The sequence below is a fragment of the Capricornis sumatraensis genome, chromosome 5 (genome assembly GCF_032405125.1).
Source record: "Capricornis sumatraensis isolate serow.1 chromosome 5, serow.2, whole genome shotgun sequence".
In the NCBI taxonomy this organism is placed as follows: domain Eukaryota; kingdom Metazoa; phylum Chordata; class Mammalia; order Artiodactyla; family Bovidae; genus Capricornis; species Capricornis sumatraensis.
The window spans coordinates 66821548-66952161 of record NC_091073.1 but is presented as its reverse complement, the minus strand read 5'-3'; the positions used below and the strand labels follow the sequence as shown (position 1 = coordinate 66952161).

Here is a 130614-nt window from a genome sequence, read left to right as displayed (position 1 = left end):
GACTCTGTGCGACCCCATTGACGGCAGCCTACCAGGCTCCCCCGTCCCTGGGATTCTCCAGGCAACAACACTGGAGTGGGTTGCCATTTCCTTCTCCATTGCATGAAAGTGAAAAGTGAAAGTGAAGTCGCTCAGTTGTGTCCGACTCTTCGCGACCCCATGGACTGCAGCCCACCAGGCTCCTCTGCCCATGGGATTTTCCAGGCAAGAGTACTGGAGTGGGGTGCCATTGCCTTCTCCATTAGAGTCCTAGGAACATCATTTAAAAATTACTGTTCCCATTCAATGTCCTCATTGTATAGATAAGGAAACTAAATTTCAGAGAAGTAATTTGCCCAGTAACATACAGAATGTTAGCGTCAAAGTCCATTGTTTTTTCCTCAACATTCAGCCAGAAAACTTGTCATTCTTGAAACCTTCTTAGGAACGTGCTATCTTGCTATAACTGAGCAGGAACCTATGGGGCCTTTCAGGGCCAGGCCCCTCTGCCCATATCCTCTGATTTAGTTCTCCTCTGAAGTACCCAGATAACAGTATCTGATGCACATTTTCTGAGTTATTTTACAGATGCTATAATCTCTACCAAATGGAGGAAGCTAATGATGATCAAGTACCCACTTGATGATCATGGAGTACCCAAACCCCAGACCTGCTGGTGCCTGAGGATGGATAATGTAACCCCCTGGGACACCACCCTCTTCCCTCACCATCAACCAATCAGACAACTGTGCATGAGCTGATCACATGCCCTGCAATTCCCGTCCCTCCCCTTGCCTTTAAAAATGCTTCCCTGAAACCCATCAAGGAGTTCAGGTTTTTTAAGCATTAGCTGTCCTGGACTCCTTGTCTGACACCTTTCAATAAATGCCACACTTTCCTTCACCACAACCTGATGTCAGTAGATTGGCCATACTGCAAGGGCAAGCAGACCCAGGTTTGGTTTGGTAACACTTCCAAAACCAATTTCACAGTCTATAACATTGCCTTTCACACTCAAGGTTTTCTTTCAGCACAAACTCTACAACTCTAAGAGTCAGTGAATGCCTGGGCATTTGGACGGGAATGAGACTAAACAACAGAAACAAAAATCTTCCGATCATAAGCCTCTGCAAGCTCACTGTGAACTGTCAGGTGAAAGACAGTGCTGTGTATTCTGAGGTGGCAGTTCTGCTTGGAATTGGCAGCCATTTTTCTGTCATCACTTAAGTCATTTTCCTGTTCAGCTCAGAAGGCAGCCCTGGCTCCGCTAGGAGTGACAGATGCTATGCTGAGCAGAGCGCCCAGCCCAGCCCATCTCAACAGCCAGGCCCACTTCAGCAACGGCTGAGTGAAAGGGGCAGATGTGGAGCCAGACTATTTTGACAGGAGATTGATTTTCTCCTCTCTGCCCTGCCCCCACCCCCAAGCTTTTTCTCTTTCTTTATGGATTATTCCTACTTTCAACGAAAAGCAAAGAGGAACAGCAAGAAAATTATTCTGGAAGGGTTGGGGAGACACCTGGGAGGAAAAGCACAGAAAGAAAACCTCAGAGATTTTCAGTATTAACAATGGTTAGGGATCGGTCCACCCTGATTTGCTTGTCTGTGCCTGGTGGTATGATTACGGGAAGAGAAAGGAAGGGAGACATTATTTTTTTTTTTTTTTTAAAAAGATATCTTGATACAGAATTCATTTCAAAGAGATTCCTGATCCTCTGGATGGGAAAAATAACAGAAATTTTGATTATGAATGTGAAGCCCCTTGGGAATAGATAACCTAGATAAGAAGGTTACAGAAAAGAACTGAAATCAGGTTTTTTTCAAAGAGATCCTAGCACTGCCGTGTTCACTGCATTCATAATAACCAACTTGGGAAAACAAACCAAATGTCTACCAACAAATGAGAGGTTTTAGGAAAGGTGGTATATACATACAATAGAAAATTATTTGCCTCTTTTTCAAAGAGGGAAATCCTGCTATATGTGACAAACGGATGAACCTTGAAGACATTACACTGAGTGAAACAAGCCAGTCATAGGCTGAGTATCGCAAGGCTTCACTTAACGTAAGGTATCCAAAATAGTTGAATTAAAAAAAAAAATAGTTGAATTAAAAAAAAAACAAATAGAATGGTGGTTGCCATGGGCTTGTGGAAGGGGGAGGTGGGGAATTACTAACCAAGAGGAACAAAGTTTCAGTTAAACAAGATGAAAATTTCTAGAGAACTGCTGTATAACATTGTGCTACAGCTAACAATATATTGATTGTTCTCTTAAAATCTGATAGGAAGGTAGATCACAGGTTCTTACCACAAGTTTTTTTTTATTTTAAAAAAAGGGGGGAGGTGGTAAGACAATGAGGAGATAAATTGTTCTGCATAATGAAAGGGAATTTAGGATTTGACCACAGGGTCAAATCTAGGGTCACTAGTGGTTGCGAGCTGGGGGCTGTTGACCGGAGGAGGAGGAGAGTGAGGGAGAGCAGGGCCGAGGCCTGGAGCGAGCAGGGCCAAGGGCACTGGAGGCTGAAAACCTTTACGTACAATACCTCATGTCATCTACATAAGAGCCCTGTGAGACTGGCACTGTCTTTTATCCCATTTTACCCAGGGGAAACTGGGCATTCCAGATGTAACTGGCTTGTGCTTGTAGGAGCTGGGTGTCCGAGTCTGGCTTCCAAACTGATTAACTGTTCCCGAGGCCGTGTTCTTTCCACCACAAAGAGAATGGGGTGGCTAGGGCTAGGACCTGGAGAGCAACTTTCTAATGTCAGCTTTACTACTGAGTACTGGGCTTCCTAGGTGGCACTAGTGATAAAGAACCTGCCTACCAATGCAGGAGACATCAGACACCGGACTTCAATCCTTGGGTCGGGAAGATTCCCTGGAAGAAGGCATGGCAACCCACTCCAGTATTCTCGCCTGAGACTCCCATGGACAGAGGAGCCTGGCAGGCTACAGTCCATAGGGTTACTAACAGTCGGACAGGACTGAAGCGACTTTGCATGCACACGCACACCTGGAGTACTAGCATGAACTTGGGCAAGTTACTTCCCCTTTCAAAGCCTGTTTCTCCATTTATATATATTAAAAAAAATGTTGATTTCAGCATTGTCAGCAAACCCTTTCTTCTAATAGCCTGTGGTTTTGGAACCCAGCAGAACCCTGTGCTCCAACCCTCTGCAAGTAAGTACAAAGACCCCTCTATGTTTCCTGCCTCTTGTTTGTAGAAAAGCTGCAATCTCCCAGGCCTCCTTGAGTCAAAATAGAACAGCCTTAAGCAGTTAAGGATTAGGACAATAGAGTCACAGACTCACTGTCTGATGCAGTTGTTTTACAGATACTATAACTGCCTTCAGCAGAACTCCTTTTGGCTTGTCACTTTAGCAAAGCTTTACTGTAACTAAACGTGGTTTCAGACACTCCCGTGCTCTGCTCATCTCTGCCCCAGCACACTTTCCAAATCTTTTGATCACACAATACTTTGCCTAACCTGTTGGTTCTTTCTGTAGATCAAAGAAACAGAAATGAAGACTAAGTAATTAACAGATGACCAGATCTCTTCCCTAGCTTTCCCTTCAGTAATCTTGTGAACAAACTGTGTGAACAACATAATGTCCAGAGGAAGATCACAAAAGCTGAGGACCGTGCATGCATTGGGTTGGTGGCGGGAATGATCCTAGCCACCTTTCTCCAAGACTAACTGAGATGACTTTCCTTTCCCCTTAAAAGGTTCATGACCAAGTACAGTCTTCAAAGTTGGTTTTAGGGGAACGTTAAATCCGCCTTCTCCCAAGATCACTGACTCTCTGATTAAAAGCAACTTTCCTTTCCTCCAACAACTGCCTCTGGGATATTGAGTTTTGAGTGGTGAGCATCTAGACCTGGGATCGGTAACAGATTTTATCAACCTAAGTGGCTGCTGCTACCTTGGAAATGAGACACCTGTCTCCCTACTCCCTCTGTTCCCTTCACACTGAACTGAGGGCCCATCATGTGCCAGGCACCAAGGGAAGTACCACTTACAAATCATGATAACTGGAGAAATTGAGGATTTTCTCTCAACCACCTGCCACATCTATGGTGGGTCTTTCTTTACATGTGTATTAGTATCTGAAAGTGTCTATTTGTTTTTTCAATATTGAATGGAGAATAATTATAATATATGCATAAAGTATAAATATAGTTAAGTCACACCTTTATACCCACTACCCAATTTGAAAGAACACATAACCTTCAACTGTGAAGACCCTTGTGTGTCTCCCATCCTCTGAAAGACAGTTACTAATTTTACTTAAAACTTATTTGTTTTTCTTCATATTTTACATTTTAGTCCCTTAAAAATGTGTTTAACTTTACATTTTATTGAACTTTTCTCTATATGAACTCATACCACATATATTCTTCTACAAATTAGATTTTTTTTTTTTTTTGGCTTAGCAATATTTCCCCAAGCGTCATGCATGTTATTGCCTACAACTGTTTACATGTTCAGTGGGACGCTGTAGGATGACTATACCTCAATGTTTTTATCCATTCTGTGGTTGACTGCAGACACAGGGGCAAGTGATCTTCTGGTTGTCTGCTGTTGAGAACATTTGGCAGTGAACTTCCTAGATATGGCTCCTGATGCTCGTGTTTGTTTTTTTCTGGGGTATAAACCTAAGGAGTGGAGAAACTAGGTCATAGTATGTATAATCTCAAATTCATCAGGTAGTGCCATATATTTCCAAAAGTTACCATCCACAGGGAGTGAAGACGACTGCCTGTTGTCCCACCCTTTTCCCAGTCAGACTTCCCTGGTGGCTCAGACGGTAAAGTGTCTACAATGCGGGAGACCTGGGTTCGATCCCTGGGTTGGGAAGATCCCTGGAGAAGGAAATGGCAACCCACTCCAGGGTCTTCCCTAGAAAATCTCATAGACAGAGAAGCCTGGCGGCCAAGGGGTCGCAAAGAGTCGGACACGACTGAGCGACTTCACTTTCACTTTTCCCAGTACTTTAAAAATCTAATCAATGTTGTGAATTATAAATGTTGTCACTATGGTTTCATTTTGCATTTCTCTGATTATGAACAGGTCGGATTTTTTTTTTTTAAAAAAAGATGAGCCATCTGCATTTCTTTTTCAGGAAATGTGATGTTTTGGGCCAATTTTTCTTCGTATTTTTTTCACTCATTGTTAGGATTTCTTTATTCTGGATACTGATATTTTTTGTCAGGTAGACAAATTGAAAATACCTTCTACACATCACGATTGCTTCACTGGTTTCATCGTCTTTTGATGAACAGAAGTTATTAACCACAACACAGTGACTCATTCACGCCTTTCCTTTTACAGGTAAGAGTTTTAGGAAGTCCTTCTTTGAGGAAATCCTACTTGAGGACAAAAAGACAGTACCCTATATTGTCGTCTAGACTTCATTCTCTTTAGGTTTTCTATCTGGGATATTTTTTATGTGTGGTGTGAGGTATGGAAATAATGTTTCTTCATATAGATGACCAATTGTCAGCTTCATTTATTAAATATATGCACATGCTTGTTTTGGGCTATTAGTCAATTTTGATATTCCTGTGCTAATACTTACATAGCTGTTGTGGTAAATCTTTCTAGATGGTAAGGAAAAATGCCCTTATTTCATGTCCTTCTTCAGATTTGTCTTGATTATTCACCCATGAAAATTTTACATTCAGCTTCTCAAGCTCTATAAAGAGCCCTACCGGTATATTAAAATATAGGTCAATTTAAGGTGAACTAGTGTTTTTATATCTTAAGTTCAGTTTATTGCTAGATTCTTGTTTGCATCTTTGTTCATGAATGTAATAGACCTGTGATTTTCCTATCCTGACTCCATCCTACCTACTCTTGTTATTTAATGTTCAGCTCAGTTCAGTTCAGTCGCTCAGTCATCTCCGACTCTTTGTGACCCCATGAATCACAACATGCCAGGCCTCCCTATCCATCACCAACTCCCAGAGTTCACTCAAACTCACGTCCATTGAGTCGGTGATGCCATCCAGCCACCTCATCCTGTGTCGTCCCCTTCTTCTCCTGCCCCCAATCCCTCCCAGCATCAGAGTCTTTTCCAATGAGTCATTTCTTCACATGAGGTGGCCAAAGTACAGGAGTTTCAGCTTCAGCATCATTCCTTCCAAAGAACACCCAGGGCTGATCTCCTTTAGAAAGGACTGGTTGGATCTCCTTGCAGTCCATTGGACTCTGAAGAGTCTTCTCCAACACCACAGTTCAAAAGCATCAATTCTTAGGTGCTCAGCTTTCTTCACAGTCCAACTCTCACATCCATACATGACTACTGGAAAATCCATAGTCTTACAGTTGCCCCAAAACTGGGGTTATTTCCTATTCTCTAGGTGTTTGTATGGGATTGATATTATCTATACCTTAAATGTTTGGCAGAAGAAGTCTGTAAAACTCTCTGGATTATTTTCTTTGAAGAGAGTTCTTTAAAAATTATTAATTTGATTTCTTTGCTGGGGTAAGACTCCTAATTTCTATTTTTTCTTGGATTAAATGCATTTCTGTAGAAATTTAACCATTTATCTAACTGTTCAAATTTATTGACAAAATTGTCATAACTTCTCCTCCACCTATTCTCTGCAGCTTCTGTAATTCACCATTCATAATTTTTATGTCTTGTTTTCCTTTCCATTAAGAATTTTTTTCAAATAGCCAACTTTGGCTTTTTTGATATCTTTATTTCATCAAGTTCTGCTTGTATTTCCTTCAGTTTGGGGATGCGGTAGTCTGCTGTTCTTTGTCTATATGCCTGACATTGATATTTGAATTCATTTTTAGTTTAATATATGCATTTTAGACTATATAGAGAAAAAACATATTTCTAGGTTTGCTTTAAATATACCCCACAAGCAGTTTGTAGTATATCATTGCTCTATTTTCTCAAATTTTCACCATAGATTCTTCATTGATTTATGGATTATTTAAAACTGTTTTTTAAATTTTATATTGATTTCTCACATTAAGGGGTTTTAATCATTACTTCTTTTGAGAATTGCCATGTGACCCCATTTGGGACCACTTCTTTCATTTAACCAATATTGAGCACCCACATATGCCAGGTATTGTTCTAGGTGCCTGGGTTACATCAGTGAAATACACAGACTGAAAATGTTTGCCTTCCTGGAGTTCATGCTTTGTCGGTTCTTGGAAATATCCCACATGCTGGAATAGAAGGTGTATTCTTCATTTGTTTAGTGTAGTTGTAGTATATAGGATCGTTACATCAAGGTTCCTTTATTGCTAAAACCATGTATATCCCTAGTGACTTTTTTGTCTGCTTATTACATCAATTTCTAAGTAACATTTGTTATAATTTCCTGCTGTGTTTGTGAATGTCTACTTTTCTTGTTTTTAAATATCACCCTAGGAGGCATATCCTTTTAAAAGGTAAGAAGAATGAGTCTCAAATAATACCATGTCTTATCTTACAAGTTTGCAAAGAATGGATCCAGGATTCTAATTTAGTTGTTTCAATTATGGTAATATGAATTGTATGGCTGCTGTCATGTTTTGTCTGATATCCTTATCTAGTGATAACATGATTCTCTCCCCATCCTATGTGAATCTCCTCCTCCCAGACTAATTGAACTCCTAATCAGAGTTCCCAGCTTCCTGGTCAGCAGTGAATGTACACAGCACTGGCCATCATAGTACCCTGGGCCACACAAACCAAACCAGGCCAAAGACAGTGCTTCCTTTGGAGACAAACATATCCATCTTTGCCATAGTGCTTCCTAATAGTTGTTGGGTTACCAGCCATTTCTGAATGTATCAAGGTAGCTAGTTAGGATATGGAGAAGGCAATGGCACCCCACTCCAGTATTCTTGCCTGGAAAATCCCATGGACAGAGGAGCCTGGTAGGCTGCAGTCCATGAAGTCGCTAAGAGTCGGACACGACTGAGCGACTTCACTTTCACTTTTCCCTTTCATGCATTGGAGAAAGAAATGGCAACCCACTCCAGTGTTCTTGCCTAGAGAATCCCAGGGACAGGGGAGCCTGGTGGGCTGCCATCTATGGGGTCACACAGAGTCAGACACAACTGAAGTGACTTAGCAGCAGCAGGTAGGATATGTTAATGATGTTAATTTTTATTTATCAAAGAAATTTTTCTTCTACATATGATATTAATCTAATCTGAAGAGATCCTGCATTTCCTTATTATTTCATCTCCACAGTTAGGATACACAATCTTCCATTTCTTTTAGTTTAAAAAATTACAGTGCCACCTACAATTTATTGCAATGTTGAATAAAGCATGTTTTATTTTAAAAGATGATTAAGCATTACCACTTCCTAGGCACTGTGTTAGGAGGAATTGTGGATTTGGAATGGACTAAGACACAGGTCCAGTCTGAAAGGACATAATGCAGTACAAGCCATATTAAATGTGTAGAATTTAGGAGTAATAGGAATGTGGACAGTGGGGACAGTTCACTCTGCCAAGGGGAAGGCAGTTAGGGAAGTCTTCACAGAGGAGCTGACATTTGAGTTTAACTGCATCTTGAAATAAATACCGATCAAGAAAGTATAATCCAGGAAAATGAAAAAAAAAAAAATCAGCAACGAGAAGAAACAAGATTCTCCACAACAAATATAAAGTGAATTTTAAATTAGTTTAATTCTTTTTTTGCTTTTGGTTGTTGAATTCCCATTTCTCACTGGCACTCACATCAGGGTTTATAAAGAAGCGGTACCTATGCTGTCACTACCCTGCCTCTCATACCCACCATAGCAACTGCCTCTAACTGAACACAATTCTTTCCTCAGAGAGTCTGCTCAACACTAAGTTCCATGACTAATAAAGTATCAATAGAAACAGTCCATCATTATTAATACAAGAGTGTATATGAAAGAAATTTGCTTACCATTTCTCATTCAATTGGGCAGAGACATGGAAGAGTGGACATCCAGACGTAAGGCAGGGAAGCCTGCATTTTTTAAACGTCCAAATCTTAGGACTCCTCCCAGATTGACTAAATCCTAATTTGTGGAGATGGGGGAAAGGCTTCAGTATTTTTCAAGCTTCACAAATAATTTCCAATGTATTGAAAAGCTTGAGGATGACTGCCATAAAGGGTCTGTTAGAAAAAGTCAAATTCATCACAGATTTAAAAGAGCTGGGAAGATTACTGAATTACAACTCCTAAGAAGAGAATGTTCTAGGGCAAGAGGGAGGTCTCTGAATCTGGACTCTGGTTAATAAGGAGATACCAAGAGTGAAGATCCAGGGGGACAGGGCCAGAGATGTGAGCTGTGTCTATAAAGTTGAGCTGAAGAGCTAGCCTTCAGGTATCTTTTTTAAAAATCGGTTTTCATGACCTGATGCAAAATCTTAGAAATGGTCATTTCTTATTTTCATTTCTATTTTTTTTTAGAAATGAGTAAGCACTAAAGCTTTAAGAGCAGTCAGCATCACAACTGAATGAGCTGAATTTTGCCACATTAAACTTTCTTTCAAGGTATTACATTTGCATATGGGGGAGCCCAGATACTTACAAAAATTCAAGGAAATTACATTATGCTGAATTTAAAAGAACATGCCTGTGTAAACAATACTCCATAGTGCTACTATTTATTTGCAAGTTATTTTGACAACTCATTGTTTATTTAAAGTAATTAGAATTTGGGGTTAGATAAAAAGAGTATAGAAAGCACTGCTTTGAAAGCAGAGCCATTATCAATACTATCTGAATCTCTTACCTTTAATTATACTACAATGACTCAAAATCTTAAGCGAGAAAGTCTTCAGCTCTCAAGTTCATTCAGAATTTTAAAATCGCTCTCATGGGAGGACAGGAAGGATGAAACAGTTTTCAAGACTTTCCTATACCTTAATGTCTTTTTTAACTTTGAATGTAAAAGCGTGTTTGTACTGACAGTACTGTGAAATAAAGATCAATTCAAGTCTGTAATGAAGTTCAAAAGCACCTCCTCTTTTTCTGCACAGGTAACACTTTTACTGATTTAAATTAGAAACTTCTAGTTGTGGGGAAGGAGAACAGGAAGGCAAAAGAGAGAAAACAGGTGATCTGTGGACCAGAGCTGATCCTTAACTGCTCCCTAATAGACAGAAAAGACTGAGGATTTCTGGAGCCAAACAAAAGTAATGAAGTGGAAAATGAAGTTTTAAAATTCACACACATCACTGAATTTATCTATTTTCTTTTAGGCAAAGTAATTTTACAAAAGTAAATTCAATCTCACATGATTTCACTCTTTTTCAATCTCTGAACTGAAAAGAAACAGGTCTAAGCCTAGTCTATAGTATACAAGTTCAAAATACTTAAATGATCCATACTACCTGTTCAGCACAGTGCAAGTGAGATATACTAATGTCTGATTAAAAATTACCTTATTTGTTCTTGGTTAAAAAGCACATTATCTGTTCTTTGCTCCCTGCAAATTCCACTGAAGCACGCTCCCTAAGAGGCAAAGAAAGAACTCCGTAAAAGTCAGTTCCCGATATAGGGACCCTCTAGCCTGTCCTGGTGGGATAAGTACTGTCAGGAATGGAGCGCCCCCTAGAGGCCAGTATTCCAGATAATCCCTTCTCATCCATTAGAACAGCTTTTCTCAAGAATACTCCCTGCAAGAACAGCATAGCATTACCTGAGAACTAGTTAGAATGCAAATTATGGGGTCCTATCTGGCTTACTACTTTTGGACTACTATAACAAGATACCACAAACTAGGTATCTTAAAAAGAACCGAAATTTCTTACAGTTCTGGAGGCTAGAAGTCTAAGATCAACGTGCAAGCTGATTGAGTGTTTGGTGGGAGCCCACTTCCTAGTTCATAGACTGTACCCTGTAGCTGTAATCTCACATGGAGGAGGCAGCAAGGAAGTTTTCTTGGGCCTCTTTTATAAGAGCTCTCATCCCATTTATGAGAGCTTCATCCTCATGACCTAATCACCCCAAGTGCCCCACCTCCTAGTATCATCACCTTGGGGATTAGGGTTTTAACACGTGAATTCTGGGGACACAAACATTCAGATGATGGCACCACCTTAGGCCAACCTTTGTTATGAGTAAGAAACCTTTGTGATGAGGTGCAGTAGTTGGTTTTAACAAGCCCTCCAGGTGATTCTGATTCTCACTTTCAGAATTAATCTCCTCAAACATGTCAGAGAATGAAGGTGTTACTGTGTAAAAACTTAAAAAGGCATGAATTAAGCTAACCTGTCTTGCCTCCTAGCAGATTAAAAAAAAAAAAAAACTAAGTTGATGCTTGTATCAAACTAATACAAGGAGTTATAATTTAGACAATGTCATGAGGTCAAACTGTGGTTTAATGTATGAAAAAAAAGCTTTCAGCAACTCTGGAATTACCCTGAAAATATGACTTTAAAGAATGATTGTGTCCCTTGACATAAACAATAAAGTAATGTTAATTGTATATAATGCCATAAACACGAGAAGAGTGTGGGAAACCTCAACAGGTATTCCACCACTGATGAAGAGGATTGAGTAGCTCCTAGGACCTTTAACCCTTTCCCTTTATTCAGGACTGCAATCTTCCATAGATCAGTTCGTGGTTATCTGACTACAGAATGAGGCTAAACATATGTACAGCTAAGAAGGAAATGAAAATAAGAATAAAAAAAACCACTTTCCATATTTTTCATGATCTATTTTATTTAACATACATAGTACATGTAAACAACTGGCATAAAATTCATAAAAATACAATTCCCCTATGCATTACCAATTTACTCTTGATACATTCTTTCATTTTCTCCTTAGTATCACTGTCCTATTTTAACACTACACTGTTTCTGCTAAGCACTTTTAAGAGGCTTATCTTTTTTTAGGAATACTGCCCCAACTTTTTTTTTTCCTTTCCTACTGTCATAGCAATAGCTATTTTTATCACTGCCTTGCCCATCCTAACCTTCCTCACACTAAAGCAAAAATATTTTTAAATGCTAAAAATGCATAAAATACTAAGCTCTAATACTGTTTATCATGTGTATCGAACTTACTACTACTCTGTGTTGCCATAAAAGATATTTATAACCTTCAGCACCGGCTGCTACAGATGTGACCAAGGCCGAGTGTGCAGTGTAGCCCAGGGCATCTGTTCTAAACTGACTGGCCTAAAACATAATCATAGCTTGCTGGTGGAGCTACATGAATAAATACTGCTACGAAAGGAATCTTCTGAAAATAATAATTTAAAAAACCCTCTAATTTGACTAGTTTTACCTTTTCCCAGCATATAAAACAGTTATAACACTCTTTTAATGTTTTCCCTATGTGGAATTTCAAATAATTACATACATGTAAACTTACTGGGAAGGGAATTATTTAAAGGTGGGAAAAATAGAGAATGACTTTAAAAGTAAAATTTAAAAAAGACAGTAAATGCTGGATGTACAAAACACATTTCTGTGAGAAACAATGGGAAATAGAGCAAAGCACACACTTCTCCTCTCCCCACCCACGGCAGCTTTCATCCTCCCAGGCCTCAAGTGCCCACTTCCCACTTTTCTGCATTGCTGCATCACTGCTTAAATTCTACTCCTAATCCAAGCTCCCCAGATGTTTCCTTGTTTTCTAAAACTGGCTAAAGACCAAGACCAAGAAATAAGTCACCCAGTGAGCGGGAAAGAGGGAGAGGCACCTGAAGCCACTGGCCATCTCAGCCAGGAGGCTCCCTGGGAAAGACGGGCTCTGGGGCAGGCTTGGGGCTGCATGTGCCTCAGCCTGGGCTGTCTCGGCAGCTGTCTGTCCTAAGCAAGCTAGTGCTTCCCCAGACCAGGCTTGTCCTTGGGCTCTGGAGAGAAGGCAGAAAGAGAACAGCTCTTCAGAGGCTCCCTGGAGAGGGCACCGGAAACCACCCCTGAGGACTCAGGTCTCAAGAACAATCCACAATGAGGTTAATCTGCCTGCGGTTAATAAAGAGAACACTGTGTAATTAAATGTGTAGTCTGCCAGAGTCACGGTTTGCTTAGAACATTAAATCTTAAAACCATTTCTCAGAACTATGAGGGTTCACTGTTTTGTAGAATCTCATTTCACACAAATTAACTTCTAAGAAACAAAAATTCATACTAGGAATTTAAAGCAGGTTGGAAAAGTTTCAAGATACAAATAAACAGATAAGAAAAAAGTAAAGAGGAAGACTGAATATATTAGTTCCTCATAGTGAAATGATGGTTTTTTAAACCAAAATTATAACATAAGGTTTAAGGCTTCGTCTTATGAAAGATAGGCAATTTTAAAAGTAAAATATAAAAACTCCATTCATTTATCATTATTTATTTACTGTGTGACCAAAAAACTAGTCATATTTTATGGTATCTTAATAATAAAAGAAAAATTACCATATACTACAGTCTTCCACTATAAATTATATCTACTCACATATACATTAGTTGCTAGATGCATCTGTAGTTGTTCAAAATAGCTTTTCTTAAAACAATTATACATGAAAAATTTTAAGTGGTTGAAAGTTATTAAAATATAAACATTCGAATACTACTAAAAATGCAAAAAATACACAATTGTCATTAAACTTTTTAAACCAAGAATAAGTAACTGATAAGCAATTAAATGAGTAAATAGCACTTATTTGACAAAGAATATTGAGAAAGAAACAGACAGGCTAACATACACTAATGCCACATGGCTGGCAGTTATAGGAATCTGGTCCTAATGACTAGGTCCAAGAACTTGCATTTATAACAGGCAGGAAATGCTTTATTAACAAGGGTGACAGAGAACAGAGAATGTGAAGAAGGGAAATAAATTATAGGTCTACATAGCAAATATCCATGTCTGCCCCAGCTATTCTTACTGAAGTTGATGACAGGGGCTGACATGACTGAGGAGCTTACAATAATCACTGAAATGTTCCAAAGACAAGCGCAAAAGGCAGAGAACAAAGCAAGGGGCACCAATAGTCCACAAACTGTAAAATCAGCCCCTACACAGTTCAGAAGTGACTGTATTTTCACATCACCCTTGTTATGACCCATCATATTTTTTTATACAGGTAGCTTTGCTCACTTTAGGACAAATATTTAAGTCAAGTACAAGCATATACTCATTTGCATAGCAAATTTTAAGGGGTGCATTGAAATAGTAACCAACTGATAAAGGTATAAGTATTTTTACATTCAGACTGACCAAATAAGACGTTTTCTATTTGAAAACAGTTATCTATAAAAGTTTTGGGAATCTGAATTAAAAACAAGGCATGAGTTATTAGCAAAACATGGAAACCATTACTGGTGGAATTCTCTGTAGGCAGCAGTCACTCCTCTATAACTTCTAAGACTTTGTAAACACTGTTCTGGAATACAGTGGTGAAGTGAGGCTTGGACTCCTTTACTAAGAGGTTACATAAGGGAGGTTTCCCAGCATTAGCAGGATCTTCCACATCCCAGATTTCAGGCATACTGCATCCAGGCCTAGAAAAATTAATGTGCAGATTAAAAAAAAAAAATCACTGTACGTTACATAATGGAAGATAAAGGAACACACTTTTTATGTTCCTACCCTCATTTCTTTTTCCACTTAAATTAGCTTTTAAAAAAAACAAAAAACAAAAAAAACCCTACCATAGTTATTTTTAAGCTACCATAAATCCTTTCTAGAACAAGGTGAATACAGCAAAGGAGACAATAAAGAAAGAAAAAGACATATAATACACGTGAGTTCAGGTGGTGGGGTAAAAGATCTCAGTTGAATTCTGCCTCAGCTACTTACCAAAAATGTGGTCTTGGGTAGTTCACTCAATCCCACTCTCCACATTGGTAAAATGGGACATACCCATGATGTAAGGGACTAAAGGAGAGATTGTATCCAGCATGATGCCCAGCACATAATAAGAGGAATACTGATGCAGATTATATACTGCATATACTGATGCAGAAAATTATACAGGATACCTCCAAGAGATCCCAGGTTTGGTTCCATACCACCGCAATAAAGCAAATATTAAAGTGAGTACCCAAATTTTTGAGTTGTATTGCCAAGTGCATGTAAACTTTATATTTATGCTGAATTCTATTAAGTGTGCAATAGAATTACATATCCTAATTTAAAAATTCTTTAATGCTAAAAAGTATGTTAATCATCATCTGAATCTTCAGTGATAAGGCTTCATAATCTTTTTGCTGATGGAGGGTCTTGCCTCAATGATGGCAACTGACCAATCAGGGTAACGGTGGCAGATAGCTGGGGTGGCTATGGAAATTTCTTAAAATAAGACAATATAATGATGCTTGCCACCTTAATGGACTCTTTCTTTCATGAACGATTTCTCTGTAGCACACAATACTGTTTGATAGCATTATACTCACAGTAGAATTTCTTTCAAAATTGGAATCAATATTCTCAAACCCTGCCACTGCTTTATCAACTAAATTTATGTAATATTCTAAATCTTTTGTTGTTATTTTAACAATCTTCACAGCATCTTCACCAGGAGTAGAGTCCATCTCAAAAAACCACTTTCTGTGCTCATCCATAAGAAGTAACTTCTCATCTGCTAGTTTCATCATGAGATGGTAGCAATTCAGTTACATCTTCAGGCTCTACTTCTAAAGCTAACTGTCTTGCTGCTTCCACCACATCTGCAGTCCCTTACTCTACCACACGCAGTCTTGAACCCCTCAAAGTCATCCAGGAGGGGTGGAGTCAGCTTCTCCCAAGCTCCTGCTAACTCTGAGACTTTGACCTCTTCCCAGGAATCACAAATGCCCTTAATGGTATCTAGATTGGTGAACCCTTCCCCAAATGTTTTTCAATTGACTTTTCCCAGATCCAACAGAAGAATACTGGCTATGGCAGCTATAGCCTTACAAAGTGTATTTATTAAATTATAAGACATCGAAACGGAAATTACTTGAACTGTGGGGCTGCAGAATGGATGCTGTGTTAGAAGGCATGAAAACAACATTAATCTCATTGTACATTCATTCAAGCTTTGGGGTGACCAGGAGCACTGTCAATGAGCAGTTATATTTTGAAATGAATCTTTTTTCCCCAAGCAGGTCTCAACAGCTTATCACAGTCAGAAACCATATTGTAAACAGTTGTGCTGTCATCCAGGCTAGGAGCACAGGCAAAGTAGGTTTATCATAATTCAGTAGGGCTCTAGGGTTTTCAGAATGATAAATGGAGCACTGGCTTCAGCTTCAAGTCACCACCTGCTTTAGCCTCTAATAAAAGAGATCAAGCTCCAGGAGTTGGTTATGGACAGCGAAGCACGGCGTGCTACAGTCCATGGGGTTGCAAAGAATTGGACACAACTGAACAACTGAACTAACGGAAGAGAGACAGCCTGTTCTTGGAAGATTTGAAGCCAGGTATTGACTTGTCTTCTCTAGCTATGGAAGTCCTAGATGGCATCTTCTTCCAATAGAAGGCTGTTTCATCATTGAAAATCTGTTGCTCAGTGTAGCCACCTTCAATAATGATTTCAGCTACACCCAGATAATTTGCTGCAGCTTCTACATCAGCACTTGCTGCTTCACCTTGTACCCTGATATTATGGAGATGACTTTCTTCCTTAAACCTCATGAACCAACCTCTGCTAGTTTCAGACTTTACCACTGTGGCTTCCTCACCTTCTCAGCCTTTACAAAACTAAAGAGAGTTATGGCCTTGCTCTAAATTTGTCTTTGGCTTAAGGGGATGTTGTGGCTGGTTTGATCTTTCATCCAGACCACTAAAGCTTTCTCCATATTAGCAATAAGGCTGTTTCACTTTCTTATAATTCATGTATTAACTGGCATAGCACTTTCTTTCAAGAACAATTCCTTTGTATTCACTATGTGGCTAACTGTTTGGCACAAGAGGCCTAGTTTTTGACCCATCTTGGCCTTTGATATGCCTTCCTTACTAAATTTAGTCATTTATAACTTTTGTTTCAAAGTGAGAGACATGCAACTCTTCCTTTCACTTGAACACTTAAAAGCCACTGAAAAACTATTAATTGGCTTATGTTTCACAGAATAGGGAGGCCCAAGGAGAAGGAGAGAGATGGGGAACAGCTGGCTGGTGGAACAGTCAGGACACACACAGCATTCACCTTTGCCAACTTACATGGGTACAGTACAAGGTGCCCCAAAACAATTACAATAGTAACAGCAAAGATCACTGGTCACAGATCACCATGATAAATATAAAAATGAAAAAAGTTGAAATATTTTGAGAATTATCAAAATGTGACATGAAAGAGATGGGAATACCAGACCACCTGACCTGCCTCTTGAGAAATCTGTATGCAGGCCAGGAAGCAACAGTTAGAACTGGACATGGAACAACAGACTGGTTCCAAATAGGAAAAGGAGTATGTCAAGTCTGTATATTGTCACCCTGCTTATTTAACTTATATGCAGAATATATCATGAGAAACGCTGAGCTGGAGGAAGCACAAGCTGGAATCAAGATTGCTGGGAGAAATATCAATAACCTCAGATATGCAGATGACACCACCCTTATGGCAGAAAGTGAAGAGGAACTAAAAAGCCTCTTGATGAAGTGAAAGAGGAGAGTGAAAAAGTTGGCTTAAAGCTCAACATTCAGAAAATGAAGATCATGGCATCTGGTCCCATCACTTCATGGCAAATAGATGGGGAAACAATGGCTGACTTTATTTTGGGGGGCTCCAAAATCACTGCGGATGGTGATTGCAGCCATGAAATTAAAAGACGCTTACTCCTTGGAAGGAAAGTTATGACCAACCTAGACAGGATACTAAAAAGCAGAGACATTACTTTGTCAACAAAGGTCCATCTAGTCAAGGCTATGGTTTTTCCAATAGTCATGTATGGATGTGAGAGGTGGACTGTAAAGAAAGCTGAGCGCCAAAGAATTGATGCTTTTGAACTGTGGTGTTGGAGAAGACTCTTGAGAGTCCCTTGGATTGCAAGGAGATCCAACCAGTCTATCCTAAAGAAGATCAGTCCTGGGTGTTCGTTGGAAGGACTGATGTTGAAGCTGAAACTCCAATACTCTGGCCACCTGATGCAAAGAGCTGACTCATCTGAAAAGACCCTTATGCTGGGAAAGATTGAGGGCAGGCAGAGAAGGGGATGAGATGGTTGGATGGCATCACTGACTCAATGGACATGAGTTTGAGTAGACTCTGGAAGTTGGTGATGGACAGGGAGGCCTGGCGTGCTGCAGTCCATGCCGTTGCAAAGAGTCGGACACGACTGAGCGACTAAACTGAACTGAACTGACATGGAGACACAAGGTGACCCTTTATTATTTACCAAATCCATTCTTACCTCCACTAAACAGTAACTGATATATTATTTTCAAATCTATTATATTACCGGTTTTATAATCACCAATGTATTAATAATAACTGATTCAGGAAAGTGTAAGAAGTGGATGAGTGGATTCAAGAACTACCTGGTGAAAGGCTTTGATTATAAAGGACATTTACTTGTCTCCTTAAAATGGAGAGAGCTGGGGACATTCTTTAATCAAGTTATCAAACTTACCATCACCAATAACAGAACAAAGTGACAGGTATCTCCAAAAGTGACATAATGGAAAGTACACAACACCATCTATACAGTGTTCTTGTCAAATTTTGCCAGACTGAATCTAATAATGTGGAATAAGTTAGACAAATTCAAATGTGGGACATTCTTGCAAGACAACTGGCCTGGACTCTTTCAAATAAAATTTTCCATTTTTAAAATGTTAAAACACAGAAAAACCAAGGAAAAATTATAGAGATATGACAACAGCTTGTGTTTTGTCATAGTTGCTTCACTTTTCTCTATAAGAGAAAATACCATTTCCAACAAGTCCCTTTAATTCCCAATGGCAGCCCCATGACCCTGCTCTTTACCACGAGGCAAGCACTAGACAGGAATGCACATGCTTTCTCCTTTTCAATAACATCTTTAATTTAAAGGGAACCTTCACTCAAAAGGTGTCAAAATACGAACCTATCAAAATAAACAAGTAGGCACTGTCACCGTCAATGCCCTTCCTCAGAGGTGCTTCTGTAAACAATCCAGCATGCATTCTGCTTGACCTTTTTTATTCATGTTCAGACATACAAGCACACAAAAACATAGGCACCGACATTTATATTCACAGGTGCTCCTGGGTTGCTCTTACAAAACTGAGATTAACCTGGGACTCCTCACTTAGCAATAGAAAGTGGTCACTGTCCCATTTCATAAAGACCTACCTCATTCTTTTTCATAGGTGTAGTACTTTTATGTATTATTTAATCACTCTTTTATGGATAGATATCTTGTTTTTCATTTTTGTCATTATAAAACAATGCTGATATAAATAATTTTGTGCCTTTATCTTTCTATAAGCTAAGTTTTTAGAAGCAGTGCTATCACCATGTCAAAACGCTATTCAATTTTCACTATGCGTCTATCAAATTATCTTCCAAAAAGGTGTTACCAGTGAGTGTTCCCACAAAAGAGTGTTCAGTGCACGCTTTTCTTCACACCCTCGCTGATATGAGATTCTATTAACCTATGAAGATATGACTGGGCTTGGGTTTTCTATCTTTTAATTTCCTCACACATACCAAGGCCAAACTGTTATTATACTGCAGGCCAATGATAGTAGAGAATGAAACACACATGAAGCACCAGCTACTGAGTTCAACTGCTTTCAGGAAAAGAAGAGGGCAAAGAGCCGCCTTTGTGAGCTCTCAGTATAACATCCTTTAGTCCTTATCTGAGTTTTCTAAAGTTTCCTGAGGCCAGTCAGCTATGTATTTAAAACAGCATTAGTGAAAATCTCAATAATTTTCTTCTGAATCAATGTATTTTAATTTTATGTCAACTCTATTATGGGAATTAATGAGAAAGAGCAGAGAACTGAGAATAAAAAAGGAGCTAATTAAAAACTGAATCTGTAACTTGTATTTGAGTATATTTTCCTACTTATATTTGAACACAGGGTATCAAGTATTTCAAGAATAATCAAGCACACAATTAAGCCACTCTGTGAAGGAGAACACATATATATAGTGCCCACCATGGCAGATATTAGTTTAAGCTCCACATGGATTAGTTCCTCTTCCGTTTCTTCTCCTATACTAGTTCCCCATTTGCTCCCCCTGTTCGGGCATATTTTTCTTTTCCAACCACATACAACTGTCTTAGGCTGGCATGACAGAATTGGAGAGTGAGGGCCAAGGCAGTAAGGTAGGTTCCAACTCTGGTTGACAGCTCTGGCCAGAAACTCAGTTCTTCCTACTGTGAAAGTAAGAGTACTGAGTATTAGTCCTTCCCTTCCCTCTTCTGAGCCCTCCATTTGCTTCTCTGTTAGCACAGAGAGCTCAGCTGTGTTTTGTTTCAAGCTTTGAGCAGAGTGCACCTGCCTAAGATTTCCTGAGACTTACAATCCTGTAGAAGATGGAGAGTATCGTTACTGAGAGGTAAACCAGGTGAGAGGAAGCTACTTCCTCTCTTTCCACTCCTGCTGCCCTGAACACAACAAGGGCAATCAGTGCACCAGGGGAAACCCAGCACAAACCTCCACCCCACTCAACTCTCAGTCTTGTCCCTGGAGGTGAGCTCCAAATGAAGATGATCAGAAGCCAGTTAATTCACTGCTACTTTGTGCAGTGTGCAAGGTTTATTGCCATACTTCCTAAATCTGTCTTTTGATCCTTTCTTGTGTACAAAAACCAGTGCTCTGCCCATCAGAACATGAGACTACAGCAATTATGCAACTCCAAGGAGCTCCATCAACATCTAAGAATAAAGGACGCTAGCCTCTGCAATTGTCACATATTCAAATATGCGTGGGTCTAGGGGACAATGAAGACTCTTGAATCAAGGTTCATCATTGGCTAGGGGAAGAGAACTCACAAAACAATTTTTATGTTCCAGTAACCTACAGGTGTTTCAAGTCAGCATCACTGAACTGGAGAGTCAGAAGGCAAACCCTGAGACAGTAAAGATCCCAATGCTGGCAGAAATCCCTGCCAAGAAACTTGAGTCCTTATGACTGCAAGCATCAGGCCAACATTCATTCATTACAATGTCATCATCAAGTTGTTATGAGAGATGCTTACAACTTTTTGTCCTAAGTTTATACAACAAAGTTAAAGGCTATGTATATAAGTTTCAAATATATCCCTATGTTCATAAAGACATGGAGCATTTTCTCAATTATGACTCAATAACATTTTCTGTAGATCTTGATTAAATTCCAGTCACTTGGGACATATTCACTGGAAAATCATTCAACAATAAACAATTATTAGAGTTTCTTTGTGGGCAACACTTGACAGATACTGCCTCAGAACTATTTTTACTCCTGAGTCAATATTTAATCATTTTATCTTAACACCTTCATGTATCACTGAAATACATGGTGAATGAGATTGATTAAGGCACAGATATAGCAATCTCCTGAAGATTTCTGCTTACTTAAAGAGCAATGAAAATTTTTTTTAAATAATAGTTTTCCATAAAATATCCTTGATTTCTGATAAAAACTACTTTCTATATTCCTTAAGGGATGATGCTTCAGTATTTTAATAACAAGCTATCATCTGCTATCGAATCACCTAAGTGCAACAGTTCTAAACAGTCTACTTTAGAATTTACATTTGCTTTTAAAATCTTACCAACTCTTACTGCTCTAATCTGCTTAGTGAACTTCTCTGTGGAAATGGAAAAAATTTAAAATATAAACCCAAGAGAATAGGGGTTGCTGTAATGTTAATCATTTTCCCACTCAAATAAGATATAAACAGTAAGATAGAAGTTTCACTCTAAGTCAGAAGTTCCCCAACCTTTTTGGCACCAGGGACCAGTTTCATGGAAGATAACTGTTCTACAGAAGCGGGGCAGAGGAGGGTTTCAGGATGATTTAAGTGCATTACACTTATTGTGCACTTTATTTCTACTACAAAGCTCCAACTCAGATCATCAGGCATTAGACCCAGAGGTTGGGGGTCCCTGCTCTAAGGTGATGCTGGGAGAGGGTCCCCTCTATTCCAGGATAAATGCTGCAGAGATGTTGCATGGACAAAGCTGCTGCACTTCATTACAGTGAGACTCTCCATTACTTGGTTTCAACTCTGCAAGTCTTTTGAAAGAAAATACACCCAACTTTGAATTAGAGTTTTTCAAAAAAAAATCAAAGGCAAATATGAACAATTTGGGAAATTATCAATAAGTGCACATGCAAATCATTATAAGTTAAATAGATATTTATAATGATTTGAAAAGAAAAAAAACTCCAAATATTTATCAGAAAGGTTTTTCGGCTTATACTTTGCTAAATATACAACTAGTAAAGCACTTGCCATGAGACTGAATTAACTTTAATGTCTTATGAATACAAAGTACTGTTGCTGAGTACTCACTTGGATCTTCTTATACACCACGATTCTTCCAGAATGTAGTAATTCACTTGTAACTTTACCAATTCTCGCTTCACTTCTTCAGCTGATTTTCGACTATACATCGAATATACTATTTTTGTTCTGGCTCTTTAAAGAAAAATAATTGGGCAGAAGATTTTCAAGATCAAAAGAATGCAATCAACCTATTTGGACAGAAGTACTGAATGGAACTAGAAGACTCTATAGAAAAATCAGGTCAAGAGAACATTCTTCACAAGAGTTCCTGGCTCAGGGGCATTGGGGAGGTCAACCAGAAAAGGCACACTAGCACAAGAGTCCTGAGAGAAAAAGTTCAGTTTAATGAATCCTTTCATCTCCAAACTTAGTCTTTTGGTTTGTTTGATTGCTTGTTTTAAATTTTCCATCACTCTATCACTGATAAGAGTATGAGCTACACAAAGACAACTAAAGGACTACTTTAAAGGTGTGTTGTTAACTTTAAAGGTACGACAGTCCTAACTTCGATAACCAACAATTAGTATTAAATGGCTCTCCATTTTATTCATAATTAAAACAAAAAAATTAAATTTATTCAACACAATTGCTCCAGAAATTAGTTTGCTAAAACTGATTTTTTTTAATGAAAAAGCTTTTTATTTATAAAAGGTAGGTCCCACTGTTACACAAAATAATATATTAATAAGATACACCAATCACTTAGGAAATGACTAGCTGACGAACCTAGAAATTAAAATGAAAGTTTAATCTTTTTCCTTTTCAGACAGAACACGGGCTTCCCTGGTGGCTCAGACAGTAAAGAATCTGCCTGCAATGTTGGGAGACCCAGGTTCGATCCCTGGGTTGGGAAGAACCCCTGGAGAAGGAAATGGCAACGCACTTCAATATTCTTGCCTGGAGAATTCCATGGACAGAGGAGCCTAGTAGGCTACAGTCCATGGGGTCACAAAGAGTTGGACATGACTGAGCACTAAACATTTTCAAAGAGAATACAACATTCTAACTTATGAAAAAATAGTAGAAACAAAAAACATGATCATTCCAGTAGGGCTATATTGGTGAAAATTAGAGAATAAAAAATAAAACCTTTCCTTGAATTAGATTCCATTTCAACTGACTCCTCAGAATTCAACAAAAAATATCCTATGAGAAAACCTTAATGAAAACTATAGGCTAATGAATTTTCTGGAGGAACTTAAAGGTGATGATAACTAATAAGGACCTGGGTGTTTTGGAACCCTGTATAACACAGACACTGTGTGATTTCTTTATGCTGCTAAGTAGAGAAGAGAATCCCAAAGACTGCAGCTTTCTCGTCCTATGGGGTCTTAACAGTTTGTACTGAACTTAACCATGTTATCTCAGTATTCTTTTGTCCCCAGCCTCTATATACTCCAGTTTACCATATCCTTTTTGAAACACTTCTTGTTATGCTGCTGGTTCCCTCACTCATTTTCTATTTGTATGAAAAACTTGTTCTCAACAATGTGCTAATCGTGTACTAACCTTAAACCCGCATCTTCATAATGTGGATGATTCACAATGGGCCGAAGTGCGGAGAGTTTAACACTTGCCATTGTGGGCATGGCACCTGCAAACACTGCGTCTGCAAAGCAGGAACAGAGGTCTTAGGAAGACACCTGGGGGATATGACAAGCAGTCTCCCTCTGGTCAACTCAGTTACTTCCCAGGTAAAAAATCTGAGGCCTGAATCGTGACATAAAGATTCAGTAACAGAACCAGAATGAATTGGGTAGCTGATAAAATGGAGGTCAGCAACCAAGTCTGGATAAAATATTTTCCTTGTAAGACAAAGCCTCATCACTGAAGATTTCTGTTTCTTTCGGTTGTTTGTTTTTAGTATCTTTTCCTGATTCTAAGAAGAAGTAACACATTGACTAGAGAAGTTTTACGGCACCAAGGAATTCTGGAAGATGATTTTAATATTCAGTCACTTGATATTCAATGACAACAAAAAGTTCCCTTTGGATACATGAATCAAGTATCATATTCCTTGAGCTTATTTCAAGAAGGAATGTGAAGGAATGAGATTAAGAATTTATCAGGAAAATAAGCATACCATAAATCATTTTAAACTGTGCCATGCAAAACTTTGGAAACATTTTTTTAAAATTAGAATTTATGGAAAACAGAAATAAATTATTAAGAAAGTACAACATTTATTTTGCAAATTTCATAAGCAAGATTAACATTTCTCTCTTTCTGGATAATCGAGAAACCAGGTTTCTTAGAAAGATTAAAACCATTGGAAGTAACGTGAGTTGAGGATTGTGCAGTTGTATATAAAACCATAGGGAAAACCACAGCTAAATAATAAGACTTTTTTTACCTGGTTTAGTACTATATTTAATCCATTCTATAAGTTCTTCTTGTGGCAAATTGCTGAATTCCCCTACAATATTCCACTGGGTTTGTAAATTTGCAGAACCTTGTATTGACATTGCTGCTAACACAGCAAAAACAACAGCACCAGGATGCACTTTGCAAAAGAGCCATCCGAATAGCTGAAATCAAATTAAGAACACACTGACAATGGTTAGTACAAAGCAGCCTGCATCCTGAAATAAGCAAAAGTTCTTCCCAGAGAAGAATATAGTCTCTGCTAGCATCCCAGATACAGGACTAATAATTCGAAGGAAAAGTTCCAGAAACAATAACCTGAGGGGTCAAAAGAATTCTACCATTAGCTTTATATAGGTGGGACATGATTTAAGAAATTCTTCTCAATTTGCTCTCTCTACTTCCAGATTCCAGGAAGGTCAGGCCTACCTAAATAATCTGCCTAACTCAGTGCAAAATAAAAACATGGGTTTGTTGTCTGACAATTTTTAAGAAGTTCAAAGCAGTGAGATAGCAATGCATCAATCTAGGTGCACAGTCCTTCTGAGTGTGGGCCCCTGTGGGATCACTGCTTTCTGTCAATATCTACATAGTTACCATTCATGAATTTAGCCTGCACTGAATGAGTGTTTGTTGTATCCCTTAGACCGTTTTAGAAGTTAAAAGGATAAATAATCTGCTTTGGCCATTAACCTTTGGAAAGATTATAACAAAACCATGATGAACTTTAATTATAACAATTTAAAGAACTTTGGGCAATTTAATATTATTTTAGAGCCACTTAATAACAAAGGCTGGGGTAAAATGATCATAGCAGCTATAATACCAACATAACAATCATCTCACCTGTCTTGAGCAGATCAAGGAAGCCATAACGCACATGTGTGGTGTCAAGAAGAGTTTTAGTCTCATAATTAAAACACCAAGGACTGTATATGCTAGCAGTTGCAATGCGTGATAAACCAGCTGAAAGACAGAGAACATATTTTTTACTCCTAATATTCATGAAGTTAATATATTGTTAAACTGAAAAAGAGTAAAAAATTAGAAAAGAGTACTTTTTGTTAGAAACAATATTTTGATTTCTGAAATAAACAAGTCTTAAAATTCACTTTCAAACTTCTCCATTATATTAGAGGGCTAAAATTATAAAATCCTTAAGGCAAGTGGACCTATAATTCCACTCAGAATCAAGCCTAGGGTTATAAAGCCAACACTTCTGAACCAGGTAGAAATATGAAATACAGTGTCATCACCTATAGTCACCACGCCATTGCTAAGAAGAGGATCCTAAAAGTCTTCATCACAAGAAAAAAATTTTGAGTAACTATGTATGGTAACAATTTTAACTAGACTTACTGTGGTGATCAATCCACAAAGTATGTAAATTCAAATCATTATGTTGTACATTTGAAACTAGCATTATATGTCAATTATACCTCACTTAAAAATCACCAGGAAATGGGAACAACAACCAGTCACATCTCTGAGGCCTCTGCGCAAGGTGAGCAGAGAGGAAAATGATCTCCAATCATATGAAAGATACTCTGCAAAAGTGCCTAAATGGACCCCAGCAGTGAACTGCTATTACCTTGATGATGATCAAAACAGACCAAGTGAGTTTCCTAGCTACCTACTTTAACAAATGAATGGTCATGTTTGCAGTATTCTCATAAAAACACATACAGGCCTATTTTGAAGATGATTAGTGACTTACCAAAAGTGAGAAAATGAACTAGAAAGAAAGTCCAAATATATACAAACATTAAAACAAACCACATTTTGGTGATATTAAGTCTTTACCTCTCCATGATCAAACTGGTGTTTTCTGAAATGGAAAAAGAAACACTACCATTGAATCACCATTGAAGCACTTCAATCATGTGCATTTTTACCTGACAAATATGAGTTTTACAACTTCTATAATATTCCCTCAGAACACATACGTGTAAACCAAAAGAACTAAAAGTTATAAACCAAACTGGTGCTACAGTCTTAAAACAGCTTATTTTGCACATCCTACATATCTGACTACACGGGTATTTTTAGGCCAACAAGACTTGCTGGCCGCCATGTATCACATACCTCATGAGTAACAGCCTGAAAAAGGAGAGAGTGGAAAGAAACTCTGAAGCCCTTGCAGTCCCAGAGCCCTACTTCCTGTCCCCAGCAGTCCCTCAGCTCCCACATAAACTATAAATGCCACAGAGACAATGTAGGAAGCCACATGCAAGACTTTTTTACAGCAGCAGTTTTGAAACAAAAAATAGCCACAAAATGCCACCTTTAGTTTTGTTTGATGGTTTTAATTTCCTAAGAAAGGATACATCTTTATAGGCCCATCCTCCCCGCAGCTCACTCTGGTCCCCTTCCCAGCACCCCAACCCTGTGTTGAGTCTCATCACAGCACTGAGAGCAAATTTCAAAAACGGGAATCCAGATATGCCATTCTTTACTTAAGACTTTCTAGTTCATTGTGGGTTTGGGTTTCTTTTTTTTTTTTTGGTAATTACACATAGTCTTCTTTAGATGGTCCCCATCTTTCACCCTTAAAATTCACCTTCTACTGTGTTCCCTCTTAACTAACTGTGCTCCATCACACTAGATTCATTTTACGCCTTAAAACATCAGACAGCTCCTTTGACACCCTCCCATATTCAGTGCCTCCCACCTTGATCACGCACACTCCATTTCCCTGTTTTATCTTCTCATAGAAAATAAAATGTTCAATTATAGGTTTACTTGAGTATCCTCTGAATTCCCCTACTGAGATGAACACTTCAGGAGGACAGGGTACAAATCCATCCATCCACTCAATTCCACTGAACACTGAAGACACAGCAGTAAATAAGATTGGGGGCGGGGAAAAACTGTGCCCCAGAGTTTACATATAAGTTGAAGGAGACAGACAGAAAGCAAATAAGCAGCCATTACATGGCAATAAATACCATGCAGAAAAAAGGAAACCAGGGAAAAGATGCAGGGCGTACTGCGTGTCCAGGGTGGTATATATTAATCTGTGTGGTCACCAACTGAGTGAACTCTGAGCAGAGCCTTGAGGACCCGAGAACTGGAGCCTGAGGATCCCCAGTGGAAGAGCACTTCAGGCAGAGAACAGACATGACAAAGCCTCATGGTAGCCGGCTCCTTGGCAGGCTGACAGTAAAGACAGCATGATTAGGGAAGAGGGAGCCAGGAGGAAAATGAGCTGAAGAAGATCCCGCAGAAGTGTGCTGACAGGGAAGCACATTCAGAGGCTCAGTACTGCGTTCACAGAATCTGAGATTCTCACCAGACACCCAAACAGAGATGACAAACAGTGAGTCTATCTATAAATCTTAAGTTCAAGGGAGAAGTCTGAATCAGAGATACAAATATACAACTTGATAACACATGCCTTCTCTATCCTAAACACTGAAATATTTCAAGACCTAAACAATGCTCAGCAAATACAGTTCAATCTCTTTTTTTTTTTTGAATGAATGAACAAATGATTCAATTAACCCCTAATCTAGGTAATCTGGGTTACATAAAATCTGATTGGACGATCTGGTTTCAAAAATACTGATGCACTAGCAAAGAGTAAACATATTAGGCAAATGAAGGAAGTGAATGGGTCCTCCTTTATTCTTCTTTCATTCCAAGTATAAATTATCCATTACCATTTATTAACCACCTAGAATGTTAATATGACCATTAACATTACATTAACTCTGATCTTACAACTATTTATTATCCCAACTGACAGCTAAGGAAAGCAAGTCACAGGGCTAGTAAGCAGCAAAGCCAGGTCTATATATTGACTGGTTTCAGAATCAATATATTTTCTACTTCATAATGCTATCTTTATCCTCCTTTAACCCCTAAATCCCTGAATAAAGGAGACCCTGGTACTCACATCTTGAGAATTAAAATGTGTATCCTACCCCTCCCCTTTTTATATTTGCATATGACTTCGGTACTTAATGCAAAACAAAATGTCAATGTGCCTTTCTCCTTTCCAAAAAGCTCTGATCCTACCTAGATTGAGAGCCCCATGAAGCTCAGTGTTTTTCTATAATTATTTCTATAGTTGAGTTATTATTGAAAAGACTCTCTTGCTTCTGTGAAAAGTTCCACCTTTCTCTTCTGGATGCATATTATAGTTATAACCTTTAGCCCTTTTCTGAGCTCTTAAAAAATTTTCATCTCTATCAAAGATAAATTTTGGCTTTATGTACTAGAAGCTTTTTCCTTTTCCCCAGCCCTCAAAGGTGTCAGGTAGAAGCAAGGGTACAGTTACAATAAATTGCTTCTAAATGAGAACAAGGATTGTCTCAAGAGTACGTGCAATAGTTTATCACTGGGTAGAGGTTAAAGAACAATATATAAGGCTGTGTGTTATAAAAGAAAATATATAGACACACAAATTCAACAATCTCTACTGCCCCCAAAATAATTCCACAAAAGAATGAAACTAGAATTAAAACTTCCTTTACTCCATCCTCTAATCCCATCCCCTACTAATAATTATAAGTTTTATCTTTCCACATCCCTATGTACAAATAAACATATAAAATCTTCATATTTAAAATAAAAGTATAATCATCCTTTATATGTTTTATAATTTTTAATTCAAGGATGTATGATGAAATATCTCTATAAGGAATTCTACTTTCTGACTGGGTCATAATTAAACCAATACTACTGAATACTTTGGTTGTTTTCATTTTCACATTATACACACCACCACAATGGGCATCTCTATACCATCACCTCTGCATTTCTATGAGAGTTTCTAGGGGACATACTTGCACCAGTGAAACTGCTGGGTTAAAGGACAGGCCCACCATATGTTTTGCTTTATTGCCAAACTGCCTTACCACCCTTGCAAGCACTGGGTATTAATTTTTACAAACCTGTCAAGTAAAAAGGTTTCCACATTATCATGGGACTGAGCACTTTTTCATGTATCTATTTACTCATGCACAAGCCTTTATCACTCAACTACTGTTCTTTCCTCATATGCCAGGCACTGCATATAAACTGTTGAATTGAACAGAAATGGCCATCTCCCCTTTCAGGAGATATAGGCAACAACCCAGCAGTTTGTAAACACATGGTGATAAATGCTGAGAGAAAGAAAAGGGGTGTGATGGTGGAGAATAACAAGCAAGGAGACAAGGGATCTACTCAGAAATGACTGGCAGAGAAGGCTTCTTATAGGAGGTGACATTTAGGCAAGGATTAGAGAACTGAGTCATGCCAAGACAGGCTGTGGGAAGCAGGGGGCACAATCACGGGCTTAGGGTACAACCACTGCAAGGGCAGGAAACCAATTTTCATGGTCAAAGAGCACAAAAGAGATTAGTGGGACAGGAGTGTAGTGGGATAGGGAAAATGGGAACGTGTTTTCTCAACTGCCTGTGTGTACCTTTCACTCATTTTTCAAATGGGTTTTTAGCATTTTTCTTGTTAATGTATAGAAGTTCTTTATGTGTGATGGTCATTATTACCTTGTTATGATCTGCAAATATTTCCCCCAAGTTGTATTTGCTTTAAATAACGCTTATGGTATTTTACCAAAGAATTTATCTGATCAGCCATATCAACCTTTCCTTCTAGCTTATCGGTTTTATGCCATTCTTAACAAGGCCTCTAACCCTAACATTATAATAAACTCTTGGTTTATTTGGGAGTTTCATTTTTCTCTATATTTAAATCTTTGATCTATCTGGAATTTATGTAAAAAGTGAGGTATGAGCCCACTTTTACATTTCCCTCTTCTCTGCCAAAAGGCTGTCCATTGACTCTAAAACCATCAACAGAGTAATTTGCTTTACCTGCCAAACTGAAGCACAAAGCTGTGTCCTCCAAGTAGAAATAAGTGTAGGGCTACTGTCAGAGCATACTGGATGGGACTTAGAGACAAGTAAGTGATGTGCTTAGCTCTGCTCAGAGAGGGAATAAGGAGAAAAGCAGAGAAGGGGGATGGCAACAACTGAAACATCAGTTCACATTAACTATAAAATTAATACACTGTAAATACCTACTTAGTAAACTGGAGGAAGTAACAAAGGCATTAATGCCATATTTACCTTATATGTGTCTGTTGTTTAGTTAAGACAACCCACATGTCACTCACAACCTGCAAATAGATTTTTAAACACTTTATAACAGCTGTACTGGGAAAAAAAATTCAAGTAACATATGTTCTAGACTTTCAAACTTTTACTTACTCTAAAATACAGAAGTATGGAGATAAGAAGTAACTCAGAAATAGTAATTATGACAACAAAATCTTACATTTGTATAATCCTATCTATAACCAACCCTGTTCAGATAGGTTTTATTACCATGTTATAGAGGAGCAACAGGCTCAGAAGGATTAAATGGTCTTCCTGAAGGTGGACAACAACTAAGAAGGGTCTTGAAACCTGACCTTTCAGCTTCTAATTCACCTTTAGTGGATTCCACCATGTTCCAGTTTTTGGAAGTGCCTCTACTTAACTATACACATACAGGAATGATAACTATGATGCCCAAAGAGGAGGGTAAAGGGGCCATCTGATTCTCACTCTTCCCTTGCTTTTTAATGGAGATGATGTGAGGCCAGTAACAACCTCTCCGACCTTCCAATTTTGCATTTGCCAAAACGGTAATAATAGTATCTGTACCCTAGAATGTTATTGAAGAACCAATTGAAATAAGGTATGTGAAATATTTAGAGTGATTATAAATATATGATGTGAATAATAATTATAACACAGAATATTCCACAAATACATGACATTGTACTAACACGGAAATAATAGCTCTGAATTAGAAAACCTTTAGGGTCTATGATTTATTTTTCAATCACAGACTAATCCCAAGTCATTCACTTAAAACATTTGTAGTTATAAAGTTCACTAACTCTTGAGAAGGTAAAAGAATATTATATCACTCTTTGCTAAAGATTGGAATTTCCTTGGCCTGATTTATATCTGGACTTAAGATTTCATTATCAAAGCTAAGTTGGGAGTCTATTTCTTTGGGTTTAGTAATACATTGTTAATATTCTATTTTTCCTTTTGATTAATAATAAACTCTATCCAGAATTTAATGAATACTGCACAAATGACTTAGAGAGGCATATGTTAAATATTTTAATAAAAAATTACATAAAAGTTAAAAGTGAGTCAGTTAATAGTTTACATAAACAGAAACAATTGTATGTGGGTCAATATGATCTCTCTGATCCTATCTTTCAAAATACGTGACTATCAAAATGTAAGTGTCCTTTTCTTAGGTTTACTTTATGTTGGTAACTAGCACAATATTTTTTAAGATTTATAAATATTCATCAAAGGCTATTAGTAAGAAAATAATGTGTTTCAATAAATCTATATAAGTATTGTGTTAGATTAACATGTAGCCTTGTATATGTAACTACTATGAAGAAATAAGAACATGTTTTATTATGAGAAAGTCCTCATAAGGTAAAGGATAGACTTACCTTTCTAATGATTACAATAAACACAACAAGAACAACTGGAAGCAATAATGTCTTTGTATACCTCAAGGGAGTCTGAAATTCAAAGAAGTGTTTCGTTAGAGAAAAATGTTATTCCAAATGAAACTGCAAAGCATGAACCAAGTGAATTTTAAAACATGTTAAGAAACTTGTGCATTCACCAATCTACCCACTGATTCCCTTCATAAAAATGAAGATACATTTCCATAGAAATGAACTTCCCCAAAATGCTGAGTTGGAAACACTAACAGATACAGTTCCCAAACACTTGTAGTGTAAAGCGCAACTAGAAACATTACTATTCACTTGTGCACAGTACTGTTCTAACTAGAAAGCCCAATATTCAACGAGGGTCAGCAGAATGGCAGGAGCTTTACTGTGCATTTTATCTCGAATAAAAATCACAAGCATGATGTCCACATACAAACACACACACACAATAATGATCAACGTTTATAAAAGGAGTAAAAACATTTTTACATTTTCTTCAGTAATAGGTAAAAAACTAAAAAAGAAAAAAAAACAACTTTTTTTTAACTAAAAAAGCCCTACACATTGCAATCCTATACACCTCTCAATAATTTCAGATTACAGTCTCCAACAATTCTCAGCCTGAAATTTCTAAATTGCAATCGATTTGCTCATTATCAACACATTCCCTCACAAAAGTTTTATCATTACATGAAATTATGCATGCTTTCCTCAATATGTTTATAAACAGAAGGCTGGATTCAACCATATTAAAAATACTGGTACATTTTAATTCTACAAAACATAAGGTAAGTAGCATTTCCTGATTTCCCTCTCCTTAGTCCAATTTTCTCTCTTTCTATCTGTATTAGACAAGCAATTTTTATGATTTATAATAACTATTTTATTATTTCAAAAATTAGACATTTGCTAATAATAACTAACAATAAATATAAGAAAAGTAGTAAGATTGATGTTTTCTTTAAAAAAGAAGTATTTAAAAAATCATGTTAAAAATACTAAACAAAGTTTAACAGAGCTCAAACAATTTTAACATTATATTCCAAGAGTTTATTAGCATGAAGTATGTCAGAAAGAGAAAAACAAATATCATATATTAATGCACATATGTGCAATCTAGAAAAATAGTACCTATGAACCCATTTGTAGGGCAGAAATAGAGATGGAGATGTACAGAACAGACATGTGGACACAGGGGTGTGAGGAAGGGGGAGCGGGGTGAGTTGGGAGATTAGGATTGACATACATACACTGCTACGTATAAAACAGATAGCTAGTGGGGAACCTGCTTGAAGGGAGCTCAGCTCAGTGCTCTGTGGTGATCTAGAGGGGGGGATTGTCGGTGGGGGGCGGTCTTAGAGGGAGGGGATATACATATACATACAGGTGATTCACTTTGTTGCAGAGCAGAAACCAACACAATGTTGTAAAGCAATAATACCTCAATTTAAAAAAAAAAAAAGAACAAATGCAAAGGAAAAAAACCACAGTGAGAGATGTGTGCACATGCTTGTTCTATTAGAATTATAACTTCTTTTACTTTAATATTTCTCATAATTATTGATTTTATTCTAAGCATAAAAGTTACATACGCTCATTGTGAACACTAGAAAACGGAGAAAAAATAAAGGAGACAATGAATTTCACATTTTAATCAGTTATCAGCATTTCCTCCCTGATGGATTGTATATGTTCACGTCCTTCGCCCATTTCTGCATAGGTGGGTAGGGGAACAGTGTGGGGCTGTACTTTTGGTGCTGAGAAAGAGTGAGGGTCCTTGATAAATTTTTATTGATTTGAACACTCTCCTAAACTAATTAATCTCTAGTTTCATTGATTTTATTTATCACAAGAATCATCCCAGTTAGTCATTCGATTTTAATTTTTATAATTTAATGTACAAAACTGTACATATAACAGTTTTAAGTAATATGCAGACAAATCTATTAATCATTCTCATATGCATTTTGTACTAATATGATGCTCATTAAAATATGAAGTTAAGAAATGTTTCTCAAATTAATTTTTCAAGCTTCATTTATATTTAACACATCAACTGAAATGAAGTTTGGCATATGATACAAAGCTTTAATCTGATTTCCCACCCCAATTCAATTTTTCAAATAATATTCATGAAAAAATGCATCTTTTATCATTTACCTGTGCTGCTCTCTGCTCTCTTCATTTCATACCAAGTACACACACAAAAACATAGTTAAGTACATACACATGGGGTCTATCCAGCATTGCCTATTTTTGGCCATAACGTTCCTGTTTTGATGTCTTTGTACTTTAAATACTGTTGCTTTCCATTTTCATATCTAAAAGGCAAAGATTTCCCTCACTGGTTTTTACTATCTTTCAATAGTACAATTCAATTAAAATATGACTACTAAAGAAAATTTAGAAAACACAAATTACAAAATAAAGTTAATCACTAATTACCTCTTCACCAAAAAAAAAGAAAAGAAAACCAGTGTTAAAATTTTGCTGACACTTTATGTGTGCTAATCATAGCTCAGTAAGATCACAGCATGTTGCTTACCCTATTATACATCTTAAGTGTCTTTCCATACCAGTATGATATTGCGTTAAATTGTTCCCTCTTCCCACCATGCACCAGATGCCCTCTCTCTGAGCCTGCACTGTGCTCTGTCTCTACAGCACAGTCCCTGTGAAGATACCTATGGAGATGAAGAATGGGAGGCTGGACACGGCTTTGCCATTTTCTTCAAATTGGCTGAAGCCACGCTGTGCCTTAGTAAACTATTTCTCCTGTTACATAACTGATGATTCATACTCTCAAGGCTATGTAGTGGCGTGTTTATTTTCAACAATGTTAAAGGATTTACACTGAGCCCTAATTTCTCTGTTGATGCCTATACTTCCTTTACCATCTCCTTGAAGGAGTCTTGATCTGCTATAGGCATGCATTTTAATGTTTTGCGAGATACTTTTCCCTATTTTCTTTCAGCAGGCTCAACATTATCATTATCAGCCATTATGTGTCAAAACCACTTGCCAGAACACAGGAAATGAAGACGATAAGTCACTGGAGTAAAGAGTCATCTGCCATGTGGCACAGTCTCTTCCAACAGGTCTGCAATTCAATGGCCGAACCAGTGGGGATCAGGGAAAATGAATGTGTCAGCAGAGGACTGTTGGCCAGTTCCGTACACACACACACACACACACACACACACACACACACACACACACACACAGAGCTTTGAAGAAAGTCTCAGAGATAATTAAATAGCCTCATAAATCAGGGCCACGTGGGTGGTGCGTGTGTAAGTAACATTGCAGACTTCTGTCTGACAATCCACTAAACTACTCTCAGATTTCCTTCTAAACACACGAATACAGTTTTAGAAAGACAAATGTTGTTGGAATGAAAAACCTGTATTCAATGATATTTCAAATCAATGAAATTATTCAAACAAACAATCACAAAGCAAGTGGAAACTGAAAAGCTTGAGTTTTACTGAATCAATGCTATCCTTGAAAGAAAGCAACTTGAAGTGCTTCTGTGTTTACTCATCCTAAAAACTATTGCTAGACTGAATGTATGTTTCTAAATTATCAAAATGAGAAGAGATCATATATTTCATGAGGCTGTGCTAACGTAAACAGGAACATCTTGGTTTAAGCTGCAAGGTTTTCCTTTTCCTTCAAACTGAGATAAGAGCACAGAGGTAAGAATCTGAATAACAGGAGCACCTTTTATGAAAAATGAACAGACCAAAACCTAGAAAAGGATAAATTCCATCTTACCTCCTTCTCCATAAAGTCAAACTCTGCTGCACATGTATACAGTAAAGTGTCAAAATCCTTGTAACTGAAGAATTTTGATGTTAATAAGTTGCCAATATGAGCCTAGTAAGGAGTAAAGGGAGGCACCATTAGATTAGGCCGTACATTGCTATAACTCATTTCAATCTTAACAGTACCTAAAAACAGCTTCCAATGCATTGTAGAACTTGTTGTTCTAACACACGGCTGGTTTTGGACCCTCCAATTTCACAGTCTCTGTTCTTTGGCTAACAAGTGATAGCTCCAACAACACCCTGCCTTCCACGCACCATCAACAACATTCCACAGGCTTTTACCCTTGGGTTTTCCCTGCTCAAGGTGTTAAACCTTGTGAAATACACTACAAGGTATCCACTGGGCTTGGTAACACACACAGGCATCCATCAATCACAAAGCGACATCATGTTTTGGAGTAAAGAAAAACAAACATAATTCAGAATTTTTGAAAGGCAGACTGAAAAGACTTTTTGAAAGCAGCAGACAATGGGCAGACCTTGGAATAAAACACACCTTTTGACTGACAGTCAGCATCTGTGTCTTCTTCACATATCACCAAGTTCACACTTACATCACCTCACTTACTTCCCACAACGAGCCACGAGAGGAAGCTGGAATTATTTTCATTTAACAAATGAGAAAACATTTGCCTACGTTTCAATTAATTATTGTCTAAAAGAGCAAGAACTGTAGGAAAGGGGGTAAATTATATCCAAAGCAAATCATGACTAAAATGATAAACGATACATAAACGAAGTGTGTGTGTGGGGGGGGTGTGGTCAGGGAGTGAATAGGAACTCAATGGCGATGGGATATCCTGAAGAATCTCAAATGCCGTGTCTTGTGGGAAAGAAATGTATGCTAATAAGTTTAAGAAACCAATAGAGAGAATACCTTGGCCTAAAATTGCATATGCAAACCACCAATCCAAGGAAAGGGAAAAGAATCTAAAAGGAAAGCAAATGCTTGGAAAATCTCAAAAACAGGAAAGAAAGAAGTCACAAAATAATGATAACTGCCATAAATGTAAAGACTTTAAGTTCACTAATTAAAGACAGATGCTCAATTTGAGTTAAGGGAAAAAATTCAGTATCATGTTGTCTACAAAAGATATGCTTAAAAGTTTGCAGAAAGGCTAAAAGCAGAAAAAGAGAACAAGATATACCAGATACAATAAACCACAGAAACTTGCATTAGCAAATGTAACGTCTCACAAAACCAAATTCAAACAAAAACACATGAAGACAACAAATGACATTATATGCTCATAAAACGAACAAAGGAAGATTATACATATCATAAACATCTTTTCAGTGAATGGTATAGATTCAAAGTGTATAAAAGCACAATTGAAAAAGTCTCTAGGAAGAAAAAATAAGTTCACAGTATTTGCTGGATATGTGAATTTCTACAATGCAAATTATATTTTTCTAATCACAAATGCAGCAGAACTGGAAAACAATAACTAAGAAAGACTTTAAAAGTCCTTTCAGCTAGATACTGAATAACATAAAAATTATCTTTGGGTTAAAAAAAATCACAAAATAGTTCACTTGTAAGATGCAAAAGAGGTACTACTTATAGGGAAATTTATAGATTTGAAATGTGTTTATCATAATATAAGAGAAGTGAAAACAAAAGAGCCAAGCACTTTCCCTCAAGCATCAGAAAAAGGTTCAGAGCAATCCCAAAGAAATAAGAATAAAGGAAATGAGGATGACAGATTTAGTTACAAAGAAAAATACAATAAAATCAAAGAGGAGTTTTTAATAAGTGGTACTTTGGAAATATTAATATAATAAATAGAAAGTAGAAAACATAGAAAAAAATAAAAGCACCTCTTTATAGATTAATATAACATTGATTCTAAATCCAAAGAAGGAAAGTTAAAGAACATAAAAGACAATTTCACATGTAAGTAAAAAATTTCAATAAGAATTTTTTCACTAACTGAATCCTATAATAATTTTTTAAAAACATGACCAATTTGATGACATATATGAAATGTGTTTCTACTAAAGATATAAACTACCAGTAACTTCCTAAAGAAAGTGGATTTGTAGTAGAAAATCTTCCCATGAACAAAACTTCAGATCCTGAGGGCTTCATGGTCAAATTCTAACAAACATTTAAGGAAGAAATAATATCAATTCTATATAAATTATCACTGAGAATAGGAGATTGAACATTTTCCAATAATTTTAGCAAGCACAGCATTACCTTGAAACTAAAACCAGGCAAAAACATTATAAGAAAATAAAACTACAGATTAATGTTCTTAAAAATCAACAAAAGTCCTTAAAAACATTAGTTAACCAAATCCAGCAATATTTAGAAAAACTAATACATTGTAAACAAGTAAGGTTATCTGAGAAACACAATGTCGGATCAACACTCAAAAATCAATGAATGTGGGGACTTGCAGATACAGCCAAGGACAACGTTAGTAAATACCCTTCTCCACCAACAACTATGAAATTGGACAAAACTGTCAAAAATAATATTAGGTTCAAGAAAATGATCAAAAGGAAAACAAATGTAGAAAATTCATTTATTTTAAAAAAAGGAAGAAAAAATGACCTCTGTGTGGAAATAGTGGGAGTTTGGGGCACTGTTGCTTTGGCCACTGGTATAGTGGCTACATTGTGTTCAACTCTTGTGAGCCCATGCTGTGGACTGTAACCTGCCAGGCTCCTCTGTCCATGGGCTCTTCCAGGCAAGAATACTGGAGTGGGTTGTCATTTCCTTCTCCAGGGAATCTTCCTGATCCAGGAATCAAACCCAAGTCTCCTGCATTGATAGGCAGTCTCCAGCCATGCAGGCAGATTCTTTACCACTAAGCCACCAGGAACCCCCACTTTGGCCACATCGCCACTGCTTCCCTGAGCTCAGTCAGCCCAGTGGTGGTAACTGGAGGGGGCTGACCATGGAAGAACATCTGAGGGAGCTGACTTGTTTGGGGGCCAGAAAGCAAAAAAATCTGTGCACTGTCAGGAAAAGCAGCAAAGGGTTACAGTATCACTTTGGTGAACAGCAGATTTACAGACTAGCTAGAAATGTTAGAGATTCTACAGAAGAGACAATCCATGAGGGGTAGATAAGTTCTCCCATCCCTGATGAATGGAAAGCTGTCCACAGAGGCTGAGGGATCTAAGAGAGCCCAAGCTCTCTACACATCAATGACCGTCTGGGAGGTGGTATGCACATTCACACAGGATCCAAGCAGGTGGGTGGGCACAGCAGAAAGGTAAAGAAAGAGACAAACTTAACATTCAGATGAGAGTCAACAGAGCAGGTCTGAAGGGTATCCTTTGAAAAACCTGCTTGCAAGGTGGACCCCTGGCTGACATCAAGGAACCTGGATTCTCTAAGGACCCCACCACCCTAAACGATACCAGTGGCTTATACTGAACACCTACATTGCTTCTGGGAGTTTGGAATTTTGATATGTGTGAGGCAAGAGGGTGCCTGTGTTATCAGTCCCCAACAAAAAGCTTGGGGCACCAAGTGCTAAACTTCCCTGTTGGACAACATCGGTTTTTACCAAGGATGAGAAATCCAGGATAGGCCAATAAATGCCTCCTTGGATTCCTAAAGGACAGGAAAGCATGTGTCTTATTGTCTTAACAGAAAAAAAACCCAATGCTTTTTAACAGCTATATGGCTTTGCCATTCTCTTTCCTCTGACCAATGTCAAAATTAAGAATTTATGAGCTGATTTTCCTGATCAGTGTTACATATTTCCAGAAATACCAATGCTGCAACTAAATTATTTCTGATTTAGACATAACTTTTTATATTTTTTTTACCATGGTTCAACACCAGGCTGTTGACAGAAATGACAACAGTCACTTTAACCTGAATTAACAGTTTAACTGGATTGTCTTCCCCCGGTGAGTAGTCAGATTCCATAAACCTAGGATCTGAGCTATTTCCCATTTCTTCCTGCTCATTCTCTGTGTCCTGGCTGACTTAATCACCTTTTAGCACTCATCTTCACAGCTGACTTCTAGGAGCCTTCCTTGACTCCTCCTGTGTATTTGTGCAGCCCTCTGTACCTATTTTATTTTTTTTAATGAAGTTTAAAAAATACATTTTGCAGTTTTAAATTTTTTATTTATTTATTTTTGGCCATGTCACACAGCATGCAGGATCTTTAGTTCTCCAACCAGGGACTGAACCCATGCCCGCTGTAGTGAAAGCTCGGCGTCTGGACTACCACAGAGGTTCCACTCTTTTTATCACGGCTTCTACTACACTGTTTTATAGTTGCTAGAAACTGTCCCTATATCCCACTAGACTGTGTCTTACTCAGTTTCGTATCTCTAGGATGCATTTGACTGCCAGGCCCAGAGCAAGTACACTGAATAACTGAATAAATGCATTTTAGGCTATGCTTTTAAACTTTTAAAATATCTTTCCACAGGTTGTAGACTACCCCTTTAATAGTCCAGTGGTTCTCAATCTTTTTTAAGCAAACAATTCTCTTGTTCATATGAAAACGTGTATAGATGTCCACTATGTAACAGATTAAAGCTAGAATATCCTGGATGAAGAGAATCAACAAGGAGACTGGGAAGTAGACGGACCTCACCAAAGAGCCTGTGAAGTCCCAGAACTTCACGAAACTCAGTTTCAAAACCACAACTTAAATCTATTACAGGAAGAAGAAAGAGATTCAATTAAAATAAATTACAGAAAAAAAAAGTGTGGTTTATGTTACTCTTTCCACGTTGGTTAATGTCCTCTTTTAAGTAATGTACTCACCAAAATATCAAAATAAGCAAAATTACACATAGGGTGAATCTTTTGAATTATAAAACAGACTTCTTCTCATTTTATTATCTCTCCTACCCAAATACCAAAGAAAGTAAAACCAATAACAAAAATAAAAACGTCTCTTGCAAGACTAACTTGGATTAAATCATCTATAAAAGCTTATAAATAAACCTTTCATAAGCAGTGACCAGAAAACTGGAAAAAAACAAAAGGAATGAGTCTATAATACAATTTATTATTTACGAGGCTCTGAAGGTGGGTGGTGTCTTTGTCTGTTGCCAAAGGGGATTATAAAGAAACCAGAGGAAAATAACTGCATAGGTCTTAACATTTAAGCTTAAGTCTCTAGGGCTTTCTTTAAAATTTTAAAACCTTTGTGATATAGAAAGACCAATAAAATAAGAGACTGTGTCAAAAATTAATTTTGATGAATAGACTATATACTTGGTCACATTTACTTTCTATTAGATAGATAAAATAACAGGTGAATAGACCCCACCTTAAAATTTCGCTTAAATAGTGGCACTTGGCAACTCTGGTAATGCATTCTAAGCCTGTTTATTTTAAGTCTTTCAAGTTTAAGCAAAAATATACTTACATCATCTGCAATACCGAAGATTTTAGATGTCAAATACTTTAGTATGACAGTTCCAAATAACCAAAAACATCCTTGGATAACCTACAAAAAAAAAATATAGCAAAACAAAACTAAACCAATGCATCATACAGCCATTGCATAGACATAGCCTAGTAAGAAAAAAATAAATACTTTAATCACATGTGAAGTTATTATCGCTATAGCCAAGAGAAAATGCTGAAACACATGCACCTTAAAATAAAGAATGTTACTTCAAAATCAACGGCTGTCACCAGAAAGAAAAATATACACAATCTTATCAAAGTTAATATATTATAGGAGATTTACACAGCAATTGCAGTTAAATTCCCCTTCTACTGAAAGTTTCTTACACATGTACTGCTCCTCAGAAAAAGCATAGGTAATAAAATACAAAAATTGAAATTCTTTAACTACCTATCCAATATTAATCTTGCTTCACGAAAAGAGTAATTTGGCACATTAAAATTGAGCCCTAATATGTTATAAAACTGTTAGACCTCCTGCATTATATAGATCAATTCCTTGAAAGTAAAACATAAAACCAATGATATATTTTAGAGAAGAAAGAATGTATACATTCAAATAAATTGATTCTTACCCATAAACTAAGTTCAGATACATTTATTTTCAGGAAATATGGTTTCATTGCCAGTAAACCCTGCATGGAGAAAATAACATAGCATAAAGTTAACAATTACAGACACAAATTCAGGTACCAAAAAAATACTTATAAATAACATGACCCTCAAAATCTAAAATTCAGCACAATTTTCATTGTTTCACATAGAATCAATACAAGCTTATTTGATTTCAAGAAGCCCTGTTTTGTCCAGAATATTTTAGGTCAGTTAGTCACTTTGTAAAGTTGAAAGAAAAATCTCCATATGTTAATTTCTATAATTGACTTCTATGACTGGTTCTGATTTACCTAAGAACCAAGAAATATATAACAATTTCAGAATTTTAGATAGGTGTCTTATAAGATTTTCCTTAAGTTCTATAAATGAGTTTTTAATGAACCAACTAAATACTTCTCAACCAAATCTGATTTTTTTCCAGATACATAGCAAACTTCCAAAGCATAGTATCTATAAAGATCTAAATCTACTTCCAACTTGGCAAAAATATAGAGATCAAAACATAAATACATGAACCCAAATTAAATCTTTTCAGAAGTTTCCGAGTATCTGAGAATACAAAATGTGTTACGATTAAGGTTTCAAAGTGATAACTAGAAATAAAAATAGACAAATGTGCATTTATAGGTAAATATACAAAAACAGTCTACATTCTGTACCTGTTGCCATCATTTATTTTTATACATCAAAATACTGATACATGAAATATGCATAGCTTAATCTATACCTGAGACACACCTCAGTATCAAGCACCCAGTAGGAAGCCTAACACACTGTAGGTGTTCAACAGAACTGAAGAGAATTTCCTGCAACACGTACCTAAGGTCAGATTTTATTGATAGGCAATCTTCCATTCAATGGCTTCCCTGTACACAAGTACCAACAGTCATGTACTTCACCCTAAGTAATACCAGGACATCCCCCGTGTACGCATGTAAATATAGAACTGAGTCCACGGTCACATTTCCTAATTATAAGCAGAATTCATGATTGTAAGAACTATCAGTAATAGCACAGCAATTCAGTTAATGAGGGGTGTGTTTTAGTCATTATTGAAAACAGAGCATCAAACACATGCCGATTGCTAATTTCTGTGCCAGAGCATACTGAAGTCACACAACCTGAAAGGGATGGTGGTCTAGACTGGGAAGAGGTATTTGGGAAACAGAATCTTAAAAAAAAATTTACTTGTAAAATTGGAGAAAGAAATAGCAGATTCCAAATTTGTTAATGGGTTCTAGAAATCAGGAAAGACAAAATGATCTGACTTACTTAAATGACTATTCAAGAAGTAGAATACATTTCAGTTAAGACAGTGCAATATGGTTTCATCTCCAAGAAACCAGTCTAAAACTAAAGCACATGTATGTTAAATATAAGGAATATTTTCTTTCCTCTTAGGTATGCAAAACATTGTAATAGAGAAATCCATTGACAAAAAAAAGGAGTAACCACCTCTGCAAGTCTTTAAATTTAGAGAGACATATTATATTTAGAAAATCATTCTAATGAAACTGGCAGAAGGTATTAGATGACCCGTTACCCTAATTCTGTAAGACTATCTCTCCATAATCTACATCTGCCCTTAGTGATCTAGAAAAATATAACTGAATCATTACCTGATTTAAATTATCTGAATAAGTCATACAAATAGACATGAAGGGAAAAAAGTAAAAAAACACAAGTCCTGAAGCCTCTCTCTGACCACAGTGAAACAAGGAGAGACTGCTGTGAGATGCCAAAACAAGGAAAGGGGGTAACAAAGTGGGGAAAGAAGACAATAAACTCTGAAAAGAGGGGAGGAATCAAGAAAAAGAGGAGAGCATAGAAGTCATTCTAAAATAAACCCTGGGCCAAAATTTAGGTGACATAAAACATTAGAGAGAAAGGATAGATTGAGAGTACAAAGCAAAGCGCTATGTTTTCAGGCATTAATTTTTGTTCTGTTTCTTTGGAAGTGAGAACTTAAATACACTATCACATTATATGTATTTAGTAAGACACTTGAAACAATTCTTGAAAGATAATCCCTCATGAATCTCAAGCCAGCGATAAACTGGTAAACCATTAGTTTCAAAAACAAACACTTACTTAAGGAACACTTACCCAAATAATTACCAAAGAGGAAGCATAATAAGAAGTTAATAACATTGAGTTTCCAAACATCAAAACAAAACAAAGTGCAAGAGAAATCTGAAAAAATCCAAGAAAAATATAATTAACATACAGAAAACCAAAAAAACGATTTTTATTCTGAAAACCGCACATGCCCATGATAAACAAAATTTGAACCATTCAAAAAGGAATATACAAGGAAAAGAGCCTGCATTCTATGCCCCACTTCAAAACCCCAGAAATCACCACCACCACCACCTCCCTGTGCATCCTTACATTCACATATACAAATTCCAGTTTATAACTTTTTAAAACCAGAAATGAAAAGTTGGCCCAGAAGCTATGCTATTGCTTGCTTTTATTCTGTTTGTTTCAAAGAGCTTTACATATCAATTTAAACCAAGTTAATTCATTCTGCTGAATAACTGAAAAAAGTACCCTACTCTATAGATACGCCATAATTTATGCAATCAGTACTCTGAACACTTAAGTGCTTTCCAGTTTTGTCTTGCTGTTGGTTTTGTTTTTCCTGTTATAAACACTGCTGAGAAAACATCCTTATGTATCTATCCTACATATGAGTACATGTCAACACATTTATGGGATAAATTACTATTGTGGGTCAAGGATACAAACATTTTAAAATTTGAGAAAATACTGACAAATTTCCATACAAAATACCATACTCTCCACTAGTAGGGTATGAGAGTTCCTGCCAATACACACTCCTACCAATATCATGCATTATTCTTTTTAAATATCTGCCAATCTAACAAACAAACTAAAAAAGGTTACTTCATTGTTTCATTTTTTTCTATTCACTTTTCCATTGTTAGGGATGAGACAGACAGCATCTTTTCTTCTGTTTACTACTTACATTGTTTGGCGTGTATATGAATTGCCTACTCCTAGTGTCCATTTTTCTATTGGGTTTTTGAAATTTCCTAAGCACTCCATATATAATAGAGCATAGCTCCTTACAAAGCAAACATATTATAAATATTTTCCCAGTTCATTTTTATCTTTGTTTGTGATATTTATTATAACTGTTGCCTAAATTTTTACATTAGTCAGTTTATCATTCATTTCCTGTAAGACTTGAGAATTTACCTCCATTATAAGAAAAGCCTTTAAAAATAAAATAATCCATGCTTTCTTTCAGTAGTTTTGTTTTTGATCCACATACATAAAATTTACATAAGAATTTTATAATCAGCCTAAATTTGAAAAAATGACATTTGTCTTAAAATTGCTTTATCCTATAATGTACATTACACTATATTTTAGCTACATCTGCCCACTATCAAATCTTTAGATTTAAAAGTAGTACACATTGTTTCCATTTCTTTAAGTCTTCTTTTACATATATCAAGTGTGTAAAGTTTTCTTCATATAGATCCTGCCTATTAAGTTTAAAGTATATTATCTGTGTTGCTATTATATCAGAAATCTTTTCATATTTTTTGATTTTTTATATTTAGAAAAATTATATTAAGTATGAATAAATTAATATAAACTTCCATTGTTTCTAGTAGTAATTACTTTATTAATTTGGTTCTTTTAAGTATTCGGAAGCATATCAATTACAAGCAATGATACTTTTATATCTTCCTTTTCTATCTGAGACTCTTATTTTTTAGTCAGTTGTATTAGTTAACATTTATGCAACAATGTTAAGAGTGGCAGAGATATATGTCTTAAATTTCTGGCATTAATGGGAATAGTTTTATTGATTCATCATGTTGCATGATACTAGCTTTTGGCTTAAAGTACATGTATGTATCGAAAGTTCAATGAAACATCCATCTATTTTCATTTAATTAAGATCTTAAAAATCAGAAACAGATGTTGACTTTATCAAATGCTGTTATAATATCAAAGGAAAAGGTGTTCAATACCATTAGTAAATGCAAATCAAAACCACAATGAGACATCACCTCATAATCTCACACCTGTTAGAAAGACCATTACCAAAAAGCCAAGAGATAAGTATTGGTGAGGATGTGGGGAATAAAAAGCCCTTTGTCCCACTATTGGTGAGTTAGTACACTATGGAGGACAGTATGGAAGTTCCTTAAGAAATTAAAAACAGAACTATCATATGATCCAGAAAATCCACCCCTGGCATATACCCAAAGGAAACAAAAACAGGATCTCCAAGAGATATGTGCACTCCCATGTTCACTGCAGCATTATTCGCAATAGCCAAGACATGGAAGCAGTCTAAGTTTCCACTGATGGATGAATGGATATGGAAAATGTGGCATATACACAATAGACCAAAACTCAGCCGTAAGAAAGAAGGAAGTCCCTGCCATTTGCATCAGCATGGATGGACCCTGAGAACACTTACACCAGGTGAAATAACCCATTCAGGAAAAGACAAACACCACATGATTCCACTTATATGAGGTACCTAGAGTAGTTAAAAGTATAGACATAGGAAACAGAACGAGGGTTTCCAGGGCACTGGGGTGGGAGACGGGGGGGAAGGAGTATAGGGAGTATCTTGCTTCATTTTTATAAAATTAAAAGAGTTGTGGAAATAGATGGTGGTGATGTTTGCACAACAATAAGAATGTACTTAATATCACTGATGTGTACACCTAAAACAATTAAGATGGTAAAGTTTATGTGTATGATATTATTTTATAATAAAAATGAAAAAAATTCATTTTGGAAACAATTTCACATTTTCTTCCTTTATGTAATTATGGAGATTTAGGAAAGCAAAGACAGTCCATAGTATGTAACTGATTCCATAGTTAGTAAGTGACATGATAAAGCATTTATCATTTACCCAAGATAGGTTCTACTATAAACTAAACCTGTGTCATGTTAGTACTTTTAAAACTAAAACTTTAAGTCAAAGTCCTCATCCATAGCTGCTTATGTGATGACAGACTAAGGGCTTAACAATTATTCTAATTTTTACTGCAATATAAAAAAGAAAAAGCATATTAAACACTTTGGGGGAAAAAAATCAAGTGTGAAAAAGGTTAAGTACTGTCCAATCCCGTTCATACACAGGTTTGAAACCCTAACAAAATAATAGTAAATGAACCCAGGAATATATAGTTTTGCTTAGCTCAGAAAAGCAAGGTTGCTTAATGTAGAAAATCAATCAATGTAATTCTTCATAAGGTGAAGTCGCTCAGTCGTGTCCGACTCTTTGCGACCCCATGGACTATGGCCCACCAGGCTCCTTCCATCCACGGAATTTTCCAGACAAGAGTACTGGAGTGGGTTGCCATTTCCTTCTCTAGGGGAATCTTCCCAACCCAGGGATCAAACCCGGGTCTCCCGCATTCCAGGCAGACGCTTTACCGTCTGAACCACCAGGGAAGCCCGTAATTCCTCACAGTAACATATTAAAGAGGGACATATACACAGGGTCTCTAGAAAGATGTAGAAAAGCATTTGATGAAACTGGGCCTTTACGGATTTCTTCGAAAAAGTACGCAAAGCATAATGAGAACAAAAGACAAAGAAGCCCCAGAAAGTAGCTGGTCAAATCAGGACCAACACAAGCATCAAGATAAATAATGAAAGTAGTGGATTACACTGTAGTGAATTAAACAAATGACGCTTTTTCTTGGACACAGAGAGAAATTGATGAAAATTTGAATAGGAATGACACAAAGAGAAAAGACAAAGGGCCAGAAACATACCAAAACATGTTCAACTTTACTGAAAACCAGAGAAAAATGTAAATTAAGGCCATAAGATACCATTTTATATTCTCCAGATTGACAAAATTAAAAAAGAAAAAAAGATACAGAATAACAATGACTGTTAAATGTTATTGTTCAAAGTAGTCTAATCACTTTTGAAAAGCAATGTAATATTAAATTGTGAAACTGAACATATATTTAATTTACCACCTAAAAATTCTACTACAAGGTAAATAGCTTAGAGAAACTCTATATTTATGTCCCAGGAGCTATGTGGAAAAATGCACAGCATTACTCACAAAAGGAAAAAGAGGAAAAAAATCTAAACATCTTTCAGTAAGAACATGGATAAATAAACTGTTTAATTTATACAATAAGAAACATAAAGCAAAGAAAATGCCCAAACTCCAGTAACATACAAATTTCAGAAATCTGAGTGAAAACATATTTCACACAAAAATGAAACCATTTTATAACCTCAAAAACAATACAAAAACTTAATTATAAAAATCTATTATCTATGCATAAGTATATATATATGATAAAGTTATAAAGGAAAACAATCATAATTTGAAAGGTCAGGCTCAAGGTTATCTCCAAGAGAAGTGAGGCGGCTATATTCAGGACACAAGGGCTTCAAAGTAATGATGGTTCCAGTTTTCAGCTGGAGGGTAGGCTCATGATTGTTCATTTTATAACTCTGTTCATAATTTATATTATAAATGTCCTTTTATAGGTACCAATTATTAGAGAACAAAAAATATATGGCTGCAGTATAAACCCTGATAGTTGGGATTTTTTTTCTTTTTAGTAATACAAGTGCCTGACTTAAGCTTTCTTTGCAATCCACTTCAAATACGGCTATCTCTTGAATAAACATACTGCCAGCCACAGGACTAGATAAAGTCAGGTCACCTGTCCCTACTGAGGCTCCTTTGTTTTAGAGATCTTTGTTAATTTCAATACCTGACCTCTGGGTCAGTCTTTTCCCTTCCTGTGATTTAAATTCCCACTCTTATGTTTTAAATCCACCAAAAAGAATGAGCCCTCAAAACCCTAGGCCATCATCCTAGATGCCAACAAAGGAAGAATCCCAGGTGCACGCTTGCTCCCTCTCTCTCCTATACCTCCCCTTGTCCCCATGACCTAACTGCATGGTCCCAGATGTGCTGTGTAATTTCCAGGTCCTGTAAGTAATAAACCTTGATTATTTTTTCAAAATTTCCTGGTAATTATTGCTAAAAGGCATCTTTTAATGATAATAAGAACCACAAGTACCTGTCAAACCACAAAATCAGTTATTGATAGGCTAAGACTGGCACAAACCCATGGCATATTGTACTTACATTAAAATTATAGGAAAAAGAAAACAAAATTGCAAGAATTAATGACGGAGACGGCAAATGGTTTTTAAAAAATCAGTATTCTTCAAAATCAACCATCCAGCCTTAAGACCTTTGCTCTATTTCATCAACCTGGAATAACTACTTAACTGACTTCCTCGCCTCCTTCCAGTCTTTGCTCCACTACCCTCCCCTCTTCTCAATAAGACCTCTCCTGACCACCTCATTTGATATCTCAATCTCCCATCCACTGACAGCTGGCCCTCTTGACCTCCTTCTCTATAGTCCATACCACCTTCTAAAATACTATATAATTTACCAATTTACTATGTTTATTATTTATCTTCTGTCTTCTCTCCTTCCTCTACTCTTCTAGGATGTAATCCACATACATGCTGGGATCTTTGCAATTCTGTTCACTGATATGTCCCACGTGCCTCAATAGTTGGTGCTCAATAAATGGATATTCCACTTTATTTTAACAGAAGCTTCCTGGATAATATACCATTCCATGGTCTCTTTCACGAATTATCTTTTTTACTGATAATGTATAAGTTGGGCACAAACTCAAATCAGGTAATATGACCCAAAATAAAATTTTCAGGGTGGCCTACTTAAAAACAAGATTTGTTAATTATATCACAGTTTTTGACTAATACTTGTTTTAGTTATGGAACTATGTTAAAACCAGTTTCAGCCATGAATAAATCAAATATTAATCAGGAGCTTGTTTTAAGGTCAAGATATATGGGAAAAAACAAATTTAAAAATCATTACCATGTGCATATAAATGATCTTCCGTAACTTGCTTATGTCAATGTATCCCACAACATAGAGTGCAAATAATGATGCAATCTGAAATTTAAAAAGTTATGTGAAAATTTAAAATTATACATATATAATAAATAGATTAAAAAATTAAGAAAGGATTATCTTTATTCTGCCTCAAATTTATATTTATATAGAAAGTTCTTTAGTTTCCTTCTTACCTGCTAATTTATTATTAAACAAAGTGAATACATTAATATAGCAAATATCAGTTGACTATTCTCTCTCAATTAACCATGTAAATTATCTACTTTGCAGATTATCCAAAACAATACTCCTTTTAATGTCAGAGTGACTCTACTGCCGGCATGTACAATTACAAAGTGCCTTGCTCAAACATTATGAAAATGCAATTATAATGTGACAATTAATACATAATTGGGAAAGATACATTAAAAGCTAAAAAATAATTATTTAATGCATGTGTGTGTAAAAATATATTAGGTTCTGCTTGTTAGTCACACTTAAAAAGTATCTCCACTAGTGTTCTCCTTCATACTTGTACAAATATTCCAGTGTTGGCTATAATCAAATTTATCAAATTTCAAGCTAGAAGTTCTTGTATTATAAAGGTATTAACTTTTTTTACCAGTTTTGAAGAAAACTGTGAATGTATTTTCCAAGAATTCTAAGAGTACTAGAGTTATTCATATGAATTAATTGATTATATGAATAAATTGATTAAATAATATACCTCTGAGTAAAATGGCTCAGCTAGTAAAGAATCCACCCGCAATGTGAGAGACCTGGGTTCATTCCCTGGGTTGGGAAGATCCCCTGGAGAAGGGAAAGGCTACCCAGCCCAGTATTCTGGCCCTGAGAATTCCATGGACCGTATAGTCCATGGGGTTGCAAAGAGTCATACACGACCAAGCAACTTTCACTTTCACTTTTTAAGGTAAAATAGAGAGGTATTCAAACAGTGTCTTTCTATCTTTCTTCATGGAAAAAGCAATTCAAATTAAATTCCATGCGTCTCTCACTACACAAATACTTTTCAAACAAACAGCAAAATAGCTGAATACTTATAAACATGTATCTTAAGTTTTATTCATTAAGTTTTTAATCGCCAAGTAATCTACAATAAATTTTCCTACAAGCAAGAAAACAATGTTTCCCTTTACCCAGATTTCTCCATGGGGACACATCATTGCTGAAGGGTGACTGATACGACACAACAACTGTGGACGAGTGTGCTATTATTCAGTGTAAGCCCCCCAGGGAAGCATATTACTGCCTCCTCTCCCTCCATGCAACTCCCCACGTTCCCCCTCCCCCAGATAGAAACCATAAAGCTGGCCATCTCAACTAACTGGAGGGTAGGAACTCTCCCTTTCCATTCCAGGGGTTAAGCAATACACAACAGGCCTACGGGGTTTTAAGGAGTGACCCTCAGGGACATTTTAAACCCGAAACATTTAAAATGTCATCAAACTATAGAAGACGAGAAAGTCTAAAAGGTAAGATCAAATAAAGAATTAAGTACAAACAGAGCCACCTGCAATGCAGAAGACCCAGGTCCAATCCTTGGGTTGGAAAGATTCCCTGGAGAAGGAAAGAGCTATGCACTCCAGTATTTTTGCCTGGAGAATTTCATGGACAGAGGAGCTCAGCAGGCTACAGTCATGGTGTCACAAAGAGTTAGACACGACTGAGCAACTAACACTTTCACTTTTTCAAAGCTTCTCTTAAAAAAAAAAATGATAGAAACAGCTAACCTGACATCCTGTTAAGTAGTGGTAATGTGTTAGGAGTCTTATAATACATACATGACCCCATCTGATCCTAATCACAACCCAATACAGTAGGTTATTTCATTTTCTCTACTTTATATATGAGAAAACTGAAACTAAGAAAAGTTAGGCTGTCTGTCCAACTAAGAAGCTAGTGAAGAGAGTTAGGTCTCAAGTCCAGGCTTGACTTCATTTCTCAAGCAAGACATTTCAAAGGACATTAAAAAAACAACTCAAGTTGCTTTCTATGAATAGGAATAAGGCCAGTGTAAGAAAGAATCAAAGCAGTGGGTGCAGGGAAAAATGAGCACACATTCTACTCCCCATTCTCAAAACTCATTAATAAAAAAATAAATCTTATTTATTGTCCTGTCTTGAAATTTCTTTCAAAATATCAACTGAAAAAAACATTTTAGGACTTAGAATCATGTAACATATCAGTTCTATAATTTTAGATAATTAAATTCTTATAATCAAATATACTAAACTTAATTCAATTTACAAATGTAAGCACCTTACCTGAGTAAGAAGTACAAACTGAGCAAACTGCCAGGGAAGCATAAAAAATACATTGGAAATGCAGAGTGCAATCAAGCTTCCTCTGTAAAGTTTCGTAGCCCTTAAAAAGATAAAATAAGTTTAACCAGAAAAGATCCCCTGGAGAAGGAAATGGCAGCCCAGTCCAGTATTATTGCTTCGAGAATTCCATGGACAGAGGAGCCTGGCAGGCTCTATAGTCCATGGGGTTACATAGAGTCAGACACGACTGAGTGATTAACAGACACACACAACCAGAAAACATTCTAACATGGCTCCAAACTGCTACAAATTAGACTCTCTAAACACAATCTGGTTGTAACGTATAAAATGAGCCGATGGATTAAAAATTATGCCTACTGACAGCCAATTACAACAATTTCCTATGAAAAGTAAATACCCAGTATAACTGTAACAAAGGCTTTCCAGGTGGCTCAGTGGTAAAGAATCCACCTGCCAATGAAGGAGACACGAGTTCAATCTCTGGGTTGGGAAGATACCCTGAAGAAGGAAATGGCAACCCACTCCAGTGTTCTTGCCTGGGAAATTCCACGGACAGAAAAGCCTGGTGACTACAGTCCATGGATTTGCAGAAGAGTCAGAAAGACTCAGAGACTAAACAACAGCAATAACTGTAAAAAACAAAGTTTCCAAAGGAGAGAGGGGGAAATCAGAGTTAGTGCATCCACTGAGTTTTTTCAAACTATATTTTGGTGAATTCACAACCAAATATATATATGTAAAGCTGCATTCAATAGATTAATTTGGAGAGATAGATGATGTCTATGAAAAAAATCACAGAAGTAGCAGATTCTAAGCAATAAGTATTCTGCAGACAAGCAAGCAAGTGTTTAGGATATGGGCTGAGCAGCTGACAGAGGTTTCCTGGAGGAGATGGATAAAAGCTGGGTCCTGCATGAACAGGACACAGAAAAGAGAAGAGGAGGCAAAGGCAGGGGCGTTTGGATCTCTGATCTGAGCAGCTGTGGACAATCAGAGCATATTAGCAAGGGAATGAGAGGAAGAAAAAGTTTGCCAGCGCTGGATTTAAGACCGAAGCAGAGAGGTAGGTGAAAAGCAGAAAATAGAGACTGATGGGCAGTCTACTGTGTGCACTGTATTAGAGGAAAAAGCCAAGATCAAGAGTGCGGCTGTGGAGACACAGCACGTGCAGTGGAGAATCAGAGGTTATGAATTCAGAGTTCAGCTTACTTGAATATGCTAAAGAAGCTCTCATTTCCATAATAAAAGAGGAATTTAAGGCAGAGCAATCAGGCTGGAGTTGCAAAGACTTTAAAAGCTAAAACAAAAGCTGCCACCCATCCCATATTTTGTGAAAGGCCGGTCTAAAAACACTACCCAAGAGACAAAGCCACATATTCCTGCAAAGCTCATCATGGGGAAATAGATCACCCAAAGGGTTTGATGTAACAGACGTCAACCAGTTCTCCTGAATTCTGCACTGAATAGAGTTAGACTAGTCTGAGTCATCTCCATATTTTCATCATGCTTTGTTCTGTTGTTTCCTACACTCTATTTTCTTTTATCATCACCCTCTGAAACAAGGCAGCATCCATCTAAATCCTGTATCTGTCAACAGAAGGGGAGGGAACTATCCTCCTTTAAACTCTCTACCAGTGTGGTGCCTGCATCTCTATCAGGTCTCTAACTGAAGCCCAGAGAAACAGGGATGAGCCCAATCCAATCCTGCGTTTCTAGCAGGAATTCTCCTAGCGTATCTTTATCTTTCTACCCCTGCTATTCAGTTCTCAGGGATGCTAAACAAATGTAGAGGGAAGAACTACACATGACAGTTCCTGACCTCGCCTGTTCTATGAACTGTTCTTGTGTAGCGTACACCCTACTGCCACCAGCTTCCCCACTTCTTCCAGTTTTCGGAAGGCTGCTGTGGTGGCAGAAAATGACTTGGGGAAGCGGAGATGGCAGAAGAAGTGGAAGCAGACTTGCTGCTCCTCCAGCAGCATCTGTGGACCACGAACTAAAGGAAAGAAGACTAAAAGGCAGATTAAGAAAATGTTTGGGGTAGTAATATATTTTGAAGTTATATTCTTAAAATACCTTTATGAAAGCAACCTAGCAACAGCATCATCTTAATTATTTTATTACACTGTTTTCATAACGGAAGTTTAAAAAATTCCAGCTTAAGTTATTCAATGCAAAACAAACAAGAACCTCTAAAAATAAGTCATAGTTACCTGAGAATGTGAGTCACAAGCAACATCTGAAGTACAAGGAATGGATATGAGAAACTTTCACGGAGAGGAGGTGTCCACATCACACGGGTACACTAAAAAAAAAAAAATTCATAGTGTATGGTACCTTTGCTAAATGTGTTGAGTAAGACATACCAACTGAAAGCTGCTATTAAGCTTTTCTCACAATGTAATGGTGTGCTAGAAACCAAACTACTGATATTAACATTTTTACCAACAGCCAAATTAGGAGGAAGGCACACATGGCCTAAGACCTTATGAAACAGTAACATCATGAATTGTCAACAGCAAAGTCCTAAAAAGCTTCACCTGCAGCTTAAAAGGAAAAGAGGGAAAGCACCAGCAAGAAAATGTTCTGCCAAAACTAAAAACACTACATTTGAGTTGACTATGAAAATTAACTATAGTTTGTCTTCTTTCACATGAATTTTAGCAAAACTATTCATAACTAGTTCAATAACCTCAGATATAACCTCAGATAACGCAGATGACACCACCCTTATGGCAGAAAGCAAAGAGGAACTAAAGTGCCTGTTGATGCAAGTGAGAGTGGAACAGCTGGCTTAAAACTCAACATTCGAAAAACTAAGATCATGGCAACCAGTCCCATCACCTCATAGCAAACAGATGGGGGAACAAGGGAAACAGTGACAGACTTTATTTTCTTAGGCTCCAAAATCAGTGCAGATGGTGACTGCAGCCATGAAATTAAAAGACACTTCCTCCTGGGAAGATAAGCTATGACCAACCTAGACAGCATATTAAAAAGCAGAGACATTACTTTACCGACAAAGGTCTGTATATTCAAAGCTATTGTTTTTCCAAGTCATGTACAGATGTGACAGTCATATCACAAAGAAAGATGAACGCCAAAGAATTGATGCTTTTGAACTGTGGTGATGGAGAAGACTCCTCAGAGTCCCTTGGACTGCAAGGAGATCCAACCAGTCCATCCTAAAGGAAATCAGTCCTGAGTCTTCATTGGAATGACTGATGCTGAAGCTGAAACTCCAACTGGAAAAGACTCTGATGCTGGGAAAGATTGAAGGCAGGAGGAGAAGGGGAAAGAATGAAATGGTTGAATGGCATCACTGACTCGATGGACATGAGTTTGAGCAAGCTCCAGGAGTTGGTGATGGACAGGGAACCCTGGCGTGCTGCAGTCCATGGGGTCACAAAGAGTCAGCCATGACTGAGGGACTGAACTGAACTGATTCATAGCTAATATTTCAAACTCTCTGGGGACATCACTGTTAGTATTTTTATTGACAATGCCACTTAAAAGGAGCAGTCCACTTTTGTTTTTACTTCTTTGACCTGAGCTGCCAAGTATTTATAAAAAATGGTACAGGAGATCAATAAAATAACAGAAATTCTAAAATAGTTATCAGCCTTTCTGAAAGCTAACTTTAGATTTGATTAAGTAATATAATAGTCCAGTTTTAGTACTCTATCATGTTTCTGCATATACATTAAATATATTAATAAGTCCATGTTTCAGTTTGAAGAATACAGCACTGGATCAAATGTAAAACAATCTGATATCACTACTACTAAGCTAGTCACACTAGAAGAAATCATTGCCTCTTTCAAGTCAAGCAGGGTAAATTTAAGGAATATATAGAATGACAAAGATCATGATGGAAACAAGCCTTTATTTTAGCTCTGTCTTAGACTATTAGATATCTCTACTACCCATATACAAAGTTTGAGTCAATTTATTTCTCTTTTTCTACCAAAACTCACCATTCCCTATGAAATTAATATAAATATAAATTTGTCAATGAACTTACATGGAAGAGAATATGAAAAGATTGAAAGTCTTTAAAAATGCATATTTGTTGTTGAGATGCAATTTTTAAAAATGTTAGTTTATTAATTAGTTTATTAGAGATTTCAGTATGATTGATATAAGAAATATATAACCAAAATTTATAAAGCTACCAATCTCTATGTAAAAACCAGTAAGAAAATATTCAAACTATATAATACACAATTTTAAAATTTTCCTTAGACTGTTCACCCACATTTATTTCATTACTAAATTCAACTACGTTGTCATCTCTTAGAAATTCATTTCTCTTAATAGCAATAGTCACTCAGTTTGCTAAAACTCAATTACATCCTCTGTAAAGTATGGATAAGAAAGCTCAATTATAAATTATAACAAAGAGCAAGGTTTTCTCCTTCTAAAATGTTAAGAGTGAATGAATTCAAATGTATGTGAAAGTGCTTCTTGTTGTTTCTCCAATAACACAGGGTGCTTTTCTAAATCTGATACAAACATAACTGCTGATCCAAATGATACCATACAACATGAAATTTTAAAAAAAGATTTATTTTAATCATACCTTAAGTAACAATAAATAGGTATTTTTATTTAACTATAATTTTAAGTGGAAAATAAAAATCTATAATTCTCTTTATAGGGTGAAATGTAAGAATTAAAGGAGGAAATATATACATAACTGCTTCAAAAAGGATTGCAGAAAAGCATTCTGCACTCTGACAAAGAATAAGAAATTCTTTAGTTGTGAAAATAAATTCAATAAAAAAATCTTGCACTGTTTAAACTGTCCTCATCCACTACATAATTTTTAATCTATTTTGGCTTGATAAGGGTTAAATCCTTTAGTCATGTACTCAAGAATCAAAAACAAAGGAATTTCAGGAATAAACAGCTTCATTTTTCAACCTCTCTTTTCAAATAGTTGATTTATACTACTAGAGATTTGAGCATAATCTAACTAATCTCTTTTCATAATTTAAAAATATAAATAGAACTGACTAGTCAATTATAACTTATAGTTAGTATTAGTATCAAATAGATCATGTTTAAGGCTTGTTCCAAGAGTTTTAATTAGAGTTAACATATAAGGTTTGAGCTTAAAACAATGATCCTACCTCTTGACTGCTGCACTGTTGTATTAGCTACAATATTAAACACTATACAAGTGATTCTAAAATGATTCCTGACCTCCATGGGTTTGGCTACTCCTCTTCTAAGAACGGTATAGGTTTAGTATTCAACTATCCAGATGTCAACCATAAAAGTGCTGGATGCAACAAAAAATGCAGCAGCCACACGACATCATCTAGCTGATGTTACCTGGGCAGTCCCATTGTTTAGGCAGACCCTTAGCTTGGCATTGGCTTTATGAGGCTGGTGGGACTGCACCTTTATAAGTCAGATAGGTTTCTTGGAGCATCTATCTCTTTCTGTACCAGGTACTGATACACTGCCCAATTAAACTGTCAGTTATTGATACATACATCAATTTGAATTGGTAATACAATTTTGCTTACACAAAAGTTAATGCTTCAGTGCCATATAATTGCTATTAACAAGCTTTGGGTGCTTGTGTGCTTAGTTGCTCAGTCATGTTCCACTTTTTAAGAACCTGTGCGCTGTAGCCTGCCAGGCTCCTCTGTGGGATTTTTCAGGTGAAGGTTGTCATTTCCTCCTCTAGGGGATCTTCCCAACCCAGGGATCAAACCCAGGTCTTCCATGTCTCCTATATTGCAGGCAGATTCGTTACCCACTGAGCCATCGGGGAAGCCCTTACTATCTTAATAAAGTACTTCTACTGGTTCTATGGAAAGAAATGTTTATCAATTTTTCTCTCTGATCTTCCAGGATATCAGCATATCCTACCATAAAGTTTTCAAAAAAAAAACTTCTGTGAAATGAGTCAGCTTTGTTGGATAAGCAATAACTTACATCGTCATGACTCCATCCTTTGTAGCAATAACTCAAACCTGATCTTTCCTTACTTATTTAAACATAGAAAAAATCTCTGACAAGGTATTATCAACTCTACCACCTTTACTATGTGGTTGTAAACTACACTCCTCAAGGTTATCAACATGCTCAATATTCTGTATACAGTATGAAAGTATTCGTCATGACACAAAAGCAATATAAATATAAAATGAAACAAATGATTCCAACTGCATTGAATGGTAAACCTAACAGAGAAGCAAAAATAATTTAGGTATATATTGAGCTATTTTACTTTTGAACTCTGTATTCCTTAGCAGAATATGATCTTAGGAAACAAAGAACAGCAAAGAAATCTTAAACTTTACTTAGTAGGTGTGTTGTTAGTAATCGTATTAGTGCACTAATTCTGAAATTATTTTGTATATACTACAGAATAAAGCAAATAAGTAAATACAATTACACTATGGGGAGGCAGAAGATACAAACATGGAGTAGGGGAAGGCAGAGTTTATAACACTGGATTACTAGATCAGAATTAATGGAGGAATCAGTGTGAATTAATGGTTTTTGCTGAAAGAAGCTAGAAGTGATTACATCCAAGCAGTAATAACTACACCAAGCACCCTGCTTTTGGTCTCTAAATACCATTTTCCACACAGGATCTAAGATTCCTTGGAAAATAGCTGATCCCAAATCTAGGGAGGGGAAAGTACTAAGTGATTTTGAAACAAATTTTTGGGCAAGAAAGTAAGTGTTCAAAGAACACTGAGGGAAATAAAGAAAGAACACTGGACATATCAAAAGGGCAGAGAATAGTACCAAAATACACATGTGCCTACACACACACACAACTTAGGAATTAATCTAACAAAAATCTACAATATAAAAAATATTGCTGAAACAATAGAAAGAAGACTGATATAAGTGAAGAATAGCTATGTTTACAGATGGGAAGATTTGATATATTTAGAATGCCTCTTCTCCCTAAATTGATCTAGAGATCAAGGCAATACTAAAGTCCCAGCAGGTTGTATATGTGCCGAGGGAAGGAGGCATCATGGAAAACTGATTCTAAAATTCATATGGAAATACAAAGAACCTGGACTACTTAGAGCAACACTGGAAAAAAACAGAGTTAGAGACTTTTACTACCAGATATCAAACTTTTAAAGCTACAATATTTAAGATAGCGTGATAATGACTTAAAGATAAACAGCCAAACTGGAACAGATTCGAGAGTCTAAAAACAAATCTACTGATATTCAGTCACTTGATTAATGACAAAAGCATCAGTACAATTCAATGGAAAAAGAACTGTCTTTTCAACAAACAGAACTAAATTAATTTAATATTCAGATTAGGGTGAAGAAGCAGAGACAAACAGAGACTTTCCCTGGCAGTTCAGTGGTGAAGACTTCACTTTCCAATGCAAGGGTGCAGATTCTATCCTTGGTTGGGGAACTAAGATCCCACCTGCCTCATGGCCAAAAAACCAAAACATAAAACAGAAGCAATAGCGTAACAAATTCAATAAAGACTTTACAATTTGGTCGACATAAAAAAAAAAAAAAAAAAAAACCCTTGAAAAAAGAAGAAGCACTGAAGAACAGTCAGGAGGCAGCGAGAAGTCACAATCTCATGTTGTGTTTAGCTTCCAGAAGACTGCTGAAATTGAATCCAGTGATGGACTGATAACTAAAAAGCTAAAAATTAACCTCCTCCAAATTCAATTGCTTGTAAGGCCAAAGAGCTCATACCCTGGAGTGAGCATCTGGGAAACTGGAGAGTGAGCCACAGGGCAGAAATTTCCTTCATTCATTTGGAACTGGAGGAAAATTTAAATTAAAACTACAGCACTGCCCAGCTTAGCAAGACTCATGACGGGATCCAATTGCTTGGCTCTTACCCCACATGCCCAATACAGGAAAAGATAGTCCCTCTCTGATGGGGGAAAAAAAAAAGCAAAAACAATTATTTAATTCAGGCTTTATCATTCTGTTATACAAAATATCTTGCATTAAATAGAAATGTATGAGACATGTAAAATCAAATATATAACCTACAATTAAAAGGTAAATTCTAGTCAGAAAATTTAAATCCATAGAGAACATTAATGTCGGAATTAGCATACAGAGAATTTAACTATAATCATTAGGTTTAAAAATTTACAGAAAAAGATGGATAAAATGGGTGAACAGACAGGAATTTTCAACAGAGAAATAGAAGCCCAGGGAAAAACTGACATTTATAACATCTAAAATAAAAAATTCACTAGATGGGCATTAAAGCAGACAATGTATCAGAATAAAGTAACAATGAACTCAGGGACAAATAATATATCCAAGCAGAGACAAAGAGAAACAAACAAACAAAAAGATGAAGGGAGTACCAAAAACCTGTGGGACAACATCAAAAGCTGAACATACATGGAACTGGAATCCTCAAAGACAGTAAGAAAGAGAACGGGGAAGACAAAGTATCTGAACAAAAGATATTTGCTAAAGTTTTCTAAAAACTGATTTAAAAAATCAACCCACGGAACAAAGATGTTCAGTGAAATCTAAGCAGGGTACATACAAAGAAGACCACATTTAAGTTCATCACCATCAAACCAAGAGAAATCAAACACAAAAAGAAAGCGTCAAACCACTATAGAAAACATATTACATTCAGGGAAACAACAGTAAGTGTGATAGATGACTTTTCAAACAATGGAAGACAGAAGACAAAGAATGACATTTAAAGAGCTTAAACATAAAGCTTTCAACCCAGAATTCTTATCCAGAAAAAAAAAAAAAGCACTTAAAAAAATAATGAAGGAAAATAGGATGTTTTTAGAAAGGCAAAAGCTAAGAGAACTTATTGGCAGCAGATCTGCACCACAATGCTAAATAAAGTTCTTTAGACTGAAGAGAAATTACACCAGATGGAAACCCAGATCTGCAGGAAGAAATGAAGAACACCACCGAAACCCAAATTGAGACATCCAGCTATGAAAGATGACTAAGAGTTAACCAGGCATAGATTAGGAGACACGGAGAGGGAAATACGCAGGATACAGGAAAGAGCATGTGTAAAGGCCCTGAGATGGGAAAAGGGGCAGTCCCTTCTGGGAACTAGAGGAAGGAAGGACACAGCAGGACTGAGGCAAAAATAAAAACGCCCTAGAGCAGAGAGACCCAGAAAGGGCCAGGGCATGCAAGATGCGGTAGGCTGGTTTTCTACCACACTAGAAGCTATTACTAATCTTCAGACTACATCAACAGATTCACCTCCAACTAAGACTAGCACACACTCTGTTTATGGACTTTGGGAGTTAAGTTTCACAAATACACACACCACTCAATAGCCTGAATAAATAATACATCTTGCACTTACACTATCTACGAAATGAATGCAAAAAATATTTAAATCATTTCACTCATCTGCAGATAACCTCCATGGCCTTTCCATCTGCTCCAAATGAACCTTACAATGACTGACAGGACTACAGAATCAGCTCTTTCCACATCCCACCTTCCACCTTTCACTGTCTGGCCTTATACCTTCCACTCTCTGCTCCTCCAAAGTGGCCTCCTTGCTTCTCCCCAAATAAATCAGGAAACCCCCCACAACCCCCCACCTTTAGCAGAAGACTGTTCCACCTTCACATCCACAAGGGACCTTTGTTTTACTACTGAAACATCTGCAGCCTCTACAGATCCTGACATAGGGTAGGCCCTCAGTATATGCTGTTGTTATTTTTTTCCCTATTTATTTTTTTGAAGTATAGTTAATTTACAGTGTTGTTAATTCCTATTACACAGCAAAGTGATTTGACTATATATGTTGTTTTAAATGAGTTGAATAAACACAAGACTCAGAACAAATATCCTTACCATTATTAGGAATGAAAGGGAGGAAGGAAGAGGAAAAGAAAAAAGGTTCCTTAAGTTGGCAAGAAAAGATCTCATCATAAAAAGCTAAACAAACCTATTGCACATAAAATGAATTTTTAACAGTCAAAACTGGAGAAAAGTACTGCATTTAGCTTTTTTTTAATGTACCCATCTAAATGCTTTTCAATTAACATGCAAAAAATCAACCAATGCTATAAATATCTTATAATAAAAAAACATTTTAAAAGCAAAGCAAAATTGTTAGTTTTCATCTTAGCAAAAATTCTCAATAGGAACAGAATTAACATTTAATTAAAAAGCTTGATAAAACATCTGCATAGTTTTTATTATAAAATAAAAATTTTATATATAGGCTCAGTATTACTGATTATTACTATGAGCCACTAATAGCTTCTTTATTGTGTTTTCACATTTTTCAGATTTGAGGGTTTAAAATTTTCCTTTTAAATAATTTTAATCATTTATGCTACATAATTTGTAGTTCTTCTTTTAAAGCAAAAATTTTCCCTTGTAAAACCATCTGAGAAAGGAATAGTTCAGAAAGTACATCATATAAAGAAATGGCAACCCACTCCTCCAGCATTCTTGCCTGGGAAATCCTGTGGACAGACGAGCCTGGTGGGCTGTAGTCCATGGGGTTGCAAAAGAGTTGGGCGTGACTTAGCAACTAAACAACAACAATGAAAACAAAAATACCTATCTTAGACTCAATTACATAGCAAATTAAATAATGGAAATAGAACTTAAAAGCAGGAAACAATTCACAACTGTTTTTTAGCACATAAACCACTCACTCACATGATTTAAATAACTCTCCTAAGAAAGAAGGGTACCAGTTAGAAAACAGCCAGATATTCCAGGGCAACACACACTGTGATTCTCTGGAAAACTTCACTAAATACATGAATAGTTACAACCAGAGTAGATGCTGTGCCCCGGCCTCCCCAATATAAAAACTATGTACTTTAAACAACACTTTTAAAAATCAGAAGAAAACAAGGATCTGAAAATCTTACAATCTGAAAACCAAAATAAATTAAAAAGTATAATAAAATCATTTTCAGTTACTTGTGATCTCACAATTATTTTATCCAAAACTACAGTTTATGTTCTCAATTAATGTCATTACTCAAAATGGTCACATATACTTTAAAGCTACAGTCATTGCTGCTGCTGCTGCTAAGTCGCTTCAGTCGTGTCTGACTCTTTGCGACCCCATAGATGGCAGCCCACCAGGCTCCGCCGTCCCTGGGATTCTCCAGGCAAGAACTCTGGAGTGGGTTGCCATTTCCTTCTCCAACGGTCATTGATATAAGTACAATTATTTACTTAACTAATTCAGGAAAACTACAGTTTTAATTCTAATCTCATTTAGTTAACCTTTCCTAAGTAGAAAGTAATCCCTAGGTATGTTTCAATATCCCAAGTAGCTGAAAAGTATTAAACTAAAAAAAAAAATCTATCAACCTGAAAAATGAACTGAACTATTTCACTGCTGAAAACTGAAAAGACTGCTAAGAAAGATGTTCATGTTACATGAGTATCAAAATTATTAGAAAAATGTACAATCAAAAGTTAATAACCCCTAATGTCTAGTCAAGGCTATGGTTTTTCCAGTGGTCATGTATGGATGTGAGAGTTGGACTATAAAGAAAGCTGAGTGCCGAAGAATTGATGCTTTCGAACTGTGGTGCTGGAGAAGACACTTGAGAGTCCCTTGGACTGCAAGGAGATCAGTCCTGGGTGTTCACTGGAAGGACTGATGTTGAAACTGAAACTCCAATACTTTGGCCACCTGATGCGAAGAGCTGACTCATTGGAAAAGACCCTGTTGCTGGGAAAGATTTAGGGCAGGAGGAAAAGGGGACAACAGAGGATGAGATGGCTGGATGGCATCACCGACTCAATGGACATGGGTTTGGATGGACTCCGGGAGTTGGTGATGGACAGGGAGGCCTGGCATGCTGCGTTTCATGGGGTTGCAAAGAGTCAGACATGACTGAGCGACTGAACTGAACTGAATTATACACTGAGAGTAACACAGTAGACCTTTCTGCTTCAGAGATGGTAATATTTAAAACTGTGCCTTGGCTTCAAAATTTTCAATAATCTCTTTCTTCTCAACATCTCACTGTGAACACCCAATGCTCCTTTCTTCCACTGTTAAGCAATTATTTCCTATTTCTTTGGGCATTCTCACAGATCTGTGCTTCCAAATGTTTTATGGTCCACACCAAGGCACTAAGCAGCATCCACAGTCAAAAAGAGCCAAATAATTCTTTTATTTCTTTGTTTAAACTTCAGACCAAATCAATTAACTGATGTCATGTTGCAATCAATTGTCAAATAACTCTCATCTATAAAGTCACTCTAGCTTTAAATTTCTGTGATTTTAAATACTATGCATGTGCTAGTTTAAGTCTCATTAGTAATCCACTAAATGATAAGAAAAGTAAGTTCAACCCCGAGTCTACAGTTTAGTTTTTGTATGACTACACTCAGAGCTTTGTAACATGTATATATTCAAATATTATAGACAGTGTGGAAACACTTAAAAGGATTAAGTGACTTCACACAAAACAATCAGACCTTTTATATGAGAATTCCCCTCATAGAAAACTTCCATGAAAGAAAACCAAACATATATATATATATAACTAGAAATTCATTTATAATTATAATTAAGTTAGTAGAAGGATTTTATTGGCATCTTGAATTTATATTAAAATTTAGCCTAAAATAAGTTACCAATAATAATACAAACAATTACACAAGCTAATAATTACTTAGCAGCAACTATGTGTCAAACATTGCTCGAGACGCATTACAGATATGAGCTCATTTAATCTCCCAATAATCCAATGAGATGGATAACATTATTTTTCCAATTTACAAAGAGAAAACTAGGGTAGGTGAGATTAAAGGGCTTGCCCAGGTCACTCAGTCACCAAATGGCAGAGTCAGGATTTGAACACAGGTAGCCTGGATGCAGAGTCTATGCTTTTTACAATGTTATTCTCTTTAGAAAGAACTTGGATACATGCACAAATTTATAGATACAATAAAACATTCTGCAAAGGACACTTAAAAGTGTATCAAGGTTTAATATAAATGCATTAAAATAGAAACATATACTATAGCTCCTACATCAAAAAGTTAACCCCCACAAGAAGTTAATGGATACATGGCTAGCTTATTTTTATTACAGTTAAAACAAGAGTTTTCACAATTTTAAATTATATACAGAATTAACACAGACACACTATTTCTTTAAGCCACTAAGAGATATATCAAAAGATACAATGGTTATAAAATTTAAGATAAATGCTAGTGTTTAAAATTTCAATCAAAATAAGATTAAACATTTAAAGTCTGCTGCTGCTGCTAAGTCGCTTCAGTCGTGTCCAACTCTGTGCAACCCTATAGACGGCAGCCCACCAGGCTCTGCCATCCCTGGGATTCTCCAGGCAAGAACACTGGAGTGGGTTGCCATTTCCTTCTCCAATGCATGAAAGTGAAAAGTGAAAGTGAAGTCACTCAGTTATGTCCGACTCTGCGACCCCATGGACTGCAGCCTACCAGGCTCCTCTGTCCATGGGATTTTCCAGGCAAGAGTACCAGAGTGAGTTGCCATTGCCTTCTCCTATTTTAAAGACTGCTACTATAGATTAAATTTAAAGAAATTTAAATTTCTATATATTTCTATATTTTCTATTGGTAAAATTTTGTATTAGTAAAATGTCTTAAAATTTTAAGAAATACTTAAATGAAAATCATTATTTCTAGAAGTAAAACCCCTAAACAGTTTGAAAATATTTGTTTACTACCTACCTCTCCATGATTGAAAAAGAAGCACAACACTGTAACCAAGCCTCCTAAACGGCTGCCGCTGGAAAAGAATATAAGAAAATGTAACTCCAGTAACAGAAACCAGGTCGATCCTAACAAAACCCTGAAATAACATAGCATCTGCTAGTACTACAAGAAGTTTTAGCCACACTAGAACTCTATTATTTACAAAACAACTTATTTCCTCTGATGTATCATTAGTTTAAAAAAAAAGTTTTGTTTTTTTTAAAAAAATCATTCTCCATGCTCAAAATGTACAGAAAATCAGAAACTGACAAGGAATAAAAAATTCTTATTCGTCATGTTATTGTGTACCATGCAACCTGATCTTTCTTTTTTCATTTTTTAAACTTCTTTAGTACCAACTATTTTTCTTTGTATATAATATATATTCAGGAGAGAGGATGGACGCTAGTACAGAAAAGTCCTTTATGGTCAGAAAGCTGGAAATCATCATACTGCCTCCTGCTCTTGGAAATTCACAAAGTGTGTTAGCACGTTAAAGATTTAACTAATTTAGTACTTCCCAAATCCCATCTCCAAGCTACCTTTATACCTGCTTGTGAAACACTTGTTTACAGATTAAGTTTTATCATTTATTTTCAAAAAATTGGGAAACACAACACAAACATCAAAATAAGAGAATCTGGCTTATACCTCTAGCTAAGAAACTACAATGGTATAGTCTGACAGTCCTAACAGTTAAAGCTTCACTTGCTCAGATAAGGGTGAAATACGTCCCCATTCTACTCTGACCCTGACGAAAAGCATCTGGGCAAGGGAAAGGAAGGCTCTTTTCAGGTTTGTTTCACCATTTCTTTCATCTCTACTCTTGAGGTCTTTGAGTTCTCTTTAGCTCATGCTGCTTTCCTGTAATTTTATCCAGATATCCTTCCTTCCTTCTATCCACCCAGAAATATGTGTATATCACAGAAAAGCAACAAAGAATCAGACACAGGTATTCCAGGCCATTATGTTTATTCTTCAGGGTGTATGAAAGAGGAAACACAGGGGAGATACATGAGATGGCAGGGATAATTCATGTACGGAGAACATACACCCTCCCCAACATCCCCAGAAGCAAACAGGAAGGGCTGGGACAGTCAGCCTTGGCTCAAGAGGTAAGTGGAGTCTGCATGTTTAGTGGCACGGAGTTTACAGAGTTGCTATTTTCCCCATAGAGTTAGGGCACAGAGCTACTTGCTGTTCAAGAGAACAGGGAGCAGTGCTAAAGGTTGAGGAAAGTGGAGGAGGAGGTATCTGAAATACCACTTGCACTTAGCAGAGAGGTAAGGAGGGAAAACAGAAGGGCTCTAGAGCCCTCTTTAAGGGATCAATATAAGTTCAAGATCACAAATTGTCAGAGACACTAACAGTAAGGCTGTGTGATCTTTCTCCACTGGTTATTAACTTGGACCGGCACAAATGAAATATAAAGGGGCAAAGAAAGCATGCTGGCCAGACAGCAGTGAAGTGATGGATTACAGAAAGAAGAAAGGCAGATAAAGGAGCTAGAAAGGGTACAGGACAGGGGTTGGAAGTTGGGGTTCTCTCCTCAAGAGGCATAGCATGGCTACTTCAAAAGACCAGCAAACAGGCAAACTCTAGGATCACTTAAGTGACGAGACTTTAGGAAGCTTAAGAATGTATTATGGGGACTTCCCTGATGGTCCGGGTGTTAAGAATCTGCTTGCCAATTCAGGGGACACGGGTGTGATCCCTAATCTAGGAACATTATGCATGCCGCAGGCAATTGAGCCCGTGCCCTGCAACTACTGAAACCTGCACACCCTAGAGCCCGGGCTTTGCCACTAGACAGCAGCCCTGCTCACTGCAACTAGAGAAAGCGTGCATGTGGCAATGAAGCACCACTGAAAATAAAATTTTTTAAGAAAAAGAATGAGTTATGGATTTAAATAATTAAATGTTTAAATATTAGATATTAAAGAGACAAATATATTTTAACAATTTGAACATATTCTAACAAGACAAAAAGCCATAGATCTATATATTTTTAAAAAATGGTTTCCTGCCAGCAACCCTCCTCCAATACTATTCACCAAAGATAATCAATAACATTTGTTGTGTGTCCATCCTTCCAAATTCTCTCTATAACCATACAAACACATATTTTAATGTTATTACTATTAACATCCCTCCAAAATGTTCCTTTCCTAATTAATCTGTTATTCCTAATCCATACATTTAACCCAAAGCATTCTTTTCAACAGATGTCGTATATTGCACAGTACAAACACTTTGCAATTTGTTCCACCCTTTCCCTGTTATTGGTCATACAGATGTTTTTCAGTTCCTTGTTTTAATTTTTTAAATGATAAAATAACATCTTTGCACATGTAAAAAATAGTGTTTTTACTTCTATCAGATAGACCTGTGAGACTGTCAAGTCAAAGAATGCGGACCTTCCAGAAAACCCACTCCAGTCCACACCCTCACCAGTGTATGAAGGGTTGATTTCACTATAACACAGATGCCAATGTGCCCAGACCCTTTTACATTTTGCCCATAGAAGGGTGGAGATTTTTTCTCACTGTTATTTTGATTTGTTCTTCCTGCCTATTTGTACAAAGCATTATGTCAGTGGGTTGTTTCATTTTGCTTTCTTCATTTACTTTTCTGTGAACTGTTCTGTTCACATTCTTATCTGTTTTTCTACTGGATTCTCTGTTTCCCTATTTAAAGATTAGGAATATAAATTTTTTACTGTTATATATGTGACAAAATCTTTTGCTATAACTTATGATTTATTCTACAATAAAAAATTTAACTTTATGTAGCTAATTTTATAGTAAAATGTCAATATTTTTTCTTTTTTCCTTCTGCATTTCCTGGCTTGTCTGTGAAGGTCTTCCCCATCTCAAAATTATACAGTGTTCTCCTATAATAAGATTATAGTACAGCATCTTTTGATTACAGACAGCTTTGCTTGACCAGGCAGAGAGGCAGATTTTCTGGTATATTGAGGCTCTGCATAGCCAAGAGCAGAGAAAAAACTGCTTATCTACAAGGAATGTTCTATGTTCCAATCATTAGGAAATGACATGACTTGCAATAAATCCAAAACAGTATTCCCAGCGTTTAACTTCCTACCCTCTGATGTTTAAAGACTATCACATAGGTCATTTTATTTTGCTAAACAGAAAAGATGTAGCAACCAGAATATTTAAAATCATTTTTTTTCCATTACAGTTGATTAGTTGATATTTCAACATTCCCTAGTGGTTAAAAAAAGTTTCTTCTGCAATATTACCACCAACTGTCAGAAAATATGAAAGCTCCTATTGTGCAAATTTTAAAGCATTCTAAGCTGGGTAAACATTTGCCACAGTTATTCATACATCCCAATTAACCTTGGACCTTAATTTCCCTAGATATAAAATAAGGGGATAAGAATATAAAAAATCTTAAAAATACTTTTATCAATTCTAATGTTTAACAATCTTGTAATTTTCTTCTTTCCCAAATCTTTCTATAAAGTGGATTTAAACCAGTCATCACATTTTGGTAGGCTCTGTTTATCATTGTGGTTTTTACCTCTATATACCAAAGAATTATGAAACATGCAAAGTTCAAAATAAAGAAACAAAAGTAATCATTGTTGTTGTTTAGTCACTAAGTGGTGTCCAACTCTTTTCTGACCCTATGGACTGCAGCCTGCCAGGCTCCTCTGTCCATGGGATTTCCCAGGCCAGACTACTGGAGTGGGTTCCAATTTCCTTCTCCAGGGGATCTTCCCGACCCAGGGATCAAATCTGTATCCCTTGCATTGCAGGCGTATTCTTTACCGCTGAGCCACCAGGGAAGCCTGATATTACATTACCCTGTGTAAATGCTTAAGAAAGAGAATATGAAAGAGTAATTTAGAAACAAATCAATCAAGAGGATTTCAAGTCTTGAATTTGAGATGTAAGCCTCAGCACCTGCTAGACCACCAGACCTGACTGAGAGCAGAGCATCCTCCCTTGAACTTTTTAATTGTTTAGTCCCTATGTTGTGCACGACTCTTTGCAACCCCACGGACTGTAGCCTGCCGGGCTCCTCTGTCCATGGAATTCTCCAGGCAAGAATACAGGAGTGGGTTGCCATTTCCTCCTCCAGGGGATCTTCCTGATCCAGGGATGGAACCCGCAACTACTATTTGGCAGGCGGATTCTTTACCACTGAGCCACCAGAGAAGCCTTCTCTTAGGGGCAGGGATATTTTGAACATTAAGAAAAGAAAAAGTAAAAGGTGAGAAAGAGAATGAGAATCAGGAGGGCTGAGAAAAGTTCTAAGCTTGGTCCTGCCAGTCTGTTATAAGCAAATAATCAATGCCTTTAATTTAACTCTCTGTCTGCTAGGACCAAGAAAAAGGGTTTTATTTACAGGATTGTGAACTTCTTGATACATCACTGCAGCTGTTGTAGTGCTAAATATTGAGCCTCTCCCAAGGCAGAGATTCAATAGGTATCTTTAGAATAAGTGAAAACATGAAAAGTCTTCAATCAGAACACTGCTGGCATTCATTCTGGAGAACCTTGTGGTTAAATATACATTTCCTGTCATTGGTACTGGAACCTCCACTCCATGATGCACAATTTCCTCTCCATCAGCTCAGCCTCTACCCAGATGCTTCCTTCCCCTCCTGCCTTGAAACCTCACTCTGCTGGGAGAGTCACTCTGTCAGGCTCCTACATGGTTCTAGGCCCAGAGGTGAGGCCAGCAGCCTCCTCTATTGTCATCTTCATTAAACCCTGCTCATCAGAGCTCATTTCTCTCACATGCTCTCCTCAGAGCTGTCATCTCCCAACACTCTAGCTCATTCCCATTATTCACAGCTTTCTCCTACCTCAAAGGCACACCGAGTTTCTTAACCCTCTGCTGAGCACCACTGGAGAAAATTATACCAATGTGCAAACCTGTGCTGTCCTGAAATTATAAAACAAAATTTTAAAAACCTGTCAATCACAAATCCTCATGAACTATGCCTCCCAAATATCTTGGAGACCATCCGCTTCTTTCCATCCCACCCCCACTAAACTAGCTCAGGCCACCTCCCCCTTCCCCATGGACAACTGCGACACCTTCCTGCACAGCTTCATTAGGCTGTGCATCCATGCTCACGCCTCCTGCAATATATTCTCTCCATTATGCCATCGTTACAAATGAATGAATACAACCGCACTAACTATCCACTCAGTACTTCACTGGCATCCCACTGTTCTTCGGAGGAAACTCAAACACCTAAACATGTCTAGGATGCTGTGTGGGATCAGGTTGTGTATATACCCCCAGACCCTTTCACTATTCTTCCTTCTACCCCAACACCTGTGCTCCAGTTGCACTGTACTGCTACAGTCCCTCAAATGGAATCACAATGACTGCAGTGAGCAAAACAGCCTGGTGGGGAACAGGACTGATGGCAGAGGAAGAGAGTCTAGGCAGAGAGAGGCCTACGGGAGAAAACCATGGTATCCTAGGAAGAGTGGTGCTGGGAGGTCCCAGAGATAGAGAGAGAATGTCAGACTGTCCCAAGGAGACAGAATGCTGGGGGGCAAAGAAAGAAGTACAAGGATGCCAGAGATATTCTGAAGAAAGAAACCAACGGGGTTTTGTGACTACTTGGACGTCAGAGGTTAACAAAAGGGGATAGTCGTGGATATCTTCTCAGGCTCAGACTTGGACAACAAACAGTGTGGTTAGTGTCATTTGCTGAGATAATGACACAAGAGGAGGCAGATTTTGTAGAAAAGACACCAATATTTTCAACTAATAACTTTCATCAATTTATGCATGCTGAAGAGAAATACTTATCTTTTAAATATTCATATACAACTGTTACACCAAATGATTAAAGACATGCTAACCCACCAAGCTAATAGAACATTCAAAAAAAAAAAAAAAACAAAAACAAAAAAACAAGGAGCTGGAAAAGTTTGAGCTAATACAATTCACAGCCTATTTAAGACACATTTTTAACCAAAAATCCAGGCTGTGTAAACAGTAAATGCTGATTTATTAATGAAGAACAAAAAATGTCAAGTAAAATAATGAAAAATAATTAGCATAAAGGATAAGAAATTCAACTGCTCCTTAAAACAGGTGAAGGGCTAGGGAAAAGTAAAATCTTGATATAAAATCTTAGTTCTGCCACAAAGCCTAAAAAGAAAAAAAAAAACCCACTGCATCACTTCTTAGGTGACTTGGTCATGAGAAGGACATGTATGAAAATGGGTTATATTAACTACAACTATTCACTTCAGGACAGAAAGTGAAAGTTGCTCAGTCGTGTCCAACTCTTTGTGACCACGTGGACTATACAGTCCATGTAATTCTCCAGGTCAGAATACTGGAGTGGGTAGCCGTTTCCTTCTCTGGGGGATCTTCCCAACCCAGGGATTGATTCCGGGTCTCCCATATTGCAGGCAAATTGTTTACCAGCTGAGCTACCAGGGAAGAAAGGAGGGCATTAAGCAAAATTAAAAGGGAGGTCTGACATACAGACTAATCTTCCAGGTCCTCAAGGTGTCTGGAACCTATTTAGAAATAAAGTAGTTTAGAAAAAAACCAAAAACAATTCTAGTATCAAGGAAGCCACTGTGAATCTCCAATGGCCAAAGAAGATAACAGAAGAACAGAAAACCAGAACAGCATTTTCTTTGCACTGTGTGACTGGTTGGTTCCTCATGTGAAAGAAAAGGCATTTTCTGATGAGTAGCTATGGTCTACAAAAGAATGGCCAGGCTTTTCTCACAGTGCAAACTGAAGGAGGATCTGCAGGTAACAGACAATGCAAAAAACAAAACTTCAAGCTCAAAACTCTTTAGAAGAGCTGGAAATTTCATAGAAACTACACTAAAACATAACAGGTAAAATAAGGGAGGGGAAAAAAAAACCCAGAAAATTATATTTCAATCCAAGAGTCCCCTATCCAAACCATAAGATTTTGAGGAAAAGAGAGACAATGGAGAAGAGAAAGTCATCAAAGAAGTAATATAGAAAGTTTCCCCCAGAAGAATGCACATGTCCAGAGGAACAAAGCCGTTAGAGTATCTGATATAAAGGATGAAACAAAATCTGCTACATCATGGCCTTTACTTAAGATATGGAAAAAAGAATCCCAAAGCTGCCAGAGAGAAAAAATGAGCCAGGTACAAAAGGGACCGATGGCAGAACAGCACCTAACTTTTGAAAAGCTATAGTGAATCTTAGAAGACAGTGGAATAAAGTCTAAAGAAAACTGAAGTACTGAATTAGCTAAAAAGTTTATTCAGGTTTTTTAGGAAAAATCCAAATGAACTTTTCTAAAACCAGTCAAACTATTGACCAGTATAGTGTGGAGCCAAAAGACACAGGGTTCCAGGAGAGAGGCCCCAAGGTTTAGGAGTGGGAGAACTGAAATGGTGAATTTTATATATTTGGCAACATATAAATTATTTTACAGTTTACTTGCGGACTGTGAAGAAAGCTGAGCACCAAAGAATTGATGCTTCTGAACTGCGGTGTTGGAGAAGACTCTTGAGAGTCCCTTGGACTGCAAGGAGATCCAACCAGTCCATTCTAAAGGAGATCAGTCTTGGGTGTTTGGAAGGAATGATGCTAAAGCTGAAACTCCAGTACTCTGGCCACCTCATGAGAAGAGTTGACTCATTGGAAAAGACTCTGATGCTGGGAGGAATTGGGGGCCAGAGGAGAAGGGGACGACAGAGGATGAGATGACTGGATGGCATCACCGACTCAATGGACGTGAGTTTGAGTGAACTGTGGGAGTTGGTGATGGACAGAGAGGCGTGGAGTGCTGCAGTTTATGGGGTCGCAGAGTCGGACACGACTGAGCGACTGAACTGAACTGTGGTTAATGGACACGACTGAGCGACTGAACTGAACTGTGGTTAATAATTAATCGGTATACAAAAAGTGAAGGAAAACAAAATAATAGATGACTCTTAACTACAAGAAAAAAAATTGTTTCCATGTAAACAACTATTTACCCTATCAGACTCAGGGCTTCCCAGGAGGGACAGCAGTAAAGAATCTGCCTGCCAATATAAGAGACACAAGAGATGCAGGTTTGATCCTTGGGTTAGGGAGATCCCCTGGAGGAGGAAATGGCATCCCACTGCAGTATTCTTACCTGGAAAATTCCATGGACAGAAGATCTTGGCAGGTTGCTTTCCACAGGGTCATAAAGAGCCAGACACAACTTAGTGGGCCAAGCACAGAGCACAGCACTTGACTAAGCAGTGTGCAATGTTTATATGGTCATAACAACATAAATATGGACTACTGTCTGAAAGTGCTTTCTCCGGACAAAGAAATGGATGGGCGATGGGGACAGACAGGGCAAGGGACTGGTGCTTCATTTCATCACAAAAGCCAACACAGAAAATAATGACAATTAACTTTAAAATCACACTAAAAAGTCTCATACCCAGCTGTAGAATAGAATAAAAAAATAGCTCTATAAACTTATTTGGGAACTTGCTGATTTTCACTGGACAAATAACTATAAGTAAAACAATCATAAAAATTTCCCAGGTAACAGGAAAACAGACATTCTTATTCATCACCAAAGGAAATAAATACTACATTGTACTGTTTTTTTAAGCGAGGATAGTGGGTACTATAGAAGATAATCACAGAGATGCATGAAACATAAAATAAGGGGTTTCATATAGCTGTTTCTTATAAAGCCCTAAAAGAAAAGTTCAGTAAAAGTATTTTCCATGGAGAACAACAAACAAAAGCCCAGGGAGACAGCAGGGTCTGGAGAGGTAACAGGCAGCTTAGGCAGACTCAGAGTCAACTTTACTCACTGCTCACTGTTTTCTACAGAAGATCTGCTCAGATGATGCTTAATCTAAAATAGAAAGCCAAATGCTGAAGGAGCTCCAAAACCAAGAAGAGGTATTTTCTGGGCACCCTGGAGAACACTGAATGGAAAAGGGCTCAAAGATTCTATAACATGATCTAAAAATCATACTCAAAATCAGGTGCTGTAATGATTCTATTTCTTGTCTTATGAATTGTGGGGAAAGGATTTTTATCCATCCTCCAGCTACAGTTTCTCTTTACTACAGAAGCTCTAAAGATGGTGGCAGCCATAATCATAATCAGTGAGAGACTACAGAAAAAATTAAGCACAAAAGTGCTGGGCACAGCACTTCTCTGTGAATACCTTGAATGGCTTCATGTCATTATTTTACCATCCTTAGACTAAAAGCAAACAAAAGAATGGCTTGGCCTGGATGCCAGATAATCTCCATAGAAGGGGCTGGCGGTACAGGCGGATGAGACCACATTCTCACCACTGGCGCGACCAGACTGCAGTAGAGGAAGGAACAGGAATTTTAAAGCTTAGACTGGGGGTGACAAGGACACTCAAGCAGTAGTCCAATCAAAAAATCTTGTTTCCATTCTGTTCTCTGAGAGGAAAATGAAGAGATGTTCCTTGGCAGAAGGGAAGGAATCAAGAAACAGACTGAAGGACAGTGACGAATAAAGAATAACTACTTCGTACAAGGAGGGATGAACTCTATAAAACCAACAGGGGGATGAGCCCTAAAACAAAAACACATCTTCTAAGGGACATCCCTCTTCCAGGGCTAATTCTGTCCTATATTAGTTTTCCACTAATAGAAATACTCAAGGTTTGTTTTGAACTCCTCTAAATTTCAAAGGAAGGCAAAATGATCAAAGGCAACAAACTTGTGAAACAGATGTACTTCTGGAGCACACACACACCCCCAGACAGACACCTGTATCAGAGAAGTAATAGAGACAGAAGACAAGTCCAGCAGGAGTGAAAAGGAGAGTGAGATGATATGGAGAGGCTAGGCCTCCTTGGGTAAAAGGCCTTTCAAATTCCCAGTTTCAGTTTTTACGAGGCCCAAATAGTTGGGTTTCCTGTTCCCTAATTCCACAAGACCTCTGTATCCCAGGACCACATCCCTCTTTTATTTGAACTAGTCAGAGTACCTCTGGTGAGCTATTTAGAAAAAAGAAAAAAGAAATCCTGTTTGGAAACTCTCTTATTATTTGTATACATCTTTTATATAAATAAAATTTATAATAAATTTTATTTAATATGTATTTTTTTCCAGAGAGCTGGCTGTTAAACATTTACCAGCACACCATAACTTCAGGGTGAATAAAGTTATATGTACCATCCAATCTATTCTTACTTAACAATCTCAATTTCCAGAATAATACTAAAATCAAACAACAAAGAAGAAAAGGATTAATATTACTTGCATGACATCTGCCCTTCAGGTCCAACAAGAAAAGCTTTTGGCATTTATCAATAAGAGAATTCCATCTCTCAGGAATGAATGAATTTCCCCAAGAAGCAATGAGGACTTTCCTAACTGCCTGCTAACTACTCTCACATGTTCCAACCTCCCTGCAGAACAGAGACATGCGGGGTCTTGAGAAACTGGCCCCCAGAAACTTAGTCTGCAGCTGAGAAATATTAGATTATCTTATGAAATACATAACTGTAACTATGACTTAACAACACAGCTTGTAGAAAATAATTAACAATAGGTATTTTGAAGAAATACTAAAATACTGAGAATTCCAGACAAAAAGGTATATTATGAATAGGTCGTGTTTGCAAAAATACCTTACTTCATCTCCTCCAGTCAGAGCTTGGCAGCCCAGCCCCATTTCACCGCTTGTCTATGCTTTCTGTTTTCCCTTCCACTTCCATTTCTGCTGAAATGAACTGGCTTACTTGACTTCAGAAAACTTATATATGTATTATTTTAAAACAAATATACTTCTGGATTTAAAAACACCATACTCAATTTACCTATACATTTCTAATCTGCTCAAGAAATTTCAACTTTCATTTCTCAATAGAAACATAGTTTTTATAAAAAAGATTCTAAATTCAATTAAGATATCCTCCTCTTTATTCTTAACCCACATGGTAAGAAGTCTGCAGCTTTATCCCCCTTTATAAAATTAGAAGAGTGGCAAACCTAACAATCAAGGAAGAAAACATTAAGAACAACCTAGTAATTTGAGACTTCTAAAAATATTCATGTCAAGAACATTTAAAAACGCAATGAAAAAAAAAAAGAAAAAGTGACAGAAGACTTGATTCACCGCAATATAAACCAAGGTCCCTGCTAGAGTATAATTTACACACCTGGGCCCCCAGGGTGCAGTATAACTGTCAAGAGAACAGAAGTGACTCCACAATGCTCATTTGGGGATGGGTGAGGCTAGGAAGATTCTAGATTTTAGGATGTGTTTGGACAGGACTAAAGAGATTATGCAGGGAAATGAAAACATGTGACACTAGTGTGGTCTCTTTACCCAAGCACAGCTCCATAGAGCAGGCCACCAGGCACAAGAGTCAGACAACACCAAGGGGGCCAGCGGGGCTCAGAGCAGTGAAATGGGTGCGGCTGAAACAGGACGCAGCACTCAGAGCTGGGGGAAGAACCAGAGACAGCTATTTGGAAAGACCCAAATCCTCTTAAGGTAAAGTCACTCCCTCCTGCTACCCTAAGCAGTAAGTGGTCTATAGATTTTTTTTTTTTAAGCCTAAAACTACAGTAAGAAATAAGACTTTACACCACAACTCAGCACACATACATGTATATACATATATACAATAAGCAACAAACAGAAGTTTCTCTAAATAACATCTATTTTATAAACTACGGAGAAGGCAATGGCACCCCACTGCAGTACTCTTGCCTGGAAAATCCAATGGACAGAGGAGCCTGGTAGGCTGCAGTCCATGGGGTCGCTAAGAGTCAGGCACGACTGTGCGACTTCACTTCACTTTATAAACTATGGTATGTGTTATTACTTATATTTGTATTATTTTTTCATGTAAGTAGGAATTGCTGGTCCCAACTCACTAAACTGATCTTAAAATCCCCTATGAGGTAACGCCCTCTCGTTTGACGAAGTGGTCACTGGGTGACTTTGGGGTGAGGTGGGTGTCAAAGGTCACATGAGCTCATAGCTCAGCTTTGAATCTTGTCCCTCTATTGGTCACATTTCTACTTCCTTCACTTGCCTGGAAGAGGTTTCAACCAGTCTGGCATTAAGGTCATTCATCAACAACCCCAACTCTTTGCTCCACTCTGATCTTCCACAATCCCTCCTCAGTCATTTGCATCCCAGGGAACCTGATCTGCTTTCTACCCCCTCCCTATCCCAAAATGTCCACCTATGCCTCTCCCCAGGGTTCTTTTCGACTCCACCTATCCACGGTGCTCTGATCCTCCAAGACAGAGCTAGATCGACTGCTCCACACAGAACAAATTTCTCCTGCCTCCAGAACTGAAAGCACTTTATCCTTGCTGGCTATCTTCTACTGACACACGCCCACCACTGCTGCCATCTCCAACCTCACCCCACCCCCATGCTCTCAGAACCCAAACATGCAGTCTCAGAAAGGGACCACTTAGTATGCACTTCAGGTCCAGACTGAACAAATGAACATGGAGGGAGAATACTGCTCTCTGCAGACTAAAAAATTTCTGGCCAGGGCCCAAAGCACCAAGAATCCCTCAACCAAACCCAGAGCCTCATATTCTCTGCAGCAGATATTATGTCTTCAGCCTTTGAAATAATTGTCATAGTAAGCATTGTAAGAAAATGATATGGCATGCTTACTTTTAATGTTTAGAAATTCTTCTTTCAATTAAAAAAACAGTGTAACTATAGGTTAGCAATTTAGTAAGAATGTCATGTTCCATCTTTTAACTTCTCTTAAAGTCTGATTTCCCAAATGTAATAAAGACAGCTGGGTACTACTCAGCAAAATGAATAGATCCCCCCCCAAAACGCATCTAACTTTGGCTCCTCATGAGACAAAGCACCCTGGTTTTGCTTTCCTTCAAAAGTCAGCTTCCTCTCCTGCTTACCAGATACTTCTGTTAAGTTAGTTCTGTGTATCTTGTTTCAAAAACGAAATTTTTCACATCTTTTAATCATGAATTTTCATTTCAGTCTCCCCTAATTACATAATTCAAAGAACTTACTTAGAGCAAAGTCAGAAATATTAGCATCAAAGTATCTTAAATCTTTATGCAAATATATTTTAAGTTGATCTTCTAACAGCTTCCTCATTTGACAAATATTTATCAAGCAACTGGTATATACTCAGACACTAAACTAGAATGCAAGAGATCTTTGAGGTATTAAACTGAAAATGCCACACTTCCAAAGCAAAGAAAACAACAGGATAATAGCAGATTCACATGCATTAACCCAAATTGAAAATTACATACATATGCTATACTTCTGGACCTCAAAGAATCAGGAAGAAGTCAAAAAAGAAAATACTAAAAATACTCTGAAGCTAAAATAATTCAAACAAGTAGTAGAAGGAATGGTCAAAAAAAGAGAAATAGAAACACAAAACTCAGAAAATATGTTAATCTTTTAGTTTTAGAAATGTTGCTCAACCATGAAGTAAATGAAGGCAGTTACTAAATATCTGTACAGACTATATTTCTGTTTAACATTAGCAGAATAGCCACTAACACCATTTGACAATAAATGGTCCTTTCCCTTATGTTCCCAATATTTTAGGTAACCAATATATACTGCTTATGTACAAAAGCCCATGAATATTTAATATTTATCAAATATCCCTGGCCCTCCTCTACTTTATCCTTTAAAATTATGTTAAAATGTGGCTGGCTATGCCAATGGTGAAATCAACCAATAGGAAATAATTTTTTATCTACTAATAGATATATCAGAAATGACATTGTCATAAAACTGAACGATAAGTCAATCATTATCTCACTGTTCTTACTATTCTAGTATACAGTATAAACCATACATATTAAAAATGAATAGTCTTACCTTAAATATGTGCCATATATGAAGAACAATGCCATCATTAGTCCATTTAAAATAAAAATTACAGCAACATAAAAGCAAGCAGGATCTCCCAATCCTTTAAAAATTAAAAAACAAAATGCTTTAACTATAGATTACTTTGTGTGTCTGACAATTCACATTAAATTGTGACTATTTTGAAAATGGTTGCCAGACACACTAAATGGTTGCCTGGGTTCCCATCTGAACACATGACACCAGTGTGAAACATAGGTGAGACCAGAGAAGTAGCTGTAGTGGTTATAAAACAGCACTGCAAATTCATGGAGACGACTCCTGCAGAGGTCTGGGGTCTGTGCCCCTGCTTTTAAGTCTGGCTGGGCTTGTGACTGCTTCAGCAGGCCATGGCAGAAGCCGTATGGAAGAGGCCACGCAGTATCCAACTTGGAGCCCTGAGCAACCACATGAGAAGCCTAACTACCCTGAGATACTAATACAAAAGCACAAGACGCATGAAAAGGGCACTTGTAGGTGTTCCAGTGAGGCTCAGCTGGGCTCAGCCTTGCAGGTACCCCAGTCAAGCAGCCAGAATGTAAGTGAAGTAGCTCCAAGTTAATTCCAGTGTTCCCAGCCATTTGAGTCTAGCAGAGTCCTCTGACACTGCAGAAACAAACCAACCATTCTATACCCTGCCCAAATTCCCTACTAGCAGAAACCATAAACACAATAAAATTGCTGTTTACACCACTAAGTTTGCCGTAAATTTATTGTACTGCAACAGACAACAGGACAATATCATAGAAACTTGCCTTCACAGCTTTCAATAGGGCTGAGTCCTTCTCCTCTGGTAACTGTCCAACATATCTTGGTTTGAATACCAATCAAATCCATTATTTTGGTATAAATCCTGTACCAGCTGGCTAAGATTACCTAATTGAAAAAGAGAGGGAGACATTTTAAGAAAAAAGTATCCTCAACAGTTTCCTTACTAGAATATTTTTGAGATATTTTGACAATTGACAAATTTTCCCTTCCTGTACCATTCCCATCTGGGTTTCTTTAAATCTAGTAAAGGAGCTTCACAGTCCCCTATGTAGATTCTTTACTGGTCAGTCTTCACCTGTTCACCCATGGCTAAGAATAAGATATAACAAAAGATATACAATCTGTAATCTTCAAAAGCTATAAAATTCAACTAAGGGACATAAAACAAGAGCTGAACAAACAGAAAGATATTCTATCTTCCTGAACAGATTTAATTTTTCAAGATGTGAATTCTTCCTCAAATTAATTCATAAACATAAAACAAAGCTGAGGAAAATCTCAAGTGTCTACTGAGATGTGTTACATGGAAAAATGACAAAACGGAAATAACTGAAGAAAATGTCCTAACAGATAATAAAATTTGCTACTTATATAATTAAAACACTGTGATGCTGGCACAAGAATAGCCAGACAGATCAAAGGAACTATGGCAGACGCAGTGGAGTGCCACAGGTCTCTCTTCGGGGCTGAGGCACTCATTCCCTGAGCAGTTGGGAGGGGTGGCGGCTGACAACCCTCAGCTGCGTCTCTCTCTGGGAGCTACCCTCTGCAGTACAGAGTAAATTCACTAAACGTCACCCTCCCCAAGGGTAACTGCAGCCATAACTAGTCAACAGGGGGGAGTATAAAGGTAAGAGGCCCTTGCTTCAGGTAGGACAACTCTGTAGGGTCATCCCAGTTCCAGAGCTTCCCCAGAGATTGGCTGAGGCCTCTGCTGTGACTGGATCACAGCTCAACTCCTCCGCCTGCCTCCTCCTAATTCCTTCATCCGCCTTCAGATATTGCCCCCAAGGGAGTTCCCCTATATACTTCAGGTACAGATCTCCATCTTAGAGCCTATTTCTCAGGACCTCAACATAAGGTAACACTAAACAGAAAGTCCAAAAGTAGTTGAAAGCATATGTGTATAATAATTTTGGAAATAATAAACGAAGCAGGCAGATGATGGACCACTCACCCAAGTGTTAGGTTACACAGAAGACCATTTTGAAAAAATAAAAGGTTGGATTCCTGCCCCAAAACTGAGTATTCAAACAAATTTCAGATAAATTAAAACTGTAAATCTCAAAAACACAATGATAACAATTAAGAATAAGTTTTGTTTACATATATGAATGAATAAAACACATAAATCTTAAAGATTCATAGACATGATAGCTCTGACAAGAAAAAATACATTCACATCATACTGTACCAAGCTAAAGGGCAAACAAAAAGCTGGAGAAAATGTCGTATCTGTATAGCATAGTATTGACTTCCTGCATATAATGAGCTCTTACAAAACGTCAATAAAAATATAGACAAGGGCATGAATAAGCAATTAGTTTTAAAAGTGGAAGTGCATTTAATACATAGCACTGAAAATATACATGTACATATACAAATATATAGCAGTGAACAAAATGCATCACATGATCTTAATTTTTTTAGCATTAAATTAGCAAGGATCCAGAAAAACAAGCATTTTCAAAAACACTGCCTGTGGTAATTTTCATTAATAAATCCTATCCAGAAAGCATTTTGGCAACATGTACCAAAATCATCAAAGCCTATATTCTGTTGAACTAAATAGTTCCACATCCACAAATTTATAGTTTAAAAAAACATAAGTATATGTGTATCCCCATCCACAAATTTAGAGTTTAAAAAAACATATGGATATGGGTAAAGATTTTGCTTCAAGAATGTTTATTGCAGCTTTAGGATATTTTAAAAGTTGAAAACAACCAAAATTTTCATAAAAGATGAACTAAATAAACAATGGCAGATTGTATTACTGCCATAAAAAATGATGCTGTTGAGAAAAGATGATTTAGGAAGACGGTTTTAAATATTCTTAAAAGACAAAAAGCACTTATAAAAACCTGTTGTGTGATCCCATTGCTGGAACAGTAAATGCAGACATGTACAGAAAGTACTCAATAAGCATTTTGGTGGTTATTTATTGGTCTCTATCTCCTCCATAATTAAGCAGGCTAACTCAGTTCATCTGGAAATTAGCCTCCTCTTACTCAATGGGAAATGACCAAGAGCCCTGATTAGTGCTGATACTGAGCCCCAGCTTCAGATCTCACAGCACCAAGGTAGCCATGGTCCTGCTGCAGCAGGCAACACACCTTCTAGCAGCATCAGCATGCTATGAAGGGGGGCCAAGGGGAAGCGTGCTTAACAGAACCTCAAGAAGGATGTCACTGAGGAGGTCACAACCCAGGTAGGTCCTGGAGAATGCCTAGGGATGCATTAAACAGTTACTGATAGCACTGCCTTCCTATCTCAGCTCCTTTCTTCCACTCCCACTAGGGGAAAAGTGCATCTGATTAAATGAAGAATCTCAGATAAGGAAGAAAGAGTATTCGGCAAATGACATGTAAAGGTAATGTAATACATATAAACACACAAATCTAGTTTTCATATTTTCTAAACCATGCAATCATAATACTCATTTCCATAAAATCATTAGACCCCCCCAAATTAATAATGATTTTTTTCATATTCCTTTCTAAGAAAAGATACCCATTTACTTTTTTAAAAAAGATAAAATTTAATATATTGAACTAGATCTTAGATTTAGAATCACCATTTAATATAAGCAATACTTTATAAAGTAAAAAAATCATAATTGAAAAAGTATCTTACCTCAGGGTAAAGATTGAACCTTTTTAATGTATTAATAACAAGGGGATATTCAGTCAGTTTATCATTCATAATCATCCATACTCCATTCAAAAATGAGGGTGCTTCCACAATAGTCTTAAAGTAGGAATAATACAGTCCCTGAAACAAGCACATGTTATAATAAAAGGTACATAATTACTATGCCTCGTATTAGCTTAAAATAAAACTTAGTACACTGTTTCTTAAAAACAAAGCAATCCACGCACGTAACAGCTACAATTAATTTCACAGGATTCTGATCACTAATAAATGCTCAGGTTGTAAAAAACTTACATATTTTAGCATGCTGCGGCTGCTAAGTCGCTTCAGTTGTGTCCGACTCTGTGCGAGCCCATAGATGGCAGCCCACCAGGCTCCACCTTGTCTTAATTGAACAACTGATCTCAAAACAACTTAAAAAACAGCTTTAACATTGAAGAAGTCATATAACTCAGACAGCATGCTCATTTAGGAAACCTCTATAACCCTGGTGTGCTGCAGTCCACGGGGTCACTAAGAGTCAGACATGACTGAGCGACTTCACTTTCACTTTTCACTTCATGCACTGGAGAAGGAAATGGCAACCCACTCCAGTGTTCTTGCCTGGAGAATCCCAGGGATGGGGGAGCCTGGTGGGCTGCTGTCTATGGGGTCACAGAGTCAGACACGACTGAAGCGACTTAGCAGCAGCAGCAGCAGCAGCAGCATAACCCATACTAATCGAAGAGTTAGAAAAGGCTTCTTTCAGAGTTAGAAAAGGTTCTTCTCAGCTCAGCGTAAGGTAAGAAGCCTACAGAACTGGGGCTGTGAAAACAGAAGAGAGGGACCGTGGTAGTACTCCCATTTTGAGGAAAAAAATGCTTTACTAGTAGTTATGTATGGATGTGAGAGTTGGACCATAAAGAAGGCAGAGCACCGAAGAACTGATGTTTCTGAATTGTGGTGCTGGAGAAGACTCTTGGACAGCAGGGAGATCAAATCAATCAATCCTAAAGGAAATCAATCCTGAATACTCATTGGAAAGACTAATGCTAAAGCTCCAATACTTTGGCCACATGATGTGAAAGGCTGACTCCAAATGCAATATAACTGGTATCTTTACAATAACAGGGAAATTTAAACTGAGATATAGGGGAAAATACTTCATGAAGACAGAGGCAGAGATTGGAGTCATGGTACCTTACAATGCAAGGCAAAGATTACCAGAACCATGAGAAGCTAGAATGAAGACTCAGAGAGAACACGTTCGGCCATCACCTAGATTTTAGACTTCTAGCCTCCAGAACTGTGAGAAAATAAACTTCTGCTCTTTTAAGGTACAAGTACTTTGTTATGACAGCCCCCCAGGAAACTACAACCTACCTTGTTTATAGGTTTGATTTTGGAATCACATAAATATCTTATACAATTAAAATTTAAAACAAAAAAGTTTATATTCCTAAATATCCAAACAATATATAAGAATTATTTATTAAATTGGGAAAGGATTTCAAACAAATTTAACATCAAGGCTGTATGCTGTCACCCTGCTTATTTAACTTCTATGCAGGGTACATCATGAGAAATGCTGGGCTGGAAGAAGCACAAGCTGGAATCAAGATTGCTGGGAGAAATATCAATAACCTCAGGTATGCAGATGATCCCACCCTTATGGCAGAAAGTGAAAAGGAACTAAAAAGCCTCTTGATGAACGTGAAAGAGGAAAAGTGAAAAACTTGGCTTAAAGCTCAACATTCAGAAAACGAAGATCATGGCATCTGGTCCCATCACTTCATGGCAAACAGATGGGGAAACAGTAGAAACAGTGTCAGACTTTATTTTTGGGGGCTCCAAAATCACTGCAGATGGTGACTGCAGTCATGAAATGAAAAGATGCTTACTCCCTGGAAGGAAAGTTATGACTAACCTAGACAGCATACTGAAAAGCAGAGACATTACTTTGCCAACAAAGGTCCGTCTAGTCAAGGCTATGGTTTTGCTAGTAGTCATGTATGGATGTGAGAGTTGGACTGTAAAAAAAGCTGAGCGCTGAAGAATTGATGCTTTTGAACTGTGGTGTTGCAGAAGACTCTTGAGAGTCCCCTGGACTGCAAAGAGATCCAACCAGTCCATTCTAAAGGAAATCAGCCCTGGGATTTCTTTGGAGGGAATGATGCTAAAGCTGAAACTCCAGTACTTTGGCCACCTCATGCGAAGAGTTTACTCATTGGAAAAGACTCTGATGCTGGGAGGGATTGGGAGAAGGAGGAGGAAGGGGACGACAGAGGATGAGATGGCTGGATGGCATCACCAACTAGATGGACATGAGTTTGAGTGAACTCCGGGAGTTGGTGATGGACAGGGAGGCCTGGTGTGCTATGATTCATGGGGTCGCAAAGAGTCGGACACGACTGAGCGACTGAACTGAATTTTACTGTACACTCCTAGTTGAATATATATTAAAGTCAAAAATAAAACCACAAACAAGTTTTAAATTATTTCTAGTAATCATTTTTAACAATATATTTGATACTTTTATGCCTCAAATATAGGTAATGTGAAACCAAGATTCTCAGGCTAACAGAAGAGATATAAATTTAATATCAAAAAAGTAATTAATCCTAAATTTGAATGTAGAAATATAAATAAATAATTTATTTTTTCTATTTAAAAAATTGTTTCCTAATTCTATCTACTAAAAAGGCCTAGGCACAATGGCCAATCTAGTATAAAATACTAGCAATGAATACCTCTATCACCAAAATTGTGGCCTCTAAATACCATTTGCTACTGGAAGGAATCAGGGCTCCTTGGAATACTGGATGATTCCAGGTCTGGAAAGGAAATGTTTTGCAGTACCAGAAAGTTAAGGAAGCTACAGAATACTAGTGAGGTCATATCAAGGAGAGTGTGTGTGTGTACATGTGTGCATATGTGTATGCACACATGCTCAATCATTTCCAACTCTTTGCAACCCCATGGACTATGCAGCCCACCAGGCTCCTCTGTCCATTGAATTTTCCAGGCAAGAATACTGGAGCAGGTTGCCATTTCCTACTCTAGGGGATCTTCCCTAGAGGGAAGGGATAGGGATCAAACCCATGTTTCTTATGTCTCCTGCATTGGCAGGCAGATTCTTTACCACTGAGCCATCTGGGAATCCCATATCAAGGAATCACAGAGCCAAATGCAAGGGCCCTCACCAGCGAAAGACAGGTAAGTTTAAGAAATCTGTTAAAAGCTATCAGGCCATAAACATACACCCAAAGACAGAACTCTGCTTGTCACCATTAAAAGATGCTAGAAAAGCAACTCATGTTTCCAAAAAGTTGTAATAGAAGGAAAGCATCAAGCATTTTCCTGTCTTTCTTGTATAAAGTGTAGCTCAGAGAAAAAGTCCAAATAAAGAGGAACATCAGAAGTTCTTCTTTATGGAGTTATTACGCTAAAGCTGAAGCTCCAGTACTTTGGCCACCTCATGCGAAGAGTTGACTCATTGGAAAAGACTCTGATGCTGGGAGGGATTGGGGGCAGGAGGAGGAAGGGGATGACAGAGGATGAGATGGCTGGATCGCATCACTGACTCGATGGACGTGAGTCTGAGTGAACTCTGGGAGTTGGTGATGGACAGGGAGGCCTGGCGTGTTGCGATTCATGGGGTCGCAAAGAGTCGGACACTATTGAGCGACTGAACTGAACTGAACTGATGGTTAGTAAATGCCCATTCCCCCAGGTCATTTAAACTCTGATTGATATTTGAGGATACTGAGTAACTGGTCTTCAATATTTTCAGGTATGACAATGATACTGCAGTTAACAAAAAAGTCCTTTGAGACATACATGAAAAATATTTACAGATGAAATGATATGGTATCTGAGGTTTCCTTTAAAAAGAGATGGTATGAAAATGTAGATGACATAAAAATGGCTATGTGTCTTCAGTTGTTGAAGCTAGAGGAATGGGTAGGGGGAGTTGGGTCTACTCTTTCTACTTTAAAATATCTTTGAAAATTTCCATAAGAAGCTTAAAATATTTAGGTTATTAAACTACTACAATAAAATACTATATGAAAACTAACCATTTCAGTGCGAAAAGCCATCTCTCTTTCCAATGTTGAGAGGTGAGAAAAATGACGATCATTTTCAAAGAGGTGTGTTATATGACTCCTATAAAACAAAACAGTAACAAAGCAACAGTGTTGAAACTTATACTAAGTATAATTTTTAAAGAAACTCTAAAAGCAAAAATAAAATATTAATACTCTACTTATTTGCACTTAATTTTGTGATAAAACTCAAACAGAACAGTATCCATATTTGTTCTTCCATTCAATACATCTTACATTTCCACTAAAATTTCTCTCTATAAGAAAACACATCAAATTAGATTTTAAAATTAGAATGAACCAGAATAATGATACTATAAGCCAAAAACAATAAAATTATAGATTAAACTATAAATGTCATTGGGTTACTATTTCAAAAATGTCTGATTTATGAAATTCATATTTCTTCCTATCCAGAAGATTAAAAAACTTAATCTTCCCAATATGAACACTATATTAATGTTAAACAGAGTTTCAAATATAACCTCATTAATAATAGATCTCTTTTTTATTAAAAATTGCATTTTCTGGCTCTGATTTATCAATTAAACTACATTTGCATACTAGTTTGCTGCATGTAATACATATTCATCCTTATACTGGAATTATTCATATATATATATATATATATATGAAATAGGATGATAGGCTGTAAACATCTGCCTAAAATATACCATAGGAGAAAAACGTTCTTACCAGTGCAACACTGCTGCAAAGGCAGCTGCAAGAAAAAAGAAACATAAATCATTATTTTAGCATTAAACGTGTTTTCACCTTACAGAAAAGCATTGCAAAGATAAACATGATAAAGTCTGGGAACTGTAGATCCTGAACTCATAGGGAGTGGATAAAGAATAGGGACTCTTCAAAAAAAGTCCCAGAGCTCTGCTTAAAATACCAGTGGACTAAATTATAAAAGAATTAAGCATATAGCTATAATTTTCATTCACTCAACAAAATAAATTAGGAGCTATTAATATTATTTGCCAACAACGATACAAGAAACATTTGGATGGTAAGTTCCACAAACTCAACTGCAAGAAGGATAGAACCAATGGTGAGAGGCAAAAGAATAAAGATATGGTAACTTCAGGGAACAGGACTGGAGAGGGACAGAAAAAAGGAGCTATCACTTTGATACATGCTGCAATATCTGGATTTTTATAATAAGTTTTAATATTTTTAAATAAATTTAAAACAAAACAGGAAGGAAGAAAAAGAGGTGGAGAAAGAAAATAGAAAAATAGAGAGAAAAACTGGTAATAAAACCAGTTTCGTACAAGAATCAATAGTTTGCCTTCTGTACAAGTACAAAGAACACATTAAAAAGAATCCAGAAAACAGTATTCTTATATCACAAGATTCATCCTATTGTAGGCTTCTGATTAAATAACTACAAGGAAACCAACTATGAAATACTCTTAGAAATTAAAGACAAACAGCTCAGATCTTATCATCTTATTTTTATAGAGGTATTTCTATTTAAAATTTTTAAAATTCATTTTACCTAGAAGATACTAATGGTTACAAAAGACAAAGAGTTACTCTTTCTAGATCATTGAAACTACAAATATTTAACTAGGTTTATCATTTGACATTTGTTTGTAAAGGGTTCTTTGAGCTTTTGAAACTTTGATTTCTTGTTGAGCAATCTACTGTCCACTTCCTTTAAAGATGTCATACTACCATAATAAAATTTGGGCTTTATTTTCTTAATGTCCTAACTATTATGTCCTGAATAAATCATTCTTCTGTCATAGAATGTAAATACCACCTTTATCATACTGAAGAACTGTTACACTTATACTTTGGTAATCCCTTAGAGATTATAATTTTTACTTCATTGATAAATAAATATGGGAAGAATCGACATGTTTACAGCACATATATGTTATTATCCATAAACGTATAGATTCAATTATTCAAACTCTCTTTACAATTGCCCCTGACAAAACTCCTATCAGTAGAGCTAATAATATAAACTTAACTCATATTTCTTATTAAGTCTTTCCTGGGAGTTTTAATACTTTCTCCCCTTCTAATAAACATGAAATTTTGTTTTCATTATACTTCACTGGATATTGTTAATATATTTATTTTTGAAGTGTATTTATTTGTAATGTATTTCCTTTGCTATACAATTGATTCTTTTAGGGTCTATTTTTGTTTGTTTATCATCTCTAATTCTCCATTTTAAGTAATATTTTAAAACGATAATTTTGTTCCTGTTTAATAATTTTACTATTTTAGTTTGTTCTTCCCATGTGACAATAATAATAAACTTCTAGAATAATACTAAGTAATTTTGGTAAAAGAGGGCAAACAGTATTCTGGAGACTTTACCAGAAATGCATTTTATATTATGCCTTTAAATTAGCCTCTGACCTTCACAGTTCTGCAGTAATACATATGATTTTTCAAGATCATCAGCTCTCTGCTCCCTCAGAATACTCTAATTTCTCAGAAGGAAGAAGACACAAAGTCCTTTTGGTGCCTTCCTTTAATTTAATCCTGGCAGCACTAGTCAATTCTTGGATTTCTCAGCATCTGAGAAACCAGTTTCCAAGGTTGATTCATAATCTGCCTTCAATTCATAATGTTTTAAATTCCTGTTTTCATTTCAATTTAACAATAACAATAGTTAATTAGTAGCAGTAGTAGTAATAAAGCAGCTAACATTTGAATTCTTATTACCTGCCAGGCATTTTTAAGTGCTCTACTTGAACTAACATAATAAGTCCTCACAAGCATCCTATGTGTTAAGTACCAACACTTCCCTGGTATACAAATAATAAGGGCTTCAGGCGGCTCAGTGGTAAAGAATCCACCTGCCAATGCAGGAGACTCACGAGGTGCAGGTTCGAAGGGGAAGATCCCCTGGATGAGGAAATGGCAACCCACTCCAGTATTCTTGCTGGGAAATCCCACGGACAGAGGAGGGCAACAGTCCATGGGGTTGCAGAGTCGGCAGGACTGAGCGACTTAGCATACAGCACACATATAGATAATAAGTTGATTCTCAGGGAATTTTAGAAACTAGCCCAAGAAACAAAGCGGATAAACAGAGAAACAGAAGTTGGAAGCAGGAATTCTGACCTAAGACCCCTGTACTGTGTGGCCTCTTGTGGAGGACGGAAGGGCTGCAACAAAGGCCTCCTTACCCTAAAGTATCTTATTCCCCTTCCATCTTTCTTTTATTATTTTAAGAAAAACGAAAAAAAAGCTACAATTCATCTGTTGATAACGGGCAGTGTATTCTACAGAAGCTATTTTTATATAAAAGTATAGAATTATGCTTTAATTTATTCAATTGAGATAAATTCTATGTATATGTCATCTGAAAATGAAAACCCCAGTAAGTAAAGCAGATACTGCCTTGTGAGCACATAATTTAAGCATAAAGACATATAATGACAAAAACTTCTTAAAACATCCCCAAAGAGCTTTCCATGCCTTCTTGCCTACGGAAAAGATTACGATTTTCTCTAAATATATTCTGGTGATTATTAATCCTGTGTATAGTCTTTTGGGAGTTCACAAAATTGATAACCAATTTTTCCAGTTTAACACATATGTTATTTTTGTCATTCTAAACATCAGAACATTAAAAAAAAAGCTTTCAAAAATTCCAAAACTATTCTATAAGAAAAATGGTGTTCAAAGAGTGAAGGTTTGCTTTGTAATCTAACTCAAAAGACTGCAATCCTGTGACTGAGAATTCTGTAAGGCTCTTAAGTTTTGCTGGAAGCACACAAATTACCAATACTCTGAAACTAAGCTGGCCACTCCTTCCACTTTCTGATTAAAGAAATTTCGTACCAGATTATATGTCACATTACATCAATTTTCAGCCTTACAGGATTTGAGCTCCTTCTTCATTGAAAATTATTATTCTCCAATTATTAGAATCTTGTTTAAACAAAATAGAATGCAATTCCCTGAGGGGAAAAACAATGTTTTACTGAATTCTACCATAGTAGTACTTAGCAAGAAGCTGAAAACAAAGTCAGACTCAAATGCTGAATTAATGCATATAAGGGGGAAAATTTAATAATCCTAAATCATGTCTACATAATAAACCAAAGTTGAATATACTTTGATAGTTAGCTACACACACACACACACACACACACACAGTGTGCATGTAATTGTTTTGTTTTCAAAAATAAGAGTCCCCGTGATCAGTGCAAATCAGACCCTTTGCCCAGGTGCAGCCTGCTGCCTAAGCCTCCAGGTTCTCAGTCCTGAACCCCAGCACAGTGGAGTTCCAGAGGCCAGCCCCAGCTCTGCTCCCACTGACACTCCTCTGCCCAGCCACAGCTCAGAGAGTGCAGAGGGGGTGGCCCTTGTTGCTCCCCACCGCATCCATGGCCTGCATCGTTTCACTGCTGTGACGAGGGCAGAAGCAACAGAGAAAGAAACAGAACAGGAGGTTATTCCATGCTGTTCTGCTCAGTCTTCAAGGGCTCCTGAATCCCATCCCCTCTCCAACCAGCAGATCCACCAGATCTCTCCCCAACTCTCGCAGTCTCTCCCTTCCTCCAGGCTGCCTTGCACTAGCAGGTGGCTCAGAAGTCCTGGTCTCTTCCACAGACCCTCCCTCCCACCCACCCAGTTGGGATTCCTCGGAAGCGGAGCTCCGCGACCTGCTTTCCTAAGGTTCCTCAGCCGAGTCTTCTGCATGCTAAAGTTGGACACCCACCATCCTTTCTCTCTTCCTCCTCCTCAAGGTAAAAGCAGGAACTGTGAAGCTAGGGTGCTGTGGCTCCCTTCACCCCTCTGTGACAACCTGCTGGCCACAGAAAGTGAAAGTGAAAGTGAAGTCACTCAGTCGTGTCCGACTCTTTGCAACCCCATGGACAGTAGCCCACCAGGCTCCTACTTCCATGGGATTCTCCAGGCAAGAATACTGGAGTGGGGTGCCATTTCCTTCTCCAGGGGATCTTCCCTACCCAGGGATCGAACCCACGTCTCTCCCAGACGCTTTAACCTCTGAGCCAGCCACAACTGCAGTTGCCCACCCACCCTACACTGAATCCCTTTGGACTTCATAACTAGGACTTGCCTTAATTCTCAGAATACCTTCACAAGCTCTCCCAAGTCTCACAACAATCTTGTATTCATTCGCATTTTACAGATGAAAAACTGGGCCTCTGAAAAGGTATTTCCCCCAAAGCAAGAACCTGGACACAGTCTCCCTCCTGAGCCTGTTTCTCTCCACAGTGACAGAGCCGCCTCCCTTTCAATCTTCATGCACTTGATGACTTCATCTTGTAACAATATTTATATGGAGAAATACATTCTAAGTCCAAAATGACTTGCAAAATTTAAAAATACAACTTATTCCTAAATTGAGGTTAATCCATACTTAAAACATTCTGCAGTTTTGGCCTCCCTAATGCCCAAGTGACAAAATGACATAAAAAGAAGTTAAGAATTTTTCTTAAATCCACTGGACAAGATTTTCAAATTAATCCTGACAAGTTCCATATTAAACCTCTTCCTAATAGTAATAACAGTTGTTTTCAAGGGACCATTCAGAGTTTAAAAGTTTCTTTTCAGAAGCTGAAGTCACTAACAAGTAGTCTACCTGTGTCACACCAACAGTCTTTCCTAGAGAAGGAAGTCGATTTCTAAACATACAGATTTAAGCATCTCCTCCCCATGTCTGAAGTCCCATTGGCTTTTCCATGGCTCATACCATGGAGCCCACATTCTGTGTCCCACCACACACCCTTCACATAGGTTACACAGGGCAACGATCCTCTGAAATACCTAGCATTTTAATGATGCTTCCTGATAGCTTCCCTGATAGCTTCCCTGATAGCTCAGTTGGTAACGAATCGGCCTGCAATGCAAGAGACCCTGGTTCGATTCCTGGTTTGGGAAGATCCCCTGGAGAAGGGAAAGGCTACCCACTCCAGTATTCTGTCCTGGAGAATTCTATGGACTACTGTCTATGCGGTTGCAAAGAGTCGGACATGACTGAGCAACTTTCACTTTAATTATGCAATATGCCTGAAAACTCTTAATTCGTCCTTCAAAGTTAAAGGCATTCAAGAGTGGTATTTAGAGAAGCCTGTCCTGCCAATAGGTATTAAACCTTGCTTGTTGTATTGCTGTTGTTTAGTCGCTAAGTTGTGTCTGACTCTTTGCGACCCCACAGATTGCCCGTCAGGCTCCTCTATCCATGGGATCTTCTAGGCAAGGATACTGAAGTGGGTTGCCATGTTCTCCTCCAGAAGATCTTTTCGACCCAGGGATCGAACCTGTGTCACCTGCATTGGCAGGCAGATTCCTTGCCGCTGAGACACCAGGAAAATTGATTACACCTTGTTAGGGAAGTTAAAATGGAGGAAATCTTGTTCAGGCTTCAGAAGCAGGAGAGCAGGCCTCTGATCCGCTTCTAACCTGCTGGACACTGCCTGGAATCCATGCCTGCCTGCAAGCACAGCAAGTCTGGAAGCACTTTAGGTAAGAAAGGGAGTAGGTCTTAGAATTTTCTTGAGCCCCTGATTGTCTGGCCAACCCCCTCTTCCCTGCTCCGTCTCTAAGATGTCTTGTGACTCACAAGATGAAACAAACGGCATTGTAAAAGAGCTGCTTTTTTGTATGCAAACTAATGATGGTATCAGTTTGTGAGTCAGAATTATAGTGGGATCCCTCAAAGCTGCAATTTGAAGTCTCACCCGCAGTCTGGCCACTGCCTGGGACCTTTGCTCAGCTGGGACTCCAGATTGCTCTCATTCAGGACTCGCCAGCGCTGTTCAAGTCTGGATGTTGGTGATGTATTGTTGTTACACATGTATGTTTCACATATATGATAGTGAAGGACAGGGAAGTCTGGTGTGCTGCATTTCATGGGGTCTCAAAGAATCAGGCACAACAGCAACTAAACAACAATGCTATTACTTCTCTCCATTGTTTCTAATTTTTTTTCTTTTAATGAATGAATGTGTATATTTAAATTAAGTCAAATAATCTATATAAGGTTGAAATTGTTTATGTGTTTGTAAGGCACTCTTTCATTAATGAATCCTTCAAACCTAAAGCGGAAGTAAAAACTTTCCACCAAAGTTACCTTTATCACAGTTCCCTATGCTAGAGTACTTGAGACTAAAATGTAAGCCAGCATCTGCGCCTTTAAAGATAAAATCTTCGACAGATAAGATTTAGGTACATAAAATAACGAGAGAACATCCGCACCCAAGCAAATAGCACAAAGTCTATGAACTGTAAGAAATCTGAGATGGCAGATCAATAATGGCCACTCAGGGCAGGGTTTATTAAAGTGGGATTGGGTGGGCAGAAGTGAGGGGGAGAGGTTGGATTCAGGACACGATTACAACTTAGATGAGGATTTATGTTGAGTAGCCAAGACAGCTACAATAAAGCTGGATGTGGACTCTGATCCAACATAGCAAAAGAATTCCCATCACTGATATTGATGATACAGAATACACATGATACTCACAATAATGAGGTATCAACTGAAGGCTCACTCAGTATATATACAGTGTGTCTGGCTCTCAGAGCTCTATGAACACCAGTGGCATAGGGAATGGGGGGGGGGGCGGCGGCGGGTATTGTCATAGCTACTCAACCAGTGGTACCAAGAATGGGAGCCAGCAGAGTACCCCCTGGGTGAGACCATTTACTCTCACACTCATGCCACACAAACATTATCATTTTTTACTGTGCACCACGATGTACAAAAACAGGTTCAGAAGCACTTTCAGTCAGTAAAGGAACAGAACAAGATTCAGAAAGAACATCATAAAGCAGCAACATAGAGCAAAAGTGATCTAAACCCTGGGATTGCATTAGAATCATCACTGTTGCTAAATAAAACTAGAGATGTCTGAGTATTAATCCAGGGCTTCTAAATCTGAAACTCCAGGTTTATTTTAATACTCGAATGATTTTAATATACAGTCAAGGTTAATTATCACTGGTACAGAAACGGCTGGAGCAAAATATTCATACTTGTTCACAAAATGTAAGCATTGGCTGGTTTGTATTCCACATGTTTTCTAGCAGTAATTAGGTCACCTGGGAGCTTCTCAGAAATTCAGACTCTCAGGTCCCATTCCAGATCCCCAGACCCCTGAGCTGATTTATAAACACTTCTAAGGGCAATATCTCAACACTGAGAGCACAGTGAATCATCGCAGAGCTTTGGACATTGCTAGATCTGGTACTGGGGATGATTCTAACATGCAACCATGGATGAAAACACTGATGGTGGTGGAGCGTGTTAAGACTGCATTCCTGAGCCCCCACTCTCAGACAGCCTGATGCAATAGATCTCACTTGGGGCTTGGAAAGCTACATTTTTAACAACTGTTATTATGAAAAGGGAAACATAAATTCAAAAGGTATTCTGAAGGAAAAACTGTCAAAATCCTGACAGCTGAGAATTAAGAAAGGAAAAGAATTAAAATTAAGAATCAAATTATTTTTTACATTCTTAAGAAGAAATATTCCTTGGATTTCATATGACTTATTTAGCCTCAGTCTCATTTTCATCAAATGTGAAATGAGGGTTTTTACTTGGTTATCTCTACTCCTAGCATTTAATAACTCTGCATAGCTACAACTGGGGACTTCCCTGGTGGCACAGTGGTAAAGAACCTGCCTTCCAATGCAGGAGACACAGGTTCAATCCTAGGTTGGGAAAATCCACTGAACAAGGAAATGTCAACCCGCTCCAATATTCTTGTCTGGGAAATCCCATGGACAGAGAAGCCTGGTGGGCTAGAGTCCATGGGGTCGCAAAGAGTCGGACAAAACTTAGCGACTAAACAACAAGAGCTACAACGATTAACACTAATAAGGACTTCAGATTCTCCAAAGGGCCTCCATGATTATTTTCTGTTTTCCTTTTGGATATTTCTGCTCCCCAAACTAAAAGCCTTGGCAGGTTTGACCCTTTTAATTTGTTTTCTTGTTTCAGTAGGCAAAAAATGCACTCAATTGATTAATAAGACATTGACTCTCAAAGTGAGAAGCAGGATTATTTTAAAATTCAGTCATGACTGGAAGAAAACTATATAGCTCCTAGATAAGATCAAGAATTCACAGTGGTCTATGTAATTATACTTGTAAGGTTGACTATAGTTAATTTGAATCTCCTCCATATATTTGACACTGAGCAAAATAGTATCTTACAACAGTTAGGGGAAAATTCAGAAATTTCAATTATCATGAATAAACCTAACTATTTATCAGTTGCAGTTCACTGAGCACTTTTAAAGATTAAGCAAAAAGACCCAGAATTCCTTTTGAGGCAAAAAATGGCTCTTATTTTCCCATGAGGCCCAAGGTCACATGACTGGGATAAACCAAGGCTTCCAGGAAAGCCTGGGTTTCATGCCTCTGGTTTGCTTCTCATTGGAAGCTCAAGCACAAAAAAATGTCAATAAGCACATTTAACCAAAAGGATGTACTGGCATAAAGGAGAGAACTCCTGAGAAATAATTTAAAAATCAAGGACAAAGGTTTACTTTGAGGTGAATGAAAACAGAACATGGAATGTAAATACCACCAGCCCCAAAGAGTATAAAAATTAGACTTCTAAACAGAGAATTATACAATGTAAATTTTCACACTTTAAAAATATTTATGTATACACATACATTAAAGTGTGTTGCTCGCTCAGTTGTGTTTGACTCTTCGTGACCCCATGGAGCCCACCAGGCTCCACTGTCCATGGGATTCTCCAGGCAAGAATACTGGAGTGGGTAACCATTCCCTTCTCTGGGTGATCTCCCCAACCCAGTGATTGAACCTGGGGTCTCCGGCACTGCAAGCAGATTCTTTACTGTCTGAGCCACCAGGGAAGAAGCCAAATATTAAAAATATTTATGTATATACATATATTAAAGCAGGCAATACTTAATACAACTACCCAATACATGTGTTTTTAAAGCAATAAATTTTAGCTTCCTTTTAAAATCATATCTTCACCTAACATGGACAAAAATATTTCAGAAATCAAAGAGTAACATACATTAGCAATTTTAATAAAGTAACTTTCTCTTGACTGAAAAAAAATGCATTTCAGTTTTTAAAGAACAAGTAGAAGGATAAAATATACACCTGAAATAATATGCTAGGCTCACTAAATGCTTCTGAGCAATCAGTGAAACTGTAAAGCTTCAGTAAATCTAACAACAAAAAAAATGTAGAAGCAGCATCTCTTCCCTAGAGAAAAAAAAAAAAAAAGATCCATATATACACAGTACACCCCCAGGCCCATCATATGAAGCAAGAGATTTTAACAAGTTCATTAATCAATAAGCCATTTAAGTTTTAAGGTTATAGCTATGGATTCTCAAGGCTAAGTATTCTCTCCAAATTCCAAACTGCTCTTGGGTAGCATGTTTTGCTTATCTGTTAAACGATTAAGAAAACTATGACACTGATTTTTAATATTTTGCTCTGCTTTATTTAATGACAGTCCCAACCAACCAATCAAAAACAATTCAAAATTTAGTAGTTTCCAAAAAAAAAAAAAAATAGTTATGTGAAGATAAAATGGAGGCTGACAGGTTGACCATAAGGATTTAACAAACAGAGCAATTCCCTAAGTGAGCATAAGCCACCAAAGTAGAACTCTTGCTAAAAACGATATTACGTCTTGGAACATATAATTAGGTGTTGGGACTACTAAATATGTTCCCATTACAGTATCTTTGACAGTTGCCTTAGATTGTAGATCCGAAACCTACAATTTGACAGATGTATCAAACAAGTCAAGATAACTGTTGTTTAGTTGCTAAGTCACGTCTAACTCTTTGTGACCTCATGGACTGTAGCCCACAAGATGACTCTGTCCGTGGGATTTCCCAGCCAAGAATACGGGAATGGATTGCCATCTCCTTGTCCAGGGGATCTTCCTGACCCAGGAATCGAAGCTGAGACTCCTGCTTGGCAGGCAGATTCTTTACTACTGAGCCACCCGGGAAGCCCCAAGAAGCCAAGATACCTTAACTTTAATCTTCGACTTCCCTCAGTGAATTCACAAGAGATGTCAGGCCATTCACCTCTCTCACTTTAGTCTCCTCACATATAAAACTCCAAGAGTTAATTTTTAAGTTTTAGATTTTCATGAAACTTCCAAGGAGATCAAAGATGAGAGGAGTGAGAAATCAGGTCTTTTGTTAGGGACATTAAAATGGAGGAAGTCTTGCTCAGGCTTCAGGAGACCAGGCCTCTGACCTGCTTCTGACCTCCCTGGACACTGCCCAGATTCCATACCTGCCTGCAAGCACAGTAAGTCAGAAAGCACTTTAGATAAAAAAGGGAGTAACTCTTGGAACTCTTGAGCCCCTGGAGGTCTGGCCAACCCATCACTGTCTAACGAAATCCTATGACTCACAAGGTAAAACAAACAGCATCAGTTCAGTTCAGTCACTCAGTCGTGTCCGAATCTTTGCGACCCCATGAATCACAGCACGCCAGGCCTCCCTGTCCATCACCAACTCCCGGAGTTCACTCAGACTCATGCCCATTGAGTCAGTGATGCGATCCAGCCATCTCATCCTCTGTCGTCCCCTTTCCTCCTTCCCCCAATCCCTCCCAGCATCAGAGTCTTTTCCAGTGAGTCAACTCTTCGCATGAGGTGGCCAAAGTACTGGAGTTTCAGCTTTAGCATCATTCCTTCCAAAGAAATCCCAGGGTTGATCTCCTTCAGAATGGACTGGTTGGATCCCCTTGCAGTCCAAGGGACTCTCAAGAGTCTTCTCCAACACCTCAGTTCAAAACCATCAATTCTTCAGCACTCAGCCTTCTTCACAGTCCAACTCTCACATCCATACATGACTACTGGAAAAACCATAGCCTTGACTAGACGGACCTTAGTCGGCAAAGTAATGTCTCTGCTTTTGAATATGCTATCTAGGTTGGTCATAACTTTCTTCCAAGAAGTAAGCATCTTTTAATTTCATGGCTGCAGTCACCATCTGCAGTGATTTGGGAGCCCAAAAAATAAAGTTTGACACTGTTTCCACTGTTTCCCCATCTATTTCCCATGAAGAGATGGGACTGGATGCCATGATCTTAGTTTTCTGAATGTTGAGTTTTAAGCCAACTTTTTCACTCTCCTCTTTCACTTTCATCAAGAGGCTTTTTAGTTCCTCTTCAATTTCTGCCATAAGGGTGGTGTCATCTGCATATCTGAGGTTATTGATATTTCTCCTGGCAATCTTGATTCCAGCTTGTGTTTCTTCCAGCCCAGTGTTTCTCATGATGTACTCTGCATAGAAGTTAAATAAGCAGGGTGACAATATACAGCCTTGACATACTCCTTTTCCTATTTGGAACCAGTCTGTTGTTCCATGTCCAGTTCTAACTGTTGCTTCCTGACCTGCACATAGGTTTCTCAAGAGGCAGGTCAGGTGGTCTGGTATTCCCATCTCCTTCAGAATTTTCCACAGTTTATTGTGATCCACACAGTCAAAGGCTTTGGCATAGTCAAGAAAGCAGAAATAGATGTTTTTCTGGAACTCTCGTGCTTTTTCCATGATCCAGTGGATGTTGGCAATTTGATCTCTGGTTCCGCTACCTTTTCTAAAACCAGCTTGAACATCAGGAAGTTCACAGTTCACGTATTGCTGAAGCCTGGCTTGGAGAATTTTGAGCATTACTTTACTAGCATGTGAGATGAGTGCAATTGTGCGGTAGTTTGAGCTTCTTTGGCATTGCCTTTCTTTGGGACTGGAGTGAAAACTGACCTTTTCCAGTCCTGTGGCCACTGCTGAGTTTTCCAAATTTGCTGGTATATTGAGTGCAGCACTTTCACAGCCTTATCTTTCAGGATTTGAAATAGCTCAACTGGAATTCCATCACCTCCACTAGCTTTGTTCGTAGTGATGCTTTCTAAGGCCCACTTGACTTCACATTCCAGGATGTCTGGCTCTAGATGAGTGATCACACCATCGTGATTATCTGGGTTGTGAAGATCTTTTTTGTATAGATCTTCTGTGTATTCTTGCCACCTCTTCTTAATATCTTCTGCTTCTGTTAGGTCCATACCATTTCTGTCCTTTATCGAGCCCATCTTTGCATGAAATGTTCCCTTGCTATCTCTAATTTTCTTGAAGAGATCTGTAGTCCTTCCCATTCTGTTGTTTTCCTCCATTTCTTTGCATTGATCGCTGAAGGCGGCTTTCTTATCTCGTCTTGCTATTCTTTGGAACTCTGCATTCAGATGCTTATATCTTTCCTTTTCTCCTTTGCTTTTCACTTCTGTTCTTTTCACAGCTATTTGTAAGGCCTTCCCAGACAGCCATTTTGCTTTTTTGCATTTCTTTTCCATGGGGATGGTCTTGATCCCTGTCTCCTGTACAATGTCACGAACCTCATTCCATAGTTCATCAGGCACTCTATCTATCAGATCTAGGCCCTCAAATCTATTTCTGACTTCCACTGTATAATCATAAGGGATTTGATTTAGGTCATACCTGAATGGTCTAGCAGTTTTCCCTACTTTCTTCAATTTGAGTCTGAATTTGGTAATAAGGAGTTCATGATCTGAGCCACAGTCAACAAACAAACAGCACGGTAAAAGTTAAACCAGAGCTGCATTTTTCAATGAAATCAGTTTGCAGCCTGAGATTATAAGCAGGAGCTCCCAAAGCTGCAATCTGAAGTCTCACTGGTGGAGTGGACACTGCCTGGGACCTTTTCCCAACTGGGACTCCAGATTGCTGTCATTTGGGACTTCCCAGCACTGTTTCAAGTCTGGGTGTAGGTTGGCCAAATTTGGTGAGGTATACGCTGCTACTTCTTTCTATTGTTTCTATTTTTCTTTTAATGATTATAGATTTAAATTAAGTCAAATAATCTTCTATTAAAAAATTGAAACTGTTTATTTGTGAGTAACGAGTGGTTTCTTTCATTAACAAATCCTTTGAATCTAATATGAAAGTAAAATTTTGGCAAAACGGTCTTATTTAAAAAAAAAAAACTTTTAACATACTAGAAAACAGTAGCACTCTGCTAGTTATGTAAGTACTTTATGATTAGTATGAAAACATGGGGAAAAGAGTCTGAGCTGCGACATTTGCAGCACAACACAAAGCAGCGGTTACTGTTAGGAAGTAACAGGAAAACACAACGCAGAGCAGTAGCTTATTAGGCAAACTGGAGTTGGTGGGAAAATAAGCATAAATCCTCATTCTTCTCAATTAAAACAATACTCTCAAATTAAAAATCTGTCAAGATGGCAAGTTTTCATAAGTTACTGGCCAAGTGATTTATAAACTTCATTTTAAGATATAGTTGGTGCTACTGTAAACTAGAAGATAAACCCTTGGTCACTACAATGAATCACTCAGAATTTCTGTGACTGATTTTGGTGACTATGCTATTAGGTTAACATTTGCTGCTATGATTAAAATTATAAAATGCCATCCAAGAATCAACTACATGTAGTGAAAGTACTGAAAAACACACTTGATAATTTGTTACTTTGGAAAGGAAGTCAAATATGAGGAAATATGTCAGGCAAACATGAAGATAAATGAGCTCTTAAATGCACTTACAAGGGGGGTGGGGGAGACAGTAATAATGCTAAGAAAATAAAAATTAGTATTAAAGCAAAAATAAAAGTTACAATAGTTGTAGATTTATGCACTCTAAAAATTAATTCTTCTGGTTTTTAAACTTGTTCCTGCTCAAGGACTGCTTTTTATAGGATTAACCATAATGTTTATAAGTAGTGTTTAAGAGCATGAACTCTGGAGCCATACTGCTTGGGTTCAAGTCTTGACCTTTCCACATTCTAGGGGTGACCTTGGGCAAGTTATTTAACATCTGTGTGCCGCACATTCCCCATTTGGTAACATGGGTATGACAATCAGTGCAATGGTAAGGACTGAGTTAGTAGTAAAATGAGTTTGAGATAAGTCAGTTAATCTAAAGTAGCTGGAACTATGCCTGGTACACGGTGAACCGCACATATGCAGAAATGCTATCATCAATTTCCAAGAATTTAGTATCACCCATTTGCTGAAGACTCCCTATTTTAGGTTCCCATTCGGCCCTTTTATGTCCCTCACCTACTTGACATTTGTACTTGGACTTCTCACAAAGGTCTCAAAGGTAACATGTCCAAGATAGAATGAATTCTTGACCTTCTCCCTTAAATCTATCCCCTCACCACATCCCCTAGTCTTCACCATCTCCATGAATCTCCAGTTAATACAACAGACATATCAGATGATAAACGGCAGCCCACAGTCCATGTTGGGAAAACAATAGAAATTAAAAGAAACCTTGGCAAACTTTGTTGTCTGTGTCCACGTTTAAAAGAACGGAGGGGCAGTTATACTAGTTCCAGGGGACTACTGCCAAATAGGAATGTCAGCTCTGTGATAAGGGACATAGATACTCAGATGCTCAGTCATGCCCGACTCTTTTGGACCCCATGGACCATAGTCCACCAGGCTTCTCTGTCCAAGGAAGCCTGTGATGAGGGACAGACTGTTCCTAAAGGGAAGCAGAACATCAGATTTTAAAGCTACTGACGCTTCCTTCCACGTCATCCCACCCGATTCTGATTTGTCTGACCTGTGGCTTAGCTATCAGGATTTTTTTTAAGTTTCCAGGTGACACTAGTATACAGCCAAGATTGAGAACTAGTCTAGTCCAGGCCTCCCATTTTAATATGTGTACAAACTGAGACTCAGAAAAGCTACATGCTTAGCTCAGGCACCAACAAGTTTGAAACAGGTACAGAATCAGCAAACAGTTCTTCCAAGGCTGTTTACAAACAGCATTTTTTGAAAAAGGACAGAACAGAAAATCAGGGTGTACTGTATATTACAGGGTGAGTATAGTACATGATCTTTTAACTTTAAATATTGTGTACATACTGATCCTTAGTCTCCATTTCCCTTTTCAAATTCATTCTCCTCCCTTCTCTGCCTTGTTCCCAGCCCCAGGAGGCTGACTCTACACAATGATTCAGCTGGGCCTCTTGCCAAAGGTCAGCCAGTGAGAGGCACCAGTGGGAGATCAGAGGGTGGGCAGGAGTGTCTGGGATCCCTCCTCTTGGATGATCTTGCCCCCACTGCACAGCATTCCCTGTGAGCTCCGGAGGGAGCCTCCTTTCCATTTCAGGTCCAGAAGTGGTAGCATCTTCCCACTGGTGACAATCCCTGGGTGCTTCAGTGTCCTTTGTGGGTTCCTTAAACCTGCTCATACTTCTGAAAACAGGCCACTTATTAATTCTGTTTCCTGCCAGGACATTGACATACACAAATAGTTTGACAGACAGACACATAAATGTACAGGGTTGGATTTTCACAACTGTGAGCAGGTTTAATGGAACTTACGTTGCTTACTGAAGGTTATATCAAAAAAGTTGGAGAAACACTCATGGTTTTTTTCTACTACACCACTGCCTCCCCTGGCTGATAAAGGGAGCTACTAGGTTGAAATTTCTAAAAATAAACATTTCAAAAACCTTCTTTATGACTGTTACCATTACCATTCTTTATGACTGTAAACAGTGCCTAAAAGAAAGACATGTTTAATAAAACGGATTTTTTTTAACAGAGCTTATACTGCTGAACAGTGGAAAGGGCCACTTTGACAAGAAGTGAGTTTCCCACCACTGCTTTGCACATGTGGACGAGATGAGAGACTAGGAACGCCAAGTCATTCTCTCTTTAAAATGTGTGCTTCTATCAGGGAGAACCAAATGGTTAAAATTTCTTCCAAAACATAACTGAAGCAATTTTTGTCATAGCAAAATACTGTACTAAAAAACCACACCATGTCAGCTCAACTATCACTGATTTGTCGAGGGAAAAGAAGAGTGAAATGAGGCAGCTTTCAAAAATGTCCAAACCCTGCTCCTTTTCATAGGATCTGAAAGTACAGATCCACAGAAAGAACTAAAGATCCCAGGTCCAGCTATTCTCCAGAACCATCTTTCAGCCATCTCTCAGAAACATAAGCTGCCCTATGGCCTCATGTAAACAGCTATCAAGGACAGAAAGTCTCTAGACCTTGGTCTGGTCATCCAACCTCCATCCATCTGATGGCCGCACTGCCCAAATACATCCAAAACTGTGGGACCTTCACTATACCTCCTCCTAATACCCGAACTGCCACACTGCCACAGTAATATAAAATTGTACTTAGGTCTGAGCATTACTAGATCTAAATACCCATCCAATATAAGATTCAAAGGAAACGCAATTAGGAGCAAAGAAAATATGCACAAAAATGGCAACAGATATTCTATGGTTTGTTTGCATAACCTCCCTGAAGGAGTGATACCATTCCATATTTTGCTACAAAGTGGTTAATGTTTATAGCAGATAGTCCAGAAAAAAAAAAGCAATTTCATCCTGTTGTGCATGCGTGCTAAGTCGCTTCAGTCCTGCCCGACTCTTTGGGACCCTATGAACTGTGGCCCACCAGGTTCCTTTGTCCACGGGATTCTCCAGGCAAGAATACTAGAGTAGGTTGCCATTTCCTCCTCCAGGAGATCTTCCAGATCCAGAGATTGAATCCCACGTCTCCAGCGGCTCCTGCACTGCAGGCAGATTCTTCACCACTGAGCCACCAGGGAAGTCCCCTTTATCCTGTCACCAGATATCAAATCAGTATTATGCATGTGCTTTTATAATAGCAACTAAAACTTGTTAAATGCTTAGATACAAACTGTCTCGCCATGCTGTACCCCAGCTCCTTTGAGTTATGCTCCTCAGGACATGCCCTGGAGTAACCAGGGCAGGTGATAATCCCGTGTCATAGAGAAGGCAACACTCACAAAGGAAATAACTTCAAACTTAAACCAAATTTAAACACCTTGAACTGGATCAGGAGCCTCTGTCTCATCCACTGTACCATGCTGCCTCCCCAAGGTGAATTTATCTAACCTGCACACTGACAAGATTTTTCATGCTCACTACTGAAAAAAGAGAAATATATTGAAAATACTGAATTTTTTAAGCTTGAATCTATCACAGAAAAAAAAAAAAGTACCCCAATAGTAATATCAACCTACCTGCACCCATTAAAATGTGTGTGTGATGACTGTGGCTTTTTATAATTGAGTGGCTTCTAGTAATGCCTGTGATCTCAGGGGAGGCTGATATGCTATATTTTATTCCCTGATCTATACTGAACTCCAAATTCTTTGATATCACTAAGGGAATTAGAAAGGACAAAGAGTTAAATAATTCAGTAGCCAAAGTCCATTAATGACATTATATAGGAAAGGCAGAGTTACATCTTTTTACTAGCTGACTTAGAAAAATCAGGCCTATCATTCAAACTGCTGTAACTTGCCTTATCAGAATGTCAATCAGGAAACAAAGGAAATCTGAAGTCGTTCCACAACACGTGAATGTTTCAACTTTATTTTTTTCAGCATATCATTACACATTATCCGTTCGGTCAACGCAGTGGATGGAGAGGAGAGCCGTCCATACCAATCATTGCTAGGTCAGCAGGGTCCCAGCTTGGGCGCCCCAAACACAACGCGACCTGAAAAGTACTTGCGGAGGGGAATCACAAAGTGCCATCGGCGGTGTTTGCAGTCAAGACGAAAAAGGCACGCTAATATTTAACGGTAAGTTTAGCAACTTTCTAGAACAGCGGACGAGCTTTTGCTTTGAGCTCAGCAGAATCGCTTCCAACCCAAAGCAAACCATCCTCCCGGACAGGGGCCGAGATAACGGGAAGGCGGCCGGTCCGCGCCAATCAACAGCGCCTGAGTCTGGTTAGCGCAGACCTGCCAGTTCGCAGCCAGGCCGGGCAGCTGTTGATCTCGGGGCCATTTTTTTTTTTTTTAAGCAGAGACAGAGAGCAAGTAGGAAGGGAGAGAGGAAGGCTGAGCCTGAGGGAGGAGGAGTGAAAGAAGAGGTAAGGACGTCCCAGGAAAAGTCGAAGAGGGTTGCAAACTGGCGGGGACCGACCGGCGGAGCTCGGCGGCGCGGAAGCCGGAGGAGAGCGGAGAGAAAGGGTAGAGGGGGCCCGCGCCTCAAAGTTGCGCGTCCCGGCGGCGCCCGCGCGCTGGGCTGCTCACCTAGCAGGAGCGTGGTCCAGGTTCGGCCGCGCCCCGAGCGCCGCAGGCCCAGCGCCCCGCGCAGCCCGGCCGCCAAGCGCCCCCCGAGGCCGCCCCCGGCGGGTGGCGCGGCGGACTCGGCTCTGGGCCCCTTCCTGCCCGCGGCGCCCTTGCGCCGAGGGGACGGGGGCGCGCGCTCGGGCCCGGGCTCCCCGGCGCCGACATCTGGCGACCCCCTCAGCGGTGACTGCGAGGCGCGGGGCGGCTGGGGCGGCTTAGGGGCCGCCTCCCGGTGCTTGTTCCGCGCCTGCAGGACCATCTTGGCATAGTCGCGCCCGCTCGCTGCGCGCGCCCGGACGGCGGCCGGGAAACGCCGGGCTGGCGGGGCGGCCCCGGCGCCGCTCACTCTCCGGCAGGCGGGCGGGCGGAGGGCGGGCCGGTCCCTCCCCGCGAGAGGGGAGGCGGGGAGAGCTGCAAGGCCGGGCGGCGGCTGCCTGCTGGCGGTGCAGCCGGGAGGCGGCGCCGGACTCAAGCGCCTGCAGCCGTTGCCGCCGCTCCGGTTGTCACGGCGACCGCGGAACGCCGGGGGGCGGGGGCGGGGACACTGTGAGCGGCCGCGGCCCCGCTCCCGCCGCCCCTCCGCGCCGGACGCGCGCTCCCGGCCGGCCAACGCGCACGCGCGGACTTCCGGCGGGGGCGGGGGCGGGGGCCAACCTGGGGCCGCCCCGCGACCCGTGCCCTGCTCCGGACCCGCATGGGGCTCGGCCAGACGAGGGCACGAACCGCCTTCCGGGAGCAGCTGCCCCTCCCATTGGCAACGGCCGGGAAGAAGAAAGGGCCTTCTGGGGGAGTGGGCCGCTGGTGGAAGTTTCGGACCCGATTAAGGCTGAAAGTGGAGCCCAGGGAAGCCCTCGTGGCCCCAGCAGCTCGTAGCGGGAGCGGCTGGACGGGGTGGAGGCTGCGGGGGCGGGAAGGCGCTCGGGAATGACCACGCGGGGGCGCTGTGCGAGCGCTCTGGCGCCTCGGTGGCCCAGCCGCTGGAAGAAGAACCTAACAAAGTAGAGCCCCTGGATCACGTTACTCCACGACGTGTGGCCTCCCAGTTTAGATTGCTGCTGAAAGCAGCTCTCTCGCTAACAGATGCGACAAGCAGGGCAGTCTGATTTAAAATGGCATCAGAGTACCTCCAGGGGAGCTGATAAGGATCGAGACCCAAGTGTGTTCCTGACATTAAAACTGAAGAACCGGGGTAGGAGGTGACAAAATTTAATGGACAGAGAAGAAAAAATGATCAACAAGTGTGTTCTGTTAGTTTCAAATGCTGTAACCTTGAGGCTTGAAAGAAAGCAGAAAAACTTTACTTGCTGTTAAAACACAAAACTAGTCGAAAACCCATTTTTCTTTCCCTTAGCAAGCGGAAGGCATGACTGATGGGAGCCTAGGAAAACTAGGCAGATCCCAGTCACCCTTCTCCCGCCACCCCACCTTTGCATTCTTTGCACAAAACCCTACAGCCACGTGGATAAGTTCTTTCCTTGCAGTGTCCAGTGGACTTGTTCCAAAAAATTGTCCTTAATTTCCAATTTTGTAAATGAAGCCACATCATTATCTCCGTTATAATTCCAGGTGCTTCACGTGGCTATGGATCCTTGCCCTTAAGTGTTTTTGTCCAGTGATTTCGTTATTTAAGGAAGTTAATATCAGCATTCATTCACTGTTATGTCTTTTTAAGGGCAATTATTTTGTAAAGGGGAAAAAATTGCCATGCTAACTAGTAATCCCTCATATTCTATATTTTGTGAATTTAAATTTTCATTTGTCTTTCATCGAAGCAGGGAACAACTATTCTTGGACTCTTTTAAAAAAATTATTGAAGTGATATTACAGAAATCTTAGATTCTGAAATAATGTGTCAGATGATCCAGTGTGCTACCCTCTGGATTCAACTGGTACCGTTTTTGCCAGAGAAAACACTTGTTGAATGAATGAATGAGTGATTGGGGGAATGAATGCAGGGGATAACAACCAGATGAAGGTGGATTATGCTGTGTTCTGCAGTGCGTCTGACAGTTACTCAGTTCCAGCCCTCCTCTCCCTTGGTCTCTTAATTTCCAGAGGACAAAGAAACTTTACTTCTCAGCCTCATATTGTCCCACAGAGCCTGACTGTGAAAGTTTGTTAAACTGAATTAAAAGAGGAGCACCTGTTGTTTAAGACACACGCAGTGGGTTTTGACCAGTGCTGAGTCCCTTTGCCAAGTGGAGAATCCCAGAGAAAGGCAGTCTGGTGTATTAGTCAAGACACAGGCTAATGATAGGCCCATATTTCAGCCTCTGGTCTGACATGTACCAGCCCTAAGACCTTGGCTAAGTTACCGGACCTTTTAGAGTCTCCATCTCCTCATCCCTAAAATAAGAGTAATAAAGATGTCTACCTTACAGATCTGTAAAAAAGAAATAAATACGACAGTGTATGTAAAGTGAAGTCGCTCAGTCGTGTCCGACTCTTTGCGACCCCATGGACTGTAGCCTACCAGGCTCCTCTATACATGGAATTTTCCAGGCAAGAATACTGGAGTGGGTTGCCATTTCCTTCTCCAGGGGAACTTCCCAACCCAGGGATCGAACCCGGGTCTCCCGCATTGTAGGCAGATGCTTTACCGTCTTCCATCAGAGTAACTATTCAGTAGATGTCCAAAGCAGTGGATGCTGTCTACAGAGGATGGTAAGTCCTCTGTCCTCCCAAAGACTGAGGCTGACAGTCCAGAATGGATGTGAAGATGCAGGGGAGTAGAGTGCGGTCTGGGCTGCAAGTTTCTCAGCTATCTGAGCAGTTGCTCCTCCCCTTGAAGTTCCCTGCTTCCCACAGGTTCTTTACAAATAAGGACCATCTTTACAAATAAGGACCATCTGGTGGATCCTTACGCTTGCATAAAATGGTAAGCAACTCCTCTTACTTCTCTCTCCCCTCCCCCAAGAAAGAAGGCTGCTTCACACAGGGAGGGTGGTAGAGCAGAAAATGGAATAGTCATGAAGGTTATGTGCCAGATTTCATTTTGTTGAAATGCACAAGAGCAGGCAGTGCAGTGTATTCATATTCATATCTTTAGGCTAAGGACTGCCACATAGTGGTGAATGCTGGAGAGATGCAGAGAACTGAAAGCTGCACTTAAAAAAAAAGTGTGTTGTGTGCTGATGATCCTATGAATTAATTCAAGATTATAATGAATATAGATTAAGTATTACAATTACTGACCAACTTTAATGTCTTTTTCCCCAGGAGTTCCAGATGTACTGGGAAAGTACTTCCTTATATGACCTTATAGAAATACTGGATCAAAGCAGACAAATTCTGAGGAGAGAAACCCCACAGAGCAGGACTTCCTGGTGGTCTAGTAGCAAGGGGGGCCTGGGTTCAATCCCTGGTCAGGAAACTAGATCCCTCGTCCTGCAACTAACACCTGATGCAGCCAAATGAATAAATAAATACGTTTCTGTTTTTGTTTTTTAAGAAAAAGAAACCCCACAGAACAACCACACGTGAATTCCTCATCTGGTCACCAAGGTATAAGCCCAGTCCTTTTCTTACTAAAAGCTACATTTTGTACATTTGAAATAAAACTTTAAATCAAAAAAGTAATTTTGTAAAAAATGTTGAGGATGGAGAAATAAGAGATTAAAAGAAGGAAATGAGCATAGAAATAATAAAGACAAGTAAATGCCCCCAAATAAAGTTTAGCAATATTATAGAGACCAGGGAAATACTGTTAAATGAACCACAAAAAGTAAAATTTGGCCAAAGGAAGGCTGCTGGGAACCAATTTTCTTATTTGTTTCCACTGGCATTTTCAAAGCCCTATTAAAAGCCCTATCCAAATTTCCCCCTTTTCCTCTCACTCCCTCTCCTACCCACAGAGTGAGAGCAAAGGAAGAATCTTGATCGGGCATCTACTTCTCATTTCCTTAGAGTAAGTCACTTGATCTCCTTTTGCAGAAGTGTCTGGGGCTCAAGTTCTAGATTCTGACAGCTGTGTCCCTCAGTGGTTGCTCGTATAGAGGAACCTGTGTAACCAAGGCACACTTTACAGAAGCCTAAAACGGGTGCAACGAAGTACATCTGTATAACATTCAACTTTCTACAAAGCTCCAACATTAACTTGTCACTGTGTTATAATGTATTCCTTTAGGCTCTGGTGAGAACAAATGTAAATTGCTACTTTATTGCTTTTCAGATTTTATCTTCTGTCTTTCTGGTAGCTGACCTTGTAATTTTAACTGTTCATACTCCAGTGAGTGTTTCTGGGAAACTCAGAAAGTTCATCATTAGTCCTAGTTCCAGTGCATCATCCCTCTTACACTGTTGGTGGGCATGCAAACTAGCACAGCCACTGTGGAGAACAGTGTGGAGAGTCCTTAAAAAACTGGAAATAGAACTGCCTTAGGACCCGCACCCCACTCCAGTACTCTTGCCTGGAAAATCCCATGGACAGAGGAGCCTGGTGGGCTGCAGTCCATGGGGTCGCTAAGAGTCGGACATGACTGAATGACTTCACTTTCACTTTTCACTTTCATGCATTGGAGAAGGAAAGGGCAACCCCCTCTAGTGTTCTTGCCTGGAGAATCCCAGGGACGGGGGAGCCTGGTGGGCTGCCATCTATGGGATCGCGTGGAGTTGGACACGACTGAAGCAACTTAGCAGCAGCAGCAGCAGCATGACCCAGCAATCCCACTGCTGGGCATACACACCGAGGAAACCAGAATTGAAAGAGACACGTGTACCCCAATGTTCATCGCACCACTGTTTATAATAGCCAGGACATGAAGCAACCTAGATGTCCATCAGCAGATGAACAGATAAGAAAGCTGTGGTACATATATACAATGGAGTATTACTCAGCCATTAAAAATAATACTTTTGAATCAGTTCTAATGAGGTGGATGAAACTGGAGCCTATTATACAGAGTGAAGTAAGCCAGAAAGAAAAACACCAATACAGTGTACTAATGCATATATATGGAATTTAGAAAGATGGTAACGATAACCCTGTATGCAAGACAGCAAAAGAGACACAGATGTATAGAACAGTTTTTTGGACTCTGTGGGAGAGGAAGAGGGTGGGATGATTTGGGAGAATGGCATTGAAACATGTATAATATCATATATGAAACGAATCGCCAGTCCAGGTTCGATGCAGGATACAGGCTGCTTGGGGCTGGTACGCTGGGACAACCCAGAGGGATGTACAGGGCGGGAGGAGGGAGGGAAGTTCAGGATGGGGAACACGTGTATATCTGTGGTGGATTCATGTTGATGTATGGCAAAACCAATACAATATTGTAAAGTGATTGACCTCCAATTAAAATAAATAAATTTATATAAAAAATAAAGTAAAAAAAGAAAGAAACACTCCATTACAGAGGGGCATGTCTCCCTAAAATGCAGTTCCTATTACTGAGGGCTTACTATGTCCTTGGTGTCTTAGTGGATTTTAGAGACATTAAAAATTCAGATAAACTCTTCATCCCCAAAGGGCTTGCAGTTTAGATGGAGAGGCAGGGTAAGCCAGGAGCACATTTGATTGTGCAGGAGAATGTGTGATTCAGAGCCTAAGTACTGAAAGAGTTACAAAGAGGAGAGACCACGTCTGACACGATTTAGGAGCTTTCAGGGAGCAGATGAACCTTGTCTAGGCATTATTGGAACAGATCTTGCTTAAACAGAAGGAAGCTTGGAAAACATTATAGACAGGGAACAGCATGTTTCTGAAACCCTTGTGTGCCTGCCCATAGTAAGTGCTAATAGGAACATCTTAAATCCTTTTCAGAATGAGGAAGGGAAGAAACAACTAATTTAAGGAATAAATAGATTAAAAAGACTGGAGCATGAAATGCTTAGAGTGCTCACACAGGGATTCTGGGTCCCAGAGCCCCCAGATCTCTCTGCAACTGAGCAGACTACTTGCTAAAGGATGCTGAGCATTCCTGCCCCCGTCTACCCTCCATTCCACCACCCCAGTGCCCCACAAACACACCCAGGTGGACTTAGAAACACTGGAAGCCAATGAATTCCACCATTCACCTCTAATTTGGGCAGAGACTTGCTAGTATCCAACAGGACTTTGCTGACTCATAGCCTGAGCCTCATGCTCACCTGCCTCCGGATGCAGATAAGATGGGGGATGGGTTCATCTGGACACTGAACGGCCAGTGCTTGAGCCCATTCTCCAGGATAAGCAACTGAATATATCACACAACTTATCTGCTCCCTGCTAAACTGTTTCCTTGCCCCACATTATCTTGTGCTCCCTGAGGCCGACAATCCATCCCTCACACACTCAGCTCATCTCAGTAGTCTCAAAACCTTGGCTCTTTTTAGAGGTCCTTTCTCCTACGACAGGTTCATTCCCTCATTAAGGCCACCCCCTTCTTTCCTTGGATCTCCTTTCTGCCTCCAGAAAGCTCCTCCGGGGCCCTTGCCATCTTTGCCTTTCGTCATTGCTTTTCTCTTCAGGCAGCACCATTTACTCTAGTCCTGGTCCCCAGTCCTCTTAATCCCTACCATTGAGCACCTTTCTAACACTGAGCCTCTCAGCTCCTTGATATTCTCGCCTCTGGTGACCTGCATTCCTACTCTATGTGACCCCCCCACTCTTATAGTCCTACCCTGCTCTTTGTCATCACCCCAATCTGGCTTTACTCCTGCAGTTAAAATCCAAGCAACCCACCTTCAAGTGCCTCTAAGTCTCCTTGTTATTCCACCCCAGTCCATCACTGCAACTCCCTCTGTCAAGATCCCCACCCACGCCCCCTGCATGGTCCTTCCATCTCACTCACCTGGCAAAATCCCACTGTCTGACTTCAGATCCCATGCTACTGAGGAATGCTGGAGAAATCCCACAGCCTGGAAGGCAGGAACTCCTATGAATTCTTAGTTTCCACTGGCAACTGGCCCTGAGTGCTGCCTGGAAGTCGTCCAACATGCCCCTGGTCCCATTCTCCATAGCAGATACAGCAAATGTTCGCTGCCCAATGTATAATGCATAATTCCTGCTCCCCAGATTCATGGGTTAAAACCAAATCCCCAGTGTGATGGCATTTGGAGCTGGGGGGATGTAATTAGAACCTGAAAGCAGAGCCCTCAGGAAAGGGATTAGTGCCTATGAAAGAGACTTAGAATTCCTTCTCCCCCTTCCATCATGTGAGGATACAGTGAAAAGAGGGCCGTCTTTGAATGGGGAAGGAGGCCCTCACCAGACACTGAATTTCCCAGCACCTTGATCTTAGGCTTCCCAGCCTTATCTCTCTCCATTCCCCAGTCCCCTCTGCCCTCTGTCCCCCTGAACTTCTTCACATGCCGTTCTCTTAAACTGTCACACTTCTGTTCTGCCCAGCCCCTGGCAGTTCTAGACAACTGAAATCCTCAACCCCTCACTTAGAAATCATCTTCTGCAGGAACTTTCCTCTCCTTTCTCCCCTCACATCCTGAGCCATACATCTAGTAACCTAAACTTTCCCTTGTCATATCACTTACCACTGTCAATTTGCCTGTTTATTTGTCTGACATCTCTGTTAGACTGTAATTTTCTTGAGGGAAAGCTCTGTATTAGGTCAGGTTCCCCAAGAATCTCTAAGATAAAAATTTGTATGCAGGTGGTTCCAGAGTCGGGGGAGGTACTTTCAAGAACAAAGCTTTTAAGGGAGTCAAGAAAGTAGAGTTAGACAAAGAGAAATTGAACTGCAGACCAAATGCAGCAGAAGCCTCGATCAATCCAACAGGGAGCCCTGGAGCTAGGGTGGCCCTTCACAATCATTCTAAATTGTGGCAAGGGTCCCAAGTCTGTGACACCACACCAATTGGCTATTGGAGGTGGCCTCTTGCAAGGAGTGAGAAAGACGTGGGCAGGCAGCTCCACAGAATGTGTACGACTAAAAGCCAGTCCCCAAAGGGGTTCAATGGTGAGCTCTTAGCGACCTACACCCCTGGCATTAACTCGGGGGAAGTCTGGGTAGCCTACCGTAGCCCCCTCTGCTCTGTGCTATCTCAAGGCCTGACACTCCAGAGGTGCCCATTCTCTTTGTACATAAATCATCAAATGTATGATTAAATGAATTAATTAAAATAGCAGAAAACAAGGTTAGTAGATTAAATATATTAAGATTTAGAGCCTTACAGAAGGAAGGACATTTTCTATTCGAAAACAATGAACTCTAGTGCTCAAAAGATTGATGGGTTGTAAATAAGATTTGAAAAAATAGCAAGCAGACATGCTCTGAGGATATGAATTTGTGGCGTGTGGATGGTAGGGATGGCTGAGATGATAGCAGTAATGTCTCTGCTTTTTAATATGCTGTCTAGGTTTGTCATAGCTTTTCTTCCAAGAAGCAAGCATCTTTTAATTTCATGGCTGTAGTCACCATCTGCAGTGATTTTGGAGCCCAAGAAAATAAAGGCTCTCACTGTTTCCATTGTTACCCCATGTATTAGGTATACTTGATCTCATATATTAGTTATAAGCAGAGAGTCACGATTTGAAATGTCAGGACTATAAATCAGATGTAAGTCTAACCTTCAAAGGTATTCACTGTACATTTCTAAACTATAATTTTTGATCAATTTAGTAGATATATTTAAAAACTAAAATATTTACTTGTTTTACTTCCCGAGGAGCTATTAATTCAAGTCATCTCAGCCCTTGCCACTAGTCCTGGTTTGTTTTCAGAAACTAACATTAAAGGCAATAGCTGTAGACTGTTTGTAGCCATCTCAAGATGACCTGAAGCCCACAATACTCAGCAATGTTGGAAATTCCTTATTTTTTTCCTACCTGAAACTCCACATTGCTATGGTGTCCATTTTGTCCCAGGCAATAGTTTAGGGAGGAGGAACAGGTAAGGAACCTTTGGCTCTTCAGAGGAAAGTGGCATGGGTTCCAGCACCTGATTTTGCAACCAGATAAGGGATGTTGTGTCTGGACTCAAGACTGCTCTTGTGAGCGCTAAAGTGCAAAGTTTGGTGAAGCAGAGCACTAGCCCTGGCATCTTGCTGGAGATGTGGTATACATCATGCTGGGTTGCTGGAAGCTTTGGGAGGCGCTGCAGTATGGATTCTGTGCAGCCTCAGGAGGAATCAAGATCCAGCTGTCATCGGCCCCAGGGTACCAAGAGAACAGGGGCACAGAAAGAAAGAGCTTACCCCAATCCTTTCTGACCTGTCCCAAATGGCCTATTTGTTGGGTATAGTGGACAAAGGAGCAAGAAGTGGCAGTGACTGAGCATACAGCCCCAGAGTCCATCCTCGGGCCTATGACTGCACAGTCCATGAACTGCTATACATATCTGAGGAGTTTCCAACTCAGGATTGGGGGCACTGGTACCAGGTGCGGTGGTGTTTGTGATTCTTTGGGGCCAGTGCTTTTCCTGACACTGTTCAAAGTGTGAAAGTCAGAGAGGGTTAAGCTGGGCGTCCAGGGTCCCCTGAACAAATGCCACAGCAACCCATCCAGTGTTTGGCCCAAGTGCCACATCTTGCTTTGTGCAGCGTTTCATCACCCTTGGATATAGTACAGCCCTGTAAGCAGTTTTGCACAGCATACTCTGCAGTTCCTTTGGCAGCTTGTCTCAACACACTTGCTTCACACACTAGACTAGGTGTTTGCTTGTCTTTCTTCATTTCCCAACATGAGTTAACACAATCAGTCCTTTCAGATTATCTGCAGGCACTTAATTCCTTCGTTGTCATCTTCAGACTTCTAATCTGCAGTATTATTTTGTTCATGGGAGTGAAACTTGCATGGTAAATCCAATACAAGTTACCTGATAAAACACAGAGAATGAAAGAATACAAGATCAGCTCTCCATAACAGTCATGGACAACCAGAGCAATGCTTGAGCACACTTGAAGTCCACTCCAGCCAGACTAGGTGCACAATGAAATGAGAACATTACGGCTAAGATAAATAAGCTACAAGCATGCATTGTATAGCACTGGAAATAGACCCAATCTCATATAATAACTTCAAGTGGAGTATAATCTATAAAAATATCAAATCACTATGTTATATACCTGAAACTAATATAATATTGTATATCAGTTACACCTCAATTAAAAAGAAACCTTTTACAATTCAGCAAGTTAAATGAAATATTTTTAAAAATTAATTCATCTTCCTAATACCTTACCACGTTCTAAATTTCTTTTCTTCTGTGGCTATCTGGACCAATGCATGTGTTTCAGAAGCCACTGAGTGAATCGGTTGGTTGAGGAAGAAAGAGTATGGTGAGACAAGAATTGTTCCAAGGAGGATGATCCTTGGAATGGAGAGGAGGCAGAGGCAGAAGGCGACAAGTCAGGGAACAGACAGCTCAGTAGAAGCACAGAGACAGAGACAACGCTGATGTTAGGGGCCCTACAAGCAGCTGGATCAGCACCTCTGGGAAGCGGCCCTGAACCCCCAGGACAGGCCACCTGTTGAACTCCAGACCTGCCTCGTCCATACTTTCACTGGAGGAGTTAACCTTTACCAATTTATTTACTGGAACTAAGTGCACAGTTTTGTTTCAGAGATAGCATTACTGCCTTAAAAAGTAGAGCCAAGCAAAACACCTGGAAGTTTGTTTTCCGGGTTGGTTTTTGGCTCTCATGGGTCTTCAGTGCTGCACAGGCTTTTCTCTCATTGCAGCAAGGGGGGGTCACACTCTGGGTGTGATGCATGGGCTTCTCATTGCGGTGGCCCCTCTTGTTGCAGAGCACGGGCTCTAGCACTCTGGCTTCAATAGTTGCGGCCCATGGGCTCGGTACTTGTGGCTCCAGGGCTCCAGAGCACAGGCTCAGTAGTTGTGACCCGTAGGCTTAGTTGCTCTGTGGCAGGTGGGATCCTCCTGGACCAGGGATTGAACCCAGGTCTCATGCATTGTCAGGCAGATTCCTCACCGCTGAGCCACCAGGGAAACCTGGAAGTTTGTTTAAAATGCAGATGACTGGCTTATGCCCCTAGAAAGTGAGAAGTTGGAGTTGAAGCCACAGGTAACCTGTGTGTCTAGCCAGGAGGCTTCTGACAACACATTATAAAACCTGGCCTGGGTGATAGTATAAGAGTTACTTGCTTTATATGAGTTCATTCTGAGTGTTTGGCGGTTGCACTTCCCAGTAAATTAAGATTGTTTTGCTTCTATTTTGCATTTTTTGAAGACAAAGGTTTTCTCAAATTCCTCTATTAATATTTATATTATTAGTATTTAATAATCTATTAGTATTAGTATTTAGTATTAATAGTAATACTAGTCTAATAGTATTACTATTAGTATTTAATAATCTGTACATTTGAGAAGGATAAGCAAACAAATTGTGCCTGTAGAAAAAAAATGGACAAAACAATAGAGATTCATCTTCATATAGTTTTTTCTTCATCCTTCTTTTTGGGGTTATATTTTGGATGAATAGCTATTAATGTCCATAATAATTCTTCTTTAGTAGTTTAAGATGGATCTTGGAAATAAGTCTTGAAAATACTGCCCAGAAAATGAGTAGGTAACAATAGGCTATGTACGATTAATAAAACTTTCCTGAAAGAGTACACAATATATTATTATGAGTCCTGCCAGAAGCATCTATGGTGTCACCTAACCCTTTTCTTGGAACATGAGGTCGGAGGAAGGAGGTACAGGGAATACCCACAGGCACTCAGTGTGGATCCACAGGCCTGCCAAGTCGCACCCTGGAGCTCTGGCAACATTAACGTTACCTGGGAGCCTTTAAGAAATGATGCCAAAGCCCAGACCTGACTCAGATCAATGAAATCAGAAGGAATGAGCATCCGTATCTTTCAGAAGCTCCCTGGTGACTCTCTGCCAAACAGTGAGGCTGAGATCCAAAACTTTAGGGAAAGAGGAAATTGATCTCTGTTTTTATTCCTTAGCTGCATGACATATTTTTAGCATATATTAATTTATCTTTATGCAGGGTCTGTGCAGTAAAGGAGAAAACACGGACATTCAGGGAATGCAGGATGCTGTTCTGATCAAAAGAAGTGGCTTTCCCACATCAGAGGCATATCTTGTCCATGGCACTCATCTCTACTTGAGTCCCTCTTCAACACTTAGATCAGCTCACAAATGTTCATTTAATTTGCAGAGAACAGTAGTACACAGCACTGGTTTGAAAACTCTTTGGAAATTCAACCTGGAAAGCCAGGGATTCATCTGCTAAACTCCTACTCTTCTGCTCAGCCCAGCCTTGGCTTTACTTCAGCTTGGAAACCTTGAACAGGAATCTCCCCTTCTCCCTGCCCCCTCCCTGGACTGGGCAGGAACAAAAGAGCCTGAAAATGATGGACGTAGGGAAGGAGAAATGAATCAAGGTACAAGTATGAAGAACCAATAAAGAGAGTCATGAAGTATTTTGGAGGAAAGCTCCTTGTGCCAAATCTCATTTTTCCTGGAGCTACCCAAGCCCAAGACATATTTCTGGAGCCAGCCATAGAAGAGGCCCATGGAATTTTAAGTATCTTGAAAACAAAAGAAATCCAGGCTGAGATGTCCAATGTATTTATATTCAGGCAGAGTGCAACGCAGTAATGATATATTTGTTCTTTACATCCCAAAACAGCATGACATACAAAACATTGAGGAAAACCCTCAAAAAAGGAAAAGGCTCACAACAAATAATAGTAGCTGCTATAAAACTAGCCTTGGCTAGATTTCAGGCACTGTTCTGTGTCTTTTATATACATCATTTAATCCTCCTCACAGCAACCTACAGGGTGCATGCTTTTATTATCCCCATTTTGAAGGGGAGCAATCACAGAGAGGCTGAGTAACTTGCCCAGGGGCAGAGCTGGTTAGAGGGAGCTGGGGTAGGGACCCCATGGGGCCACCCTTCCTCACCCTTGAGTTCATGCAATCTTGTGTGGTGGAACATTCTTAAAAGACAGACACCGTGAATTGTGGTTTCCTTTAAGAACTAAAAATTGCTTCCTTCCAAATAAAGGCTATCCAACAATTGCAGGCTTTCACAAGAAAGAATGTTCAGGGCAACTGAGTGTGGCAGATCACAGGGATTAACTTGAGTTCTCTTTAATTTGTATATTGTTTTCAATGTAAGTCATTGGCAGACTTGGGAACCCTATTGTTGTAACAGATGACTTGCACCATCACTGACAGCCCACTGCAACACCCCAGCGGGTTGTAACACCACCATTGTGGGAACCACCAGCCTGGAAAATAGACCTAAGGAGGAAGATATTTATGTGACTGAGTTGGAAAAAGTAGCTGGAAGGTGGGTGAAACTAGATATCAGCAGTTTGTGTCAGGCCTCCCAGCGCAGTGCTTTCTGGAAAAGTGGGCAAGTAAACGAGTTGGCTTTGGAACATACACATCACATTGTTGCAGCTGAGCCTGCAGAGATAAGCTTCGGGGCATCCTACCGCCTGCCAAGAATACAGGACAGAAGCCCCAGAAGCCACAGTATTTATAGTCTAAGATAAAATCACTCCTGGTTGAGAATTCTCCTCTTTGACACAACAAATGACAGATGCTGGGGGGCTTCCCTGGTGGCTCAGTTGGTGAAGAATCTGCCTGCAATTCAGGAGACCTGGGTTCAATCCCTGGGTCAGGAAGATCCCCTGGAGCAGGAAGTGGCAACCCACCCCAGTATTCTTGTCTGGAAATCCCATGAATAGAGGAGCCTGGGGGCCTGTAGTCCATAGGGTCACAAACAGTCAGACACACCTGGGCACACATGCATTGGGGGAAGAATAACCACTTCTCCCAGGACATGTGGAGGCTTCCATTTGGGCATTTTGGCCCCTTGACACCAGGTCAGTGAGGTGACTTTGGTCATGAGTTCATCTGCATTAGCCCCATTTAACCTCCATTCCCTCAAAAGAATCTAGCCAAGAAGTATTATTATTCCCATTCAGTGTGAGGAGAAACAAAAGTTCTGTGGAGGTTTCAATGCAAAACTAAATTCTTTGAATTCTTGCCATGAATACGAGACATCTATATTCCCTTCCCTAGAACAAAGGCATGACTTTCCACACCTTCTTGAAAACAATGACCTGTGAGGCTGGGTCACAAAACGCCCTTGACTTCTGCTTTCCACTCTCCTGGGACAAGTCCCCTTGGAGCCTGGGCCTTGGTATAAGAAGTCTAGCTGCCCTGAAGCCACCGTGCTGAAGAGTCCATACGGAGAGATCACACTGTTAGGGAAGAGTATCCTGAGGAGACCCAGATGAGATATTCTAGCCCCTAGCTGTCTAGGACTCCCCAGGCCAGCGACCAGACATATGAACGGAGGAGAGTTTAAGAAAACTGGAGCCTGGCCACTGTGCAACTTTGTAGAAGGACCAAAAAGTTCCTCACCGGGCTCCATCAACCCCCACACGGTGAAAAATAATACATGCTCATTTGTTTTTATGCCACTAAGTTAGGAATGATTTGCTGTGCAGCAGGCTCTAAGAGAAGTCACTTTCCAAGATCACTAAGGAACTTCCCAATGGAGCTGGGGCTGGAATCAGTTCATTCCATTCAATGCAGTATTTAATAACCAGAGAGGTGTGGCCCCTGGGGACCAGACAAGAATAAGATACTGCCCAAACCTTCTGCAATCAGGGCCTCCACCTTACACCTCCTCCTGAAGGCAGCTCCTTCATGCTGGAGGTAGATGGGGTGGGTAAGCCCCACTGTCACTGGTTTCTAGAAGGAATTGGCTCCAGGGCATTCTGGCTATTTCTCTGCAGCATGCTGTGTACAGGTGGCTTCTGGCACCAACAGGTGCCAAGCCTGCCGCCAGCCTTGGCTTTCCCTCCAGCCCTACTCTGATGAGCTGGTTGGCTGTGTTTACAATTGAAAGCAGACAGCATTGCAAAGGTAGGTAGTTACCACACAGCCTGCCTGCAGAGTGTAGCTTGGCTCTGATGAATTATGTCCAGTCCCTGGTCTCACATTTGGCTGGATCTGCAGGAAAAATATGTGTGTTCTAGGCCCCAGCTGATCTTTTAATCTAGCTTCTGTTCTAACATAAACATTCTCTGTTAAAATTGTAAACTTTCAACTGCTTTTTGAAAATAGATTGTTATAAAGGCATAAAATATATAAAAATCATTTTTACTTTGTAATGAGCTCAGGGCTGTTGGGTGGCCAGCACTCACTCAGACTCGTGAGGTTGTCCTGTAAGTCAAGGAGGAGGCATTTACAGCAAAAACCAAGGGAATGGAGCCCCAACCCCAGGGCAGAGCAGTCCTATGGTGTTCTGTGCTAGGCAAAAATAGTATTCTTTTTCATTTCTGAGGTATATGTAGTCTATTTTCATTTAATCTTCACATTTCATGAATGAAATCAACAAATATTGATCAAGTATTGACTTGACTAGATATCAAATCAGTTTTGTTTAAAAAATGAGAACTAGCTTATTTTTGCCTGTCATAAAATCAAAGCCCAATTAAAATTTATTTGCCAAATTTATATTGTTGCTTTCTAGGTCTCCTTTAATCAAAGAATTCCTAAACATAAAGAAGAAGTAGAAAGGGGAGGGGAAGAAAATGAGGGAGAATTCAGCATTGTGATAGAGAGTAAATATTATGTTTAGAATATTATGCACAGTGCCTGGCCTATGATAGATACTCAATAAATGCGATTATAGATCTTTATTCTGCCTTGTCTCTCCAAGGCCTCTTCACCAGGAAGATACAAATGAGGTCAAACTCACGGGGCTATTTAAATTTATTTTACTGCTCGCCTGGCTCACATCTGCGGAACCTTTGAGCATCCTGCACTGTAAGTTCCACACCAGCATTTCTGGGACTCTCCGGACATGTCTGTCAGGTGTATGAGGACTAGCCTGCTGACTAGCCTGCACATCTGCCTGTGCCTTGCCTGTCACTGGCATACCCTGCTTTCAGTTGCCACAGCCTGGAAGCTTCCCCTGATGGGAGAAGAGAGGTCCAGTTTCTCTGCCACCCACCTGCTCTGATGACCTGAGCAAAGCTGACAGCAAAGTGTGGGGAGAGAACCATCTCTGTGTTAACAGCTGTGGGAGGGATGCTGAGCAGGGCTCCTTGTGACTTTCTGTGTTAGAAATTTGCAGATAGAATGGTCATTTTAAAATAGGCATTGATGTTTTCTTCCCTCTCCCCAAGAAACAGACAAGCACCTGCATCCCAGGGGCTGGGCTGGGTGGGCACCAACAGCTCCCTTTACACCAGGCTTGGATTCTTTACTCTCTCCAGCAGTGAAGCCGGTGCTGTCAGGGCCAGTTTACTGCCCTCAAACCTCTTCTCTTGGAAGGTCTTCCCCCCAAGCCCGGGGGGTCTGTTCAGCTCCCTACAGCGTCAGCCCATGGTGGGCCCAGCTGGCGTCTCTTCCAGCATGCTCTTCTGCTTGTGCAAACAGGCTGCTGCAGGCCCACGTCTCGTCTGCTGGCCATTCACGCTTAGCCTCCCACCACCGCTGCTTCACGCCTGCTCTGGGGAGCACTGCCTCCTGCATCTCCATCCTCCTCAAGGAATGGCCACTGTGGCTGCCGCAGGTTCTGTCCAGCTCCCACTGGACTTGGCTCTTCCTGACCCAGAGTGACAATTCTGGCAAATGAGAAGCCTGGCCTCTCAGGTGGATGGAAAGAAACCAGTATGCATTGAGCACCCCACTAAATGCCGGGGTGTCTGGCCATGTCTTTCCTAGCTGTCCAGGATTTCCCTTTTGCAGCATGAGTGAGAGAAGGTTACTTTGCCGTAGCCAGGAGCCTGACTTCAAAACCAACTCTGGCTGAATCAAAAGTTCATGCTTCCCAGAACTTCCCTGTCTTTGCAACCCCTGAGGGAATCTTTGCCTGTCAATGGTCACACTTCATGGTGTCATGAGAGTTATTAAAATTCCCTCAAGAGCTCGGCTGAACATGACTCGGAGTAACAGTTCTGACCACCACGTTCCTCCCACATGGCCCCTAAACTAGCCCTGGACCGAATCCCCATCACTAGTTACGCTAGCACCTTTCTTGGGGTCTGCAGTTACGGTCCACAGCCCCTCCTTGAGAGTCATCCTAAGCTCTGAGGCATTGATATCTTCCTCCAGTGAATCTCTAGTGTCTCCAAGGGACCTGGGTCCCCTGGGAACATGGGGCCCCTGGTGGCATTCTTAGTGATGTCTACTCTTTCATTACTGATACTGGTAGTTTTTGCTCCCCCACCATCCCTGTCTGTTAATTTAACTGGAATTTTATGCATTTTGTTGATATTTTCATTGACTTTGTTTAATGTTTTCTGATTTCACTTTCATTGATTTTTGCTCTTATATCTATGTATTCCTTCCTTCTGCATACTTTTGATTGAATTTGTTCTTCTTTTCCAATTTCTTAAGCTGGAAGCTTAGACTATTGATTTGAGACGTTCTTTTCTTAATATGAACATTTAATGTTATAAATTTTTTCTCAAAGCACTTCCAGTTGTTATACTTTTATTGTTATTCATTTTAAAATATTTTCTTATTTCCCTTCAAACTTCCCTTACTTCTTTGACCAATGGACTATTTGGATAGTATTGTTTAGTTTCTAAATGTTTGGATGTTTTCTAGCTATCTTTCTGCTTTTGATTTTTTTAAATTATTTTATGGTCATACATATTTATTACTGTCTACATACCTGAGCACTTTCAATTATTCTTTTTTAATTTAGGTTTTATATAATGACCCAGAATATGCCCATATAGGCACTTTAAAAGAATGTGACTTTTGCTATTTTGGAGTAGATCGGCATCTATTCAAATCCACTGGAGATTTTTGGAGTTTTTCTCTCTTCAAATTCCTGGATACAATTGATTTTTAAAATTTAATATAAATTTATTATTTTAATCGGAGGTTAATTACTTTACAATATTGTATTGGTTTTGCCATACATCAACATGAATCCGCCACAGATATGCATGTGTTCCCCATCCTGAACCCCCTCCCACCTCCCTCCCCGTACCATCCCTCTGGGTCATCCCAGTGCACCAGCCCCAAGCATCCAGTATCATGCATCAAACCTGGACTTGCAATTCGTTTCATATATGATATTATACATGTTTCAATGCCATTCTCCCAAATCATCCCACCCCCCTCCCTCTCGCACAGAGTCCAAAAGACTGTTCTATACATCTGTGTCTCTTTTGCTGTCTCACATACAGGGTTATTGTTACCATCTTTCTAAATTCCATATATACGTGTTAGTATACTGTATTGGTGTTTTTCTTTCTGGCTTATTTCACTCTGTATAATAGGCTCTAGTTTCAACCACCTCATTAGAACTGATTCAAATGTATTCTTTTTAATGCCTGAGTAATACTCCATTGCGGAGAAGGCAATGGCACCCCACTCCAGTACTCTTGCCTGGAAAATCCTATGGACGGAGGAGCCTGGAAGGCTGTAGTCCATGGGGTCACTGAGGTTCGGACATCACTGAGCAACTTCACTTTCACTTTTCACTTTCATGCATTGGAGAAGGCAATGGCAACCCACTCCAGTGTTCTTGCCTGGAGAATCCCAGGGACGGGGGAGCCTTTTGGGCTGCCATCTATGAGGTTACACAGAGTCGGACACGACTGAAGTGACTTAGCAATACTCCGTTGTGTATATGTACCACAGCTTTCTTATCCATTCATCAGCTGATGGACCTCTAGGTTGCTTCCATGTCCTGGCTATTATAAACAGTGCTGTGATGAACATTGGGGTACATGTGTCTCTTCCAATTCTGGTTTTCTCGGTGTATATGCCCAGCAGTGGGATTGCTGGGTCATAAGGCAGTTCTATTTCCAGTTTTTTAAGGAATCTACACACTGTTCTCCATAGTGGCTGTTTGCATTCCCACCAACAGTGTAAGAGGGTTCCCTTTTCTCCATACTCTCTCCAGCGCTTATTGCTTGTAGACTTTTGGATCGCAGCCATTCTGACTAGTGTGAAATGGTACGTCATTGTGGTTTTGATTTGCATTTCTCTGATAATGAGTGATGTTGAGCATCTTTTCATGTGTTTGTTAGCCATCTGTATGTCTTCTTTGGAGAAATGTCTGTTTAGTTCTTTGGCCCATTTTTTGATTGGGTCGTTTATTTTTCTGGAATTGAGCTGCATAAGTTGCTTGTATATTTTTGAGATTAGTTGTTTGTCAGTTGCTTCATTTGCTATTATTTTCTCCCATTCTGAAGGCTGTCTGTTCACCTTGCTTATAGTTTGTTGTGAAGAAGCTTTTAAATTTAATTAGGTCCCATTTGTTTATTTTTGCTTTTATTTCCAATATTCTGGGAGGTGGGTCATAGAGGATCCTGCTATGATGTATGTCAGAGAGTGTTTTGCCTATGTTCTCCTCTAGGAGTTTTATAGTTTCTGGTCTTTCATTTAGATCTTTAATCCATTTTGAGTTTATTTTTGTGTATGGTGTTAGAAAATGTTCTAGTTTCATTCTTTTACAAGTGGTTGACCAGTTTTCCCAGCACCACTTGTTAAAAAGATTGTCTTTAATCCATTGTATATTCTTGCCTCCTTTGTCGAAGATAAGGTGTCCATAGGTGTGTGGATTTATCTCTGGGCTTTCTATTTTGTTCCATTGATCTGTATTTCTGTCTTTGTGCCAGTACCATACTGTCTTGATGACTGTGGCTTTGTAGTAGAGCCTGAAGACAGGCAGGTTGATTCCTCCAGTTCCATTCTTCTTTCTCAAGATTGCTTTGGCTATTCGAGGTATTTTGTATTTCCATACAAATTGTGAAATTATTTGTTCTAGCTCTGTGAAAAATACTGCTGGTAGCTTGATAGGGATTGCATTGAATCTATAGATTGCTTTGTGTAGTGATAATATTGATTTTTGTTTGTTTGCTTTAGCAACGAATCAACCTCATTAGGTACAGATAAAAAAAATTCTGTGGAACTTGTTTCACCTCAGGTCAGGTCTCCAAGTGACTGTGATACGGTTTAGGTCTGACTCATTCATGTGCAGCCTGGGCAGTAAGCCCAGAGCCGTGTTGGTTTGTTCACAGAATTTAGAGCATTTGTTTCTCCAGTTCTGGCCTCTCCAGGGTTTCCCACACACTCTCCAGTTCCCATTCCAGTCCATTTTAGTTCACTGATTCCTAGAATGTCAACATCCACTCTTGCCATCTCCTGTTTGACCACTTCCAATTTGCCTTGATTCATGGACCTAACATTCCAGGTTCCTATGCAATATTGCTCTTTACAGCATCGGACCTTGCTTCTATCATCAGTCACATCCACAGCTGGGTATTGTTTTTGCTTTGGTTCCATCCCTTCATTCTTTCTGGAGTTATTTCTCCACTCATCTCCTGTAGCATATTGGGCACTTAGCGACCTGGGGAGTTCCTCTTTCAGTATCCTATCATTTTGCCTTTTCATACTGTTCATGGGGTTCTCAAGGCAAGAATACTGAAGTGGTTTGCCATTCCCTTCTCCAGTGGACCACATTCTGTCAGGAAGCAACAGTTGGAACTGGACATGGAACAACAGACTGGTTCCAAACAGGAAAAGAAGTACATCAAGGCTGTATATTGTCACCCTGCTTATTTAACTTATATGCAGAGTACATCATGAGAAATGCTGGGCTGGAAGAAGCACAAGCTGGAATCAAGATTGCCAGAAGAAATATCAATAACCTCAGATATGCAGATGACACCACCATTATGGCAGAAAGTGAAGAGGAACTAAAGAGCCTCTTGATGAAAGTGAAAGAGGAGAGTGAAAAAGTTGGTTTAAAACTCAACATTCAGAAAACTAAGATCATGGCATCTGGTCCCATCACTTCATGGGAAATAGATGGGGAAACAGTGGAAACAGTATCAGACTTCATTTGGGGGGGGGGGGCTTCAAAATCACTGCAGATGGTGATTGCAGTCATGAAATGAAAAGACGCTTACTCCTTGGAAGGAAAGTTATGACCAACCTAGATAGCATATTGAAAAGCAGAGACATTACTTTGCCAACAAAGGTCCATCTAGTCAAGGCTATGGTTGTGAGAGTTGGAATATAAAGAAAGCTGAGCACTGAAGAATTGATGCTTTTGAACTGTGGTGTTGGAGAAGACTCTTGAGAGTCCCTTGGACTGCAAGGAGATTCAACCAGTCCATCCTAAAGGAGATTAGTCCTGGGTGTTCATTGGAAGGACAGATGCTAAAGCTGAAACTCCAATACTTTGGCCACCTCATGCGAAGAGTTGACTCATTGGAAAAGACCCTGATGCTGGGAGGGATTGGGGACAGGAGAAGAAGGGGATGACAGAGGATCAGATGGCTGGATGGCATCACCAACTCGATGGACATGAGTTTGAGTGAACTCTGGGAGTTGGTGATGGACAGGGAGGCCTGGCGTGCTGTGATTCATGGGGTCGCAAAGAGTCAGACACGATTGAGCGACTGAACTGAACTGAACTGAACTGAACTGAACTCCAGTTCCCAGGGCCACTGGTACCTGGTTCCTCTGTTCGGCAGTTCTACGTGACTGGCACTACATTCAGGGCAGAGTGGTGAGATAAAAGAGAGGAAACAATAATGGAGCTTTCCCCTATCATCTTTGGGACACAGAGAACCCTTTTTGCCTGATCCTCTGACCAGAGAGACTCAATTTTTTTTTCCTTAGGGCTTTAGGTGTTCATAACACAACCATTGCAATGAAGTTCCAGACTGGGGCCACCCTTGTGTTACAAATAAAAAAAGAGGAAAAAATTGGATGTGTCCCACACTTTTCAGGTTGCAGGGGGGCCCCTTTCTTGTTTTGGTGACAAAGGTAGGTTCAGATTTCTGATGTCTCTAACTGCTGTCCAGTTCCATAACTGGGCCCACTTTCCTGGGAGAAGGGTGAAATAAAGGAAGAAAAATGACCCCAAATACTGGTTTTTCAATTTTTTACTTTTCTCTGCTTACTTTTCAGATTCCTTAAATATCTGAGTTTCATTGTGTTGATTTTAGCCCTAGTTAGAGAAAGAGGGTACCGAGGGCTTACTTCATTTTGGCCAACAACAGCAGTTGCGGTAATATTAAATACCTAACAATTATTGCATTCTATATACAATTTACATCTTCCTGTCCTTCCCTTTCTGGGAAGGATTTATAAAATGCCGAATTTGTGGGGATTTTGGAAATGCTGTGGGAATCTGACTTCTGCTTTCACTGAGAAGTGCTGAGAGTTTCACGGGGGGAAGGGGGGTGTCCATTAGTCCATATGCAGCTCTTTTGCAAACTGATAACTTCAACCTCCCATGAGTCATTATGATCCAGTGTCCATGCGGTGTTCATACGTGTTTCTGTGTTTATTTTCACATTCTGGAAATATATGGTGCCTGTAATACTGGGTGTAACTGTCGGTTTATTTGTCTGTCTCCTCCTGAGGGTCCTCAAGAGCAGAGAATTTTTTCAGAGGCATAGCAGGCTGGTGATCATTTGTTAAAATTGTCTGATTTTGCCTTGAAAGTGACTTTCTTGGCATGAGTGCCAGCATTTTTCTTGTCTGTTAACCATGTCTGAGGTTAATAACCCGTCACACATCTCTGAGAGCTATTCTGTACAGGCTCTGCTCCCTGAGAGAGGGTCAACACTTCACAAACATCAGTGTTCTTCAGCTGTCGGACGTGGTCACACTGAATATTCTCTACTTCAGGGACAGGTACACTAAACCATGGCAAAGCCAAGTGTCTTTGGACTCACCCTAAAGTTACTGATCACCATGAAGAAGTTGAAAGAGAGAATCTGCATCAACCCAAACTCATAGCAGTTCTGATCTCAACTGCCCTCAGCTGCCTAGTTGACAGCTCAATATACACTAACACTCATTTTCACTCTTGTATTAAGACATCACTTAATAGGTTTTCGGACTTCCTCTGTATCTCTGGCTGCATGAACAATCAAATGCAGCAGCGCGCCATGCTTCACAATCAAATGCAGCAGCGCGCCATGCTTCACAATCAAATGCAGCAGCGCGCCATGCTTCACAATCAAATGCAGCAGCGCGCCATGCTTCACAATCAAATGCAGCAGCGTGCCTTGCTTCGCAAACAAATGCAGCAGCGCGCCATGCTTCACAATCAAATGCAGCAGCGCGCCATGCTTCACAATCAAATGCAGCAGCGTGGCATGCTTCACAATCAAATGCAGCAGCGCGCCATGCTTCATCATTGTTCTCCCTCACCACCATATCATTTCCTTCTTCTTGTGGAGCAAAAGCCTTAAAAATGTGTTTTGTTTTTTTTTTCACATTCTGCTGGTTTATGAGTGCAAGGCAATTTTATGTTATTTTTCAAGTCTTTTACATACTTGGGGAACTTTGCCTTTGAGAGGGATCAGCAAGATGTCACATCAGCCATTCACTTCCATGTCCTAAATTGAGTGCCTACCCTGTCTGGCTGAATGCTCCATTCATATCATTGGGAACAGCTCCACACCTCAGGAGCTACACGGAGTTGCACACACACCTCAGACCATCACAAAGTTGCCTCAGATGAGAATTTGATTTCCTCTAGAGCGGAAGAACTGTACAAAAAAGATCTTCACGACCCAGATAATCATGATGATGTGATCACTATTCTAGAGCCAGACATCTTGGAATGTGAAGTCAAGTGGGCCTTAGAAAGCATCACTACGAACAAAGCTAGTGGAGGTGATGGAATTCCAGTTGAGCTATTTCAAATCCTGAAAGATGATGCTGTGAAAGTGCTGCACTCAATATACCAGCAAATTTGGAAAACTCAGCAGTGGCCACAGGACTGGAAAAGGTCAGTTTTCACTCCAGTCCCAAAGAAAGGCAATGCCAAAGAATGCTCAAACTACTGCACAATTGCACTCATCTCACACACTAGTAAAGTAATGCTCAAAATTCTCCAAGCCAGGCTTCAGCCATACATGAACCGTGAACTTCCTGATGTTCAAGCTGGTTTTAGAAAAGGCAGAGGAACCAGAGATCAAATTGCCAACATCCACTGGATCAAGGAAAAAGCAAGAGAGTTCCAGAAAAGCATCTATTTCTGCTTTATTGACTATGCCAAAGCCTTTGA

The 130614-nt window shown here is 39.1% G+C and overlaps 1 protein-coding gene across 2 annotated transcripts; it reads right to left on the bottom strand.

The window, feature by feature from the left end:
* Positions 1-11693: 11693 nt before the first annotated feature.
* Positions 11694-106924, bottom strand: DPY19L1 (dpy-19 like C-mannosyltransferase 1). 2 transcript variants are annotated; one of them, XM_068973432.1, is made up of 23 exons: positions 106627-106924; positions 88272-88296; positions 87549-87636; positions 83473-83610; positions 80601-80721; positions 79816-79909; positions 65956-66013; positions 54484-54575; positions 52250-52349; positions 49947-50024; positions 44144-44230; positions 41998-42057; positions 41379-41459; positions 35966-36067; positions 32180-32251; positions 30780-30829; positions 26506-26530; positions 25549-25668; positions 24692-24866; positions 23848-23947; positions 22345-22470; positions 14250-14431; positions 11694-12904 (listed from the first exon to the last, which is right to left on the bottom strand). In XM_068973432.1, exons 1-22 carry the CDS (start codon positions 106922-106924, stop codon positions 14275-14277), a joined length of 2247 nt encoding a protein of 748 aa, XP_068829533.1. In that variant the 3' UTR covers positions 11694-12904; positions 14250-14274. The 2 variants fall into 2 exon arrangements, with proteins under 2 accessions (XP_068829533.1, XP_068829532.1); XM_068973431.1 differs by having other exon boundaries at positions 11694-14431.
* Between the last annotated feature and the right edge of the window lie 23690 nt (positions 106925-130614).

Excerpts from the sequence above, each read along its gene's own strand:
- DPY19L1 (XM_068973431.1), bottom strand. The coding sequence starts at position 106,924 with ATGGTCCTGCAGGCGCGGAACAAGCACCGGGAGGCGGCCCCTAAGCCG. Across the intron at positions 83,611-87,548 it reads TGGCTTTTCGCACTGAAATG|GGACTGTATTATTCCTACTT; the intron begins GTTAGTTTTCAT and ends TGCTTGTTTCAG. Across the intron at positions 42,058-44,143 it reads CCTCTTTGGTAATTATTTGG|GGTTTACTGGCAATGAAACC; the intron begins GTAAGTGTTCCT and ends TTCTCCATGCAG.